Here is a 144,179-nt window from a genome sequence, read left to right as displayed (position 1 = left end):
AGAACATTTCCACTAAATACTATGGATTGTTGGAAACATCTTTCTTAGTTTAGGAGTCAGAGCTGAGTCTGCTCAGTGCATTGAGAGCACACATTCATTATAGGAAGCTATGAGTTCATGTAGTACCTTCACAGGAAAACAAAAATGAAACTCTCAATTTTGTGACTCAGTACTGTGCCCTGTGACTTCTTTTAAGAAAATTTTCAGAGCTACAGAATGCTGCTGGTCGGGCTCTTAAAAAACAAATCAAAAGCATGTCCACAATAGAAAACTGTGTGAGAACAGACTTTAAAATGTGTCCACATGGTTGATCGGTTACATGGTTACTACAAAGGCATCTCTGTGATGACAAACTATGTACTGTATGTAGCCAAGAAATGCATGATGAGTGTAAGACAAACACAGGAGAGTTCATACAGTCAATTGTCTGTAGGAAAAACTATCAATAGAGGTCCAGCCATTTTTCTTTTTGTTTTCTTTTCTTTTGTTCTGTTTTCAAACTTTTGTAAAGACCTGGGGGCATTCCATGAAGCATGTTTAACAAACGGAGTACTAGAGGCCCAGCCTTTTTCTTTTTCGTTTCTTTTCTTCCAGTTAAAACACACTGCAAAACAGTGCTGGCTCTCACTTTCAGTGGCAGAAACTTGGATGGACATTCGCAGCTAGCATTTTAAACTTTGGGTGAAATGGGGTCAATGCAATTCTTAAGCGGGAATGTAAATGTTCATTAGTAAGCTGTGAGCAAATTTTGTCCTTTAAATGTCCGATTTTCATAGTCCACTTTACCTATTTTTGACAAAGCCATCTCCTTTTACTCACTTATCTGTGCACCACCAAGTCATCATTGTACTGTCAGCAAGCACAAGCTCCCAAGCTAGTAACTTAGCAGCCCACATTGAAGGGCCCATGTAGGTTGTTCTTCTTTGCCGTTTTTTGGAAGTTGGTGGTGTAATACCGCCACCAGCTGGCTTGGAGTGTGGATCAGAAAGTCGCTAACCCATATAGCCCAACATCGCACCTGTTCAAAAGTCTGCCACAGCAGCTGGCAGGAATAAACATCTAACTACATAGTAAATGAAAAATGCTTTGCAGTCTGGACAAAACCCTCTTTTGGGGTCCGGATTTGGACCGGGGTCCAGGGTTTGGGGACCACTGGGGTGCATGATGCTCTGTGCTGAGTCAGCATAATAAAGGGAGAATTTGTATGAATTCAAAGACTTTGATATAAACCAACTCTAGTACCAGTTTACTTCGTGCATGGAGTGGCAGTGTGATTTTCCAGTGTCTGTACTTATTAATACTACATTAGTTTAAAGATTTGCTCCACCCTAAAATGCGTGGATTAGATTGAAATCCCTGAAATCTCTCTCTCTGTTTTATTCACTCTGACTTATTCTTAGACGTTGCTATAGGTCATCTAACTAATTAGGCTGTTTTTGAAGGTAAAATTGTGATGTTCATCCAATTAAATTGAGGTTTTTAGTGTGAAAAGGTTTTATAACATTTGCAAAAAGCATATTCCATTAATATTGTTTACAAGGCACCATTTGCATGACATTATGACCGTGAGCTGAGCCTCCCTGAGAGTCCCTGCATATATAAAATGCATACATATACTATGTATATATTTCATTTAGTTGGATTATTGGTATTAAAACAGGTTTCAATCATGTTGGGCAGTGCATCAGCCCACAAAGGGAAAATGCCTGGCATGCCAGATTACCAATCCATGCCCAATCAAGGGCAGGGCCACTTGGTGCTGGTGGGATTTAGGGTTTTGCAGTCATGCTTCCCCACCTTAAGGATTTGGCTGGTGTTAGCCTTGGTGGTGTGGTTGAATATGGTCAGGATGAGCTAGGAAATAGGCAGTATGTAACTAGATTCCAACACAGATACTTTTAGATCTGGTTCTGAAACTGGTTGGGTGATTTTCAGTGGATAATATATCGAACAAATTTCAAAATTTGCTTTCCCAAGAGGAGCACTCTAGACTCTCTGTAGATTCATCCTTTTAATGTTTTGTTTTATTTATTTTATTATTCATATTGTTATATGTGTGGATATTATGCTTATGTAACTATCTGTATGGCTATTATGCTAGATCCCTCCATGAATAGTTACCTTTTCGTAGTGGAGGGGTTTGTGTGTCCCAGGGATCCCAGGGGCTATATTGTTGGTGTGCTATTGCCCCCAGATAGGTTCGCCCATGGCAAATTGGTCCTGGGTGAGGGACCAGAAAAGAGTGATTCAAAAACCCATATGAGCAAAAGATCCGAGGAGCAGTTCATCCTGCCTGGAATAGGGTTATCGGAGCTCCGCCATGGAGCCAGGCTCGGGAAGTGTGCCCGAGGGCAAGCACCTGGTGGCTGAGCTTTAGTTCATGCGGTGCAGTGTGTGCTAGATGAAAGTCAGGCACAGAGACTATGGCAGACCGATCCTCGGCTACCGACACTAGCGATTGGGGCATGGAATGTCAACTCTCTGGCAGGGTAGAAGCCGGAGCTAGTGCGTGAGGTTGAGAGGTACTGACTAGATAAATTCGGGCTCACCTCAACGCATAGCGTGGGCTCCAAAACCAGTCTTCTGCTTCCTTCCATCTCATGGTGCACAGAGTGCACACAGAATCTTATGATTGATTGATTGATTGATTGTACTTTATTCATCCCGAGGGAAATTGTTAAGGCTGCCAGCCTTGCCAGCGCCGTCTTACCCATCCGACCATACATGCATTACACAAACATCACATGGGGAAGACAGGTCAGAGAGGTATAACATGGAAAAGCACAACATGAGGAAAGATAAGAAGAAAAAAATAACTCCCCCCAGACTGAGCTCCAACAGGGAGATCAGTTTGAGAACAGAAAAAAACACCTCTGCACATAGCACATGACAAAACTCTTAATACACCAAAGAAACACATGAAAAGCAACAGGGGTGGGTAAAGGGTGAGAGACAGCCAATGTCGACAGTACATCCGGGCCTGCAGCCTATGCGCTGGTCTCCATGATCCACCATCAGCATAGGAAGGGAATAAGCGTCGAAGGCGTTTGGAGGGTGGATGAGTGTATATCTGCATGTGTATATATGTCTGTGTGCGTGTGTGTGTGTGTGTCCAGAGTTCAGCTGAGACAGTGTCCTTCGCCCTGCCAGGCTAAGTAAACAGTCTTCCAGCCAACCCAGGTGGCCTTGCATAGAATGGGAAGAACAGTCTAAACACAGTCGTTATCAGGGTGTTGTTGTTCAGCTCCAGCCTCGAGCCCACAGCTGGCGCCAAAGTGGTATCCGCATGAAGTGATGGTGGTTTTAACTTTATTGCGAACAACTCATATGAATTTCAAAGCTGTTCTAACAGACCGACACTGGTCACTCAATCTCCCATTGGAGAGCCGTGAGCTTCTCCATGATGTTATCAAACTTACGCTCCATGATGTTGTCATTCTTGTGCTCAAAGAGCAGGTTCTGAGAACTCATGACCGCAGTGAGCTTCTCCAAGATGTGATCCAGTTTGCGCTCAGAGGTGTTATTCCGAGCGAGCCCCTCCAAATGTAATCCAGTTTGCACTCAGAGGTCTTGTTCTGAGTATTCACGGCAGCCGTGCGGTTCTCCAAGATCTCATCCGTGCTGCACTCAATGAGCCATTTTTGAGAAACTCACGCCTCGTCCCATCGTTTCAATCCCAGCAAGCAGCCTTGTGGGGGTTTGAACAGCCGGTTCCGCTTCCTTAATTCTTCGATAAGCCAGGGCCAAGCCAGCTCCGATCAGCAAGAACCCTGTTATCATGGTTCCGAATAGGTAGATATCTTCAGCAGTCAGGCTCACCCAAGCCCAGACTTCTCGTTGAGAAAGGGGTGTCAATTGCATTCAGGGACCAGTTGATCAAATCCATAATTCCTCTTTTAGGTTTTAGAGAACAGACTGTGAGAGAGTGTTCCAGGGAAAAGTAATACAAAAAACACGAGACTAGACAAGGACACAAGAGGCTAAGCAGGGAAGCTAAGGGAGAGGAGAGGAGGAGGAAAAAAAGTGCGACCGCCTTCGCCGAGAGCAAGAGATGCTTTATTAGACCTAATAAGGATAAGATATTTGATCAGCATACAAATGATTATATATCTCGAAGCATAAATGATTATATGTTTCTAAGCACAAATGTCAATCTCAAATTGTCACTCTCACATGTCCTCCCTGTTTTGTCATTTTGCAAGGCCTTTCTGCGTTGTATGCTCTCAGCTCTGCACCTCTTGTATAATATTTTCAGTTCGTGCATCATTTTAAACATGTTTCGGCTATGTCACTTTCCTGCAACAGAATATAGTTAGTAAATGTATTAGCAATCATTTTATTTATCATTGATCTCAGACATGATAAAATGCAACCTGTGAACAAGCAACACAATGTCAGCAGTACAGGAACAGGAGATAAGACTTTCTAGAATGTATGCCACAGTGGTCAAGATGTCAACCAGGCTGTCCAACCTTGTGGCACATCCCCTCCTGGTGTGTGGTCTGCCACATCTCTCTGCAGAGCGGTTAAGTTCTGCAGTGCTTCTTGCATGTCTCCTCCGGTTGTATACCCATTGGGTATAAACATGCAACATGTCTCTCTAATTGGCACACTTCTTGTTGTGTTGCTTTTATCAAGTCCACTGACACTCAGTTCTGCAATACCATCGTCGGCATGGCCTTCTGCTCCTCCGCTAGGGATTTCCCAAGGGTTTTGGTCAGATTTATGTGTCTCAGTAGGGCGTATTGGTTAATTTCAATGTGATCACGCACCTCTGCAACTCCGATTGGCATTATGCTTTAGAAGAATTTAGCCCCAGCATTCCATATGTGGAATTTGCGTGGCACTCTGGTGTCTATGGTCAGTTCAAACTCTCCTGGTCCAGTGAGCTGCATCTCATTGGTGCTGTCCTCGAGCATGTTGTTAGCTTCTGGCTGTTTGTTTTTACTGGCATCTTGCAGGCTTGGTTTTACTTGCATTCAGTCCTCTTTGATGTCAAATTATTAACACACTTTGCACTGGTTAGGCACTTCATACACCTGTTTTCACTTTCTGGAGGGCAGAAAGTGAATATGCTGTTGCATAAGTGAAGCAGCAATTCTACTACTGATAGTGATCAATTATTCATTACACACACCGGCAACTGAGCTGTGTCCAGTTTGTTCAGCAACATTATGTCTGGCAATGGCTCTGACACTTGGGGCCAGGCCAATGAGTCTGTTTGTCTGGAACAATTTTTGTTTGTGGTTGGCGACGTGCCCCAGGTGATGTTCAGAGGTGTACTGTAGTTGGCTTTGGACCAGGGCACTTTGGTGCCAGGATGTGTTGCTAAGCCTATCAGACACCAGCTTCTTTCCCTTGTTATGTTGTACGGCCACAGTCTAGATGTGTGCGTGGACAGAGGCATATGAGCACACACATAGCAGTCTGTCCGAGCAGTTGTATTTATAAACTGCCAACAGGAATTCACTGAAAATCCACGACGGTACTGGGTGTGGTTTCTTTTGTCATACAGGGTCTCCACAGTTGTCCATGACAGCGTGTCAGGGACCAAGCAGTAAAGCATAAAAGACACAGGTGTTTAAAAACACCTGTGTCGCGTGTTTTGTGAACAAATGCTTTTGCATATTCGTAGTGTTTCCTCCCATATATGAAATATCTATTTTGCAAGTATTGCAAGTTGCCCTGTTGTCGTCCGTTCTCGTAAAGTATAACCAAACTTTTGAGCGTTTGAGCTGCTTAGGTGCTGTGTTTCCTGCCAGGTAAATGACGCTCCGCACCGTGGTGACGTCATTCGGGGTGAATCGACAAGGGAATCTTTTGCAAAAATGACAAACAAGTCCAAGGATTTGAAACAGTGGGAACCGGTTCTCAACAAGAACCGGGTTTCGATACCCATCCCTACTTGCAGGTGACAAAAATCTCATTTTAGTTTGCAGCAATAAGACATCTACTTCATGCGGAACTTGCAGAGTCAGAGGGTAAAATAAAACGATTTTACCACAGCACTTCACAGCCACAGGGAGGTAAAGCACAGGCCACGGCGTCTAGCTTCTTTGAACAATAAGCTACTGGCTTCATTTTACCTCCAAATTCTTGTGCCAACATTGATGTCATGAAATTCCCTTTACAGTCAACAGTCTGAACAAAAGGCTTATTGTAGTCTGGCATTCCTAGCACTGATGCTCCTGTTAACAATTGTTTCAGTATGCACAGTGCTCATTCCCCCTCAGGGGTCCAGCTTAAGCTTTCTGACACTGCTAACCCAGATAGCAAGGAGACATTGAAACAATGTTCAGTCAATATCAGGTGATTCTATTGAATCAATGTTGAAATCTGACGTTGACCTAACGTCACTCTTGCACCCTTTTTTAATATTGAAACAACACCAGGTTTTGATATTGAATCAATGTTGAACACTGACATTCATTTCAAACACTGTTAATGTTGAAACAATGTCAGATATTGTTATTGAATCACTGAACTCTGATGTTTATTTTTCATCACTTTTGCACCCTTGGTTACTATTGAAACAACAATAAAGTAATGATTAAAAATCAGCACTTAACAGGTATTTGTATTAATACTAAACCGCTGCAAATTACCAGCAATACTTAAACCTGCAAAAAAGACAATTGTGTATGATCCACAAATAGGAAACACATTATATGCTGGACAGTCTTACAATTTGTCATGTCCATAATAATATCCCTATAATATGAAGCATCTGGCATTATGTAGTAAAAAAAATGAGTAGACATCTCTGTATCAATAACCAAGTAATTTAGTATATTTAAAAAAAGTTTCTTTGTTACATGTATTGGTTACTGGTCACTTATTTCTTTTAGTTTACTCGGGGATCGAGCTGGATATCGGGCATCCTGCACCACCCATGTGATCTGGAGCGTAGCGGAGACATTTCTGCACTGCTTGGGCGAAGGCAAACTCAGAAATAGCGTTTACCCCCACCTGCTGAGTCAGGCCATCTAGGACACAAACAAACACAAAAAGAAGGGGAAAAAAGGCCAAATTAGAGCTTAAATATGAATAACCTCTTGTCAATTGTCTTCAGCAGGGAGAAATTATGGGATTAATATGAAAGTCACAAGGCAGAAATCAGCAAACTGCTGCCTCACCTTGATTCTCAAAGAGCCATTAGCTGAAAACCTAATTTTCTAGAGATAAAATGAATAAACCAAACTATTTGCAGTATAATGTATTTCTATTCCTATTTGTTGGATCTTCCAACGATAGCCTGCTGTTGTATATTCAAGCAGAACATACAGGAGAAGGCCATTTTTAAGCATTGCTTCATTTGCCTCCGGTCATTGCAGTTCATCTCCTCTATGTTGTTAAATGGCTAACCCAGAGGCAATACCCCAGCATCAACAGGTTCAGTGCTGCAGGATTAACAGAAGGCTCTGAACTACTCACGGAGGGTCCCGAATTCTCTATCAGCTCTGTTATCATGATTAAAAGTTTTTGGAACGCTGCATCTGTTGAAAAGAACAATAACACAAAGAACACTGGCTTGTCATAAACTGGATAAGCATTGTGATGAGAAAAACAACTATATCCCATAAGTGATGTGTTAAGGGATTTTTTTTAGGACTTTAGGAATTTTATTATGTTATGCTTAAAAGTACATTTCATCTAGATGTGTTTGCTCTTTCAGTGTTCAGCTTAAATAGAGAAGTTACGCTCTATTCAACAGGAAGCCTGCATGCAGCACAGTTCTATTTTATCTCTTCCTGTACATGCTACACGAATATGCTTGGGGTATAAATAAAGCCTGACAACTGTTCCAGGGTGTAAGTCTCCGTTGAGTCTCACCCGTGTACACGTTGACCTGTCTGAGTGTCATTTATTCCGACCTGAGTTGCACTGCAGGAAAACTCCTGACATTTCTTGGTCCTTCGAGCCGGATGGGACATAACACTTTTGTGTGACCCCACGGGAAAACCTCATCGAGTCCTGACGTCGTGAGAAGCCCGCGCTGAAGTCTGTCGACAGCTCCTGTCCAGGTACAGGATAAAGACCAGAAGCGTGAATTCGGGTTCTGGCCGGCGTTCTTAAAAGTGGTCCACGACGGTGGGGGTCGATGAGGGGGACCTGACAACCCGGCAATTAATCAGCAAACAGGTGAATATTGACACTCTGAAACACGTTGCGAAAAATCGTAGTAATGAAAGGGATTTAAATCCCTTAACATGATGGCTTCACATTTTACATTCAGGTTTAAGTACTTCAACCTGTTAAAACTGTTTACAATTTAGCCTTTGACATATTAATGAAATCCTATGTCAAATGTCAAAGTACAACATTTTAGAACTTGCCTCAGACTCTCCGGAATCTAAAAGCAAAATATGATGATATTCAGCAGCATAAATTAGTGTTTTGAAGTAAAGATTGTAATGAAATTGTGATGCAGCTCATTGTTTCAAAGCATACCATCGTTAGAGAAGGCACTGAACACAGACTATTTGCTGGGGAGGTTGCATAGCTGTGTATGTTGGCGAAAGGAGCTGGTAGCTGGCCGGGGCATCATGATGGTTGGTAGTAGTGGTTTGGGGGGCAGACTGCAGAGTGGTGGAGCCTGTTTAGAAAATGATTAAAAAATTAAAAATTGCATGCAGTCTTACCTGATACAGCCGAGAGTGCCGTGCAGAAACTGCCGTCTCCGGTGTTCCGATAAAACGTCCGGTCAACTCTGCTGAGCTTAAATGGAATTTCCCCGGGCCTGATGGGATGTACCACTGTGAGAGGGGTGCTATGGAATAGTCCATGTGGGAGCAGCTTTAATTTCCCACTCGATAAATCAGTGGTTTTTCAACGTGATTGTTGGCACATTGTCAACTATAAATAGATCAACAATCAACGATAACAGAACAACAGTGAATCAATGTTATTTCAATGTCAATGTCAGGTTTCATTAGTATTTTAATGCTGTTTCAACATTGATTTTGCATTGACATTTCAATCCTGACGATTCTGATGAATCAGATGAAAAATCAACATTAGTTCAATGTCGCCTTGCTATCTGGGAAGGGTTTGCTATGCATCATGTCTACCAGTGGCTGTGTAACTTCTGCATAATTAGGCACCCGGACCAGCCTAAAAAGTTAGACGCAATTAAAATGTCGTTTACATACACCAACATCTGTGAGTGTGGTTTGATTACAAAGTCAGACAAACAGTTAGTAATATTTTGTGTAAATATTGAGGGACTGTCACAAAAGCCTTGTGGCAACCTGGTGTAGGTGTATTTTTTTCCCTTGATATGTGAAGCCAAGCCAGCCCTGTGAACTCTCATGCACTGGCACAGGAAAGAATGTATTACTTAAATCCACTAAAGTAAAATGTGCTTTGTCTGGCTTTAGCTGATTTAACAAAGTATGTGGGTCAGGGACGCATGGTGCAATACTTTCTACAGCCGGATTTACAGCTCTTAAGTCTTGAATCATATGCCACCACTGTGAATCAGCCTTTCTGACAGGGAAAATAGGTGTGTTACATACTGCATGTGGAGCTTCAACTAATATCGCTGCTTTAATCATGTCCTCTATTACTGGTTTAATGCCTTCCTCTGCGTCAGGCTTTAAGGGATATTACTTCACTCTTGGCCTATATGACATTTTGGGCATTATTACTACTGGACTTGCTGTTGTCATTAACCCCACATCTGTCTTTCCCTTAGACCAAAGTTTCTCTCGGACCTGCTTGAGCTCAGGGTGATCTGTGAAATCTACAATATATCATTCTGTTGTGTCATTTTCACTCCCCTCTAAATGTGTCTGTGGTGTTGTATGTGTCACCCACCCCAGCTTCTTATGAAAGATACTGTGTTGCATGTCTGTCTCCCACCCCTCTTCAGCCTGCTGCCACTCTCTAGTATGCTCACCCTGTATTACTAAAGATGCTAAATCTTTCCACTCAGCTGTGCGACACTTAGTCAGTGAAACATGCGGCATTCTTCCTTTAAAGAGTTGTTGTGCAGCTTTAGAAATTATCACACTGCATCCAGCCATTGTTTCACCATCAGTATATATTGCTTTTATGGTGATCCTCTGTGGCCCTAATTTCATCACTCTGTCTGTGTAGGCCTCATCAGACCCAGGCATGGTTTTAAATCTCAGTGTAACATGCAAAATTTTCTGGCTTCTGTGTGTCATAGCTGGATGTCAACATTTCCTGAGCTGCAGCTAAAAGTTTGCAGTTTATTTGGTCTGGTCTGGAGGCTGACAGGTCGAGTGTCAAGTAATAATGCAAATCCCCACTGCCCTGATGAACCATTGTTTCAGCAGCTTCCCCTTTTCCTGCAACTCTCACCCCAGTGGATGTTGGAATTATTGAAATTCCGAGTTTTATCATCATATCTCTTCCCAACAGATTTATAGGAGATGTCGGGCAAATTAGAACTGAACCCTGAGCTGCCTCCCCTGTGGTTGGATCCCTGATCCACACTGGTTTAGAAAATGTTGATTTAATTGGCCGTTTGCAGATTTTACATAAATTGTACCACTTGAGGGGTCAACCCCCAACACATGATCTTTCAGAACTGTTTTATCTGCCCCTGAATCACACAAAAAGTCAATGCTTTTGCCTTGCACAGTTAATGTGTGAACTGGTTTTACATCTTTCCCTAAAAAGTTTAACACTACTTGAGTTAAATCTATGGTTTGGGGCACAGGCTGTTGTTGATTTTGGAAATCTAAAGAGTCATCTAAACATGTGTATGTTTTGGCAGTGTCGACAGGTGCTAGTCACTTGCTGTACGATGGGTTTTTGGGTTCGGGGTGTCTTTACTCTTCAGGTTTGTTTTCAGTGCAAACGGTGCACTCTTTTACAAATTGACCTATCTTCCCACATTTATAACACTCCCCATCCCTTCTCTTCTGTCCTCCCCTGGACCTCCAATTGTCTCTGCCTCCCTTGCCTCTGCCTCTATTTTTCTCCTTTCTAGCTTGTCCCTGGAAAGAGATTTCATCTGCTAAGAAGGCAGCAGCTGCAGAGCTTTGTGACTTCTTTTTATTTTTAATTACTTCCTGTGCATGGCGAGCCCAATTCATGGACACAGTGGACCCATCAGTGTTATCATTAACATTTTGTTTTCTAATGAAGTCACCAATGGTTAAGTGTAAGCCGTTCATCGGAGCATGTTTTAACTGCTGCTGATATGGGCTGGCCTTATCTGCACTCTCTTCAAGGCCGCTGTGTTTTTTGAAAACTTCCTCTAATCTTGCCCTGTATTCATAGACATCCTCCCCCTCTTTCTGCACACATTGTGAAATTTTTGTATAATCTACAACTGTTTTGAAGGTGTCCCTGAGATGCTCATACACTCCATTGATTTGGCCTTCCAAGGCTGGGTCCCCATAGAGCAGAATGGTGTCCCCATTTTTGCCTGTATAGATTCCCCTCACACGAGTCCAATTGTAGGTGACACACCTTCTAAAGGTATCCTCTGTCTCTATTTTTTGTTTATTTTTTATTTACAATGCAGGAACTCCAGCAACACCTAAGGGAAGATGAACAACTTTAATAATTGACCAATGAGGTTCGGCTTGTGGACTTCATCAGGGTCATGGGTTCGTCAGGGTCAGGGTCAGGGTTGATGACCCTGATAAAGGCCACAAGCCGAAATGCATTGGTCAATTATTAAAGTTGTTCATCTACCCATAAGTGTTGCTGGAGTTCCTGCATTGTGAATTATTTCATCCTCTCCATGCACCTTGGAAGTAGGTGAAGTTGTGCAAGAAATTTTTGCTGTGATTTATTTTTATTTAACCTTTATTTAACCAGGACGATCCCATTGAGATTAAAAACCTATTTTTTAAGGGAGAACTGGCCAAGATAGGCAGCAGCAATTGTCTCATGGTTATAGAGATTACTCAATTAAAGACAGACAGCAACAGCACACATGCAAAAATAAATGAAAAATAAATTCAATAAAATTCAGTAAAATTCAATATAATTCAAATAAAAAAAAAAAAACAGTTAAAATGACAATCAATATAATTGAAACAGTTGATGTTATGGACTTGGCCTCAAGGATTCTTAGTTTAGACTTAGCACTTAATGAAATGAATTCAGTCATTTTCCAGTCGTTCTGCAGTTTGTTCCAAGTCAAGGCTGCTAAATGGACAAAAGCTCTTTTACCAAATTCAGTTCGGGCAAATGGAACAGAAAGCAACGAGTAACCATGCAGACAAAGAGAATACCGACCAGCATGTTTCATTGCAAGCAGGGAACATATATAAGAAGGTAGCAACCCAAGTATTGCCTTAAATATAAAACTGTATAAATGAGAGTTCCTCGGCCTTACCAAAGCAGGCCATCCTACCTGAGAGAATAACTCACAGTGGTGAGTCTCAGATTTATGGTTAGTGATGAACCTCAGAGAAGCATGATACACAGTATCAACCATTCAAAGACACTGAGCAGAAGCATTCATATATAGAATATCTCCATAATCCAGCACAGGCAAAAATGTTGCAGCAACAAGCCGCTTCTTTGTATTAAAAGAGAAACAACTTATTTTGAAAATAAAACCTCAGTTTGAACTTCAGATTTTTCACAAGATTCTCTACATGTGGTTTGAAGGTGACCGAGTCATCAATCAAGATTCCCAGATATTTATACGTGTGAACCAACTCTATTTTATTACCTTCAAGAGTGGTTACTGATGGGATTATTTGGGCCGAATTCCTTGATTTAGAAAACAGCATGAGCTTTGTTTTGTCTGCATTGAAAACAAGTTTAAGCTGAAGTTGTTAAGGTTGGCTGTGTGGCAGGCAGGCAAGCAGGAGTGGTGGACCCAAAGTGCAGACTCAGACTCAAGGGATGAACTCAAAATACTCAGCTTTATTTGCTGGCACAGGGAAACAAGCGTACAAAGCAAAGCAAACTAAACTAAACTGGGAAACAACATAAACTCACGGGAAACACAGGGAGATCCACACAGCATGGGGGACGACGCGACACTGACTCAAAGAAACACAGGGTTTAAGTACACTGGGAAGTAATCAGGAAATGGGAGACAGGAGGGAAACACAGCTGGGGCAAATCAGGGCTAACGAGACAAGGAAGCAAAGCAGGACACATTCACATAAGACCCGGACCTTCAAAGTAAAACAGGAAGTAACACAGACTGAACTTACAGACACAGACTCACAGGCAAGCACTACAGAGGGAACAGAGAGGTGGGAACAGGGCAGACAGACACGGGGATATAGCCGACAGGGGAGACAGCAACTAAGGATAACACAGAGACATACACCATCAGACAAAACTTCAACAAAGAAACCAAAGACTAGAAATGATAAATAATATAATAAACTCTTGTGGCTTGGACAAGAGTTGAACCACAGCCGTAAATAACTATCATCAGCATAGAAGTGCAAGTTTGCATCTGGCACATTTAGACCAAGATTGTTTATGTAAATGATAAATAGATGGGGACCTAATACAGAGCCCTGTAGCACTCCGTTGTGCACTGTAACAAAGTCAGAACAGAGACTGTCAGATTTTATGCACTGAGACCTATTACTGAGGTAGTTTGAGAACCATGCCACTGCTCTCTCAGAGAGTCCTGACTGGAAGAGTCTAAGTTTTAAAATACAATGATCAACAGTGTCAAATGCTTTTGACAAATCAATAAAAGGGATGAACAGTGTTGTTTCTTATCAAGTGTAATAGTAATATCATTTACTATTCTCATTGCAGCTGTGATAGTACTGTGATTTTTTCTAAAGCCTGATTAATATTCAGATAAAATGGCATTGGTGTATAAAAACTCCTTTAACTGCTCGCACACGAGAGCTTCAAGAACTTTGACCAGCACAGATAGATTAGATCAGAGGTTCCCAAAGTGTGGGGCCCGCCCCCTAGGGGGGGCGCAGAGCCATTGCAGGGGGGGTGCGGTATGGAAAGAAAAAAAAAAAAAAAAGAGCGCTTGGACACTGTGGACAGGTTTTTGACGGGGCTCCCACACAAACGCAAAGCAGGAGCTGAAGCATCGCCAAATACGTTTCCAAACCAACTTCCTTCCAAGCCAAAGACAGGAAAATATGGTGAAGCATATCTTCCCTTTGGCTTCACCTGCAAAATTAGTTTCCCTGCATCGGGAGCAGCGCTGGGCTCTCCAAATCACGGACAAACAGTATCCCACATTCTTGATTTTTAGTTCACAAACACTTCTTGTAATGACTAACTACTCCTGACATTTTGGACATGTTAGCTCTTTATGCAGTAAAGTTACAGTGGGATACAGCGAACATTTTTCTTGTAAAAAAGGGGGGCCTGGCAAAAAAAGTTTGGGAACCACTGGATTAGATATTGGTCTATAATTAGTTAACACCGCTTGCTCGCCCCCTTTTAATAGAGGAACAACAAAAGCTGGATACGAATTTCATTCGTAATCAAGTGTGAGGTTGAAAAGTGTTGTGAGAGGCTCTGCCACAAGATCAGCTGTCAGTTTCAAAAAGTAAGGATCTAGTAAGTCTCGCCCTGGAGATTTTCTATGATCTAAAACTTTAAGCGCTTTACAGACCTCATGCACAGTTAAAGTTAAATGGTTGACCAGTGTACACCGGAAGGTTTGTGCCAGATTTTACAGAGACTGCGTTCAGAGAGTCAAACAAAGAGCCAGAAGATATAAAGTGCTTCTTAAAGCAATTCATAATCTCCTTTCTATCATAAACAGGAACAGAATCCTGAAAAACATAGGTGGGTAGAGCATGGGAGCTTTTACTAACTGAAAGAGAGTTACTGGTTTTCCAGAACTTATGTCGATTATTTAGGTTCTCAGTGGTGACAGACAGATAATATTCTGATTTACCTTTCTTAATAGAGGAAGTACATTTGTTTCTTAGTTGTCTTAAAAGAAGCCAATCAGTGGGGGAGCCTGTTTTCCTAGCTTTGGCCCAAGGCAGGTTACGCTCATGAATAATATCTGCCAGCTCTGGGGAGAACCAGGGGTTTTCACGACCTGTCATTTCCTCCTCGGTGAATGTTGATTTAAGGGTCCGGCTTGAAGACCAAGTTACAAGTACTGCTTCTTTTATTGAGCTTTTTTTTCCCATACTGTCTTCATTTATTTTGAACATAGCACTGTACACATCTACGAAGCGTAATAAAATGAGTAGCTAAACTTACATACATTTCAAGCTACACATACTACCTTTATACACATAACACCATAAAGGAAAGGAAAAAAAACAAACAACAAAAAACAAACAAACAAACAAAAAACAAAACCAAAAAAGGGAAAAGGTGGGAATAACTGTGTGCAACTCCCACCATACATTGTGCACACTCGCAGGTATATGTTGTATGTAAATTAGAAAGTAGTTGTTCAATGTCTAGCAATAAACATATTCCCAAATGGACTGCAGAGGGCCACTTATGAATCCTCCCCCCAAAATTTACACCAAATGTGGCAAGTCTTTATTAGTAAAGAAGTTTTTTGAAGGGGCCCCAGATGCTATCAAAGCATCGTTGCTTATCCCTGATTGCATGGGTAATCTTTTCTAAGGGCAGAGTAGATGTTAACTCTGAAATCCATTTACTTCTCCTCGGTCTATCCACCTCTTTTCAAGCAATGGCAATCACTCTCTTAGCCATCAGCAACCCAATGTCTAAATATAAACGATGTTTCCTCGTTATACTACAATTAGCTGGATAGATGCCCAGCAGAAAACGTTTTGGTTCTAAATGCATTTTTATTTCTAATATTTCTTCAGTGCATTGTTTCACTTCTTCCCAGAATTTCCTATTTTCAGCACACTGCCACAAACAATGGAAAAGTGTGCCCTTTTCCTCGTCGCACTTTATACAAACATCTGGGATGGTACTGTAGAAAGCGTTAAGTTTGACTGGAGTTATATATATGTATGCATTAACCAGTTGTACTACAAGAGATTGAAACGAGTGTTCACTGATTGTGATTGTACCCTGGTACAAGCCCTCTCCCACTTTTCAATGGAGATGTTCTCCTGTAAGTCCTCTCTCCAGAACTCCCTGGAAATCTTTCACCATCATTTATTCAAGTGTTGATATGCCATGAATGGAGAAAGGCTGGTTTTGCTGTGTTCCAATAAAATCTCTCAGCTGTAAATATCTAAAGAACGGGCTGCAAGCTATATCATGCTTGACAACAATTTCATCAAAGGACAATAAGTGTTTATTATCCGGATTGTAAAGATCTACCTTCTTTAGTAACCCTTTTTCAGCCCATATTTTAAATCCCCCTTCACCCCGTAAAATGATAGTTTCCCCATATCGGGCTGAATACTTAGAGTGAATCAACTTCATTGAGGTGAGTCTTAACTTGATGCCCCACCGCAATCATATTTTTGACCATGGGATTCTTGGTGTTTCTTTTGAGTTTCTTAAGATTAGCCGAGTACAGGTAAATGGGAAACGGCAACTTCAGAGCATACCCTTCCATCTCCCTCCACAGTGGCACATTCTCTTCTGAATAGTAAAACATTAATGTTCTCAGCTGCGCCTCCCAGTAGTACCATAGTGGGTTTGGGCATTAAAGCCCTCCTCTGTTGTAAGGCAGATACAATGGAGATACATAGGCATAGTTTCCTTATCAACCTTTCCGGTTTTACCAAACAGGATGTGACCTTTCAATGACCTTAATGTATGTATGAGGTATGATAAAAGAGCAGAAGTGATCATCTTTCTTAACTATATAAACAGGAACTTGCAAAAGGTCGTGTCTCAAATGCATGTTTAAAGGTGTGAAGTCTTCCTCCCATCTCATGGTGCACAGAGTGCACGCAGAATCTTATCAGACCTAATAAGGATAAGATATTTTATCAGCATACAAATGATTATATATCTCTAAGCATAAATTATTATATGTTTCTAAGCACAAATAACAATCTCAAATTATCACTCTCACTAACAGCATTCCGAGGGAGACTGGGGACATTAAGTTGGAATGGGCTGCGTTCAGCACTTCCATTCCTGAAGCTGCTGCACTGAGCTGCAGCCACAATGTGGCTGGTGCCTGTTGTGGTGGTCACCCCCAAACCAGATGATGGACAGCGGAAGTGAAGGGAACCATCAGGCTGAAGAAGGAGTCCTTTTGGACTTTGTTAGCCTGTGGCACTTTAGAGGCAGCTGATAGGGACCAACAGGCCAAGTATAATGTGTCTTGGGTAGTGGTTAAAGCAAAAACTCAGGTGTGAGAAGAGTTCGGAGTGGCCATGGAAAAAGACTTTCGAACTTCCTCAAAGAGATTCTGGAAAACCGTCAGTGAACTATGGAGGGGAAAGCAGTGCTCTACCTGCACTGTGTATAGTGAGGGTGGAGCACTGCTGACTATGACTGAGTACATTGTCAGGTGGTGAAAGGAATACTTTCACCACCTGGACGTCCTACAAGAACGTCCTTAAGCCCACTGACACGTTTTCTGTAGAGGAAAGGGACTCTTGGGACGACTTGTTCATCATCAGGAGTGAGGTCCCTGAGGCAATTCCTTGTTGTCAGGGCGACAAATGAGGTTTGCCCTGAGTTCCTGAATGCTCTGGTTGTTGTAGGGCTGTCTAAGGAGCTTGGGGAAAGCGTCTGGACTTCTTTGAGTTGCTTGAAGATGTTTCACCTCTCATCCAAGAAGCTTCTTCATGCCCCAGGATGTGAGTGGGCGTTAAGGCCCACTCACATCCTGGGGCATGAAGGGGAAGGGATCTCAAAACTGAGCTTCTTTTCTGTGCATCTTCGCTGACTTGATGAAAGCCCAGTTAGGATAACCGCATGTTTTAAGAGCTTCTCGTACGTGTGTGTTCCTTTTTTTCCCTTCAGGCTTAGAGGGAACATTTTCTGCCTGGTGTTGTCAGGTCCTGATTATGCCAAGTTTGTGTTAAAGAGAGTGGTGGGAGTAAAAGAGGAGGTACTGCTCCGTGTGTGTGGGCTTCCAGTAAACTTTAATGATAATTGGCGTCTGCCTTGTGTCAGTGACGTAAAAGACGGATTTAATGCGACATGACCGTTCAAACAGCAGTCGCTTTCTAAAACATCGGATATGTATCGGATTCAGTACCACATACGAAAGTGACCCAGATCGGATTTGAAAATATCGGATTTGTGCGGTTCACACTGTCATACCATGATCGGATATGGGTCGCATAGGGTCAAAAAAATTGGATTTGATGCGCTTTCGCCTGCAGTGTGAACGTATCCTTAGAGCCGGATCTGTGACGTGAACGACGCGAGCTGGCTCCTTATCGCAGGCTTTGGTTGTTTTTTTTTTCTTTCTCTCACCCTCTCTCTCGCACTTTTTTCCGCTTCACTTCACACGCCAGCCTTGTGCTTTGCGCTGGGAAGAAGGGGGGAGGGGCGGTAGTTACACTCGAAGTAGCACAGGAACAGAGCGGGCAGGAGAGACAGAGAAAGAGAGCCAGGGACAACAACGCCACATTAGAAAGGTATAGTAATCATCCACAACTATTTTCAGTTGCGGATGATAAAGGATTAAGAAAGTTTATTCATGCAGGCCCACATGACAGAGAATATGCATCTACTTTGTGTTCTCATATTTTAATTTATATTTAATTGTGTTGTGGTTTGCAGTGTTTTGTGTTGTTTCACTTTAAGTTTGTTTAAAAGGAAAAAGCTGTAAATTTAAATAGTTTCAGTTTCAGTTTCAATTTTATTTCAATAGCACATTTAAAAGTCTCAGGTACATCAAAGTGCTTCACAGACGAGCCGCATTTGCGGGGTTACAACAGTAAAGGAGCAGGAAAATACAATTATCAGCAAAAGAAAATACAGTTATAAGATGGCGACGTGGCAACAAGCATGAACCTGGGAAAAGTTAAAAACTAAGTTGTTTGGAAAGCAAGCTTAAACAGGTGGGTTTTTAAACATGATTTAAAGGATTGGATGGATTCCGACGCACGGACATCAATCGGCAAGCTGTTCCAGAGTTTTGGTGTGGCAAAAGCAAAAGCACGATCCCCCCTAGTCTTCCGTCGAGACATTGGTTGCATTAAGAGCCCCTGGTTAGAGGATCTGAGTGCTCTCGTGGGGATGTATAGGTCAAGGAGGTCGATTAAGTAGCTGGGTGCCAGGTTTTTTAAAATTTTAAAAGTGTATAAAAGGATTTTTAAAACGATACGGTATTTGACGGGGAGCCAATGAAGGTTGGCGAGGGTGGGTGTGATATGGTCATGTCTTCTGGTGCCGCGGCATTCTGGACTAGTTGCAGGCGTTGGATGAGGGAAAGTTGGAGGCCTAAATAAAGAGAATTACAGTAGTCCAATCTCAAAGTAACAAGAGCATGAATGAGCTTTTCAAGGTCATTATGTCGTAAGTAGGGCATTGCCTTAGAAATTTGGCATAGTTGGTAGAAGCTGGTTTTCACCACTGCAGCCACTTGCTTGTCTAATTTGAGAGAACTATCCAGCACTACTCCAAGGTTTCTGACAGTAAACAAAAGATGACTGGCATAGGATCCCAAGGTATCCGACAGCTGTTTCAAGGGCATGTGACTGTCAAAGATGATCATTTTTGTTTTATTTTCATTAAGGGTGAGAGAGTTGTGCAGTAGCCAGTTTCTAACATCTAGACTTTTAGTCAAGACCGCCTAATCCGAGACCAAGACAAGACCAAGACCAGAGGGTATCGAGACCAAGACAAAGACCAAGACCAGAGGGTATCGAGACCAAGACAAGACCAAGACCAAGACCAAGTTGAGACGAGACCAAGACCGAGACCGAGTCGAGACGAGACCAAGACCAAAACCAAGGCCGAGACAAAAAAAGTCTTTAAACTGCAGCCAGATGCTGCTTCGTTTACGGGTGTCAGGCATATTTATGTGTTTTTGCTTTCGCACAGCCCTCCTCACCGCTGTCTACTGTCTCACTCACTTACTGAGAGGACAGACGCACGCTTCACTTGACTGTCGCGTCTCTCACCCTCTTTGTTTTTCACATAATGATATTATCCTATATCCTCGCATGTGATTGGCCACAATATGGAGGGATTGGAGCATAACTGAGCCACTGTGGGAGAGCTGAGCAGGGAAAGGAAATTAAGTGAGGGTAGAAATGACTGAAAGATTATTAGGCTCTGTTTTGAGTTTTGTTCAAAAGAATGACTTCATATATATATATATATATATATATATATATATATATATATATATATATATATATATATTTATTTATATTACTTCTATATACATATGCAGGACACCTTAAACTAGTTTTTTAATTAAGCAGCAAGGCAGAACAAAGTCGGGCCTGTATCAAGACACAGGGACTAAACCCCAATTCAACCAGACCCAGAACTGATCCAGAATTAAAACAGGACTACAACAGTAACCAAGACAGAACCAGAATCAGAACTAGATGATAGTAGCACTGAAAATCATCATAGACCTGCACTACACTTATTTTTTAATTCTACCAAAGTACACTATTTAGATTCTGAAAAGTTTATATAATTATTTAGCCTTGTTGTGCAAACAAGCCTGCATAACTTAATAAATATAGAATTTGAAAAGTAACAAATGGTATCTAAAAAGAAACAGGTACTAGATACATGTTCTGATGAGTTTTGGCAAACAACCATTTGACTAACATGTGTGTCACCTGCTCTTGTTCCATCTCTGTTCTGTCCTCATTCTCCTCTCTCTCTCTGCTCCTCTCTCTCCCGCTCTGTTCCTCTCTCTCCCTCTTTGTGCTGACAATCAAGCCAAACACCAACATCATCAAATATACAGTTGAAACCAGATATTTACATACTCTTCAGATAAAAACACAAACACTTTTTAATTGTAACATCAAATCAGACTAAATGTTTTTTTTTTAAATTGATAAATATAAAAACATATTTGTTAACTTTAAGAGTAAAGAGAGAAACTATCTGTATTTCTTAATTGTAAATGGCACCAAATTGTATTCAAAATTGAGCCACACTTATGGAGCTCCACAATTCTTTTCCTGGTGTTTTGGTTGACATCTCTTGATTTTCCCATGTCAAAGAAACAGGCTCTGTGTTTTGCCTTATATGCATCCACAGGTGTGCCACATGGACTAACTACTAACCTATCAGAAGCTTCTTCAGCTCAGAATGGAATCGTCTGGAGTTTTCTTATTAATTAACAATAAACTTAGTGTATATGTACTCCTACATTTGATGAAAGTGATTAAAATAGACAGCTCCCTCTTTTTATTCTGACATTTAACTGATTCAAAAGATATTTCAACATTTATTTATCTAAAACAAAAGTTTACTCTAAATTGATGTTTAACAGTAAAAAATAGTTTTTATGTTTTCTACCTAAAGTGTATGTAAATATCTGGTTTCATCTGTGAATATACTGCTGTGTATTGAAATTCCTCTTGTTTTGCATAGATATACTGAACAACATACTAAGCATAATATATAAAATAACATCTACCTGAGTTTTTTCTTTGAAAGAAGCTCCTTATGTCCATTGTTGTGTTCATCAGTACACAATTGAAACCGATTTAGAGAGTTCGTTTAGCCGTGGAGGGTAACAACTGAAAATATGAAATGTAAGCTAAGACTCTCTAAAAAATCAGCATTGTTGTTCGGCTTTTTATTTATCCATTTATTGATTCACTCGAAGAGTAAGTAACGCAACCAACTGATCAGTTTGATATCAATCTTTTGTGATACACCGTCATATTTACATTATTAGTTCAGTACGAATGATTTGCTTTGGTACCTGGTCAAACTTAAGCTCTCCTCTGTCAGCAGCAAACTCGCAGGCAGCAGCTTCTCCCCCCTCGCTCACATGCGTGCTGTGCTCAGTCGCCTAGTGCCTGAGCTCGGATCATACCAAAATTAGGGGGAATTTACGACGGTGCGCTCTGTGCTTCGTGTGTTGTTTTTGTTTTATACAGTTGTCAGCCAGGCATCTAACTAACAAATTACACTCCAAAAAACCCCATGCTTCTGAAAAAAATGACCGGGCTTAAGCCCAGTAAGCCACCCCCGCTCCGTTGATGGTTGACTCCACATCTCCCGAACACTATGTCGATTTGAGAACGCAAGACCGAAACAGCGAGACCAAGACCGAGACCAAGACAAAAGTCCGTCGAGACCAAGACGAGACCAAGACCACGTAAAAGTGGTCTCGAGACCGGTCTCGAGACCAAGACCGGTCTCGAGACATCCAACTCTACTAACATCACGCAGGCAGTTGAACAAAGGCAATAGCGGGGACTGGAGATCCAAATCCAGAAGAAAATAGAATTGGATATCATCCGCATAACAATGGAAAGAAATATTATGATTTCTGAAAATTTGTCCCAGGGGTAGCAGATATAAGGAGAACAGCTTAGGACTTAACACAGACCCCTGGGGCACACCACAGCAGAGGGGAGGAGGAAGAATGATTCCCCATAGAGACAGAGAAAGTCCTCACAGCTAAGTATGATTTGAACCATGAAAGTACTTTGCCTTTAAGACCAACTACATGTTCAAGCCTTGAAAGGAGGATGTTGTGGTCAACCATATCGAAGGCAGAGGACAAGTCTAAAAGAACTAAAACCACAGGACGCCCTGCATCAACAGTTACAAGGAGGTCATTAACAACTCTCAGTAGGGCTGTCTCGGTGCTGTGGTGAGGTTTAAAACCAGACTGGAATTTTTCATTGATTCCATTTGCATCTAAGCAGGATTGTAATTGCTTAAGATCTATTTTCTCTAAGATTTTAGCCATAAAAGGAGGTTTAGAAACCGGTCTATAGTTTGAAAGGACATTAGGATCAAGATTACATTTCTTGATAACAGGTTGAACGACTGCATGTTTGAAAGCCACAGGGACGCAGCCTGATAAGAGTGATGAATTCATTAGAAGTGAGATGCAGGGTCCTATAGTGTTCAGGGCATTTTTGATAATGCGAGAGGGAAGCACGTCGTGACAAGAGTTAGAGCTTTTTGATTGGCCTATTATTTCCTTAAGGGTCAGAAAAGATACAGGTTCAAACTGTTCTACGACCGTTGAGAGTTCAGAAGTTGAAGATTTAAATAGTTAAAAGTTGAACTGTGAATATTTGGTTTTTGTATTATATGATTTATTTATTACATTTTATGTGGAGTGAATAAATAAAAGCATGTACAAACTTCAAAACACGTACAAACTCCAAAACACGTAAAAACTCCATAGCACGTTGTTATGGCCCGTCTAGGCGCGGCCAGACCACAACATAAAGGGTGATCCATCCCCGTCCAACCCCAAGCAGCACATCACACAATTAATACTTTGTGACAGTGATTTATTTACAATGAGTGAATTTAAAAACAAAGGAAGGAGGAAGGAATTATAACTTCGGGGTGAACCCAAGGCCAAAACAACAAACAAAAGGTAGCCTATCTCAGGAGTAAATAAAACTTACCTAGTCAAAAGAACTAAACCAAACGACAATTACTTTCCTCCCTACCTAACAAAAACAGGAGAAAACTAATCAAACAAAAAGGCGGTCCACCCCTACATGCTCCTACATTAAACCAACATAGTTAAACAGTGAACACACGGTCTGCCGGTTGGGTTGGGCCGAGGATGAATGACCTGGCAGTCCCTGGCAGTGTCTTCTTATGCGCTGTCTCCTGGTCATTAGCCAATCGGTACAATCCGTCCACCCTGGATGCACCAATCATGGAGGAGCACCTGCACACTCAGATTTACATATTAACATTACGACAACAGTAACAACATACAAACATCGAAGCACGTAAAAACTCCAAAACATGTAAAAACTCAGAAGCACGTAAAAACTCCAAAACACGTACGAAACACAACAGAAGTGCTCCAGGATGCTAGGCGCAGTGTTGAGCTGTTGTTACCTAGTGGCTACACAAGCCAGCAAGTACCAACGACCGGATTTGGTGTGTGGTAGTTACAGGTAAATGAACATTTTTTTAAATAATTTGAATATATATGAGTGCTTGTGTATAAATACACAAACCATACACATATGCTTTCAATTGTGTAATTTAAGTGATCTCTGTTTTGGAAGTTCAGTTAACGCTAGAAATGTGTTTTGGAGTTTGTACGTGCTTTGGAATTTGTACATGCTTTTTGGAGTTTGTACTAGAGATGGACCAACGTAATCCGATATTACGTATCGGTATCGGTCCGATACTGATCTAAATTACTGGATCGGATATCGGAGAGAAATAAAAAATGTAATCCGATCCATTAAATATCACAAAAGCACCACAGAAAACTTGCGACATGACGTATGTGTCACGTGATAGAGCGGCTGTGGCGTGCGAGATCTGTCGGCGGTCTGGTTGAGCATTTGGAGCCTCGCTACCAACCCAGCATTTCATTTCCGAGAAAGTTATCCCAGAGAGAAGTAAAGCAAGTGTGTAAGTCCATCTCTGAATGTTTGTAAAGCATTCCCACGTTAAAGAACCGATACATGGAGCGACTGCCTCTCTGTCCCTCCCTCTCCTGCTGCTACTTCAATCATGAAACTGATCAATGATCAGCTGATCGGCTTTTCTGTCACTAGTCCGTCTCTGTTCTTTGTTTGTCACCCACTTTGCACCAGAAAGAGGAAACCAGCGGCTGAACAACAGCAGCATGTTTAAGCTTGATAAGCTGCTGTTAGAATTTATTTAATATTACTTTCTACTCCAGGATCCTTTTCTACGTCGCTGACGGCTGGTAACTGTGCAGGGACGGGTCAAGCAAAGTTTAGCCAGGGGGCCAGGTAGGGCATCAACAGGGAAAGAAATACTTTTCTTTCTTATTCTCGTTTAAAATGTCTAGCTTTTAATAAGTAATTATCTGAGTCTTACAACCAAAGTTTTAATCTGATGTAAAATGTATACAAGTCCATTACTGTAAATAGTAACTATTAAGTCTAATACACCCTAGTAAGCTATAGTACTTTTGGGAAGATATAATCAGTGCACTCTGCAACTCTGTTGAAGAAAGATGTTGAATCTATTTAATTATTGTAGAAAAATAATAGATTTCTGTGCATTTTTTTGACACGTGCATTAAATTAAAGTTGATTACGTTGATTAAGCATCACGAGGCAGAGGGTGGTTCCCTTTTTTTTTTCGTGGGAGTTGCCAACCCTATTAGTTAGGTTGTTTAATATTTCTGCTAAGTACTCTTTAAAACACCAGAATAGGAAGGATGGTGCAGGTTTGAAAACAGGTATAGCAGAATAGCTTTAGTGGGGTTTAGTGGGGTATGAATTTATACACAATGCAGCAAGAAATTACACTATATCGGATTCATATCGGTATCGGCAGAGTTCCAAATTTATGACATTGGTATCGGACATAAAAAAGTGGTATCGTGCCATCTCTAGTTTGTACGTGCTTTGTCTCTAGCGGCCACCGTAAATATTTATACATAAATATATATAAATAAAACCACTTTTTTTACATTAGTAATTCCTGTTGTGCATAATTTTATATTATTGTTAATAATAAATTAATTAAAGCAACAAAATAACCTGAAGAGCCAAGCCGAAAGAGCCGGTTCTCTAAAAAGAGCAGGAAATCCCATCACTAGGCAGTAGTTAAAACATTTCTTAGAACTCCATTTCTTGACACAGCAGTCGTAACCAGTGTTGGGTAAGTTACTTTAAATTAGTAACTTAGTTACATTACTAGTTACTTCTATGAAAAGTAACTCAGTTACTTCAAGTTACTCGTTACTTTCAAAGTAACTAGTTACTAGGGAAAGTAACTTTGGTTTTACTCAGAATTCTCTTGTTAATGTGTTGCTTCCGTAACTGGATACCCAGCCAGACTGCCAGTCTTCTAGCTTGCTTACTTGCCACAAGTGCACTGTGCCACCTACCAAGAGAAAGGAAAAATAATGTGCACATTTCCACGAGAGAAATCACGCCTGGACCGTCGTTGTTGACCGCCGCCATGATTCTAGCCTGCTTTTCACATCCAACACAAAAACTGCAGTCGTGGTGCTTTTGATTGTACTCAGAACTTGGAAATTCTGCCTTCTGAATAGGAAGATGTAGGTAACACCAGACTGCAGATGAGCTGCATACAGAGCTGGACTGGGACAAAGAAATCGTCCCGGGCATTTTGATTAGAGACCGGCCCACTATTATAGGAAAAATCATAAAGCCTTTGAATGAAAATAAACGCTGTTGTGACAGTGATGTGCACTGTTCTGATGGTATATATGTATCAATCTATCAATTGTTTGTTGTAAGACTCAGATAATTATTTTTTTAAAAGCGAGACATTTTAAATGAGAATAATAAAGAAAAGTATTTCCTTGTCCCCCCCTTTCCCTGTTAATGCCCTACCTGGCCCCCTGGCAACACTTTGCTAGACCCGCCCCTGCACAGTTACCAGCTGTCAGCTACTTAGAAAAGGATCCTGGTGTTATTTTTCTCTCAGAAACAGTTTATAACTTCCCTTCAACTCATCCATGTCACCTAAAAGGTAAACCTGTTTCTCCATCACCTGTTCAGCTCTGATGATTCAGTAAGGACATCTCCTGGTTTCATCTGCATGTTTCCTCTCACCAGATAACCAAACCGATATCATGACCAGCAGCTTTACAGCTGTGGCTCCAGCAAACATCAGCTGATACTAGAAATTAATATTAAATAAATTCTAACAACAGCTGATCAAGCTTAAACGTGCTGCTGTTGTTTAGCGCCACATCCGCTGGTTTCCTCTTTCTGGCGCAAAGTGGGCGATAAATAAACAAGAGAGAAAAGCCGATCAGCTGATCATTGATCAGTTTCGTGATTGAAGTAGAAACAGGAGAGGAGAGAATGAGAGAAGAAGAGGCAGCTGTGCAGCTTCAGCTTTGTGTCTTTTTCATTGTAGCTGAAGTCCGGGACAAACTGTGTTCCTTTTCACCTCAGTACGAAACGCGTAGCCTAATATTTTCTCTGAATACCAGACGATTTTGTTTTTTACGGGACGGTTGGCAACTCTAATAATTAACCTTATGAACAAAATAAAGTTCAACATCAGTATCATAGCACCCACCCAGCTGTATAGAAACTCCGTCATGCTAGCTAGCACGCAGTACGAAAATGTCAGCATACCGAAAATAAACTCCACCTAAACTTGGTTTATATCTGACTCCGATAGACTGCAGGTCATAACTTCTTACCTGAAGTTCAGTTCACCTGACACTCGGACCGGCGGCCGCTCGGGTCTCTCCTCTTGCCTCCCTTTTCCTTCTTCACCACCTGCTGGCTTCCACCACTTGCTAATGTTATTGAATCTGTGGAAGCTCCGCGATATCCACCACACGAAGTAACGAGCCTATCTAAATCCCAGTAACGAGTAACGCGTTCCTGGTTTTGGCATAATAACTAGTTACCGTGCTCATTACCACAATAATAACGTAGTTACTGTAACGCGTTACTTAATAACGCGTTAGTCCCTACACTGGTCGTAACTAATTCAACACCAATCTCAAACCTTCCTTTCATCTCAAAAAATTCTTAAAAGAGTACTTTTAAAGCAGCTAACAGATCATAGGAACAGGAATGGCTTATTTGAAGAGTTTCACCCAGGTTTCAGAGCCCATCACAGCACAGAAACAGCTTTAGTGAAGGTTAGAAATGATCTTCTTATGGCCTCTCACAGTAGACTCATCTCTATGCTAGGGATGGGTATTGATAAGATTTTAACGATTCCGATTCCATTATCGATTCTGTTTAACGATTCGATTCTTTATCGATTCTCTTATCGATTCTTATTTTTAAAAAGAGGAGAACACACAGGTCAATTAGCTTTGAACTTTGTTTTATATCTTATCTTTGAACAAGACAGAAATGTAGGAGTAGCATGACCTTGCTCCTCGATGGGGTGCCACGAGGACCCCAGAAAAAAAAAAGTTGTAAATGTAAAATAATAATAAAATAAATAGTCTGTTATAGCAATAACAAAGTATAACATAAATTATTCAGTGGCAATTACACAAGAAAGTCCAGTAACATTCACACTCTCCTTTTTAAAAGTATATATGAGCTGGGCACTCAAAAACAAAACTATATCAGCCAGCAAAAAATACAATCAACTCAAGTCCAATGGAACTGTGCACTGTGCAATTCTGCATCCATCAACTATGGAGAATTAAAAATTCTTTTGCAGAAATATAAGCATATCTGCTTTTTCAGGAAGGATACGTGATCTTTCTGGACTTATGGTCTCTCCAGCTGTGGAGAACACCCCCTCAGACGGGGTGGAGGATGCCTGCACACACAGAAACCTTTCAGCCAGTGCTGACAGCAGGGGCAGAGTCTCTCTCTTGCTCCACCACCATAGGGCGGCGTTATCCTTGCAGGGGATGGGGGTTAGGCTTCTATACAGCTGGATCTCCTGATCCACTCTCTGGGCCAGGGAAAGAACGGGCTGCCGTTGTTGGAATGACTGCAGCTCGTTGTCCTCTTCTTCAAAGAGTTCCTCCAAGGCCGTTTTTTTTTTTTGCTTTACTGGTGGCGCCTGAAATTAAATGGACATGGTAAAAATTAAGCAAAAAATGAACAATCCATGACATTTAAATTATCATCACAATGAACTAAACTTACATAGTCTTCTTCATCCTCATCTTCGAACAACTCTCCCTGTGTGTCTCCTGGCTCCAGGTGCTTGAGTAGAAAGTGGCAAATAAACAAACAAATCAAACTAAGTACCACAGATCCATAGATGAAAGGTCTCACTCTCACAATGGAAATGTGCTACAGTGAAAGACACCGTCATATTGAAATACCTCATCTGCTCCTGCCTCTGTCTTTGCTGCAATTGCTGCTTCCCTTAAACCGGGGGTCCAAGATGGTGGCCTCCTCCAGGAAGCTCTTGATATCAGCGTCCTTAAATTTTTAAGAGGGAGGAAAATGTGACATCATGACAATCCTTCAGTATTTATAACTGTTATTTTATTTATGATAAATAAATCATCAATTGTACCTGGTATCGTTTGGAAAGATCTTTCCAAATGTTGTCCTTTATGCTCCTTGTGAAGGCAGAGTCATCTTCTTGTACGGTGTAGTGTTGCTGTAGCTTTTGCAGGATGGGCAAAATCTCACCACAGGTCGGATTTTTGTCACTGGACACTGCTAGAGTGGAGGTGTAGTGCTTCCGCATGAGTACCACAAACTCCTCTGCTTTTCTTAAGTCATCATTGCCCATTTTAGCCAGTCTGCAATATCAACAAAGCAAAAATACAACAGATATGTTGCATAAAACAAACAAAAATAAAACCTGAGTCCAAATTAAGCCATATGATCATTATTTTTCAATACCACTGACCTTTCCTTTTCTATGGACTTTCTTATCCGTGGATCGATGGCTGCAGCCTGGATGGCAGGAAACTGCTCGCAGAATCTCTCCATCATCAAATACAAAGAGTTCCATCTGGTCTTTACATCTAGGAGCAGCATATGCTTGGGCAGCTCTGAGGAGTAACACGTTCACAACTTAAATGCTAATGTCCCACATATCTTAGTTTATAAATTTAATTTGATCATGATCTAATGATTATAATATACACAATCTTAAAAAAATATTTACTATGCTTACTGAGCAACTCTTGCTTCTCCTTCAGGACCACTTTTGCCATGTGGGACCTCTTCATCCATACAATCACAGAGCGAATTCTTGCCGCCCAGTTGGAAATGGCAGGACAGTTGTAGAGCTTCTGAGCTCCAAGGTTCAGGGTGTGTGCAAAGCATGGGAACTTGAGAATTTGTAGCTTTTTGACAGCTACATCCATGTTGGCCGCATTATCAACAGTGGCTGCCACAACCTTGTCTTTGATACCATACTCCTCCAAGATCTCATCAATCTCCTCTGCTACAGCTGTCCCTGTCTGTGCCTGGTACACTGGTTTGGTTTTGAGGACTTTTTCATGAGTCTGGCCATTCCTGACATAATGCAGCGTTACTGTGAGGTAATGATCTTGACTAAAACTTGGCCATCCATCTGCAGTGATGGCTGCCTTCAATACATGTTTCAGCTGAGAAATCAGATTTGCCTTTTCGACTGCATACCAAGCAGGGATCAAGTGGTTGGTTAAACTGTCTCTGTTTGGGGCTTTGTACTTAGGGTTCAGAGTCTTTATCATTTCTCTAAAAGATATAGAAATTGAAACGGATGAAACATCTGGTAAGAGTAACATGCAACTTCGACATTCCCTGACTTAGCCTACAATTAAACATTCACTTACCGAAACTCGGGGGCATCTACTGTGGCAAAAGGGTGCAAGCCTTTTACAACAAACTTAGTCACTGCTCTGTGACATTCGTCCATCCTGGCCTGTGTCATTTTACTTTTACCCTGCCTCTGTGAAAGGAGAAGCCACCCGTAGACTGCAGCGAGAACTGCCAGCATCTGAGCCAGACAGACTCTGTCTGTCTCTCTCGTCATGGTTATCTAAATGCAACGCACAGTAATAGCAGGTTTTGTAATAAGGTAAATCACGCTAACATAATATGCAATGCTAGTTGATTAGTTACCTGCAGTATTAACGGGAGAGGACGTAGAAACGCTACCGCTGCTGCTGGGTTGAGCTTCGCTAGTCCGGAGCGGATCAAAAACACGACATTCGTTGAAAGCTATCGCGTGTTTTTTGAGCAAGTGCTTTTGCATATTTGTAGTGTTTCCTCCCTTTGATGAAATCTCTACTTTGCAAGTATTGCACGTTGCCCTGTTGTCATCCTTTCTCATAAAGTGTAACCAAACTTTTGAGCGTTTGTGCCGCTCAGGCGCCATGTTTCCTACTGGGTAAAAGACGCTACTCAACGTGATGACGTCATTCGGGGCAACTGGAATCGATAAGGGAATCGTTTTTAAAAATGGCAAATGATTCCAAGGAATTGAAACAGTGGGAACCGGTTCTCAACAAGAACCGGTTTTCGATACCCATCCCTACTCTATGCTTGTCCTGGTAGACCTCAGTGCAGTGTTCGATACTGTTGACCATAATATTTTATCAGAGCAATTGGAGCATCTGTATTACAGGTACTGCACTGCAGTGGTTTAACATATCTATCGGATATGGTGTTCCACAGGGTTCAGTGCTAGAACCAATTCTGTTTACATTATACATGCTTCCCTTAGGCAGCATCATTAGAAGGCATAGCATACATTTTCACTGCTATGCAGATGATACACACCTTTATCTATCCATAAAGCCAGATAACACACACAGTTAAACTGCACATAAGGACCTGGATAACCTCCAATTTTTCCACATCTAAGTTCAAATAAAACTGAGGTCATTGTACTCTGCCCTGAAAATCTTAGAAATATGGTATCTAAAAAGTTTCTGACTGGATGGCATTACCTTCTGATTCTTAGTGCCACTGTCACTTGGTGCTCGCTCTCTCTGCGGTAGAGTATCACTTCCTGTTCCTGCTCAAACTCAGTGGTGTTTTTGAGTAGCTTATCCACCATCAGGCCAGGGTCTTTCTGTGTGGAGTTTGCATGTTCTCCCCGTGTTTGCATGGGTTCCCTCCGGGTACTCCGGCTTCCTCCCACCGTCCAAAGACATGCAGCTTGTGGGGATAGGTTAATTGATTAATCTAAATTGCCCATGTGGGAGAATGTGGGAGTGAATGTGAGTGTGAATGGTTGCCTGTCCCTGTGTGTTGGCCCTGCGACAGACTGGCAACCTGTCCAAGGTGTACCCCGCCTCTCGCCCTTTGACAGCTGGCATAGGCTCCAGCGCCCCCTGAGACCCTGAAAAGGATTAGTGGAACCGAATGGATGGATGGATTGGATTTATATAGCGCTTTTCGAGACCCTCAAAGCACTTTAGCCACACTCTAGATCTTGTTTTAACATATGGCATAGAAACTGAACATTTAACAGTGTTTCCTGAAAACCCTCTCCTGTGACCCTCTGCATGCATGTCTCCCGATCCGGATGGTTTTGTGCTCATAAGTGTTGAATTGTATGGAAATAAATAATTGTTGATTGAGCATTTATACACTGAGTATTGTCCTTCCTTCAGCCCAAAGATTAAAAGAATTGGGAGATTTTAACAACTTGGTGCCTGGTGACCCGGATCTTTGGTGTGCTGAGGAAGGGCAGATTTGGCCTGTGGTGAGATCGTGGGGCGAGGCGAACAGAGGGCCGGTCCAAAAACAGAAAGGTAAGCACAGCCTGTTGTATTATAAATACCAAATGTGCATATTGGGCTTTCCAAATTAATCTGTTCGCTGAGTTACACGTATTTTCACATTAAATTTGCCGGTGTCTGGTTTTCGGCGTGAGATACTAACATCATAAGTTGAGGCTGAATTCCAGTGTGTCATAGGAACTGCCTCTAACAAGAAACTAATAACATACTACGTTGAGTCTAGTTGCAGCCCACGTTACCTTCCACATTTAACTTTGTTTAAGACTGGCTTCTGTGGCAATAAGATAGTAGAAACTCTTTCAGAGATGCGGCCATAAGTTCAGTACATAGAATAGAGGTTTGAAGTTGGTTTATGGTGCGGTTATGCTCTGGTGATGCGGCCATAAAATTAGTATGAAATAAAGGTTGAAGCAGACACTGGCTTGTGGTGCGGTTATGCTCCGGTGATACGGCCATAAGTGCAGTATAAGGGTAGCTGGTTTGTGGTGCGGTTGTGCTTCGGAGTAGTTCTAAATTGAGCTCAGAGGTTTCTGTGTATGTTTCCGCAGGTGAAGCGCTCTCTGTGTGTGTTACTGCTGGGGAAATGCGCTCTGTGTGTGTGTTTCTGCGTGTGAGACGTGCGCTTTGTGTGTTTCTGTGTGTGAAATATGAACATGGTGACAGTGACGGTTAATGTGTGAATTGGAGGACACTAGTGCGAAGAAAATGCTTTAAGATCAAAGGTTGACGCCTGGTGTACATGTGGAAATTGATTTTGTTCAAGGTGTGGCAACCCCCCTGTCTGTGGACGCACAGGCCGGTCCAGCGGCGTCTGGTTAGCCGAGGTGGCGACTTGGGAACTGAGGACTCCCGCATAGCTACAGAATAACACTGAAACCGCTGTGTAATCACGGGTTTACATTTATTCTGGAATAGAACAAGAAAATGCTTTGACATCTAAGGTTGAGTTCTGTCATAGGTAAAAGATAAAAAGGTTGAATTCCTCGTTTCAGTGGTTGAAATTGTTGTGTGCCTGTCCCCTGACGAGTGTAAAATTAAATAAAGAGGGAATTTGGAGCCACATAGAGATAGACGGGCTTAATTGGGTGTATTACTCTGTGGTGTAATAAAATTCTTTAAGAAAAAGGAGAGAGATAGTAAGAGGTGAGTAGTGGTGTGAAATATGTTGGGTTTTAAAACTGACGTAGAGAAAGGAGAAATAAAGTGAGAGTGGAGAATTATTGAGAAGTAGAGAGAGGAGTGTGTTGGGAGACTGGCATGCAGTCTGCACTGTAAAGGTGGGCGTGTTGCCTGCTTGTCTGTTTAACAATGATGAAAATGATATTAAATAAATCTCTTAGTGTGTTAATATAGGTGGCTACGGACCTGGACCAACCGCCAACCACAAGCACAGCGGCCGAAGCAAAATTATAGTAATAGGAACCACACCCCGCAGGAATCAGCAGCTGTGGAACCGACAGCAGTGAGGAGAGAATTAGAGGAGAAATGAAGGTTTTAAGAGCACATAAAATTGGGTTGAAATTTGGGGCCAACGGACTTGTGGAGGTTGGGAAGGCGTCCAGAGCATCGCAACAAAAGGTGAAACAAAAACACACACACAATGAAAAGCAGCTTACATTCACGAACACGTGAAGATTTTCCAGCAAGGTTAAAGCAGCGAAAATTAACATACACCTGTTGTTAAAGGATGAATTTTATCTATTACTAACAAATAAACCCTCTGGGTTGCAGGACAACAACTTAACTCCAAAGAAAAAGAAAATAAAGAGACTGGTATGACCAACCAGTGATGAAACAACAAATTTAGTGGTTAAGTGATTACTCAAGGAAGGAAAATTCCTTTTTTGTGCTTTTAAACATGATCTTAAGAATTTAAACATGTACCTGTGTTGTCTTGTCAACTCGGTGGGTTATGAGTTGATTATATCGTGGGAAAAAAGCGGGAGAGAAGGCTGACACAGGGCCTGGCCCGGTGTTTCTCCCCTCTCTGAATAACACAGCCAAAACAACATCATTTTCCTGTTCGTCTGTTGTTGTTTTGTTTTTTGTTTTTCTTCTCTTCATGGTTTATTACAGGCTGCTTTGCCGGCCCTGGAAGCCGAGGCTGACCTGGACTCCTGCTCTCCCCTCTACCATCTTCGACGTGACCCTGAGCAAACGCTGCAGCAGCTGGACCCACAACAACAACCTGAAAATGTCGACAGTGCTGCAGGAAAGCGATCTCATGCAGCAGAGACGGAGAGCGTTAAAACCAAGACCCGTTTCACTACACGGGGGAAAATTCTCAGACAGCTTCAGCTGACAGAGCTGTGACGAGACGCCCGCCAAGCCCGAATGAAAAGTAAGGCCGAGCAAAGGAATGCTGACCTTAACAACTCTGCATTAACACTGTGCAGGACAGTGATGGACAACACAGCAGCAAAAAGGACGTGACCGAGACAGGAGGAGCAACTGAAGTCAGAAGGCACCTCAGAATGGACAAAAACACAGAAGAAGATGCAGGTTTCACCTGCAGTGAGCATGGACACTGGAGAAAAGGACTGCCCCAATTGGGGCCAGAACCAGGATGGACAGAACTTTGAGCAGCGGCAGCAGCAATGGTCGCAAACAGACTGAAAAGGAGGAGGGCAGGACCCCAGGGCACAGTTCAGGCCATGGTTTACCCAAGACACCAGAACAGGAAAGTGATGAACACACACACACACGTCTACACACACACACCGATTCAGAATGAAATGAAATACACACATGAACACATGTGCACTCGTTGATTGAGTGAGAAATGACACACACACACACCTAAATCGAAATGCTGATTCACTGAGAAGTGATCCACACAAATACACATGCACATGCTTGTGCAATGAAGAGTGATGCACACACACACGCTGATGCAATGAAGAATGCTTTGCTAGCAAATGCTTATGCTGATATGCAAAATGCTGCACACAAACATCCCAATACATAATTTTTATGAGGAGCCATTGATTACTTAGAATGTGTTTTATGTCACCCAGAGGGCATTTATGTAGATTTAAGGAACATGGTCTAAGACAGTTTGGTTATGAAAATAATGTCTGTGCGAGATGTCTGTTTATGGCTCAAGGCCTTGATTGAATTGTTTATTGTGCTCCATACAGCCCTGATGAGGAACAGTGGCACAGAGTGAAAATGATGAACTAACAGTGTAAGTTTTATTTCAGAGTGCTGCATTTTCTGTGATTGAGAGTTAATTGAAGGAGGAACGAAAGGGTGTTACGGCACCTGAAGTTCTCATTCCCACACAATATTGTCCCAGGAGAAGCAAAACTTTCCTGTGAATTTCTGGCTGTTTTTTGGGTTTTGCTTAGCGCTAGGTTGATTTTATCAGTGAGCTTTGGGTTGTGTTCTTTCTCTAAGAGAGAGAGAGATGGTTTTATGCTTGGACATGTCTGCAACGGGCCCAAGTATGTGTTATTTTAGTAGTATTTTGTTGGTTACGTCTGTTTTCATTTTTGTTACAGTGCACTGAGATAAGAACATCTGAGAGGTGTGATCCACCGGTGGTGATATTTTGTGAGTTCATGATTTAACAATCAGCTCTTTAAACCAGGCCTAAGAGATTGAAATTTAAAGCGCTATAAAATATTCTTACTGTAAACAGTTGCAAAGTGTGCTTCTCCATGATTATAATGGGCTTGGGAGAAATTCACTCATATGGGACATTGATCACAGGAGAAGTCCTGAGTCTAAAAGGATTGCAGCAAGTCAATCCAGTTCAAAAAACAAAGAATTGTTTTCTTTTTAAAATGATGACGTCATCTTGCTGGTGATGGATACTCGAATAGGTTGCGCGTGAGACTCCATTATCAGCAACATCTGGTATGAATGTGTGTGAATGTATGCATGTGACTGGACTGTGATGGACTGGCTTGATACTGAGACAAAGACTGCACCAACTTTAGGATTAGTAAATGCCACAAACAATTCACCCAGCCGTCAAGAGAAGGGTGGATGCTTCGCTTTGTTTTGTTTTGTTTTTGCAGGAGCAGGAGGATAAGAGAGACTGAAGAGGAGAATTTCTGATGCTTTTTGAGATATGATGTCACTAACCTTTTCTTTTAATTTTCTAGCTCCGGTGAATTGACACATGGGAGTGTGTCAAAAAGGGGGAAGTGGAAGTTGAGTTTGAACATCAAACAATGGTTATATGAAAATTTCTATGAGTTTATTTGTGTGTTTAATAATTTAGCTATGGTAAAACTTAAGCTTATAATGTGTTAGAATTAAAAATGGTTAATTTGTTTTTGATTTCTTTTACTAAGCTAAGTGGTTATAATCATTTTCATACACACATTGCAAATGTGCTCATAATGAGTTAGCACTCAGTCTTTTGAAGGTCATAAGCTTCGATTCGGGCGTGACTGTCCGGACTGATATATTGTAGGTATTGACTTTGAGTGCAGAGGATGCAAACACGCTTACACACACATAGATTATGATTAGAATAAGTCCCTGGGTCAGAGAGTCCTGAACATGATATTCTAAACCAAATTTGAATCACTAGAAGAGCAATGGATAACAACATTAGATTATTAAGGCTAGGCAGAGAGGTGTTTTGGTTTTCTGCCTTACAGAGAAAGGAACAGACACCAGACGAGGTCACAGAGATATGAGAATCCTTCCAGCACAGACAGACACCTTGACTGCCGAGACAGCAACTGGGGTCAAGTGTCATGGCGTTTGGGCTCCTTGAGAAGATGGATCCCATAAACACAGCAATAACCATGAAGGGGTTGGCAAAAATCTAGGAACACCAGACCAACGAGGTTCGAGAGGCTCTTGGTAAAAAGGGGGACACGGCTGTGACCCCAAAATACACAGATCTTTGTTTGAAATAGGGGCAGAATAATCCCCTGATCTGTGCAATGACTAAAGGGTGGTCTAACCCCTGAGGTCGAAGAAAGAAGAATCACCCGACTGGAAGACACTGGTAGCTGCAGCAATAAAATAATCCTTAGACAGAGGTTCTAGTCTAAGTACATTTGAAGGTATAAGGTGGCACCAAAATGGGGGTGGGAAACTGCAATGTAAAAATAAAGCTGTGGGAGAACTGGAGAGCGATGGGAGTGTCATCAGTAACTGCTGTTATTGTTGTTGTAATCATAGTTTTTATTGAATCTGAACTGCACAAACACAGAGATTATCGCACATATGGTCCACCCGTTAAAGGGGGACAGAGGGCCTCAAGGGCAAGAAGAAATGGACCTCGTAATGTTGGATTGCAAGATGTAAGTGATCTCTTTGAAAAAGAGATCAAAAGGGGGAATTGTGAGATTATTATATTATCTTATGCCATGTTATACCCCTGATTAATGATTGTGAAATTATTATGTAGTTTTAGTTTGCTTTATTCTCCTGAAGAGGTAATAACTATTAGATTTATTAAACTGATTTGTATTAGATTAGACTGCTGATTTATTGTGAATGAATGATATTGTTTTATGATGCATTATACTGCTGAGTTATAAGAAATACCGTTTTCAGATAGTCATGGCCTTATTTGTCTGATTAGAAGAGAACAGAACATACCAGAGAGGTTTTCTGCCCCATCTCATCAGGAGGAGATAAAACAAGGAGCCGAGGTCATAACTTAGGCGCCGTGTGAGAGAAAGAATGTGAATGTTTAGGCTTTTACGACTAGGTGGGGGCCACTAGAGGCTATAAGAGGCTGAGTAACCCTCCACCAGTTTGAGATTTGCTGTGACCCTCTGCATGCATGTCTCCCCATCCGGATGGTTTTGTGCTCATAAGTGTTGAATTTTATGGAAATAAATAATTGTTGATTGAGCATTTATACACCGAGTATTGTCCTTCCTTCAGCCCAAAGATTAAAAGAATTGGGAGATTTTAACAGACCTTAGAACTGAAGAAGCTTCTCGGATGAGAGGTGAAACGTCTTCAAGCAACTCAAAGAAGTCCAGACGCTTTTCTTTGCAAACTCCTTTGACTACCTCCTCACTGCGTACGACTCTGGATACTGTAGCTCCAGTGAAAACTAAGGCCTCAAATCAGAAGTACCTGACTCCGTGGTATAAGTCTCAAACATATAGCCTAAAGCAGATAACTCGTACGCTGGAGAGGAAATGGCGTGTCACAAATTTAGAAGATCATCATTTAGCCTCCTTCCATTTGGGGGACAGATTCCCCCACCTGAGCTGTAGATCTCTGCAGCTCGTCCAGAGTCACCATGGGCCTCTTGGCTGCATTTCTGATCAGCGCTCTCCTTGTTCAGCCTGTGAGTTTAGGTGGACGGCCTTGTCTTACAGTTGTTTACAGGGTTTACAGTTGTGCCACACTCCTTCCATTTCTGAATGAGCGCTTGAACAGTGCTCCATGGGATGTTCAAGGCTTGGGAAATCTTTTTGTAGCCTAAGCCTGCTTTAAATTTCTCAATAACTTTATCCCTGACCTGTCTGGTGTTTAAATCCAATCGAGAATCTGTGGCAAGATCTGAAAACTGCTGTTCACAAACGCTGTCCATCTAATCTGACTGAGCTGGAGCTGTTTTGCAAAGAAGAATGGGCAAGAATTTCAGTCTCTAGATGTGCAAAGCTGGTAGAGACATACCCTAAAAGACTGGCAGCTGTAATTGCAGCAAAAGGTGGTTCTACAAAGTATTGACTCAGGGGGCTGAATAATTACGCACACCCCACTTTGCAGTTATTTGTTTGTAAAAAATGTTTGGAATCATGTATGATTTTCGTTCCACTTCTCACGTGTACACCACTTTGTATTGGTCTTTCACGTGGAATTCCAATAAAATTGATTCATGTTTGTGGCTGTAATGTGACAAAATGTGGAAAAGTTCAAGGTGGCCAAATACTTTTGCAAGCCACTGTAGTTAGGGCTGGACCAGGTGACCCTGAATCCTCCCTTAGTTATGCTGCAATAGACGTAGGCTGCCAGGGGATTCCCATGATGCATTGAGTTTTTCCTTTCCAGTCACCTTTCTCACTCACTATGTGTTAATAGACCTCTCTGCATCGAATCATATCTGTTATTAATCTCTGTCTCTCTTCCACAGCATGTCTTTCATCCTGTTTTCCTTCTCTCACCCCAACCGGTTGCAGCAGATGGCCCCGCCCCTCCCTGAGCCTGGTTCTGCCGGAGGTTTCTTCCTGTTAAAAGGGAGTTTTTCCTTCCCACTGTCGCCAAAGTGTTCGCTCATAGGTGTCATATGATTGTTGGGTTGATTTTCTCTGTATCTACTGTACAATATAAAGCACCTTGAGGCGACTGCTGTTGTGATTTGGCGATTTTAAATAAAATTGAATTGAATTGAACCTTGGCCTCCAGTAACACTGTAAGAAACCTTGGAGTCATTTTTGACTAAGATATGTCCTTCAATGCACACATTCAACAAATATGTAGGACTGCTTTCTTCCATTTGCGCAACATCTCTAAAATTAGAAATATCCTGTCTCAGAGTGACACTGAAAAACTAGTTCATGCATTTATTACTTCCAGGCTGGACTACTATAAATTCATTATTATAAGGATGTCCTAAACACTCCCTGAAAAGCCTTCATTTAATCCATAAGGCTGCAGCCAGAGTACTGACAGGGAATAGAAAGAGAGAGCATACTTTTCCTATATTGGCTTCTCTTCTTTGGCTCTCTGTTAAATCCCAAATCAATTTTTTTAATGAAGCTTATGCATACATTCAAAAAGAGCGATCTATTGCTTCACATCTGTCCGGTCACAGGTGCTGCCAGCTAAATCTAAGCTTTATCTCTCCCACTTCCCCATGCTGTCAAACTGTTTGTGTCATCACTGGTCTAGTCCAATCACCCTTCTCCAGGCAGATCAACACTTATGCCATGTACTTTAAATCTCACTGCGCATCTGTCATTCTCCTTTGCAGACGACTTTGTGCAACCCACATCCTCTCCATCTCCACCTCTCAACACCCAAGCTCTATTCAAGCAACCTTCATCTCCACCACCAGAGTCTAGGCACCGGGGGATCCTGCTCTAATCCCATTTACACCTCGGGTTCCGTATTGTGATGATGGGCCATCGAAGTCTAACTGCCAAACATCTATCTAAATTCTGTTCATCAACAAATCATATTCATTCTCTCCAATGATCTGTCCTTACAGCTCAATATGCCACTCTCTCTCTACTAATAGGAGTGAATGGAGCTCACCCACCAACTCTCTCTCTTTCGCTCATCTAGATTACAGTAATCATTCAAATAAGAGATATGTATATATATATATATGTATATATATATATATATATATACATATATAATTCTTATATATTAAGAATGTTTATTTGATTTATTTGACTTTGGATTTCTTTGTCTAAGTGATTCTATGTTGGTCGTCACAATCCAAAGCAAAAATAATAATGAGAGGGTAGGTACTGTTTTCTTTTGCACATGTGTCTATAATAAATTAAAATGGTCATATTCATTCATAAGTATACATTCAGTAATAACATGGCCCAATCCAAAAAACTGGTCAATAAAAAACTGGGAATCATTGTGCCTGTCAATGTCTATAAGCAGCAAGTATGCTTGTGGCATGTTGTTGAGAAAAATTCAGAGCTACAAAATGCTGCTGTTCAGGTTCTTAGAACAAAGAAAACAAAACAAACCAATTCACAAATGAAAGCTGTTGAAACGTGAGAACAGAATTTAGTATAAGTGTACGTTCTTGGCCAAGTCCAGCCTTTGGCATGGGCAGTGTAAGCAAAAAATGTTAAAGGAAGCCATCCATCCATGGGCGCCACAAGTGGGAGGAAAAAAGGTGGGATTCTTACTGTTCTTATCCTAAAAGTATTTTTTCTTAATATGAAAAAATAAGGCCACATTAATTTGACTGTATAGCAATGCCAATTAAATATTGGTAATAACTAGAAAGAAAACGCAGTGTGAATGCTGATAGTTGAATGTTTTGAGTTGAAATCTAATAGCTGCTGAATGTTAAGTTAAAAATGTTGAATGAGCTGAAATACATCAAATCATTCACCTGAATGCCAAAGTTGGAAAGTAGCTGAACATGTTTAAAACGTACATTAGAAAATGCTGACCAATGACAAAAAAACATTTAGAGTCAAAAAACATCTCAATGAATATTATGTGTGTGTGTGTGTGTGTGTGTGTGTGTGTGTGTGTGTGTGTGTGTATGTGTGTGTGTGTGCCCACATGTGTTTGCATGTTTGCAGGTAAAATAGTTTTTCTTCTTAAAATGTTTTGCGGGTTTATTTTTAGACTAACTGTGTGTTAGTGGGGGGATAAACTATACAGAGTAAAAACAGAAACATTAAACGCTGTTAGATGAGTTGAAATGTGGAAAATCCACTAGAGACACGTAAATGTTTAGAGCTCTGATCATCTAGGTGGAAAATATGACATAATAGTCATGAAATGACTCCAACTGTTCCAATCTGAACCACCTGTCTGCTTAGGACAAATCCACCAATGAAAACTAAGCTTGAATTTAACAAGCCAATGAGAATGCTCCATCAAGTTGGCCTGCACTAACTACTGACATACTATTACTCTGTAGCAAAACCCAGTCAAATCTGCACGCGTTGAAAAACTGCTTCTAAGTCTTAGACCCCGACTCCTATCAAAACCATTTTTGAACTGTAAGGAGGAATTTTTCTACATAAAAGTGTGTTCTTTATGTTCCTGCTGTCAAAAATGTGGTAACAGGAGCAATTTAAAAAGTGGGATGTTTCCTGCTGTTTCCTATCTCTATGTGTCGATTCAAAGGTACTCCCTTCACACTGTTCAAAAAGTTTACATCTCTTAGCTTTGAGGGACACATTGTGGGAAAGAGGGCAGCAATGGCTACATTTAGAGGTGAAAATGAACACTGTGGACGCAGCAACAGTTGTAATAGAAGATTAAAAGAGGAATGTTTTGATCTATGCCACTCTGACAGTTGGAGCTCTCAGTCTAACTGCCAACATTCCGTCCCATAGACACCCACTATTAACTCTGAAATGGGTGAAAAAAGGATGAAACTTAAACTGGAACTGGGTTTGTTCTGCAGTCCGGACTGTCTCCTCCACTCTGAGGTATACTGCATCAGAACTACTCTATCTATGTTTTCAGCACCTCTTGGCCCTTCTGCCGGCTTTACTGCTGCACCCAGACATTGCCTGGTGCCCGAATCAAAAGTATGTCCACTGCGGATCCAGATAGAATTACAGGATCACCAGATGGGACCTAATACCATCCCTGTGGTCATCTCACCACTGCTCCCCAAGAAAGCCTGGACTGCTGACCGTAGTGTGCTTGCTAGCCTTGCCAGATCAGCTTGCAATTCTAACAAAGATCTTGTCTGCTGTACTGGTGTCAAGCTAAATAACTGTGCTGTATCGGACATGCCATTTTCAGACCATAAATTAGTTTTATTCAGTGTTAGTCTCCCACTGTACAAAAATAAACAAAACCACTCGATTACTTTTAGAAATATTAGGGGCATTGATCTATCTGCTCGTTTCCGTGGAATTAATAATTTGCCAGCTATTGATGCCTCAGCTTCCATAGACGACTTGGTATCTCACCACTGCCCAGTTTCCTCTGCCCCCTGGTATCATAACATTGCCAGTTTAAAGCTATTGGACGCTGCCTGGAACGTCTCTTCAGGAAAACATTAAACTTACTATTCATAAGGACATGTATCTCAGTCATAAGTAGTAATATACCTACAGCATTTATCACAAGGCTTTTGTTGTTCAACAGGCTGTATGAAACACTGATGCTCAGAGTCCCCGGCTAATTTAGGCTCACGGCAGTGCTCGCATTTAGGCTGGACACATCTGTGTGGTGATTTCTTTGATTCTTTATATGTGACACCGCAACTCATGCAATGCTTCATATTGTCACACGGGACCATGTTGTGTTTTATTTCTGGTAATTTGTGTTGTTGGTAACAGTGTTGTGATTTGCAGATGCGGTTACAGTCGCTGCATTTCACGGTGGGACCTCTGTGGTGGTGGCAGAGTGTGAAACATACATTGCATCTATGTTTACAGCTGTGATAGAGCGGTGATTCATATGTATTGTAACAAAAATTACACACATAGCCTGCCCCGAGAAAAGCTGTTGGCTTTTCAATCAGGTGATAGTGTTCATTGTGTAGGTACAGCATTACAGTGTTTGGATTTGGCTCATCATGCGTGAAAAAAGTATGCAGACGTTTACGCCCTGCTGCGTGATAATAGATTACTATCTTAATGTTTAGGTGTGTCTCAAATTTGCAGACATCAGAGAATGATACTGTCTGTGTGTCGCATAGACCTACTTGAGCATGTAACTGTTTAGCAGTAGCATATTTTTCATGCTCAGGGGCTGTTGGGTTTAATGAATGTGCTATGCAAAGGGAGAAGCACAAACTGTTGTGCGGATTGTTTGGTGGGTACAAATGTTGACCCTTCTTTGAGAGAATCTCATCATAAGGGATGTTTGCCAGTTTTAAGCGAGCACCTCCGCCACCGCTACTGTTTTGTGCAACTGTGACAATAAACTCTAATTCATCATCACCGATAGATTCGTCGTTACTTTGCATAACTTGTGCTATTTGGTCGAGAAACAGGTCAGGGTCATACTGATCATCAGGATTTAAAACAGCTTGAACATCAGAAGCCAACGAGGGCCCACTCAGGACCACATTTAGAACACAACCCTGCTGAGATCCAGCCACTGCTCTATCTATCACATTAGCTAGGCAGCTTCTAACTCTTTCTGGCACTTGTTCTGGATCATCAAGACTTATGTCCCTAAAATCAAGGCGTTCGCGCAACTCTCGGGCGTTAAAATTAGGTATCTCTCTGATGCTAAGCTGACTGTGACTGGCAGACCCCGACTGAACAATGGGTCCGGCTGCTGCAGCACCTGTTTGTGAATGGTTAACACTTAAGGAACTTCCATTGTTTGAGGGGCTGTGTGGTGATGCGTCAGCAACAGCGACAGCAGCAGCAGATACAGTAGCGTCAACACCCAGATAAGCTTGTGCTCTGGGTGCGCCCACCCGTTCAGGGGTGAAAGAAGGCTCAGTAATAAGACAATCACCGGTAGTCTGAGTAACAACAGTCAAATCCGGATGTGTTTCGGATGCATGATCAGCAACGGGTTCAGAATGAGTTGGACAAGGACGCTCATTAGACACACCACTGCGTGCTGCAGCGAGACTACTAAGTGTTGTATGCAAAACTTGACAATTGCTTACTAATTGTACAGCCGCCTGGTTAAAAGCCTCAAAGTCAAACCATTTAGCTCGAGTGGAGGTACCATCATTGTGTTTGAATAATTTACAAGGTGGGTCCATGATGTGGATTTTAAAAGTTACCTATTTAGAATGGTGGTATTAATGAGACGTAATAAACCTGAGGTCTCGTTTATTGCCTGCTGGATACTAGTTAGAACCCGTGCTATTTCTTGCAAGTTGCCCTGTGCTGCTTCTCGATCTTGGTTGAGTTTAGCTACTATTTCTTACAAGTTCACCTGTACTGTTTGTTGTTGCTGGTTAAGTTTAGCTGCTATTTCTTGTTGATGTTGACTAAGTTTAGCATCAAAGATAATATATCATTTTTTGAAGCATAATGGCTCTGTTCAAAAGTAGAGGGGTTTGCTGCATTTAAGTACGCGTCATATGCCTTTGATATTTGTGAGTCTGTTATGCACCTTTCTCAAAACCTATGTCTGAATCACTGTTGTTGTTTCTGAGACATTCTGGCGTGGCAGGTATGTCATTTATGTTGAAATCTGATAGACTGTACTCGAAAACATCGCTGAAATCACTAAGCAGACACTCACTCTCTGGTATGTGTGGCACGGTGATGAAGAATTCTTCCGACTCTCCGATGTTGCCCAAAGGTTGTGGTTTTTCTTGTTGTTGTTCTGGGAGTTCAATATCACGTAAATATTCCAAAAACATCGAGGGGTCTTCAAGGGGCCCGTAGTGGTAAGGGGTTGTGTGATCGCTGTGGAGATAGACGGGTGTTAGAAATATTATAAATGTATATATATATATATATATATATATATATATATATATATGGTGTATCATTTCAAAAGTAGGATGTGTTTGGCTCTTTTGATTTATTTATGCCTATACTCACACTTTGTTCTGTGTTATTCCGAATGGTCCCGGTTCTTGACACGCTGTGTACTCTGTCTCGGACCTGGTGTATTAGAACATTTGTAAATATTTAAAACTTTTTTTCCTTTAAATTGAGTGTCATGTATAGAGACTTGTATACATACCTAACGTAAGGCTTGGTCTTATTGCCCCCGCTTCTGTAGGTTTTTCTGGGCAACTTACTGAACCTGTACCCGGTGGATAAGCACAGTTAATACAAGGTTTAAACAAAACACACACACACACACACACACACACACACATATTTAAAACATGTGTAACACTGTATTTACCTTGTGGTTTTTAGAGGTGTTGTTTGTCCTATATGGCTTTGTGATCCTGTAGAAAGAATGGGAAATACACATTTTAATGTTACTATGTGTGAAACAGGTAAGATTGCTTCTAAACAATGAGGCACAAACTGTTTTGTGTGAGAAGAAGAAACACAATCCTTGTGTAAGTGGAACGTGGGGTGTCCCGGTGTGCCGAGTTCCTAAAAATCAGGCTTTTGTTTAGAAAAGGAAACAGTTTGAATATTTTATGATATACTGGTGTATAAATTTAAGAATCCATTAATAGTCTTGTTTTACCTACCATATGTGTTGTCCATGTTAAAAAGAACGCTGTTAGGTTTGCTGCCCGTGCTGATGAACGAAGTGTTATGCTCTCAAGGGTCGTTGTAAAGGGTTAGTGTGCCTGATTAGGGCGTTTTTATATAGGTGGGGCTTGTTTCAGTTGCCCTCTGAGATGTAGAGATAAAACGGGCAGGATGTAAAGAAGAAAGGTGGAAAACTGTTTGGTGGATCGGTTGGTCAGTAGAAAGTGTAATGGAAAGATAAAAGGTGAAAAACCTTTGGAGGCTCTGTTGGCAAAAATGCTGTAGGTATATTACTACTGTCATATACAACATTATAAAGAAGCTATTCATCATGCTAAATCTGCTTACTATTCATCTATTATTGACTCCGCTGAAGGAAACACTTTTACTCTGTACTTGTACATTATTGTTTTCTACATTATTATTATTATTATTATTATTATTAATAATAATAATAATAATAATAATAATAATAATAATTACACAATATTATTAAAACTCCAGATACCTTTGCCATACATACACACTCTGCTGCAGTCTGTAACAAATTTGTGGACTTTTTTTTTTATGCCAAAATTGTGAATCTTCATCAACAATTGCCCCCTTCTTGTGATATGGTTCTGCTTGAGAATTGTTTTACTTGCATTTTTTCTCCTACTCAACTGTAATCTTTTCTATCCAGTTTTTAACTTCCTACAATAATTCAACTATCTTCTATAAATACTAAGTTAAAGTCATCATCGGTGGCACCGGTGGCACTGACGTCACATCTTATGAAGACTCTAGAGCGGCTCTTCTTCAACCTCCTCTGACCACAGGTACAACATGCCCAGGACCCACTACAGTTCGCATACAAGGCGGATGTTGGAGTGGAGGATGCCATCCTGTACCTCCTACATAGAGCCCACTAAAACCTGGACAAGGGAAAGGATCCTGTTTCTTGACTTTTCCAGTGCCTTTAATACCATCCGGCCCTGTCTGCTTCAGGAAAAACTGAACAGGATGCAGGTGGACCCCTGCCTGGTTGCTTGGATCTCCGACTACCTCACTGACAGACCACAGTACGTCAGGCTGAAGGACATCATGTCTGACACTGTGGTCAGCAGCACAGGAGCACCACAGGGAACTGTGCTGTCCCCTCTTCTCTTCACCCTGTACACCTCTGACTTTTGCTACAACTCTGAATTATGCCATATTCAGAAGTTTGCAGATGGCACAGCCATCATGGGGTGTATCTTGGATGATCAGGAAGAGGAGTACAGGAGTCTGGTGAGGAACTTTGTCACATAGAGTCACACAAACCACCTGCAACTCAACACCTCAAAGACCAAGGAACTGGTTGTGGCCTTCAGGAGGTCCAGAGCAGGTCCACTGCCAGTTCAGATAGAGGAAGAGGAGGTGGAGGCAGTCAACAAGTACAAGTACCTCGGGCTGTGGGTGGACAACAAACTGGACTGGTCATGCAACACAGAGCACCTGTATAAAAAAGCCCAAAGCCGACTGTACTTCCTCAGGAGGCTGAGGTCTTTTAACATTTGCAGGAAGCTCCTGAGGATGTTTTACCAGTCAGTGGTTGCTGGAGTACTTTTCTATGCTGTGGTGTGCTGAGGGAGCAGCACAGCAAAGAAGGACTCATCCAGGCTGGAAAAACTGATCAGGAAGGCTGGCTCTGTGGTCGGCATGAAGCTGGACACTCTGGTGTCAGTGGCAGAGAAAAGGACACTAAAAAAAACTGCTGGACATTATGGACAATGCTGGACATCCTCTGCACACGGCCATAAACAACCAGAGGAGTCTGTTCAGTGACAGGTTGCTTCTCCCAAAGACAAGAACCAACACACTTAAAAACTCCTTTGTCCCACAGGCCATCAGACTGTTTAACTCAGGGCTGAGCAATCTCAGTCCTCGAGGGCCGGTGTCCCTGCAGGTTTTAGATCTCACCTTGGGTCAACACACCTGAATCACATGATTAGTTCGTTACCAGGCCTCTGGAGAACTTCAGGACATGTTGAGGAGCTAATTTATCCATTTAAATCAGCTGTGTTGGTTCGAGGACACATCTAAAACCTGCAGGGACACCAGCCCTCGTGGACTGAGATTGCCCACCCCTGGTTTAACTCCTCTCTGGAGGGGAGAGGGAGGGGAAACAGGAGGACAAAGGAGGGGAGAACAACTAAGCTGTAGTGCCTCTTCACTTCACTGTGCAATACTTTTTGTTAATAGCCAACGGTGCAATAGACTTCAATACTTGTATTCTTATTCCTATTGATTCTATTTATCCCTTTTGTATATTTTATTTATATATGTCTCTGTATTTATATATTTTTATATATAGTATTCTGCTCACATTCTGTAACCTCTGTCGGTGTTGTGCTATTGGAAACCAAATTTCCCAGAGGAACCCACCCAAGGGATTAATAAAGTTTTATCTAATCTAATCTAATCATCGTGCAAACTTGACCCACTGCCCAATAATTTTGTTAAACTTTCACTCCCCTCTCTTGGTTCATTGATTGCTAATATCGTACACTCAAGTCAAAGTCAAAGTAAACTTTATGTCATCTCTGCTATATATAGTACAGTATATAGAGAGACGAGACAACAAGGCTCCAGTTTCATTCAGTGCAAAAAGCAACAATAAATATAAGTAGAATAAGAGATAAATATACAAAATAAATATACACTTACGACTAAGGTAAAGGTGAGAAGGAATAAATATACACTTTAAAATTAGGGTAAAAAGGATCAATAACAGTCTAAATTTACAACTTCTCTCATATTCCATTCTCTCTTAAAGTTCCAATGATAAAGCTAAAACTGAAAAAGAATGGTTCAGACCCTTCAAATTTAAATAATTTCAGGCCAATTTCAAATTTGCCTTTCCTACCCAAAATTCTGGAAAAGATAGTGACTGCACAGGTTCATAGACATCTCACTGCAAAAAACTTGTATGAACAGTTTCAGTCTGGCTTTTGTTCATTTCATAGTACAGAAACAGCTCTAGCAAAAAAATCACTAATGATCTTCTGCTTGGGCTGACTCTGGACTCAACACCATCCTCATTCTCCTTGACTTTACAGCAGCTTTTGATATTATCTCCCACGGCATCCTTCTTCATACATTAGCATATATTGGCATCAATGGTACAGTACTCGCACGGTTTACCTCATATCTCTCTGACCGTTCTCTGTTTGTTCAATAACTCACTCACAGATCTACTCCAATTAATTATGGTGTACCTCAAGGCTCTGTGCTGGGTCCTTCACATTTTATTATCTATCTCCTACCCCTAGGTAATATTTTCAAGAAATATAACATCCAATTTCACTCCTATGCAGATTGCTGATTGTTTAAGTGAAATCAAAGTTTGGTTTACTTACAACTTTCTTAAACTTAATGGCAATAAACAGAATTTATTTTAATAGGTACCAAATCAAAATTGACTAAATTTCCAATCAGAAGTCTTTCATTGTCCATTTATAACTGTTGTCACAACTTCCCCTCAGGTTAAGAGTCTTGGTGTCATCCTCGGCAGCACATATAAATAATATCACTCTGCCTTCCTGTATTCATCTTTTTAATATTAACCGCCTTCTTTCTTCACTCACTCCAAACAGTACCGCCATTGTTGTCAATGTTGTTGTTACTTCTTATTTAGATTACTGTAATTCTCTTCTTGATTAAGCATTATTGACAATATCAAAACAATCCAAACAGGAAGAAAGAAAAGGAGGGAAAACATAACACAGACAAAGGTTAAATAAAGATAATGTGATGAAAATATTTGTCCATTGCATTAGTTACAGTATATATCAGGGGGTAGTGTTAACCTGGTAATTTCTTTTTGAACAGTAGTAGCCTTTGGCCTAACATTTTTTGCTAATCATTAGCTAATATTAATATCAGTTAAAGTACTGCAGCATTGGAGTTGGGGTAAACTGTAAGACTAGATCTATTCAGGAGTTGTTAAAATTTTTTTAACATCTGGTTAGCTAATGTTTGCCCTGCTTGTAACAGTCAAAATGATATTCCTCTTCCATCCATTTACTGTATATATCATAGTTATTAGCCTACTTGTACAATGAAACATTTCATATTCCCTAAAATGTGTTTATAGTAATAAATTTAATCAGTGTTAAAGTGAACATCATCCATTTTAATACTAAATACTCCATGACTTAGCATTCCCATATACATTATACTGCAGTTTACTGCTCCTTTGCATTCTGCTAATCAGCATTTTACTGCAATGACAATAAATTTGAATCAGTTCTAATTTGCATATCAGAAAAAATGCACTGGACATAAGAAAAGTACAGTGCAGTATAGAAAATGTCAGTGACAATGATTTTCAGTTTCACAAAACCTTAAGACATCTCTGTAATGGCAAACTTCTCAGTCTCAGAACTGAGACAGAGTGTTTCAACTGAACACTATGGATGAATCATTGTTGGGAACATCTTACATAGATAACAATTCAGACCAGAGTCTAGTCAGTACATAAAGTGCACACACTCAAAACAGGGAGCTGTAAGAGTTCGTGTGGAGCCACATGAAGAAACTACAGGCACACACAGTCCCAGGAATCAACACTTCACCCTGGGACCTGCTTTTAAGAAAACTTTCAGAGCTACAGATGCTGCTGCCCAGTTCTTAGAAAAACAAGAAAATGTCCACAAATAAAAACTGTCAAAGCATGAGACCAGGCTTTAAAATGTATTTACGTGCTTGGTACAAAATCTACTGCAAAGGCGTCTCTCTAATGACAAACTATGTACTGTATGTGCCCAAGAAAAAACAAAATACAGCACATCTTCTCCCGGGAAATAGCACTTCTTCATACTATCAGTAAGTTACCATCAGAGATGAGCTCTAATGAACATGTGACCACATCAGATTATGGAGCTACCACTTATAGTGGAGCTATCAGGTAGCTCCACTGTAGACGCCGCCCCTGCATCCACCCCTCCTTCCCTTATGGGTGTGGAGAGTGGCGAGAATGCACATAAAGGGCAGACAGAGCAGTGTCCTCACAGAGACACCAACAGAAAAATCCTTCCACAAGCTGCAGATCCACCAGAGAGCCTCCTGAACGTCAGCCTTCATGCTACATCAGAACTGCAGAAGGTAAGATGAGCTGCACACTTGTACTCTTATTCTTCCTCTAACAGGACTGCTCAGCTGGCACATATACAACACATAGGTTTTACATCTGTTAACAAGCTGCATAAGCAGGACAATAAACATACACAGAAAAAGTTTGAGATCAAAATGGAGCTCTGTGGCCTTATCAAGAGAAATAACAGATAAAGTTGTGGAAACACAGACATAAACTGAGTTTTGATTTTCTTTTTCATTTAACTGTAAAATCTTTTTTTTCTTTCTTTTTAAAAAAAATAAATTCAGTGTTTTTGACTCATGGTAATCATTCATCTTGTGCTTTATAGACGTCAAAATCCTTTCCAAGATGCTTGGAGAAAAACAAAAGATTTTGTGTATAAATGCATTTTAATGTTTATCTGAAGTTGATATGAGACTTGGTCTGAGTGAGTAGAGATCCTGCAAACCCATACTCTGAAAACACAGTTGCATTTTTGTCTTAATTCAGTAGAATGTAAATGTAAGATACTCAAAACATGTTACTGTGATGGGGCCCTGATCTCACATTTTACTTTAGTATTACATACTTTAAAATATAAAGCAGACTCAAGTGTCCAGAATTGGCCAGAGTGTGACTCTGATGTCTTCCACAAATATTCAGCTGAAAAATTCTTCTGTAAAAATTTCAGACACTTTTAAAACTTTCAATAAAAAACCTGACTGATTTTGAGCACTTTACTCTCATCTGGCTCTCAAAGCTAAGCCCTTTTTCTTTCTTCATTACTAAAAACGGGGTTTGAGAGTCCTTGAATATCAATGGTTGTTCAGATTACCTACATGTTTTTTTAAACCAAAGATTCCATGAGTGTCTGGTTACCAAATTGTCACTATCAGAAATCGCTGGCTCCTTTAATTTGTGCCATGTTTTTACCTAATAAAGACATGCTTCAGAACGGTTCAGCTGCATCTTTCAAAACTTAGTAGAGCATAGGGCAAACTGTATGAACTTTTAATTATTTACTTGTGAATAGTACATCTTAAATAGGTGATGAATTCATCCAGAAAAGTTGTTGTGTGAATATTGATATTGCTGTTGTTAATGTTTTAACAGCATCTTTTTACTACATTGTTGTCTTTAACACATTTTGCTTGTTGGGAATTTTCCACATTTCCATTTTTGTTGGTACCAAATTCTTAATTTTTAACCACAATAACAAAAATAAATAGGTTTGTTAAAAATAACGTAAACTTTAGATGTCCATTAAATGACTCGATTGAATTAAAATTGTAATACTTATTTTTAAGTCGAATTAAAAAGTGACTCCTTTCACCCACAACAGGACTGTTTCACACAGACACACACAAGTCATTAAGCTTGTGAGGCTCCCAAAGGTTTAGGTCAGAAATGGAAATTTAATGACATTTTTTGTAAATTGTGTTTTCTTTTTTTATCCAGTTTAAAGACATGAGTGAGCAGAATGTGATTGTGACTTTCTATCCAAGCAGAGATATCCAACTGCGTGTGTTTACAGCTCAGTCGCCTGATTGGCTCTCTGCAACATGCTCCGCCCCCTGCTCATCCTGTCTGTTCTCAGTTTGCTGACTGCAGGTAAGTGCAAGCAGCTGGGGTCCGTTCTTCGTACCTCGCTAAGTAAGTTAGCTGGATTTCATTGTTGACGATTTCGCGTGATCTTGGATCGTTCGGTTCTCCGAAGCTCATCCGGGACTTGCTGTCATAGCAACAGATCCGTAAGCCTAAACCTGAGGCTTACTTTATGTAAACAGGATTAGATCGCGGCCACTCAGGTATGTCCGCTGCATTTATACGAAAGCAACAGCGATATTTCTCCACTGTTTTTCCATAAATAAATATTATCAATGTAACTAAAGATAATGCAGTATTTGATTCTTTTATTGATTGCATACAGATACATACAGGTCATTTCCTAAAAAAAGGGAAATGTACTAGTAATCATTCTATTACATGTATTTGATTATTTCAGATGTAATTCATATTTTAGAGTAGTAATAGTAAAACACTTCGTGTAATCAAGATGAGAGACCACGACTATAAAAGCGATAAATAATTGAAAAAAAGATTATATAAATAAAAGATTATATATACACACATATACATATACACACACATATACACATCATATATACAAAATCTCCCAACTTACTGTGCATGCTTCAGTCACCCCTTGCATGGGAACAGGTAAAAGTGATGGAGTGTTATGTGAAACTACACACCAAAAAACCCCACAATGTCAATAAATGTCACAGTACAAAAAGCATTTTAATTAAGGCAACAACCAAATATTTTACGTTGTACAAATAGAATTATGAGCTCATTTACCAGTTATGAAGGTGCTGCTGCTACTGCACCCCGGCTGCTCGTCTGAGGAAGAGCTGCCCCCAGGGATGCCCTCAACAATGGGTCTGGTGGCATTCAACCCTAGGGCCAGCTCCTCTGCCGGGGTGTGACGAGGGGGTGCAGGACCACCACCTGTCTTTATTTGCTCTGCCCTTTTCTTGGTTGCTGTTATAAACAAACAAACAGATTATTTCAGGATCTCTTTTCAAGAGACTAAAAGCAATATAAGCGATAAATATTACTATTCTGTAGAATATTCTTATATTTCACTTTTACTTGTTCCCATGTTCTAGTGGGTCCTGTTGTGGCTCTAACGTGAAAGAGGATATAATGTAATATGGTATAATGTAATATAATATAATAAATTACTTACAAGTTTAATTTGTCAGCAACTTCCTGCCAGCCCTCTCTCCTTGCTTTTGCAGCCTTTGCAGTGTTCCCTTGCGTTTTAATTAAACTCTGAAACTCCTGATATCCCTCAATCAAGAGTTCTTGCTCTGCTGGCAAAAAATACTGAGCGCGCTCTTTCGACATTTTTGCCAACCAATCAAAGGGTTGCCGATCAATGTTTCTACTATCGATGCGTAGCCCCTTTTAAGCCACCCAGTGATCTCAGATTACTTCATCCAGCTATACTAATCGTCAACAACAGGTGTGTTCGGAGAACCGGATTAGCGAGCTGAAAGTTGGCGCGATGATTTGATCTTGGATGTAGTAAGCGAGGTACGAAGAACGGACCCCTGGAGGCCATTTTTAAAGTATCATTATGTTACTTGAGTAGAAAAAAACTAAAGAGGAAACAACCTGAGAATCATGAGAAAAGATGAACTGTCAACTGTAGAACAGTCTCATACATTTCTGATAATATCAAGTAAACCACCAAATTGAACAGTAGTAGCCTTTGGCCAACCACTGATAGAAGGAAATAAGAACAGCTCTAGGTTTCTCTTCTGAGAAAAAGTCATTTCTGTTGATCCAACCATTTCTTTAACATTAACTAGTAATGAATTTCTACACACATAAAACCATCTTGATTAACTGCATTTAACTGCACAAAAATTTGCCTCAAAGCGCAATTTCTTTTTTTTTTTTAAAGGCCTTAATGGGAGACTGTCACAGTCAGTGACTGTGTTTAGAGTGAAAAAAGGACTCAAATGAAGACCTAAAACAGAATGTGAAATGTGATTTTAATAAAAAATAAATAAATAAATGAACTGTTTATTGTAGCTGGGAAAATACGTACAAATTTAAGGCAAGGTGAACACTCAACTAAAACCTAAACTGGGAAACACTAGACTATGACGCTATGACAAGACAAGAGCAAAACCTGAGCTGGAGCAGGGCCATATATGACATGGACAAAGAAATGCAGAAGATCTGACGAAAGACTTAATGACACACACAGACTAAATACACATGGGAGGTGATCAGGGGAAGTGGAAACGCATGAGGAAACAGCTGACACAAATGAACACAATGCCTGTGTCCAAATTCATAGGCAGCATGCGGTAGTATTTGTGGGCAATTACACCACAGCAATGCAATGAAGGCTGTCCAAATTTGAAGAGTCCTCCAAATGCGGTGACAAATGAGTCCTTCTTTTGCCCAGATTTGAAGGATAGGACGAGTGTATCCTTTGTAGCCCACCATATCCCAAATTCATTGTGGGACATACAGGAGAATCTTTCTCATTACAATCGTGGACGAAGCAGGACTTAATGTGGGAAAGGAATACACTTTTAAATCTAAGTATATGAAAATCTGGTGGTACAAAAGTTACATTTTTGCGGCCGTTGTGCTTTACGATTTAGATCTTTTCTTATGGTTATGTTTCAATAATCTTCATAAAAATTGGCCATAAACTAGCTTGTATAGTGGGTCCTAGTGATGTGTCGGTCGCGAACAAAACGGCTCTTAGAGACGAATCTTTGAAGTGAACGACGCAAGCTCCTTATTGGGAGCCGTGGGGTTTTTTTTTCCTCTTTCTCATACCTCTCTCTCGCCCCTTTTTTTCCACTTCAATCCGCACGTGCTGTGCTTTGCGTTGGAAAGAGGGGGAAGGGGCGGTAGTTACACTCGCAGTAGCACAGGAACAGAGCCGGAGGGAGAGAGAGAGAAGAAGAGAGCTGAAAATTTAAATAGTTAAAAGTTGAAATGTAAATAGTTGTTTTTGCATTATATGATTTATTTAATACATTTTATATGGAGTGAATAAATAAAAGTATATTTATGGTGGCCCCTAGAGACAAAGCACGTACAAACTCCAAAACACGTACAAAACACAACAGAAGTGCTCCAGGATGCTAGGCACAGTGTTGAGCTTTTGTTACCTAGTGGCTACACAAGCCAGGAAGTACCAACGACCAGATTTGGTGTGTGGTAGTAACATTTAAATGAACATTTTTTTTTAAATTATTAGAATATATATGAGGGCTTGTGTATAAATAAACAAATAAACATATGCTTTAAATTGTGTAATTTAAGTGATCTAGGTAGCTCTGTTTTGGAAGTTCAGTTAACGCCAGAAATGTGTTTTGGAGTTTGTACATGCTTTTTTCTCTAGGGGCCACCACATATATTTATATATAAACATATATAAATAAAACCACTTTTTTACATTAGTAATTCCTTTTGTGCATAATTTTATATTGTTAATAATAAATTAATTAAAGCAACAAAACAACCTGAAGAGGCGGTTGGGAGCCGAAAGAGCCGGCTCTTTTTACTGAGTCGAGCCGAAAGAGCCTGTTCTCTAAAAAGATCCGGAAATCCAGGTTGTGGAATGCTCTCCCTCCATCTTTACGTTGTCTTGATTGTATTTATTCTTTTAAAAAGCAGCTTAAGACTCATTTATTTAGATTGGCTTTTAATTAGATTTGTGCTGTATGTTTGATTATTAATGTATTTTAATGTATTTTATGTATTTCTGTCTTATATTACTGTGAAGCACTTTGTGGTTTTTATCCTGTGAAAAGTGCTATATAAATAAATTGAAATTGAAATTGAAATTGAAAAATCCCATCACTAGTGGGTCCTGTGTATTTCATGTATTGCAGCTTACGTACAGCAAATTTAGATTTTGGGGGGTTTTTTAGTTAACTTTTTGGTGATGTGTTTTAGGGAACGAAGACCAAACACCTCGATTCATTAAAATGACAGGAGGAAATGATCACCTCCTTACTTGGGTCAGTGGTTCCAAAACTTTTTTTGGTAGGCCCCCCCTTTGTTTTCCACGAAAATCTTTGCGCCTTGTTTTCAAACCCCATTACAGTTTACTTCACACCTTAAACCTTGTGAAAAAAAGTTGCATTTCCTGCGAAAATGCAGTGTGAATGCCGTGTAATGGAATCTGAAAAGCAGAATTATCTGCTGAAAGAAGGTGTAGAAGCAGAAGTACTTGCTGAAGATGGCTGTATGTGAAAGGGTACACTGAAGAGTGTCAGAAAGCAGAGTGCATGCAAGCGGAGAAGATGTGTTGTAACCGTCACAGGTAGGATTTGAACCTTCATTCACCTTCATTCACTTCATCTTTTATACACTTCATCTGTGCAACTAACCTTTTTTTTAACTCAAAAATAACCCTGTTTTCAGCTTTCTGACATTTTTACAGCCCATCGATGTACACAAATAAGTTAAAAGATCAAATGAATAATAGAAAATAAATAGAAAACATTCTTCTATAAGTTTCAAAGAGATGTAGTTTACATATTTTATATAATCCAGTAAATGTGTACAAATGGCCGGCAATCATTCAGTCACTGAAATTATCCATGAAACTGGCAAAGTAATTCCTAAATGCGTGTAGGTTAAAGAAAATTATTATACCTGGATATGACTGTCTCTGATGAGCCTAAGGTGCAAAACATGAAGGTGACTGCAATAAAGTTTTTCTAGCTCCTCGAGAATTAAAAATGTACCAAAAAGAGAAAACATTTCTGGGTCCATTTTAAAGTTTTCACGCTCTGCTGCTTGCGACCAGAAAAATGCGGGACTAAGGGAAAACTTAAACGAAGGCTAGAAGATTGTCAAATTTCACAGATACTCACTTCCGTCCTACCCGGCCTTTGATGGACCTACTTGGACCGGTTAGGTCGGGTCCTTCAAAGTATCTTTTTTTTTAAATTAGTAACAATTGAACAATACAATCAAGAACAATACAATACAAAATGAACTCTCGTATAGGATAAAAATACAACAAAAATAACAGCAAGGATATGGGGGGGTGATAAAAATTTATGGTATAAAAGGTACAGAATAACAAAGATAGAGCACAGGTTGACACACAATGGAGGTAATAATCAAAACAGTAGCAGTTGAAAAATGTCATAGATTTGAACAAATCTGCTGGACTTCAGATGAGTACATCATCCAAAATACATGGTCAAAGCAACATAACAGTGGCCCAATATCAAACAGAATTCCACTCTGTAGAGTGGGCAGTCATAATTAAGCAGTTGGTTTTATTTTATTTTTTAGAGTCAAGCTGCTTTTCATATTTTTGGCCACCAGATATCACCAGAGAGGACTGTGTTGAAAAGCTTTGAGTAATAAACCATTTTTCAATACAAGTTCAATGCTTCAGAAAGCTTCATTTGGCCAGTAGTGGTGGGTGATCGATCTAAATATCGATTGTATCAATACCAAATCGGTATTGGATCAATACTTAGTCTGGTGAGACTGATTCTTTACTTTAAGTTCTGCTCTTGTTTGCAATGCTGTGCTTTCAGCAAAGACGAAACAGCCAGGTCATTGGACTCATTGCTCCTGTGTCAGCGCCGAGAAGGCACACTTTGCTCCCCCTCCCCCCTCTTGTGTTTAGATGTTGCGCCATCACGTGACATGACTTAGATGCATTGGGGGTTGTTAAGTTGTTTACATATTATTTATAGTTTCACCAGTTGTTTCTTTTGTTGTTGAGAATTTTGATTGTAATTGAAGATTTTCCTTCAAACTTTAACCTAATTATGTCCTGGGTTTTAACTATTTAATAATAAATAGTTTAATAATAAAAAAGGAAACATCACAAAAAACACTTAAGGTCATGAAAATTAATTGATATTTAGCAACTCACTCCACCTTATTTACTGAAAAGTATCGGTAGGCGATACTGGGCAGTATTTACTTGGTATCGGATCGATACCAAAATATGCAGTATCGCACACCACTATTGGCCATCACTAGTGCCAACAGTCTCTCTGTTTGCCCACAGACACCGGCACAACTCTGGTCAGAATCCCACAAAGATACAGACTGCCTCGTGTTTTCATCATCTTTCTCAGGAAGACCAGTCAGCCTTAGCTTCCATCTCCTCTTGCACATTCCTCACAGGAGCTGTTCAGGGATTTATTTATTTCTACTGTTCAACAACATTCTCCTGAAGTTCTATTATGCCATCTTTATTCTTTCTTATTTCCGCTGTGTTTCTATCTATGTGCTTTTCAAACGTACGCAGCAAAGGCATCTGTTGAATTTGTAGCTCTGATGTGTCCATCAGTGTAATCGGTGTAACAGGAAATCATGCATTGACAAAAGTTCCCCGTGGCTTGGAATGTAAATTGTGATTAAATGCATTTTTTAAACGCTTTAAATTTTATCAGAATAATTAATCGCAATTAACACGATAAATTCCCACCCCTACTTTAAATACATATAAATAAAAATTAACCTAGGAGTAGTGATGGCCCGTTTGAAGCTCAAGCACCAAAAAAAACCCAGAAACACTGTGTTAAAGTTTAATTTTTAAAGTTTAAAGTGATCAATGATGCCCAAAGCTTCATTCAGCACGTCACTGCTTCAGTACCTGATTTAATGGTTAATAAGGAAATGAATCATTGGTCGGATTTGTGCTGTATTATGTATATAACACAGTATATCTATAGTTAAATTTATAGATACCTGTCCACTGGTTAATTACATAATCACGTGGAGGCAGGGACTTCACAGCACAATCATACTCGCAATCTGTTATAAGATTGTGTTGGGTTTATTTAATTTTTACTAAAATTACTTATTAATCAGAGACACAATTTTGATTCCCCCAAAAAAAAAAAAAAAAAATGTAGTGCTTAGACTACACTAATAGCCCAATATCAGACAGAACTTTCATTTGATATTAAGCAGAAGCTGTCAATTCAGCTCTGTAGAGTGGACAATCATAATGTAGTTCATTCAAATTTGTAGATACAAGCTGCTCTTCATATTTTTGAACACTAGATGTCACCAAAAGCTATGTTAAACAGCTTCTACTAAAGAACAGTTTTCAATATAAGCCACAATGCATCAGAAAGCTTCATTTGGTCATCGCTACCTAGGAGGTATATAGAAGCAAATTTCATATTATTTTACCTCAATGCACAAAGTCCTTAGCATTGCTCTCTTCCATGCCCTAGCTGGGAAGAGCACAAAAACTTCCTATTTATTTGTAGTTTTTCCTCCCCCCTCAGTTACTGTCTATTATACTCAGAGAGAACCCTAATTATTTGAACCCAGCTACATTGTTATCTGACTGCATTACAGTCAGACTCACCCTCTGGAGATATATATGCAGACGTGAGAGGAACGACTGACTGACCCCTAGATAAAGTGCGTTACAGTAGTCCAGGTAGAAGAGAAATAAAAGCATGGATCACTGTTTCTAAGTGCTGCCTACACTCAGAAAAATAAATTTTCCAACTGGAACCTTTGAAGAATCATTTCTTTCAGTGGTTCATTGAAGAACCTTTAAAGGTGCCCCAAAGAACCATTTCCTGATGGTTCTTTGGGTTTGGTTCTCTTTAACAGATTTTAAGCAGAGGCTTTTAAGGTTGCTGTTTGGGGCTATTGACACAAGCTATGCTGCCATCTTACTGAATCCTCTGATTACTTTTTGTCCACATCAGTTTTAAGTAACATGGAAGCCTCTTCAAGAAGCTAAAATAAAAGATATACATATACATATTAGGATTGTACGATAATATATGCCATTATATAGCAAAACAGAAAAATCATTATTTCACACATCAATTATCATTAGAGAACAAATTATAATTTTGCTTTTGTTTACTTTAATTCTTGAGTATACATTGCTGTGCAAAAGGGATGTTTAGACTATTCTTCCCCAAAAAAACCTGTCAGAGGCATCAGATTGGTCCAAAATGATCCTGAAGCATGAAAATAAAACCAAACAGAAAGACAGTCAATGTGGTAATTTCTGTTAGTGTACTTTTATTACTCATGAAATAAATCTGTTGATTCAGTCACTTTTCCTATCCCGTAGGTACCTGATTATTAGAAATCTGTGTAAATATGCAGCAAATCAGTACATGATCATGTTTTTGTTGTGCACTATTGTTGGGTTTTTTTGCTGGAGTTTTTGATAAAACACTCAGCACAACAGGGATAGTAAGACAGACATGGGAATTCTTGTAAAACCTCTTCAGTAGTATGCTGAAGAATGTAGTGTGCTCTGTACTTTTGTATTTTCCAGAGGTGTGTTGGAATGACATCCACATTTGGCCTAGTTTTTTGGAACTCTTGCTTAATCACTGGTACATGTTGGCAGGTGCTCCTTTCATCCTCCCCATCATCAAGATGAATGATATCCTTAAAAAGTTTAGCAAAAATTGAGAGAGAAAAAATAAAACAATACTTTTAAGTTTTACATGTGATTTAAAATGGCAAACAAATATTGAGTATTTCTGTCTCATGTTTTTCAATTTCCTCTACGTGTACTAGTGGCCTTCTTTCCTTTTTAAACTTGTTCCTGCGAGACTCATGCAGAGTATCCTACAAAAGATAAAAATGTAAAAAAATTCTTCATAAACAGGTGCAACTACGTTCTCCCTTTATACAAGACATTTACCGGAAAATTTTGAGTGACATAAAGCTGGTAGGTTTGCTGTCATAACCTAATTAGTTCCTATTTACACATCTCTTCTTTAACTCTTAGGAGTTGATCTAGCACATGATATAAAGGTTGGGAGCACTTTAGATTGGCTAAATAAACTATAAAGTGTAGATAAAGATTAGATAAAGTATTAATGGCATTATGTCCTACAAGCATACTCATCATACTCTTTCAGTCTATATGTTCATACCTCGACCTTTTAATAATAAAAATAATAATGTATACTTTTTTGACCCCCATGGGGAAATTTCTCTCTCTGCATTTAACCCATTCGCCTCTGTAAGTCTGCCCCAGGGTAGCTGTGGCTACAATATAGTTTGCCATCACCAGTGTATGAATGGGTGAATGACTGGATGTACTGTAAAGCGCTTTGGGGTCCTTAGAGACTAAGTAAAGCTCTATACAAATACAGGCCATTTAACTCAGTGAAGCAGTGGGCAGCCACTGCCCCGGGAGCAGTGTGTAGGGCCGGTACCTTGCTCAGGGCGTTCAGTAGTGATGGGATTTCCTGCTCTTTTTAGAAAACCGGCTCTTTCGGCTCGGCTCACTAAAAAGAGCCGGCTCTTTCGGCTCCCAACCGGCTCTTCCTGTTGTTTTGTTGCTTTAATTAATGTATTAATAACAACAATATAAAATTATGCACACAATGAACTAGTAATGTAAAAGATTTCTTTTTTATTTATAAATGTTTATCATATAAATATTCTTGTATTTATTCACAGCACACAAAATGTAAAAAAAATAATTATAAAGTACAAAAACCAACTATTTACAATTCAATTTTTAACTATTTAAATTTTCAGCTTTTTTCCTTTTAAACCAATTCAAAATGAAAGAACACAAAACACTACAAACCACAACACAATAAAATATCGATTAAATGATGCAAAACAAAAAGAAAAAATGAACAACCAGATCTTTAATTAAGGGAAAGGTTGGCATTCAGGAATACCAAGTGCCTTAGCTTTGAGGAGCTGATCTGGTTTCTTCTGTCATTCATTATCTGTCCTGTTTTGGAGAAGATTCTCTCTGAGGGGACTGATGTTGCTACAATGCAAAGTCTCCGTGTCATCACCTGGGTAAGACGTGGATAAGTATAAGCCTTTGTCTCCCACCAGCTCAGTGGATCTGCACTTCTCTGGCAAAGGGGCTCATCAATGTAGGATCTCACTTCCAGTATTGCATCTGCTGAGGGATTCCTTCTGGTAGTGTCTCTACTTGCTTGTTCTTCAAAGAACCTCCAAACAGCAGATGCTTGTTGCTCCTTTTGTTCATCCTCTTCTGCCTCTTCTCCCTCTTGGTCCCCTGGCAGTGGAGTTGGTTGGCTGGATCTTGCTGCTGCAGTTATTCTCTGAAGAGCTTCATCCACCGCTCTGTTGTCATTAAAGACCAGCTTCTTGAATCTTGGATAAAGAATGGTGGTTTCAGAGAGAACAGCATTATATTCCATTCTGTGGAACTTTCTGTCCATGGATGCACAGAGAGCATCCACCAACTCTTTCACTTTTCCTGTAGTTACTCTGGTTTGGTGTTCAGCTGTCACTCTCTGCAGACCCTTGCACAGGATTAACATTTTGGAGGCTGTGACATGGCTGAAAAAGAGTACATAACACGTTTCAAAATTATGCTTTTTTAAAATTCAGCAGTATATTATTATTTATGATCGTGTCTAATCTGCTTGTCATACCAGCAATGCAACCAGCTATGCAACTAACTCCTACTACTACTACTACTACTACTAATAATAATAATAATAATGCAATAACATTTGCACACTCACCTGTCTGCACTGATCTCCACGGTGACCTGCTCAAATGGCTCCAAAACAGTGCATGCCTCCTGTAGTACCTCCCATTCCTCGTGGCTCAGAGGGTCGACATTGATAACTGCCAGGGTAGAGATGACTGCATCCTTGAACTCTGGAATCCGTTTTAGCATATGAAAGGTTGAGTTCCATCTTGTGATACATTCTTGTTTGAGCTTTAGCTCAGGCATGCCCATCTGTTGTTGGGTAGATTTGAGCTTGTGTGTGGCTGTTGTGCTCCTGTGGAAAAATTCCACTATTGCCTTCACTTTGTCCACAGCTGGCTTCATCACCTTCAAAGCATCTCTCACAACCAGGTTAATTGTGTGCGCAAGACATGGGTGGTGGGCCCATTTCAGGATTTTAATTGCTTTTGTTATGCTAGCTGCAAACCATTTTGTTTTCCACATCCAACTCTTTGCCACTTTGAGCAGCTCTTCTGCTAAGTTCTCGGAAGGGTGTCTGTCGCTGAACTCAAAACAATCCAGAACAGGATACCATTTTATAATTTTTAATAAAGTGACACGTAACTGACAAGAAGGATGTGGTGGTTTGGGATTTCCAGCTATCAGTTGTTAGAAACACTGCTGTGGCTTTTTTAACCCTCTCTTGCAGCGATGCACGTTCTCTTTCATCTAAGCCTGGGATGATTTCTTGGGAGAGAGCCTTCCTGCTTGGAATTACATATATGGGATTCAGTGCATGTATAAAAGTCCTGAATCCCTTATCATCCACAACAGAAAATGGTTGGAAATCAAGTGCTATCATTTTTGCCAGTTCTTCATCAATTGTGTTCTGTTTTGCTGTCTGCAAAAACTGTCTCATTGAGCTCTGACTTGGTTTAGGTGGTATACTGCATGACGCTTCAGATACTGCAGCAGAAGAAGGAGCAGCAACAGTTGCAGTAGACACACTAGCACCTTCATTTATATCACCCTCAACTGACTGTGTTTTTTCTTCCCATTGCACTGATGGGTGGACAGTTCTGAGGTGCCTATGCATGTTGTTTGTGGAGCCGGCTCTATATGAAATTCTTTTTTTGCAGACTCTACACTCTGCCTTTGTACTGTCAATAAAATTGAAGTGGTTCCAGATTTTGCTTGTTTTCTTGGTTGCTTCACTCATTTTCTTTACTGTACCTTTCTAAATTGACAATGTTGTCTCTTGTTGGTGCTCTTTTTCTCTCTCTCCCTCCTGCTCTGTTTGTGTGCTACTGCTGCTGCGAGTGTAACTACCACCCCTCCCCCATCTGCCCAGCGCAAACACGAGGCTCACGTGTGGCGTGAAGCGAAAAAAAAGTTAGAGAGAGGGCAAGAGAAGGAAAACAAACCCTCACGGCTCCCAATAACGATCTGGCAACTGTCGTTCAGTTCAAAGATCCAGCTCTAAGAGCCATTTCGTTCGCGAACGACCCATCACTAGCTTTCAGTGGATTCATATCCCCGACCTTCTGATCATGGTGCAACCACGCTACCTACTGAGCTATCCCTGCATACAAAGAGTCCTGAGACACAATTCCATCCATGGGTTTACAGTGGGATGCAAAAGTTTGGGCAACCTTGTTAATAGTCATTATTTTCCTGTATAGATCGTTGGTTGTTACAATAAAAAATGTCAGTTTGTGGTGGACCACTGGAGGGCTTCACTCACACTCAGTTGTCAGGAAGTGTGGGTGCTGTGTTTTAGAGGGAAAACACAGCTCGAACTGATGGAGCACATGCTATCCTTCCTCGGACCGAACGACGGGGGATTCCTCTTCGCCCACATCTTCCTCCGACAGCTGCCAGCGGCAGTGAGAGCCAGCCTCGCCAACTCTCCGCTTCTGGGCGCAAAGGATTATCTCTCCGTCGCTCGGGAAGAGTTTGCCACTATGGAGCACCTCGGCATTGTACAGCGCACGAATAGTGCATGGGCCTCTCCGCTCCAAATGGTGCCCAAATTAGATGGTTGGTGGCGGCCGTGTGGGGATTTTCGCCATTTGAATAATGTCACGAAGAACGACCGTTACCCCATTCCCCACATCCAGAATTTTTCCGCCCACCTCGCTGGCACCTCGATTTTTTCTAAAATTCACTTGGTGCGGGGGTATCACCAGGTTCCCATGCACACCGAGGACGTTCCCAAAACTGGCGTTATTACCCCTTTGAGTTTTTACGCATGGCATTTGGGCTGAAAGGTGCCGCCAAGACTTTTCAGCGATTGATGGACTCTGTCTTGCGTGTGCTACCATTCGTCTTCGTGTACCTTGACGATATATTGGTGGCCAGGTGTTCTGAGAGTCAGCACGCGTCCCATCTGCGTCAGGTTTTTCAGCGCTTGGCGGCACATGGCCTGATCATCAACCCTTCTAAGTGCCAGTTCAGGTTGCCGGTTCTGGATTTCTTGGGCCACCGCATTTCCGCTGACGGTGTAGTTCCATTGTCAGACAAGATCTGGGACGTTTCGGCTTTTCCGCATCCCACGTCGGTTAAAGTGCTGCAGGAGTTCTTGGGGATGATCAATTTCTACAACCGCTTTCTCCCCAGAGCTGCACACCTGCTGCAGCCACTCTATGCCACCTTGAAGGGTAAAACAGCTAAGGACCCGGTTGATTGGCTCCCTGAACGCATCCAGGCATTTTCTGGGGCCACGGCTGCGCTGGCTAATGCTGCACTGCTGGCCCACCCATTTCCGTCGGCGGAGATTGCGTTGACCACCGACGCGTCAGACGTGGTGGTGGGCGCAGTGTTAGAACAGCAGGTCTCCGGTGTCTGGCAACCGCTCGCCTTTTTCAGTCACACGCTCATGGACAGTGAGCGCAAATAGTGTTTTTGACAGGGAGTTGCTGGCCCTGCATCTCGCAATGCAGCATTTTCGTTTTTTTTTTTTTCTCGAGGGTCGTAGCTTTACCGCATACGGCGATCATAAACCTTTGACATTTGCGATGTCCAAGGTCTCTGACCCAGCAGCGCCAGTTGGCAGCCATTTCCGAGTTTACAACAGACATTTGGCACGTGGCTGCTAAGTACAACTGCGCGGCTGACTGTCTGTCCCGCGCGCTTCTTCCTCCCATTTATGTTGGCAGTGATGATTCCTCAAGGCATTCACACTATTGAGATCCTGTTTCTCTTTAAACTTTATTCTTCTACCTTACCTTAGTTTTCATCCCATTTTTTAGCACAAATTTCATTTTTTTCCATCTCTTTTTTGCTGAACATTCAGCTTCGTCACCTCTTTTCACCAGAAAGTTCTACTTTTTCACCTCTTTTCAGCACAATTCAGCTTCTTCTGCACAGTGCACATTGTTTTTCTCATTATATCTTTGATTGGCACTAGAACTGGTTTGGCTTAGTGGGATGAGCAGCTGCTGTGAGATCTGGTGGCGAAGGTTTTAATCTTACCCGTGGCGGTTGCTGCACATGTTCCCCCGCTTGCATGCTCCTGGCTTTCTTGACACTCTTCACTGGACCCTTTCAAATGCAGCCATCTTCAGCAAGCACTTCTGCTTCTACACATCTTTTCAGCAGATAATTCTGCTTTTCAGCTGTTTTCAGCAGATTCCACTACACGGCATTCACAGTGCATTTTTCGCAGGAAATGCGACTTTTTCTAGTACACTTTTTCATCCTGTTGCACAATCCTTTTTCACTTGTTTTTTCTTTGGTGTTCTTTTCGGCAGCACTGAGCTCTTAGCTCAGTGCGATGGCCAGTAGAAGTCATGCGACGGAGGGCTTTCGGAGCCTCTCCCATCGGCATGGTATTAAAATACCGGTTGGTACCGATTTTTCGGCAGAGGAGTGTGGTTTGGCTGTAGGGGAAGTTGTTGGGTATGAAAGTATAAAGGCAGCTTCTAGGATGAATAATGCGGTTGTCAGGGCTGGACTGGGACAAAAAATCGGCCCGGGCATTTTGACTAGACACCGGCCCACCGGGTATTATAGGAAAAAGCATAAAGCCTTTGAATGAAAACAAACGCTGTTGTGACAGTGATGTACACTGTCCTGTTGGTATATATGTATCAATCTAATAGACTGCACCATCCTCCCTATTCTGGTATTCTAAACAGTACTTAGCCAAAACCCAAAGACTGCTTGGTCGAGTTAACCTCCTGAACTATCTACAACACATAGTGGAAACCTGAAATTAAGACAGAGAAGACTAGAGGTGAGACATGATCATTACTGAATATTAAAAATAATAAATGACAGATTTAGAGATATTTTCATAAACTATTCATTTACCACATGAATAAACAGCATGGCAGGGCAAAATATTTTTTCTAACATGACAACCTTTAAAGAGTGAAAGGAGACAGAAAGACAGGTGAGAAAGAATAAAACTTAATTGACTTTTTGATGGCATTTTACACACAGTACTGGTACAGTATCTAGAAAATGTGGTAAAATACTGGCATCATATACAGTACTTACTTCTAAAGAAATTATGATGGGACCCTGAAAAAAAATTACTATGTACAATAATGGATTTCTATACATTTTACATCAGATAAAAACTTTGATTGTAAGATCCAGATAATTATTTATTAAAACTAGACATTTTAAATGAGAATGAGAAAGAAAAGTATTTCTTTGTGCCCCCCTTTCCCTGTTAATGCCCTACCTGGCCCCCTGGCAAAACTTTGCTAGACCCGCCCCTGCACAGTTACCAGCTGTCAGCTACATAGAAAAGGATCCTGGTGTTATTTGTCTCTCAGAAACAGTTCATAACTTCCCTTCAACTCATTCATGTCACCTAAAAGGTAAACCTATTTCTCCATCACCTGTTCACCAGCAAATGCCTGGTGTGCCGGATGGCCAGTCCAGTTATGGCGGTTGTTATGTTTTTGGATTCTGTTGACAAAATGAATAGTGTAGTTGAGAAGGGAGTTGTTTTGAGAAGTACGTATACCACGGTCTTTCCCCTAATGAACCCGGCAAAGAAGATCATTCTGCCTAATTTGCCGCCTTTCATCAGTGATGATATTTTGCTGAAAGAGTTGTCACGTCATGGTCAGATTGTGTCTGCTATGGTTATGCTCCCTTATGGGTGCAAATCGGCAAAGTTAAGACATGTTGTTTTATTTTGACGATGGGTGTATATGATTCCAAACAATGAGAATGAGGAGCTGGACATAGTTATGAAATTTAAGGTTGATGGGTTTGACTACACAATTTTTGCAACAATGGAAACCATGAGATGTTTTTGGTGCAATCAGGAAGGGCATTCAGTCTGTAATTGTCCTGAGAAGGTGCATAAAGCAGCTGAAACTGTGCAGGGCTCTGACAATGCAGGGGAGGGGACTTTGGCAGGTAACTTGGCAAGGGTCTCAGCAGGTAAGGGGGGGAAAGGTGTTTCTGCAGGTGACGCACAGGACGGAGCCCCAGCATTCAATGTAGGAGATGGAAAGACGGCCAAAGTTTCCGGATGTGAGATACTCTACTTCTGCTGAAGTGTGTGAGGAGTTTGGCCACACAACTAAGCAAGGAGTGCAGCAGGAAATGGATGTGGATTTATTTATTTAGTTATTTATTTATTAACTTTTACAGGGAGTGCAGAATTATTAGGCAAGTTGTATTTTTGAGGAATAATTTTATTATTGAACAACAACGATGTTCTCAATGAACCCAAAAAACTCATTAATATCAAAGCTGAATGTTTTTGGGAGTAGTTTTTAGTTTCAGCTATTTTAGGGGGATATCTGTGTGTGCAGGTGACTATTACTGTGCATAATTATTAGGCAACTCAACAAAAAACAAATATATACCCATTTCAATTATTTATTTTTACCAGTGAAACCAATATAACATCTCCACATTCACAAATATACATTTCTGACATTCAAAAACAAAACAAAAACAAATCAGCGACCAATATAGCCACCTTTCTTTGCAAGGACACTCAAAAGCCTGCCATCCATGGATTCTGTCAGTGTTTTGATCTGTTCACCATCAACATTGCGTGCAGCAGCAACCACAGCCTCCCAGACACTGTTCAGAGAGGTGTACTGTTTTCCCTCCTTGTAAATCTCACATTTGATGATGGACCACAGGTTCTCAATGGGGTTCAGATCAGGTGAACAAGGAGGCCATGTCATTAGTTTTTCTTCTTTTATACTCTTTCTTGCCAGCCACGCTGTGGAGTACTTGGACGCGCGTGTGATGGAGCATTGTCCTGCATGAAAATCATGTTTTTCTTGAAGGATGCAGACTTCTTCCTGTACCACTGCTTGAAGAAGGTGTCTTCCAGAAACTGGCAGTAGGACTGGGAGTTGAGCTTGACTCCATCCTCAACCCGAAAAGGCCCCACAAGCTCATCTTTGATGATACCAGCCCAAACCAGTACTCCACCTCCACCTTGCTGGCGTCTGAGTCGGACTGGAGCTCTCTGCCCTTTACCAATCCAGCCATGGGCCCATCCATCTGGCCCATCAAGACTCACTCTCATTTCATCAGTCCATAAAACCTTAGAAAAATCAGTCTGGAGATATTTCTTGGCCCAGTCTTGACGTTTCAGCTTGTGTCTTGTTCAGTGGTGGTCGTCTTTCAGCCTTTCTTACCTTGGCCATGTCTCTGAGTATTGCACACCTTGTGCTTTTGGGCACTCCAGTGATGTTGCAGCTCTGAAATATGGCCAAACTGGTGGCAAGTGGCATCTTGGCAGCTGCACGCTTGACTTTTCTCAGTTCATGGGCAGTTATTTTGCGCCTTGTTTTTTTTCCACACGCTTCTTGCGACCCTGTTGACTATTTTGAATGAACGCTTGATTGTTCGATGATCACGCTTCAGAAGCTTTGCAATTTTAAGACTGCTGCATCCCTCTGCAAGATATCTCACTATTTTTGACTTTTCTGAGCCTGTCAAGTCCTTCTTTTGACCCATTTTGCCAAAGGAAAAGAAGGTTGCCTAATAATTATGCACACCTGATATAGGGTGTTGATGTCATTAGACCACACCCCTTCTCATTACAGAGATGCACATCACCTAATATGCTTAATTGGTAGTAGGCTTTCGAGCCTATACAGCTTGGAGTAAGACAACATGCATGAAGAGGATGATGTGGACAAAATACTCATTTGCCTAATAATTCTGCACTCCCTGTATTTAACTAGGAAGATCCCATTGAGATTAAAAACCTCTTTTTCAAGGGAGACCTGGCCAAGATAGGCAGCAGCAAGTGTCTCACAGTTACAGAAATTACTCAATCAAACACAGGCAGCAACAAGACACATGCAACAATAAGTGAAAGAATACAAATAAAATAAAATAAAATTCAATAAAATTCAAATAAAAATAAAAAGTCAGTTAAAATGACAATCAATCTAATTAAAACAGTTGCATGTTATGGACTTGGCCTCAAGGATTCTTAGTTTACATTTAAAAGCACTTAATGAAATGAATTCAGTCATTTTCCAGTCGTTCTGCAGTTTGTTCCAAGTCAAGGGTGCTAGATGGACAAAAGCTCTTTTACCAAATTCAGTTCGGGCAAATGGAACAGAAAGCAACAAGTAACCATGCAGACAAAGAGAATACCGACCAGCATGTTTCACTGCAAGCAGGGAACATATATAAGAAGGCAGCAACCCAAGTATCGCCTTATATATAAAACTGTATAAATGACAGTTCCTCCGACTTACCAAAGCAGGCCATCCTACCTGAGAGTATAACTCACAGTGGTGAGTCTGAAATTTACGGTTAGTAATGAACCTCAGAGAAGCATGATACACAGTATCAACCATTCAAAGACACTGAGCAGAAGCATTCATAGTTAGAATATCTCCGTAATCCAGCACAGGCAAGAATGTTGCAGCAACAAGCCGCTTCTTTGTATTAAAAGAGAAACACAACTTATTTTAAAAATAAAATCTCAGTTTGAACTTCAGATTTTTCACAAGATTCTCTACATTTGGTTTGAAGGTGACCGAGTCATCAATCAAGATTCCCAGATATTTATACGTGTGAACCAACTCTATTTTATTACCTTCAAGAGTGGTTACCGATGGGATTATTTGGGCCAAATTCCTTTAATTAGAAAACAGCATGAGCTTTGTTTTGTCTGCGTTGAGAACAAGTTTAAGCTGAAGTAATGAGTTCTGGACAGCAAAAAAGGCTTTCTGCAAGGAGTCAATGGCTTGGACAAGAGTTGAACCACAGCTATACATAACTGTATCATCAGCATAGAAGTGCAAGTTTGCATCTGGCACATTTAGACTAAGATTGTTTACATAAATGATAAATAGAAGGGGACCTAATACAGAACCCTGTGGCACTCCGTTGTGCACTGTAACAAAGTTAGAACATAAACGGTCAGACTTTATGCACTGAGACCTATTACTGAGGTAGTTTGAGAACCATGCCACTGCTCTCTCAGATAGTCCTGACTGGAAGAGTCTAAGTTTTAAAATACAATGATCAACACTGTCAAATGCTTTTGATGAATCAATAAAAAGGGATGCACAATGTTCTTTTTTATCAAGTGCAATAGTAATATCATTTACCACTCTCATTGCAGCTGTGATAGTACTGTGATTCTTCCTAAAGCCTGATTGATATTCAGATAAAATGGCATTGGTGTGTAAATGGATGAAATGGTCCACAGTGACGGGAATTTGTTTAGGGATGATGTAAGTGTTTTAAGATTCCACATACAAAAAGGAAACCTAAGGACTCTAAAGGTGCAAAGCCAAAAAAGATGCAGGTAAAAGAAAAGGGTGGAAGAGAGAGTGAGTCGGATGTTTCATCAGATTCTAATAGTGATAGAGAAACATCTGACTCTTCTATTCCTGATGGTCAGAGAAGTAATGGGTACAGTTAAGAACAAATTAGGAGTTTTTTTGGAAGTAACCAAAGGGAAACGAGATGTGGTTGTACATGATTTTGTCCCTGATAGAGAGTTGTTTCTTGATTCAGCTAAATGGTTAATACGACAATGGGCCTCTGATGGTTTAAGGAAAACCGATGTAGAAAATTGCCGAGTTTGATGCTATACCTGACAGGGAAAAAACAGCAGATAAGATGCTGTATTCTTGTTTTTTTATGGATCTTTTTCTGTGTGCCTATGACTAGCTTTAAAATCTCATCCTTGAACCTTAATGGTGCAAGGGACATGAAAAGAAGAGCAATGTATTTTGAATCTACATGCATTGACATAGCGTTTGCTCAAGAAACTCATAGTAGTTTTGATATCGAAGTTGACTGGAAGAAAGAATGGGTAATGGTAAATAATGGTAATAAATAAATGGTAATATTGTTTTGAGTCATAACACCTCACTGAGCTCACGAGTTGCAATTCTCTTCTCAAAGACCTTTCTTCCAGTTTCTATTAGAGATGGACCGATCCGATATTACGTATCGGTATCGGTCCGATACTGACCTAAATTACTGGATCGGATATCGGAGAGAAATAAAAAATGTAATCCGATCCATTAAATATCACGAAAGCACCTCACAAAACTTGCGACACGCCGTAACTCGCCTCATAACCTTAGCATGTCGGAGCAGTATGCATCACGTGATAGAGCGGCTGTGGCGTGCCAGACCTGTCGATGGTCTGGTTGAGCATTTGGAGCTTCGCTACCAACCCGGCATTTCATCTCCGACAAAGTTATCCCCGAGAGAAGTAAAGCAAGTGTGTAAGTCCATCTCTGAATGTTTGTAAAGCATTCCCACGTTAAGCTTAACAACCATATATGGAGCAACTGCCTCTTCTCTCTCCCTCCCTCTCCTGCTGCTACTTCAATCATGAAACTGCTTAATGATCAGCTGATCAGCTTTTCTGTCGTGACCCCGTCTCTCTTGTTTGTTTTTGGCCCACTTTGCACCAGAAAGAGGGAACCAGCGGATAAACAACAGCAGCACGTTTAACCTTGATAAGCTGTTGTTAGAATTTATTTAATATTACTTTCTACACCAGGATCTTTTTCTACATAGCTGACGGCTGGTAACTGTGCAGGGGCGGATCTAGCAAAGTTTTGCCAGGGGGGCAGGTAGGGCATGAACAGGGAAAGGGGGCACAAAGAAGTACTTTTCTTTCTTATTCTCATTTAAAATGTCTAGCTTTTATTAAATAATTATCTGACACCCAAAGTTTTAATTTGATGTAAAATGAATAGAAGTCCATTACTGTATATAGTAACTATTAAGTCTAATATACCCTAGTAAGCTATACTACTTTTTCCTTTCGGAAGGCACCATCTGTACAGTCTGCAATTCTGTTAAAGAAAGATGTTGAATCTATTTAATATTTCTTGAAAAATAATTTATTTCTGTGCATTTTCTTTTCACACTGCATCAAATTAAGGTTGATTACGTCGATTAAGTATCATGAGGTGGAGTGTGAGGGGTGGTTCCCTATTTTTTTTTTTTTTGTTTGTTTTTTTTTGTTTTTTTATGTGTTGCTGGGAGTTGGAACCCTGTTAGTTAGGTTGCTTAATATTTACGCTAAGTACTCTTTAAAATACCAGAAAAGGGAAGATGGAGTAGGTTTAAGTTTATTAGATTGATCAGTATTGCTGAACTATGAAATATTTTTTTTGCATACAGGTATAACGGAATAGCTTTAGTGTTGTTGTTTTTTGAACTTGAGTATGAACTTATGCAAAATACTGTAAGATATTTAAAAAATAGTTTTGTTGATTAAAAAACACTATATCGGATTCATATCAGTATCGGCAAATATCCAAATTTATGATATCGGTATCGGTATCGGACATAACAAAAAAGTGGTATCGTGCCATCTCTAGTTTCTATTGACGTAGATCATATTGTACCTGGGAGGTTGTTAAAGGTCATTGTCACATATGAAAATTCCACAAATGACATACAACAACATGAAACATAGTGGGTGCTCTGTGACCTCACCTACTGTGCACAGGACGTGACTTTTTTTCGCTGTGAGCAGCCAAATAATATCCGAGACTTCAAAAAGCCATGTGACTACATTAAATGCCTCGACTGCTGAACACTTGGGGCACACTGAAGTGTCAGGGTCCTGTCATCGCATTAGGCAGGATTAATAATATTTGTATTTGAGATATCACTTTGGAAAGTAGACACACAATTTAGTTCCCAAATTTAAGATTTCAAGGCTTGTTCACACCTCATATTCGATCCCGGCCTCGTTTAGTCGGTATGTCAAAGTTTTCTTGACCAAAATTTTGAACCCAAATTGTCCACAAATCATCCATCAGTGTGTGTGATCATTAAAAAGTGTTTATAGCATATTATAAAGCTGTGTATAAATATCAGTGAATATCAGTTTGTTGTGATTTGGCGCTATTTAAATAAAGTTGAATTGAATTGAATTGAATTGAGCATTAGTGCAGTACTTTCACTTATTTATTTATGTATTGACTGTAAACAGAGGTGAAGACAACAACATCTGCAGTTCCCTCAACCACACCTGCTCCAATACCACAGACCTCTACAGCCAATCAGGTCGGCTTCACTTCTACAACAGCAGTGAGCAACAGTGCAGCAGTGGAGGGGCACATCCGCCTGGTTGGAGGAAACAGCTCTTGCTCTGGCAGGGTGGAGATCTTCCACAGTGGGCAGTGGGGGACAGTGTGCGATGATTTATGGGACCAGGTGGATGCTCAGGTGGTGTGTAGACAGCTGGGCTGTGGCAGGGTCGTCTCAGCACCAGGAAGTGCACAGTTTGGACAGGGCACTGGACCCATCTGGTTGGATGATGTCAGTTGCTCAGGCAGTGAATCAAATCTCACTCAGTGCCAGCACTTGGGATTTGGATCTCACAACTGTGCACACTTTGAGGATGCTGGTGTCATCTGTGAAGGTAAATTTGTGCAGCTGCATATAATGAAGTCCCACTGCTTGATTATCTGTCCAGGATGTTTAGCTGACAGGTTTGCAGTCAACAGCTTAGATATTTTGTATTTATGCTACACTGTCTGACCCACAATCTCTTCTACATTGAAAGTATTATTTAAAAAACATCTCTTGGAGCCAAATCTTTTGGAACCATGAACTCAACAGGAAGTCAATCATTTTCCATTTAAAATCTAAATTTGGTAGAAATGAACCGACTCTTCTTTCAGCCCTTCGTGATGGTAATTTGGGACGCTTTTCAGTTTTTGTTAAAGTGGTACAACACCAAAAGGCAATGTGTTTCCACAGCACTTGAAATTGTTCCAGCTCAAATATATATTATCCAACATGTACCATCTGTTACAAGCTCCATGAGAATCACATTCTGGAAAGCCCAACTAACAATATTTGGTCACAATCATACCTGGCAGAAGCAGAACTTCCGGATTAAGTGGTTAAATTTCATCCATTCTAGACTAGATTTTCATTGTGGGTTCCACAAATGACATACAGCAACATGAAACATAATTAGTGGGTGCTCTGTGACATCACCTACTGTCCACAGGAAGTGATTCTTTTTCACTGTGAGCAGCCAAATAATATCCGAGACTTCAAAAAGCCATGTGACTACATTAAATGCCTCGACTGCTGAACACTTGGGGCACACCAAAGTGTCAGGGTCCTGTCATCGCATTAGGCAGAATTTATACTGATTGTATTTGAGATATCAGTTTGGAAACAAGACACACAATTTAACTCCCAAGGTTAATATTTCAAGGCTCGTTCACACCACATATTCGATCCCTGCATCTTTCAGTCTGCATGTCGAAGTGTTCTTGGCCAAGATTTTGAACCCAAATTGTCCCCAAAACATCCATCAGTGTGTGTGATCATTAAAAAGTGTTTATAGCATAGAATAAAGCTATGTATAAATATCAGTGAAAGTTGCTTGAAGTAAAGATTACTTCTTTTCATCCTTCAGAAACTCCCCAAAGTGTTGATCCTTGTTACAACTACACTGTGCTGAATGATGAATGGCGTTCAACAAACAACACAAATACTCAGGACCTACACTGTGATCAATCTATTAACTGGCAAGGCTGGTACCGCCTGTTTCTGGGGAGCTCTGATGCTCGTATTCCCGAGAGGTGTATAGACACAAACAGGTGTGGAACCCATGCTCCTCTGTGGATAACACAACCTCATCCCACACAGCCCGGTGAAACTGTAACTCGCACTGTGTGCAACAACTGGTCTGGCAGCTGCTGCTATTTTAGCTCACACACCATCCAAGTCAAACTCTGCCATGGAAACTACTACGTTTACAAACTTGAGAGGCCATCTGTGTGCCACCTTGCATACTGTGCAGGTATTGTTGCCCCCTAGTTACACTGTAACAAATTCATCCTTTTCATCTTCCTGTTCAATTTAACTCTTCATGAGAAAAATGCTCTCAGCATTAGTACAGTACTTTCACTTATTTATTTATGTATTGACTGTAAACAGAGGTGAACACAACCACATCTGCAGTTCCCTCAACCACACCTGCTCCAATACCACAGATCTCTACAGCCAATCAGGTCGGGTTAAATTCTACAACAGCAGTGAGCAACAGTGCAGCAGTGGAGGGGCACATCCGCCTGGTTAATGGAGGAAACAGCTCTTGCTCTGGCAGGGTGGAGCTCTTCCACAGTGGGCAGTGGGGGACGGTTTGCGATGATTCATGGGACCAGGTGGATGCTCAGGTGGTGTGTAGACAGCTGGGCTGTGGCAGGGTCGTCTCAGCACCACAAAATGCACAGTTTGGACAGGGCACCGGACCCATCTGGTTGGATGATGTCAGTTGCTCAGGCAGTGAGTCAAATCTCACTCAGTGCCAGCACTTAGGATTTGGATCTCACAACTGTGGACACTCTGAGGACGCTGGTGTCATCTGTGAAGGTAAATTTGTGCAGCTGCAGACACTGAAGTGCCACTGCTTGATTATTTGTCCAGGATGTTTTGCTGACAGGTTTGCAGTCAACAGCTATGATACTTTTTATTTATGCTACACTGTCTGACTCACAATCTCTTCTACATTTAAAGTATTATTTAAAAAAACATCTCTTGGAGCCAAATCTTTTGGAACTGTGAACCCAACAGGAAGTCAATCATTTTCCCTTTAAAATCTAAATTTGGTAGAATTGAACCAACTCTTCTTTCAGCCCTTTTGATGGTAAATTGGGACGCTTCTCAGTTTTTGTTAAAGTGGGACAGCAACAAAATGCAATGTGTTTCCACAGCACTTGAAATTGTTCCAGCTCAAATATATATTATCCAACATGTACCATCTGTTACAAGCTCTATGAGAATCACATTCTGGAAAGCCCAACTAACAATATTTGGTCACAATCATACCTGGCAGAAGCAGAACTTCCGGATTAAGTGGTTAAATTTCATCCATTCTAGACTAGATTTTCATTGTGGGTTCCACAAATGATAAACAGCAGCATGAAACATAGTTAGTGGGTGCTCTGTGACCTCACCTACTGTCCACAGGAAGTGATTCTTTTTCACTGTGAGCAGCCAAATAATATCCGAGACTTCAAAAAGCCATGTGACTACATTAAATGCCTTGACTGCTGAACACTTGGGGCACACCAAAGTGTCAGGGTCCTGTCATCGCATTAGGCAGAATTTATACTGATTGTATTTGAGATATCAGTTTGGAAACAAGACACACAATTTAACTCCCAAGGTTAATATTTCAAGGCTCGTTCACACCACATATTCGATCCCTGCATCTTTCAGTCTGCATGTCGAAGTGTTCTTGGCCAAGATTTTGAACCCAAATTGTCCCCAAAACATCCATCAGTGTGTGTGATCATTAAAAAGTGTTTATAGCATAGAATAAAGCTATGTATAAATATCAGTGAAAGTTGCTTGAAATAAAGATTACTTCTTTTCATCCTTCAGAAACTCCCCAAAGTGTTGATCCTTGTTACAACTACACTGTGCTGAATGATGAATGGCGTTCAACAAACAACACAAATACTCAGGACCTACACTGTGATCAATCTATTAACTGGCAAGGCTGGTACCGCCTGTTTCTTGGGAGCTCTGATGCTCGTATTCCCGAGAGGTGTATAGACACAAACAGGTGTGGAACCCATGCTCCTCTGTGGATAACACAACCTCATCCCACACAGCCCGGTGAAACTGTAACTCGCACTGTGTGCAACAACTGGTCTGGCAGCTGCTGCTATTTTAGCTCACACACCATCCAAGTCAAACTCTGCCATGGAAACTACTACGTTTACAAACTTGAGAGGCCATCTGTGTGCCACCTTGCATACTGTGCAGGTATTGTTGCCCCCTAGTTACACTGTAACAAATTCATCCTTTTCATCTTCCTGTTCAATTTAACTCTTCATGAGAAAAATGCTCTCAGCATTAGTACAGTACTTTCACTTATTTATTTATGTATTGACTGTAAACAGAGGTGAACACAACCACATCTGCAGTTCCTCAACCACACCTGCTCCAATACCACAGATCTCTACAGCCAATCAGGTCGGGTTAAATTCTACAACAGCAGTGAGCAACAGTGCAGCAGTGGAGGGCACATCCGCCTGGTTAATGGAGGAAACAGCTCTTGCTCTGGCAGGGTGGAGCTCTTCCACAGTGGGCAGTGGGGACGGTTTGCGATGATTCATGGGACCAGGTGGATGCTCAGGTGTGTGTGTAGACAGCTGGGCTGTGGCAGGGTCGTCTCAGCACCACAAAATGCACAGTTTGGACAGGGCACCGGACCCATCTGGTTGGATGATGTCAGTTGCTCAGGCAGTGAGTCAAATCTCACTCAGTGCCAGCACTTAGGATTTGGATCTCACAACTGTGGACACTCTGAGGACGCTGGTGTCATCTGTGAAGGTAAATTTGTGCAGCTGCTTACACTGAAGTGCCACTGCTTGATTATTTGTCCAGGATGTTTAGCTGACAGGTTTGCAGTCAACAGCTATGATACTTTTTATTTATGCTACACTGTCTGACTCACAATCTCTTCTACATTTAAAGTATTATTTAAAAAACATCTCTTGGAGCCAAATCTTTTGGAACTGTGAACCCAACAGGAAGTCAATCATTTTCCCTTTAAAATCTAAATTTGGTAGAATTGAACCAACTCTTCTTTCAGCCCTTTTGATGGTAAATTGGGACGCGTCTCAGTTTTTGTTAAAGTGGGACAGCAACAAAATGCAATGTGTTTCCACAGCACTTGAAATTGTTCCAGCTCAAATATATATTATCCAACATGTACCATCTGTTACAAGCTCCATGAGAATCACATTCTGGAAAGCCCAACTAACAATATTTGGTCACAATCATACCTGGCAGAAGCAGAACTTCCGGATTAAGTGGTTAAATTTCATCCATTCTAGACTAGATTTTCATTGTGGGTTCCACAAATGATAAACAGCAGCATGAAACATAGTTAGTGGGTGCTCTGTGACCTCACCTACTGTCCACAGGAAGTGATTCTTTTTCACTGTGAGCAGCCAAATAATATCCGAGACTTCAAAAAGCCATGTGACTACATTAAATGCCTCGACTGCTGAACACTTGGGGCACACCAAAGTGTCAGGGTCCTGTCATCGCATTATGCAGAATTTATACTGATTGTATTTGAGATATCAGTTTGGAAACAAGACACACAATTTAACTCCCAAGGTTAATATTTCAAGGCTCGTTCACACCACATATTCGATCCCTGCATCTTTCAGTCTGCATGTCGAAGTGTTCTTGGCCAAGATTTTGAACCCAAATTGTCCCCAAAACATCCGTCAGTGTGTGTGATCATTAAAAAGTGTTTATAGCATAGAATAAAGCTATGTATAAATATCAGAGAAAGTTGCTTGAAATAAAGATTACTTCTTTTCATCCTTCAGAAACTCCCCAAAGTGTTGATCCTTGTTACAACTACACTGTGCTGAATGATGAATGGCGTTCAACAAACAACACAAATACTCAGGACCTACACTGTGATCAATCTATTAACTGGCAAGGCTGGTACCGCCTGTTTCTTGGGAGCTCTGATGCTCGTATTCCCGAGAGGTGTATAGACACAAACAGGTGTGGAACCCATGCTCCTCTGTGGATAACACAACCTCATCCCACACAGCCCGGTGAAACTGTAACTCGCACTGTGTGCAACAACTGGTCTGGCAGCTGCTGCTATTTTAGCTCACACACCATCCAAGTCAAACTCTGCCATGGAAACTACTACGTTTACAAACTTGAGAGGCCATCTGTGTGCCACCTTGCATACTGTGCAGGTATTGTTGCCCCCTAGTTACACTGTAACAAATTCATCCTTTTCATCTTCCTGTTCAATTTAACTCTTCATGAGAAAAATGCTCTCAGCATTAGTACAGTACTTTCACTTATTTATTTATGTATTGACTGTAAACAGAGGTGAACACAACCACATCTGCAGTTCCCTCAACCACACCTGCTCCAATACCACAGATCTCTACAGCCAATCAGGTCGGGTTAAATTCTACAACAGCAGTGAGCAACAGTGCAGCAGTGGAGGGGCACATCCGCCTGGTTAATGGAGGAAACAGCTCTTGCTCTGGCAGGGTGGAGCTCTTCCACAGTGGGCAGTGGGGGACGGTTTGCGATGATTCATGGGACCAGGTGGATGCTCAGGTGGTGTGTAGACAGCTGGGCTGTGGCAGGGTCGTCTCAGCACCACAAAATGCACAGTTTGGACAGGGCACCGGACCCATCTGGTTGGATGATGTCAGTTGCTCAGGCAGTGAGTCAAATCTCACTCAGTGCCAGCACTTAGGATTTGGATCTCACAACTGTGGACACTCTGAGGACGCTGGTGTCATCTGTGAAGGTAAATTTGTGCAGCTGCAGACACTGAAGTGCCACTGCGTGATTATTTGTCCAGGATGTTTAGCTGACAGGTTTGCAGTCAACAGCTATGATATTTTTTATTTATGCTACACTGTCTGACCCACAATCTCTTCTACATTGAAAATATTATTTAAAAAACATCTCTTGGAGCCAAATTTCTTGGAACCGTGAGCTCAACAGGAAGTCAATCATTTTCCCTTTAAAATCTAAATTTGGTATAAATGAACCAACTCTTCTTTCAGCCCTTTTTAATTGTAAATTGGGACGCGTCTCAGTTTTTGTTAAAGTTGGACAGCAACAAAATGCAATGTGTTTCCACAGCACTTGAAATTGTTCCAGCTCAAATATATATTATCCAACATGTACCAGCTTTTACAAGCTCCATGAGAATCACATTCTGGAAAGCCTAAGTAACAATATGTGGTCTCAGTCATACCTGCACCGGTAGAAACAGAACTTCCGGATTAGGTGGTTAAATTTCATCCATTCTAGAATAAATTTTCATTGTGGGTTCCGCAAATGACATACAGCAACATGAAAGATAGTGGGTGCTCTGTGACCTCACCTACTGTGCACAGGACGTGACTCTTTTGGCTGTGAGCAGCCAAATAATATCCGAGACTTCAAAAGCCATGTGACTGCATTAAATGCCTCGAGTGCTGAACAGTTGGGGCGCACCAAAGTGTCAGAGTCCTGTCATCGCATTAGGCAGAATTTATACTGATTGTATTTGAGATAACACTCTGGAAAGTAGACACACAATTTAACTCCCAAATTTAATATTTCAAGGCTCGTTCACACCTCATATTCGATCCCTGCATCCTTTAGTCTGCATGTCAAAGTTTTCTTGACCAAGATTTTGAACCCAAATTGTCCACAAAGCATCCATCAGTGTGTGTGATCACTAAAAAGTGTTTATAGCATAGAATAAAATGTTGTATGAAAATCAGTTAAAAAGTCTCTTGAAGTAAAGATGACTTCTTTTCATCCTTCAGGATATTCCCAAAGTGTCGATCCTTGTTACAACTACACTGTGCTGAATGATCAATGGCGTTCAACAAACAACACAAATACTCAGGACCTACACTGTGATCAATCTATTAACTGGCAAGGCTGGTACCGCCTGTTTCTGGGGAGCTCTGATGCTCGTATTCCCGAGAGGTGTATAGACACAAACAGGTGTGGAACCCATGCTCCTCTGTGGATAACACAACCTCATCCCACACAGCCCGGTGAAACTGTAAATCGCACTGTGTGCAACAACTGGTCTGGCAGCTGCTGCCAGTTTCCATCACACACCATCCAAGTCAAACTCTGCCATGGAAACTACTACGTTTACAAACTTGAGAGGCCATCTAATTGCCACCTTGCATACTGTGCAGGTATTGTTGCCCCCTAGTCACACTGTAACAAATTCATCCTTTTCATCTTCCTGTTCAATTCAACTCTACATGAGAAAAAATGCTCTGAGCATTAGTGCAGTACTTTCACTTATTTATTTATGTTTTGACTGTAAACAGAGGTGAACACAACCACATCTGCAGTTCCCTCAACCACACCTGCTCCAATACCACAGATCTCTACAGCCAATCAGGTTGGCTTCACTTCTACAACAGCAGTGAGCAACAGTGCAGCAGTGGAGGGGCACATCCGCCTGGTTGGAGGAAACAGCTCTTGCTCTGGCAGGGTGGAGATCTTCCACAGTGGGCAGTGGGGGACAGTGTGCGATGATTTATGGGACCAGGTGGATGCTCAGGTGGTGTGTCGACAGCTGGGCTGTGGCAGGGTCGTCTCAGCACCAGGAAGTGCGCAGTTTGGACAGGGCACCGGACCCATCTGGTTGGATGATGTCAGTTGCTCAGGCAGTGAATCAAATCTCACTCAGTGCCAGCACTTAGGATTTGGATCTCACAACTGTGCACACTCTGAGGACGCTGGTGTCATCTGTGAAGGTAAATTTGTGCGGCTGCATATAATGAAGTCCCACTGCTTGATTATTTGTCCAGGATGTTTAGCTGACAGGTTTGCAGTCAACAGCTTTGATATTTTGTATTTATGCTACACTGTCTGACCCACAATCTCTTCTACATTGAAAGTATTATTTAAAAAACATCTCTTGGAGCCAAATCTTTTGGAACCGTGAACTCAACAGGAAGTCAATCATTTTCCCTTTAAAATCTAAATTTGGTATAAATGAACCAACTCTTCTTTCAGCCCTTTTTGATTGTAAATTGGGACGCGTCTCAGTTTTTGTTAACGTCGGACAGCAACAAAAGGCAATGTGTTTCCACAGCACTTGAAATTGTTCCAGCTCAAATATATATTATCCAACATGTACCAGCTTTTACAAGCTCCATCAGAATCACATTCTGGAAATCCTAAGTAACAATAGGTGGTCTCAGTCATACCTGCTCCGGTAGAAACAGAACTTCCGGATTAGGTGGTTAAATTTCATCCTTTCCAGACTAAATTTTCATTGTGGGTTCCACAAATGATATACAGCAGCATGAAACATAGTTAGTGGGTGCTCTGTGACCTCACCTACTGTCCACAGGAAGTGATTATTTTTCACTGTGAGCAGCCAAATAATATCCATGACTTCAAAAAGCCATGTGACTACATTAAATGCCTCGACTGCTGAACACTCATCGCATTAGGCAGAATTTATACTGATTGTATTTGAGATATCAGTTTGGAAACAAGACACAAAATTTAACTCCCATGGTTAATATTTCAAGGCTTGTTCACACCTCATATTCGATCCCTGCATCCTTCAGTCTGCATGTCGAAGTGTTCTTGGCCAAGATTTTGAACCCAAATTGTCCCCAAAGCATCCATCAGTGTGTGTGATCATTAAAAAGTGTTTATAGCATAGAATAAAGCTATGTATAAATATCAGTGAAATTTGCTTGAAGTAAAGATGACTTCTTTTCATCCTTCAGGATATTCCCAAAGTGTCGATCCTTGTTACAACTACACTGTGCTGAATGATCAATGGCGTTCAACAAACAACACAAATACTCAGGACCTACACTGTGATCAATCTATTAACTGGCAAGGCTGGTACCGCCTGTTTCTGGGGAGCTCTGATGCTCGTATTCCCGAGAGGTGTATAGACACAAACAGGTGTGGAACCCATGCTCCTCTGTGGATAACACAACCTCATCCCACACAGCCCGGTGAAACTGTAAATCGCACTGTGTGCAACAACTGGTCTGGAAGCTGCTGCCAGTTTCCATCACACACCATCCAAGTCAAACTCTGCCATGGAAACTACTATGTTTACAAACTTGAGAGGCCATCTAATTGCCACCTTGCATACTGTGCAGGTATTGTTGCCCCCTAGTCACACTGTAACAAATTCATCCTTTTCATCTTCCTGTTCAATTCAACTCTACATGAGAAAAAATGCTCTGAGCATTAGTGCAGTACTTTCACTTATTTATTTATGTTTTGACTGTAAACAGAGGTGAACACAACCACATCTGCAGTTCCCTCAACCACACCTGCTCCAATACCACAGATCTCTACAGCCAATCAGGTCGCATTAAATTCTACAACAGCAGTGAGCAACAGTGCAGCAGTGGAGGGGCACATCTGCCTGGTTGGAGGAAACAACTCATGTTCTGGCAGGGTGGAGATCTTCCACAGTGGGCAGTGGGGGACGGTTTGCGATGATTCATGGGACCAGGTGGATGCTCAGGTGGTGTGTCGACAGCTGGGCTGTGGCAGGGTCGTCTCAGCACCAGGAAGTGCGCAGTTTGGACAGGGCACCGGACCCATCTGGTTGGATGATGTCAGTTGCTCAGGCAGTGAATCAAATCTCACTCAGTGCCAGCACTTAGGATTTGGATCTCACAACTGTGCACACTCTGAGGACGCTGGTGTCATCTGTGAAGGTAAATTTGTGCAGCTGCAGACACTGAAGTGCCACTGCGTGATTATTTGTCCAGGATGTTTAGCTGACAGGTTTGCAGTCAACAGCTATGATATTTTTTATTTATGCTACACTGTCTGACCCACAATCTCTTCTACATTGAAAATATTATTTAAAAAACATCTCTTGGAGCCAAATTTCTTGGAACCGTGAACTCAACAGGAAGTCAATCATTTTCCCTTTAAAATCTAAATTTGGTAGAAATGAACCAACTCTTCTTTCAGCCCTTTTTGATTGTAAATTGGGATGCGTCTCAGTTTTTGTTAAAGTTGGACAGCAACAAAATGCAATGTGTTTCCACAGCACTTGAAATTGTTCCAGCTCAAATATATATTATCCAACATGTACCAGCTTTTACAAGCTCCATGAGAATCACATTCTGGAAAGCCTAAGTAACAATATGTGGTCTCAGTCATACCTGCACCGGTAGAAACAGAACTTCCGGATTAGGTGGTTAAATTTCATCCATTCTAGAATAAATTTTCATTGTGGGTTCCGCAAATGACATACAGCAACATGAAAGATAGTGGGTGCTCTGTGACCTCACCTACTGTGCACAGGACGTGACTCTTTTTGGCTGTGAGCAGCCAAATAATATCCGAGACTTCAAAAAGCCATGTGACTGCATTAAATGCCTCGAGTGCTGAACAGTTGGGGCGCACCAAAGTGTCAGAGTCCTGTCATCGCATTAGGCAGAATTTATACTGATTGTATTTGAGATAACACTCTGGAAAGTAGACACACAATTTAACTCCCAAATTTAATATTTCAAGGCTCGTTCACACCTCATATTCGATCCCTGCATCCTTTAGTCTGCATGTCAAAGTTTTCTTGACCAAGATTTTGAACCCAAATTGTCCACAAAGCATCCATCAGTGTGTGTGATCACTAAAAAGTGTTTATAGCATAGAATAAAATGTTGTATAAATATCAGTGAAATTTGCTTGAAGTAAAGATGACTTCTTTTCATCCTTCAGGATATTCCCAAAGTGTCGATCCTTGTTACAACTACACTGTGCTGAATGATCAATGGCGTTCAACAAACAACACAAATACTCAGGACCTACACTGTGATCAATCTATTAACTGGCAAGGCTGGTACCGCCTGTTTCTTGGGAGCTCTGATGCTCGTATTCCCGAGAGGTGTATAGACACAAACAGGTGTGGAACCCATGCTCCTCTGTGGATAACACAACCTCATCCCACACAGCCCGGTGAAACTGTAAATCGCACTGTGTGCAACAACTGGTCTGGCAGCTGCTGCCAGTTTCCATCACACACCATCCAAGTCAAACTCTGCCATGGAAACTACTACGTTTACAAACTTGAGAGGCCATCTAATTGCCACCTTGCATACTGTGCAGGTATTGTTGCCCCCTAGTCACACTGTAACAAATTCATCCTTTTCATCTTCCTGTTCAATTCAACTCTACATGAGAAAAAATGCTCTGAGCATTAGTGCAGTACTTTCACTTATTTATTTATGTTTTGACTGTAAACAGAGGTGAACACAACCACATCTGCAGTTCCCTCAACCACACCTGCTCCAATACCACAGATCTCTACAGCCAATCAGGTTGGCTTCACTTCTACAACAGCAGTGAGCAACAGTGCAGCAGTGGAGGGGCACATCCGCCTGGTTGGAGGAAACAGCTCTTGCTCTGGCAGGGTGGAGATCTTCCACAGTGGGCAGTGGGGGACAGTGTGCGATGATTTATGGGACCAGGTGGATGCTCAGGTGGTGTGTCGACAGCTGGGCTGTGGCAGGGTCGTCTCAGCACCAGGAAGTGCGCAGTTTGGACAGGGCACCGGACCCATCTGGTTGGATGATGTCAGTTGCTCAGGCAGTGAATCAAATCTCACTCAGTGCCAGCACTTAGGATTTGGATCTCACAACTGTGGACACTCTGAGGACGCTGGTGTCATCTGTGAAGGTAAATTTGTGCAGCTGCAGACACTGAAGTGCCACTGCTTGATTGTCTGTGAAGGTTGTCAGTCATCCAGGTCATCGTAGTCAAAGGAGTTTGCAAAGAAAAGCGTCTGGACTTCTTTGAGTTGCTTGAAGACGTTTCACCTCTCATCCGAGAAGCTTCTTCAGTTCTAAGGTCAAATGGCCGAGAGTCCCACACACATGTAAAGGAAGCACTGAAGACATGTGGTTATCCTAACTGGGCGTTCATAAAGTCAGCAAAAAGGCACAGAAAAGAAGATCGGACACCAGCGAGGGAGGATAAGAAAGACAGACGCAACAACGTTGTCATCCCCTATGTAGCCGGTGTATCAGAGAAACTCAGGAGAGTTTTCTCCAAGCACGACATCCCAGTGTACTTCAGACCCAGCAACACACTCAGACACAAACTGGTTCACCCGAAAGACAAAACTCCAAAACACAGACTGAACAACGTGGTGTATGCTGTACAGTGCAGCGAGGAATGCCCAGACCTCTACATTGGAGAGACCAAACAGCCACTTCACAAGCGCATGGCACAACATAGAAGAGCCACCTCCACAGGACAAGACTCAGCAGTCCACCTGCATCTTAAGGATAAAGGACACTCTTTCAAGGATGCCAATGTTCACATATTGGACAGAGAGGACAGATGGTTTGAAAGAGGAGTGAAAGAGGCCATCTATGTCCACTATGAGCGACCATCTTTGAACAGAGGCGGTGGTTTACGACACCAACTGTCTGCCATCTATAATCCAGTTTTGAGTTCCCTCCCCAGACGCCTTAACGCCCACTCACATCCTGGGCCATCTGACCTCAGGAAATCACATGATAGGGTGGGGCCAGGTTTCACAATGAGCTCACCCGAAACCCTGGCTGATTAGGTCCCACACCCACTTTCACACCTTGGCGCATGTGATTAGAGGATCACCAGGGGGTCCTTTGTCCCTCTTTGGGGGGATACTCCCACTGGGTTTAAATCTGGGACTCTCGGCCATTTGACCTTAGAACTGAAGAAGCTTCTCGGATGAGAGGTGAAACGTCTTCAAGCAACTCAAAGAAGTCCAGACGCTTTTCTTTGCAAACTCCTTTGACCACTGCTTGATTATTTGTCCAGGATGTTTAGCTGACAGGTTTGCAGTCAACAGCTATGATATTTTTTATTTATGCTACACTGTCTGACCCACAATCTCTTCTACATTGAAAATATTATTTAAAAAACATCTCTTGGAGCCAAATTTCTTGGAACCCTAAACCCAAGAAGAAGTCAATCATTTTCCCTTTAAAATGCAAATTTGCAAGATTTTACACTCTTCAAAGGCTTTGCACTTGAACCAACTCTTCTTTCAGCCCTGCGTGATGGTAATTTCGGACGCTTTTCAGTTTTTGTTAAAGTGGGACAACACCAAAAGGCAATGTGTTTCCACAGCACTTGAAATTGTTCCAGCTCAAATATATATTATCCAACATGTACGATCTCTTACAAGCTCCATGAGAATCACATTCTGGAAAGCCCAACTAACAATATTTGGTCACAATCATACCTGGCAGAAGCAGAACTTCCGGATTAGGTGGTTAAATTTCATCCATTCTAGACTAGATTTTCATTGTGGGTTCCACAAATGATAAACAGCAGCATGAAACATAGTTAGTGGGTGCTCTGTGACCTCACCTACTGTCCACAGGAAGTGATTCTTTTTCACTGTGAGCAGCCAAATAATATCCGAGACTTCAAAAAGCCATGTGACTACATTAAATGCCTCGACTGCTGAACACTTGGGGCACACCAAAGTGTCAGGGTCCTGTCATCGCATTAGGCAGAATTTATACTGATTAATAGAGTCGTCTCTATTTTTTGAGGCGACTGAGGTCCTTCAACATCTGCCAGAAAATGCTCAGGATTTTCTATGAATTTGTTGTGGCCAGTGTGATCCTCTATGCTGTTGCATGCTAGGGGAGCAGGCTGAAGGTCGCAGATGCCAACAGACTCGATAAACTGATTCGTAAGGCCAGTAATGTTGTGGGGATGGAGCTGGACTCCCTCAAGGTGGTGTCGGAGAGGCGGATGCTGTCCAAGATAAAGATAATATTGGATAACACCTCCCACCCACTCCATGACATGCTGGTCAGTCACAGGAGCGCGTTCAGTGAGAGACTGAGAGTACTGAAAAGCACCACTGAACGTCACAGGAAATCATTCTGCCTGTGGCCATCTCCCTGTACAACTCATCCACTTAACACGCTGTTTACTGCAACAGCTACACCCTTTTTGCACATGTTCTTTTTCAGCTATTTATTAATAGTGACTTTTATGTATATATATCCCTGTATATATTGTGCTATTCTTAGTTAGTGTATTGTCTGTCTCTGTTAATGGTTGTTTATAATGGAGCACTGTAACGAAAAATAATTTCCCCTGGGGATCAATAAAGTATTCTGATTCTGATTTGAGATATCACTTTGGAAACAAGACACACAAACACGGCGAAATAGGTCACAGACCCATCCCCTGACACTCAGTCCCCAGTTCCATCAACTGTCTGTGAGGATCAGTCTTTCCTAATACTTTCCACTCTTGTAAACAGTAAACAACACAACACAAAAGTACCCAAACAGGTCTCCTTCATAGTCACACTTTCTGGAAAAGATAATGTAAATCATGTGCTGAAATATGTTAAAAGTTACTTAATATTTTTCTAACTGCTGTAATTCCTTAATTAAATACATGTATTACAAGGAACCCTAAAGAAAACTCAAAGAAATTCCAAGAGACCATTACATTCCGGAGGTTGTATCAGTCCATACTGAAAGTGTGACCATAGTTTAATGTTCGTGTATCCATCTCTTGAACTTGTCATCATATCTGTTTAGACTGTGCAAGAAGTTCCAAACTTTCAAAATTCAGAGGACTTGTAGAGCTGATACTAAGACGTCCTTTCCTTTTTATTTTTAAGAATCTCTACCTGTGGTGTCCAGTGTGGTGGACTCGATCTGCACTGCGACCGGCCCCACTATCATTGACGTCCATGGTCAGATTAACTCCATCCAGGATCGGTGTGCGTACTCTCTGTTCTCGACTCCGTCACTCCCAGACCTCCATGTTCTGGGGAACTTCAGGGACCGGCGTCGTAAAGATGTGAGCTTTTTGGACAGTGTGACGCTGCGTGTGGACGGGCGTTACATTCACCTGGATCAAGGTGGGAGAGTTCAGGTAAGCGACCTACAGCCACAGTTCATGTGTCAGAGTGGAGTCTGATCCAAAGTCCTCCCTCATCCTCTGCTGTGTCTCCTCTCATCTTTCTTCTCAGGGCTGTTAGAAGCAGTTCTTTCAGAGCTGCTGAACTCAGTGGTTGTTGCTGTGAAATCAGCCTGTTTGTGTGTTTGACATGTTTCACTCAGTGTTTCCTCCACTTTGTCTCTGCTGTGATGCAGCTGGATGACTCCACGCTGACCCTCAGCAGCTCACCTCAGCTGGTTCACGGTGTGCAGCTCTCTAAGGACCAAACTGGAGTCACTGCAAAGTTGTCGCTCTCCAACCTCAACATCTCTGTCTTCTTTGATGGCTACACCGCACAGATCCACTTAGAAGGTACAGAAGTTAAAAAGTTTAATTCATGCAACATAAACTGTAAACTGTGCTGTTATTTATTGGCCTGCTGTGTTCGTCCAGTTTGAATATTGATGCTGATCTGACTCATTCTGTCCTGATCCTCTGCAGGACCTTCTGGTTCATCTGTGGAGGGTCTGTGTGGAAACTCCAGCAGGTCTCTGAGTGACCTGAGGCTCTCTGAGTACAGCTCCACCAGGTAAGACCTCATCACAAGCTCACAGTCCCTTGTGTGAATGAGCCTGAACTTTGTTGTTTGTCGCCCTCTAGCTGTGAGATCCAGTACAGTGAGCCTGCTGACAGCACGATCGACTGCACCAGTGTAACTGAACGGTGAGCAGACTGATCCACACAGCACGAAGCATGTGCTGTATTGTTGGATCCATAACGTTTGGGGCAATTACCTTGTCTACTTCTTTAGAAGTTTGTCTCTCCAGACCACCAAATTAAAAGCCAAAATTAAGACTTGACTTAAGTGCAGATTTTCAGCATTAAGCAAAGGTGTTCAGCAAGTCTTGTATTAACTGTTTACGAATTACAGATATATACACAGTTTGATGTTTTCACAGGCTCAGAAATAATTGGTTCCACTGGAAGGCATTCATGCCCATGCTATAACACTGTCTCCACCATCTGTGACAGATAATTTGTACTTCAGACTATGAACTATTTCTCTCCTCCATACTTCATCATTCTGCTACTAAAGTCTAAATCAGCCTTCTTGTTCATGATTGTAACCCTTAGTTTGCCCCTTGTTATGAAACCGATTTTGGCAATGTTATGGTTACCTTAACAGAAGTGTTCTTGACTAGGTTAGGTACCTGCTATTATCAGGCACTGAGTAGATGTACACAACCATTTAAAAGTTTTAGAACACCCCACTTTTTCCATTTTTTGTTGAAAATTGTGCAGTTTAATGTCTCATTGCACTCTGAAATGAAAGCATAGTACAAATAAGCAATTGTAGTGAAAAAGAAATCATAGAATCAATTTATAGACCAAAATGTATTCTAATCTTTTCACTCATCACAGTAGCCACCTTTGGCAGATATATAACAGCTGAAAACACCAATGGCATTCTTTTTATAATAGAAATCAAATATTATTCAAAAGTTATTCCTATATCTGTTGCATAAGTTCCCGTACATGTTGCATAGGTTGCTCTGCTTTGACTCTTCTGTCCAGTTCATCCCAAACCAGCTCAATGGGGTTTAAGTCTGGAGACTGTCTTGGCCACTTCATGATTTCAACCTTACCATCCTGTTCTTTTTCCTGAGGTAGTTCTGGCATACCTTGGACTTATGTTTTGGGTCATTATCTTGCTGTATAATGAACCCCTGACCAACTAGGTCCACAGGGTTCAGTGCTAGGACCAATTCTGTTTACATGATACATGCTTCCTCTAGGCAGTATCATTCGAAGGCATAGTATACATTTTCACTGCTATGCAGATGACACCCAGCTCTATCCATGAAGCCAGGTAACACACATCAATTAGTTAAACTGCAGGAATGTCTTAAAGACATAAAGACCTGGATGGCCGCTAACTTTCTGCTTCTTAACTCAGATCAAACTGAGGTTATTGTACTCGGCCCTGAAAATCTTAGAAATATGGTATCTAACCAGATTCTTACTCTGGATGGCATTACCTCGGCCTCCAGTAACACTGTGAGGAACCTTGGAGTCATTTTTTGACCAGGATATGTCCTTCAACGCACATATTGAAGGACATATGCTAAAGCATATAGTCAGGGCTGGATCAGGTGACCCTGAATCCTCCCTTAGTTGTGCTGCAATAGGTGTAGGCTGCTGGGGGATTCCCATTATGCATTGAGTTTTTCCTTTCCAGTCACTTTTCTCACCCAACATGTGTTAATAGACCTCTCTGCATTGAATCATATCCATTATTAATCTCTGTCTCTCTTCCACAGCATGTCTTTATCCTGTTTTCCTTCTCTCACCCCAACCAGTTGCAGCAGATAGCCGCCCCTCCCTGAGCCTGGTTCTGCCGGAGGTTTCTTCCTGTTAAAAGGGAGTTTATCCTTCCCACTGTTGCCAAAGTGCTTGCTCATACGGGGTCATCAAGGGTTTGTGATCGACGTACGCGGTAAAGCTACAACCCTTGAGAAAAAACGAAAATGCCGAGTCACGAGGTGTAGGGCCAGACACTCCCTGTTGAAAACACTGTATTAACTGTCCCTGAGCGTACCACTGAAAAAGGCGTGCATGTGGTACAGGGCCGTGCAGAGATGTTTAAAGGGGCGGGTGCTTAAAGTTAAAAAGGGGCACATTGAACCAGGCTGAATAACAACAACACACATTCATCAAGAATCTAATATGGGATTGCATCATACTTTATCACTGTTGTGAGGTGGCGACAAGGCAAAACAACCGTAGCCTATGTTTTACCTGATGGGTACAATGTTGCTGTTGAGGGGTTTCTGCTGCTCCTGCTGCTGATAGTGCTGGAGGGCAGGGCTGTGTTGATCTGAGACTGTAGACATTAAAAAGTCCATAGGAGAGATGGTAGCTGATTAAACAAGTGTCATGAGATAATAACACAATGCAAAGATTGGTGACAGCTCTTGGAACCATAAGGCAACAAAAAACTGTGAGAAATAAACTAGGCTGTGCCTAAATGCTAAAACTGAAGATATTAGATAGTGTTCCCTCCCTGCACCATTAACAAATGGTTCAGCCCATAGTAGCAAGCCATGCTTATGATTGTGCCAGAGCACATTTTGAACAACACCATGGGAATTTCGGATTTTACACAGGTGGTTGGATGTTACACTCTGGAAATGGAAGGAAGGTGAGTGTTATTAACCCTCTGTGGTCCACGGACACGCTGCACCTCCAAATCACATGACTATGTTAAGCTGACATAGCAAAAAAGCTGCAGCCACGCTGAGTCTCTATTTCAGCCCACATTGAAATTTCGGACTTCAAAGTTTTTACATTTTAATTACAGGCCAGTAAATCCAGAGTCATGATAATATATATAAGCCACGCTTTTTACTAAATACTGTCGTCACGTTTTTGTGTGTGTGTGTGGGTTTTAAGCATTTTTCTAAGGAAAACAGTAAAGAAAGGAAAAAAAGCCACCTCTTTCCTATCGGTGGAAAAATGCACCATGTCGACCAATTAACAAAAAATATCAGCATGTGGGATTTGGATGTTTAGGAAGAGGGAAAAGTTTTGGGAGTGACGGTAACGGCAGCGAGACAGAGCGAGCAAGTGAGAGAGAGAGAGAGAGAGAGAGAGAGAGAGAGAGAGTTTTTAGATGTGGGAGATTTGTGACGTTTAGTGTGGAGTGTTTACTTAGTGTGTTGTGTTGTCTTGTGTAGCTGTTCTGTTGTGTAGTCGTTTTGTTTTGTGTGTCAGTGAGGGCACTAATGAATGTCACAAAGGCACATTTGTAAACACTGTCACTAAGTAGAAAACCAGCGGAGTGATACACCTCCTGTTGTCAGGCCTGCAGGTTTGTCCCTGTGCTGTTCTCCTCTGTCTTTTGGTGGACAAACTTTAGTTTTTTTATTGGCACACATCATTTGTGGGGCATCTTATTGCAACACCTGATTGTTCTCTCATTTTAGTTTTAGTAATATTTTTAAATGGTTGTTGAAAATGAAAAAAAAAACCAGCAGGTGTATTGGCTGCATTTTTAGATAAATAGTTGTATATGTTTACAAAATGTACAATTTATATTTGCATTTCAAGTTATAAAAATTTACTCAACATGTCTGTGGTTTTTTTTACAGTAAAAAAATACTACTAGGATTTTAAGTTCTTTGTGTGATTTCAGATCAGTAATAGTACTATTAATAGTAATAGTAGTACTAATGCAGTATGTCAGTGAAAAAAACAACTAAATTCAGTTGAGCTGAAAAGAATGATACCAAACAAGGCAAAGGGGAAAAAATAAAATGAAACAATTTGAGGGTGAAATACAAACGTAAACTCAAAAGGAGTCAAAAATGTCCGGTTGTATTTCAGACCTCAGTGGGTTAATCCAACAAATCATGAAAAATTAGGTTTAAATTTTTGTCCATGACAGTGCAGATTTCTGACATTTTGTGTAATTTAAGCTGTAACAATGTGATTGTTTTCTAACAAAAAACAGTGAAACTTAAGTTAGACTTGTGTTTGTAAATGAACCGCCCCATGTTGTGTAGCTTTCTGGATTTTATACTTATTGGGCTACATATTTATTTATTATACAGGCTATACAGTACATAACATCAAAACTTACATGTTTTATGTAACTAAAGTGTGTAATTATGTGGGCTATAGACAATAATTAAGTTATAGACTATAACGTGTATACTTACTGCATTTGAATCATTTTAACCATATGTAACCACCTGCATATGTGTTTGGAAAAAAAAAAGCCTTGATTTTGCCACCCCATTTGATTTCTTTGCCACCCTCATGCCACCCTAAGAAAATTTCTCTAGATCCGCCCCTGTCCAAACACAAATGTTGGAAAGCATGCCCGGAGGTCAATAAAGTAGCCCGTACCAGGGGCTCAGCAGCCCGAGTAAATGAGATATGAGATCTAATCAATAAGATGAAAGAAAAAGACCTCAGAGAGGTTTTATGGATGTGATGAAGGAGGACACGCAGAATGCTGAAAAAGGAGGAGGAGAGGACAGGGCGACATGGTGGCAGATGATCCACTATGGCGAACCCCTAAAGTGAAAAGCCAAAATTTAATGTAATTCTTGTGTCAAGTCCCTTAACCCTTTAAAGCCAGTCGGAGCGGGCACGCTCCGTTTTGCGTAACTATTTTTAAATCCCGGTAGCATTGCAACCACGTAAGCTAGCGCAATAATTCTTTTTGCATATGAAACTGGAGTTTTGAGGGATAAGCCTCTTAAATTTCTCTAACTAGAAATATATGTTAAAAAACAAAAACGATTTTCAATTTTTTTGTAGTTTATTGCACTTTTTTGCAATTTATGTAATTAATATACACTTAATGCATACATATTATTAAAATTTGGGCTATAATGGTTGTATTGATGTATAGCAACTTGAAATGCTCCCAAAAGTGGCACTACAGCATGTAAAAATATAATATAAGCTCTGGTGGATTTGGTTCTTTGGTAGGTCTTAAAGGGTTAAATGAAAGCTAAAACTGCAGTTCAGTCAGATCTTTATGTATTTACATGATTTTATTTAACAGCCATTCTGGTGGTGTACAAACAAAATTACAAAATAATTACAGACTTAACTAGATTTTGATCTGCCATGAATTACCATTAGATGAGCACAAATGCAAGATAGGTAGTGTGTGATAATTAGCTGTATTTACAAAACTGATTATGGATGATCATTTTATTGTCTTCAATTTTGTTTTTCCATCTGTGGTACAGCTGTAATCTCCTGAAGGAGGCGCCCTTCTCCTCCTGTAACAGTGACATTGACCCAAAGCCCTACATAACCGCCTGCACCGACACTTTGTGTAAATATCCTGCAGTGGACGGACTCAACTGTCAGTTCCTGAAGGCCTACGCCAGAGCCTGCAGTCTACACAACCACACTCTGGATGGCTGGACATCAAAGACCAGCTGCTGTAAGACCTTAATAAGACCTTAATAAGACCTTAATAAGACCTTAATAAGCTCTCCTTTGTTAAAGACCTGAACTGTGGATTTTTAGAGCTCACATGTTTTCAGGATAATACATCAGTGTGTTCCTCTGTAGCCTCTGAGGCCTTCTGTCAGGACAGGACCTGCAGCGATCACGAGTTCTGTGGTGAGAAGACGGTCGGTGGTGACACTCGCTGCTTCTGTCGGGCCATTTTTGCCTCCAAGTACCAAGAAAACAACTCTTTGGGTACGACAGCTGTGACATCATCATGACAACAGGGCTGAATAATGGAGGAAAACTTCTAACTGTGATTTTTCTGACTGATATTGTGACGTTCAGGTGATCCAACAGTCTGCAAGCAGAACTCTGCTTCAGTCAGTCTGGTCGGTTGTCTCCTGGAGGACAAAGGCATCAACTACTCTGCCTTACACCTCAACGACCCGACCTGCAGGGGTCAGGTGGACGAGCTCTCCCACATGGTCACCTTCAGCTTCAACAGCAGCAACAGCTGTGGGACGGTGGTCACGGTGAGTTTCATCTCCTCCTCTTTACCTTCTACAAGCAGCCAAACATCTTCCAGCATCTGCTGAGCTTCTCCTGCTCTGCTCTGTTTTGGGATCTTTCTGTGGCTTCAGCTTCACCTCTGACCTCTCTGGCTTCTCATCATGTTGACGATCTGTGTAGTTCATACACAGAAGCATCCAAGTACGAGTTTCATTTAGTACAGGGAGAAACTCTCTAATGTTTGTTTCTCTGTTTGGAGAATGGTATATCATTCAACTTTAACCCTTTAAAACTGGTCTGAGCGACACGCTTCATTTTGCGTAACTATTTTTAAATCCCTGTAGAACTGGAACTATGTAAGCTAGTGCAATTTTTTTTTGCATATGAAACCGGAGGAGTTGTACTTACATCTTATGCCATCAGCTTGTCCTAGGTCACGGTTTCCTTCCACATATAACTTTGCAAAAATTGCATAAAAACCACTTGCAGCAACAAAAACATACTATTCCAGAAACATGCTTTGCCGATCCGATCAGCTGTTCGTAACACTTCCTACGTTGGAATAGACGTCAGCACGAACTATCGCATGTCCGCCATTACCTGCCCGAAACCGGAAGTGACGTCATTTTCCTCGGAAATGTAGTTTTTTAACTTCAGGGCCTTATAAGCCTATACTGGTGTTTTTAAAAGTTATGTTTGACTTTGTGTCTATCGTTTCTGGGATGCTTACAACTCAAATTGCACTGCTGGAAATAGTTTATTTTGATGCATATGCTGTTTTTTGCAAATTTGCATTATTATATTTATTTTCGTTTTTCCTGCAGTATATAAAAATTGGTGTATTTCCAAAATAAAACTATGAAAACACTCAAAATAAATTTCTCGTGGTTGGAAACTATTTTGTGCAACTTTATTTACAATTTTGAGGGATAAGCCTCTTAAATTTCTCTAACTAGAAATATATGTTAAAAAACAAAAACGATTTTCAATTTTTTTGTAGTTTATTGCACTTTTTTTGCAATTTATATAATTACTATATAGTTAATGCATACATATTATTAAAATTTGGGCTATAATGGTTGTATTGATGTATAGCAACTTGAAATGCTCCCAAAAATGGCACTACAGCATGTAAAAATATAATATAAGCTCTGGCGGACTTGGTTCTATGGTAGGTCTTAAAGGGTTAATTTAACACTTATATCAGCAGATATAAGTACCAGGTCAGAAATAAAAGTTGGATTGGTAGATTCCTGTTTCTTTATATTGAACGAGTAATCATAATAGCTAGTAAGTTGTTGAAACAGAATAGAACTCAGTTGATTGCTGATGCCCAGCAGTAAAAAATTATACACTCTATAACTTTAAAATGAACAGATTTGTTTAGTGACAACATCTGACTGTGTGGCTTCACAGACCAACAACAGTCAAATCATCTATAAAAACATCATCATGACCCAGAACAGCTCCTCTGACATCATCACTCGTCACGACCAAATCTACATCGACTTCTCCTGCGTCCAAACTCAGCCGGACATCAAGACTGCCACCTTCAGGATCAGACACAGGTGTGTGGTTGAATTTCTTTAAGATGTGAAGCTTCTCATGAGGTTTGTGAGTCAGAGAAAGCTGAAGTGTGTTTGTATCCTGCAGCTCTGTGATCCAGCACATCACATCTGGAGTTTGGGATTACACTCTGACCATGAACACCTTCACCGATGCCGGTCGCACACAAGCTGTGGACTCCAGCACTGAAGTGCAGCTGGACCAGAAGATCTGGGTGGAGCTGAAGACTGACGGGCTGGATGGAAATATGGTTGTCATAGTGACTGACTCCTGCTGGGCCACAGACCAGCCATCACCCGACAGCACTCCGAGATACGACCTGATCATAAACGGGTGAGACAGACTCAGAGAGTCATGTGGTTTTGATCTCTCTCATGGACTCCTGAACAAAGTGTGTTTTCCTGTCTGTGAGCAGCTGTGCCAACCCTGCTGACCAGACTGTGCAGGTGGGAGCAAACGGACTGGGAGCCTCCAGCTACTTCTCCTTCAACATGTTCGAGTTCACCGGGGGCTCTGGTGAAGTCTTCCTGCACTGCAAACTCCACCTGTGTCCCAAACAGGAGAACAGCTGCCTCCCGGTACAGCATTCTGCCAACACACTACACTCATACTCAGCAGCATGTGTTAAGCTCTATAAAAAAAACACCAAATCTGCATCTCAAAGTTTTATTATTGCTACCCAAATTTTATCATGCCCTTAATTTTGCATGCACCTACTCCTACATTACTTAATTTTAAAGATGTATTGATATTGCATACACCCACAGGGTGAATTCAAGCTCTAAAATTCTTCCACGGCATAGATGTTTGCATCACGTACTGAGGAGTGATAACCCAAATGCAGCCTCATTAGCAGAGATGGACAGTAACCTGTTACTGTATTCCGATTACCTTTTTCAAGTAACGAGTAGAGTAATGGATTACCATTGCAAAAAAAGTAATTAGATTACTGTTACTTTCTTGTAAGCATGCTGCGTTACTGTGTTACTAAACCATGATTGTGTTGGTGAGAGTGTCTCATGACAATGACATACGAGTGTGCGACACACGTGGCAGCAACAGAAGTGTACAGATCAACAATGGATAATATGGAGTGTGGGAGAGAGTACGACCATGCAGTATTTAAAGCTTGGAAGTACTGTCGTTACTTTGAGTTTGACTCCGTAAAAAGTGTCAAAAACATTAGAGTCCACTGTACAGTCAGTGTGGGACGAAAACGCCTATCTACAGCAAAAAATTAAACTTCAAATCTGAGCAAGTACCTAGCACACTGCCACGGGAATGTGGAATTCACAGAGAAACCCCCGGATTCCTCCACTGACATGAGCGCTGCAGCATCGGGCAAACCTCCGCCTGTCCCACTCCTGCTAAACAGGTGAAAATAGATTTAACCTCCTAATACCCAAACTCTTTCATGGCATGCATTTTTAACTTCTCTTTGCTATTTGGGCTGATTAGGACCTGATGAATGTAAAAACAAAGCATTACATGATTTATTTATTTTTTACCTGATTTTTGTTTCTGAGAAAAATAAGATCCACATTTGAGGTCATTCGCTTAAAATTTTGATAGAATAGTGGCAGTATAATGTCCTCAGAAGTGGATATCTGGACATTGTAGAGCAAATTTTAGTAGTTTGGTCTAGAAAACCCAAAATGTGATGTCCAGATGTCTAGACGCCAGGTCCTAGGAGGTTAAGAGCGACAGGCAATAAAGGAAAGAGGAAATGGGTGGAGAAAGGGGAAGAGCTGAAATTAATTAATCCAAAATGATACAAACAAAGCAAATCTAGTACAAAACATTGGACTCTGGGAATTACAAAGTAAAATAGAAAGTAAGTCTGCTGAAAAAAAAAACTTTTAACACAGAGACAGGGGCTTGACAAAATGAAAACATAGAACACGACTTATCAGGAGACCAAATGACAATCCTGAGCTCAGAATGCTGAAAGACTAAAAATAACAAAACCTGGCCCACAATAGTACTAACTAAAGCCTTAAGAGAACAATGAAAAGCAAACTAAAAACTCTTTATGAAAGTCAGAAAACTCAAAATTCCCGGACAGAAACACACAGGCCATGACCCTTTAAATGTATTATTTCACAGCTGAACTAGACTGTGTCTTAATTTGCTTTACCACCCTCATGTATAATTAGGTTTAGCCCTCATGTCTTTGTTAAACATTCTTTTTATTTATTCTTGATGCTCTTTTATGAAAACAGAATAAAACATTAAACTGGTCCAATTAAGGGATTCTGACACAAAAGCTATAATGTTTGTTCTCAGCAGATTCAGTCCTGAGTGAAAGGATCAGTGTTGATCTTCTAAAGTCTGGACTTTGTCTCTCTTTGTCTTTAGACTTGTCCTGGAGCTGCTCGCATACGCAGATCTGCCAGGTCCAAATATGAAGGTGAAGCCTTCATCAGCATGGCCTGGACTCATTAGGTGAGACACAGTCTGCTGTTTTAGATCATCATTCTGATACCTCTGCTGATAGTTAGTGATGTTTATTAGCAAAATGATTCAGACAATAAATTTTACAAACACACGTCAAACCGCACCAATGGTGGTTGCAAGGAAAACTACAGCAATATTACTTATTCTATCTGAACTGTGACTGAGTTAAAGCAAATCATTTTTTTTTTTAATTATGCCCACTATACACTTGCCATCTGATGAGTTATGGCAATCTAAGACAGAGAAATGTCCTGGTTGGTTGTCTCTAGCCCGACAGTCCAGGATCAGAGCGAAGGTCCATCTCAAAGGCAGATGATGAGCAGATAAGAGGGAGAAGTGGGAAATGACTGGCTCAAAAGAAACCAAAGGCATATGATAGAGAGGATGGATGGTTGTTCAGCAGTCACACTGGTTTATCTTCTCAGGTGGTTTCCACAGTGACTCGGACTGACTGACAGGCTGCCAACCTCCACAATGATCCCTGCCTCTGGCCCTGATCTGGATCCTGGATGTGTAAAAGACTGAGCTCTCTTCTGGCTGCTGTGAGGAATGTGTGAACTCCAACAGCTGGAAAAAGCAGCTGTTTTAGTGGACAGGGCCGAATTGTCATCTGATCAGGTGTAGATGATTCTATGCCTGATATTTACCGTTTTATTAGTAACTTGGTGAAGGGAAGTGTGTTTTTTGATATATAACCAAAAGAATATATTTGTGTTATTAACACTCCTCAAACATCTAAAAGCAAAGCTGGTTGCAATTCAGGACACCTGTAGGTTGTCAAATGTATAAGAGTCAAGACTAACGACTTGTTTGACTTGTGAGTTCCTAAATACACAAATCTTTGTTCACAGGTCCCACATATCCATAAGCAGTAATGCTTTCAACAAACGAAGTATTTTTACTTCTCAAGTTGTCTTAGTTGAATTTTTTTATTCATTTGACAGGAAAATATGAGGATGGGAGTAGAGTTCAAGAAATCATATGGTTTGGGGGCTTAATAGGTAATTGAAAATTGATTATTCACCAGGGTGAATCATTGAAATTGTATAAAAAGTATATAAGTATAATTTATTTTCTCATTCTTGGTTTTCCAGCTGTCTTTTTTTTTTTAAATTTGATTGAGTTGAGTTCTTATTTTTGCCTTTGAGTAGTCATTAAAGTAATCTAAATATGAGTGGATGCAAGAGGATACAAAGGTGTGAGCTTCTCTAAAATTCTGATTTGGTGATCAAACATATCACTGGACAGAGCACAAAGATTTACAGATGCATATAAGTATATAAGTAAAGACCATAAATAAAACCACTATGTGACAGCATACAAACCCAACATCAACACCCACGATTTACCTGAGCCTGAAACCACAGCGCAGAGTTAAAGTTAAAATGCTTTATTTTGTAACTGGTTTTAGAGGCCGCACTGAGAATTATTGCTGCATTCACATTTTTTGTTGTTGTTTTTGTTGTTGTTGTTTAACTGTTTGTATGAAAGACAAAAAAGAAAATAAATGGTGAGGGTAAAAAAGAAGCTTCAAGTATTCTTCGATAATTTCAACTTTCTGGCTAAGTAACTATTCAGCCTGAACTCTAGTAACTGCTGTTTTAACAACGATTTTCCATATGACACGTGACTCTATTCACACTGAGCATAACATAGGTTTATGCAGGCTTCAAAGTCAAGCTCACGCCACAGTCCCAACAGATCAGTTCAAGGATGACGCGAAGGCATAGACCAGGGGTAGGGAACGTTAGTCCTCGAGAGCCAGTGTCCTGCAGGTTTTAGATCTCACCCTGGGTCAGCACACCTGAGTCAAATGATTGGGTCATTACCAGGCCTCTGGAGAACTTCAAGACATGTTGAGGAGCTAATTTAGCCATTTAAATCAGCTGTGTTGGATCTGAGGACACATCTAAAAGCTGCAGGACACCGGCTCTCGAGGCCTGGAGTTCCCTACAGCTAGCATAGACCCTCCGCCACACACACATCCAAAACAAGGGTAAGCAAGGCAAGCAGTGTTTGTCCAATGAAATCTAAAAATTAGATATAGATATTGTACCAAAGTCAGAGTAATCTTTTTTTTGTCTACTCCTTTTTTTTTTTTTTTTTTTTTTTTTTTTTTATTAAACCTGTCCCGTTTGGTTCTTTTGCCATCAGAATTATTGTCTAAAGGCGAAGAAAGATGCCCAACGGATTTATTTTTACCAAATGGACCATCCCAGCCTTGCCGTAATGGTCCATTTGATTCACCTTTATTGTTTATTTTATTTTGACTTGCTGAATACGGGACAGACTTGACTGGTGGAAAGAAAGGGGAGAAAGAAAGAGGGAAAGAAAAACAGCTGAGAAGAGGGACGGGGAGAAGGGCAAAACCAAAACCAACAGAATAAGCAGACAAAAAATACATATATCGATCACCTGGATCACCTGTTGAGAAAGAAAAAAGAAAGCAAGCAGAAGAAAACGAGAGTAATAAACAACATCACAATGATATATGGGAATATGACAGTAAATACTAAATATTAAACATTATTGTGCAGCACGTAGGATCGACAGCGCACAGTGTGCTTTGAGGTAGGAGCCAAAAAGGGTGTAGTTTGTGTGTGTGATCACCCGTGTGTGCACCTGTGAGCATGAACGCGCTTGTTTTTAAAAAGGTTCCTTCATGTAATGATCTGCTAGAGGTGTGGGGGCCACTGCCCGTCCTCCAGGGCATGAAGCAGGTATGGAGGAGATCAAAACTCCAGACATCCAGAGGCCCCCAGAACACAAGAGACCAAGGAAGACCAACAGAGGGGCAGCCGCGCCACTTTTTGTCTACTCCAGTATTTTTACCCATAAAGCCACTGATTTCTCCATTGCCTGATTGTATCCATCCTACACATGACTGCCATCTTGTGGCTTCAGTTAGGTATTGTATGTAGTGTAGGATTAACTCTAAGACATTTTCATTTACCATTTTAACAGACAAATTTTCTCTTACCACCAACACAAGACAAAAATGTTAAAGAACAGATTTTAAAAGATTTTAGTCACTCGTTTCACCTCTCATCCGAGAAGCTTCTTCAGTTCTAAGGTCAAATTGTCACGGTTCTGGGTCGGTGACCCAGTGTACAAAAGGCCAGCCAGTCGGCAGAACTTACGAATGGAGCCACATCTGCTGAGTAAATATATCAGCATACAGCTGCCGGTTAGCCAATCAGCGGTGAGGCAACCCATCCTCTTCATCAATCAGAAGACACAATTCTACCTCATCATCACACACAAGCTTCGACGCAGAGAGTTCGGTCGGAGCTGCAGGTGGGGAGAGTCAGCAGACGTTTACTCACCGTGTGGATTTCCGTTCCTTCTTACCGTGTGTTCACACTAGTGATGGGATTTCCGGCTCTTTTTAGAGAACCGGCTCTTTCGGCTCCGAACCGGCTCTTCAGGTTGTTTTGTTGCTTTAATTAATTTATTATTAACAATAATATAAAATTATGCAAAATTTTATATAATTTTTATATTACTGATCCGAAATTCAGGATCAGTAGTCTCAGCTTCTCAAACCATTCCCACTTCATGTGGGAGATTTTGCTGCCAAAGGAAGTTGGGTCCTTACAGCCTGTTAGATTCTTTAATTTGAACTGGAGTCAATCCTCTTGAGGCTCCATCAGCTGAGTTGTCTTCAGAGTTGACATATCGCCATTGTTCAGGTTTTGTGCTAGATCTTATTCGCTGGATACGGTTGGCCACGAATGTTTGGAACCTTTTAGCATCATTGTTCACATAGCCAAGGACCACCTTTGAGTCAGTCCAGTAATACTCTTGCACATTTTCAATCTCCAGCTCGCCTCTGATGATATCACCAATGCTAAGGTCACAGCTGAAGATAACTCAAGCCTTGGGATGGTTGTTAGTTTGGTAGGGGCTACTCTTGCTTTCCCCAAGACAAGTGAACAACTTATCTGTCCTGTTTCACTCACCGCTTTAAGGTATGATCATGCACCATACCCTTTGAAGGTTGCATCGGAAAAGTTGTGAAGCTCATATAGTGAGACTTCACCAAAGTTTGATGGAAGGTAGCTTCTTGGAATCTTTAGAACTGCCAAATGAGGCAGATCTTTGAGCCATGACTCCCATTGTGGCTGGATGTGCTCGGGGAGAGGTTCGTCCCAGCTTACCTTGTCTCTACACAGTGTTTGAAGAATCTGTTTGCCGACAAGTAGGAATGGAGCCACGGAACCTAGTGGATCATAGACTGAGGCAACAGTTGAGAGAACCCCTCTCCTTGTCAGTGGGTTTTCTTTTACCACCATTCTGAACTGAAATTCATCCGCCTCAACAAACCACTGAACTCCAAGTGCTCGCTCGATATGAAGTTCTCCTAGAGCCATGTTTAGATCTTTGGTCTGAGCACATTCTTGTGGTGGAATTGTTGCAATCAGACCCTCATCGTTGGATACAAACTTATGTAGCCATAGATTTCCTGTTTTGCACAGAGCTCTTGATTCTTTTACCAGGCGTATGGCTTCAGCAGTCGACCTTACACTTGTCAGGCCATCATCTATATAGAAGCTTCTTTGAACTTGATGGCTTCTTTGCTGAACTTGCCTTGGCCTTGTGAAGCTAGGTATTTCAGTCCAAAGTTGGAGTAACCAGGGGATGAAGCTGCCCCAAAGAGGTGTACCTTCATTCTGTACACTGAGGGTTCAGAATCCAAATCACCTCGATCCCACCAGAGGAACCTGAGATAGTCTTGATGTTCCCTTGCAACGTGGAATTGGTGAAGCATTTTTTCGATGTCACACATTATGGCTATAGGACTCTTTCTAAATCGACACAACACACCAACTAATGTGTTAGTCGGTCTGGACCTGTCAAGAGATGGTCATTTAGAGAGGTTTCTTGGTAGCGCGCCGAACAATCGAAAACCACACGGATCTTCCCGAGCTTGTGGGGATGGTGTGGTATGTACCATGCTGGCTGGTTGTCTAATTCGGACTGTGGCACCTTCTCAGCATCTCTTCCACTTACGATTTCATTCATGAAGTTGACATAGTCCATGTAATATTGTTCATTTCTCCTCAGTCGATGCTCTAACGAGCTGAGCCTGTGAACTGCACACTGTTTATTGTCTGGAAGATTAGGTTTGTCTGTCTTGAAAGGAAGCGGAAATTCATAGTGGCCATCTTCCTTCTGTCTTATTCCAGCTTTCACTTTAGACAAAAAGAGGAGGTCCTCCTGAGAAACTGGATTATCATCTGTTGAGTGATCTGTGAAATCTGATTCAAGGGTCTTAATTATGTCAAGTGGGTTGATCTCTTTGACTTGAGTCCTGCACGCAAAGTGCACTTCCTTCTTTAGCTGAACTGATGGATGCACAGTCGGTGTCACTTGTCGTACTATGATTCTATGACTGAATCCTATTGGATCGCTGCCATCGCTTGAATGTGAGCAACCAACAATGCTCCAGCCCAGATCAGTCCGCTGTGCATATGGATGATTTTCGTCACCAGACAGGATCTCTCTTGGGAGGAGGGCTTGTTGACAGTTGTAGCCTATAAGAAGTCCTACTTCGCAATCCAACTGTGGTGGAATCTTTTCTGACAGTTGCTCTAGATGTGGCCATTTTAGAGCTGTTTCAGAGGTTGGAATGTGCAGCCTGTTTACTGGGATAAACTCTCATATGAAAACAGGTGGTAATGGGATCCTTTTCTCTAAGTTGTATCCTCTTGTAGACCTGTCAGTTTCTGACATGGAATAACTGTCGACTTGGCAGACATTGTGGACAGTCGCACACTGACATTCTCTCTGTTTGTTTTCAGGCCTTGAGCTACTTCATCTAGTATGAAGGTGGTATCGCTCTTTGTGTCTAAAAGTGCATAAACTAGCAATTCTTGATCTGGCTGCTTAACAGATGACACCCAGACTGGCAAGATAGAAGATGTTTGTGTGCTTAGACCCTCTTGGATAACTCTGTTGGAAGTGGCTGTTGTGGTCCTTTCTGTGGTGTCTACCTTGTCCTTTGAAATTTCACCTCCATTTAGGTACATTGGGCTTTGACATTCCTTGAACTTATCATCATGCAAACATGTCGGGTGTCTCTTTTGGCATTTCTCACACGTGCCTTTGTTATCACATTTTCTTGAGTGATGACCAGTCTTCAAACATCCAAAGCAAAGATTCTCTGTGTGTACAAACTTAACACTATCCTGAACTGTCTTTTCTGTGAAACTTCGGCATTTGTCTAGGATGTGTCCTGTCCTTTTGCAGAAAACACATGATGTAATACTGCTCTGTGTTGTACTTGTGGTCAGAGTCTTTGCTCGAACTATTTGGCTTCGTGGATGCCTTGGTTTCTCGCTTTCAACTCTCTTAAGTGCTTGTATTGAGGAAATTGGATCGCAAGCAAGATCTGCTTCCTTCGATAGGAAGTCAACAAACACCTTGAATGGTGGGTACTCAGCTCTCACTTGTCTGACTTCCATCACTTTGGTTGGTTTCCAGCTGGAATCGCAATCTAGCAATTTCAGCAGAATCCTCTGACTCTCAACGCAGTCATTCAAGACCTCCAGCATCTTGACATGAGACATGGCAGCCTCACAGCTCTTGAGAAAGTCTGCAGCTTGCAAGCATCCTTAGAACCTATCTTTGGCCATGCATGCAGCTTGTCTCTGAGTGACTTCCCAATTAGGAATGGGTCTCCGAAACATTTCTCTAAAAGCTTCCAGGTTGAGTTATATGCTGCTTCTGTGCCCAGTAGAAGAAATCCTTCCACGGCCTTCTTTGCTGTGCCACCTAAGTACTTTCTTAGGTAATATAGTTTTTCATTCTTTGGGATGTTCTTCCTTTCTATTAATGTTTCAAAGGACAGTTGCCAGTCTTTGAACTTCAAGGGATCTCCTGTAAACACCATGAGGCTCTGGTGTTGGGAGCCGATTTGCACTCATAGCTTCTACTAGTACATTGACCAGATCTAAGCTATTCTGCTCTTGAGGCCTCAACACTGAGGCTGGAGGAGACTGAGGTAGCTGTTGTGGACAAGAAGATTGACTTGTGACTGCTAGGGATTGAGGAATGAATGGGGGACTTGATGCATTGAGAGAATGGGTTGTGACTGGAAGTACTGTGGAGTCAGTGACTCTAAGCTCTGGCAGTACTTCACTACCATACAATAAATCAGTTGCTTCTATGTTTTCTTCAGCTTCATCATAGACCCTCACTCGAGCTCTAGCAGCATTCAGCTTCTTTACTTCTTCTAGGCGTGCAAGTTTTCTACGTTTATCTTGGATTGCTTGCTGTCTGGCTAGGTTCTCAGCCTCTAACATTTGAAGTTCTGTTTCTTCCTTTTCTTGCTCCTCCAGCACTGCCAAGACTTCCTGAGTTGCAGCAGCTTCAGCTACAGCCTCTATTCTTTTGACAGAGTAGCTGCTAGAGTGGGTAGAACTACATCCTGATTGACGAGACAGTGGTCTAGAAACAGAACCTGTTGAGCCTAGAACAGATCCAACATCAGGCCAAGACTCTTCATTTTTATCTGCTTCATGACCTTTAAGCTGTCTCTCTTTTCTTTGAATAATAAATTCTGAGAATGACATGCATGTATCAACCCTGCACCGCAGGTCTGGTTCAGGGGTTTGCACTTGATGCAGCATACCTATATGAGACACATTTCCTGATGTTAATGTTAGAGTTTCTGCAACTGGCTTTTGGGGCTGTGCAGGACTCTCTCTTCCGGAAGATGATTGAATAAAAAGAATATATAAATGTTTTAACACACTCTGAGTCGGGTTTTCTCTGTTCTGTCATGGGGATCAAAGAATCGGGGTTTAATATTTGGTGTTTCCGCCCGGTTCTCCTTGCAACAGAGAGAACAAATGTGGCCGAAGGTTGGATCTGATATGAGGCGAACAGGAGACCGGTCTAAAAAGATTTAAAGGTAGGCACAAACCTGTTCAGAGAAAAAGCAAATCTGTGCATATTGGATGAATTCTAAATTATCTGTTCACTGAGTTGATGATCTTAACTATTAAATTGGCTCAGTAGTGGTAAAACTAAAGTCTTGACAATAAAGTAAAGGTTTGAAGTAATGATAATGAAACTTTGAAGTAATGAGAAACTTTGAAGTAAGGATAATGAAACTTTGAGAATGACAGTACTGAGTTAAAAGGTAATATGGTATTTCATGGTAAAAGAGAAAAGAGACCAATGTATGTTTAAGATAACACAGGATCATAGGTAATTGGTCATTTTATGGGTTTAATAAGTGTCAAGTTCAGAGGTGGAAACTGCCTCCCTTCTACAGACATGTAAAAGGGGCCTCCAGGTATGAGGATTAATCCAGGTAGCACCTGCCAAGACTTGGGACCTTGGTTTTAAAAATAGCTAATGATCAAAGGATCATTTTTGTAAGCACTTATTTGGTCAGTAGAAAACCGGATTTCGGGCATGGGAATTCTGAGGAATAAACCTTGGGTTGGTCAAGGTTTTTAATTGATTTAGTCTGGAAGTTTACAGGTGAAAGACGCTGCCATAGAGCAGGTCAGAAGCGTCCAAAGGTAGACGCTTCATACAGTAGGTCCGAACCTAGTGTTGGACTCTACTAAAATTTGTCAAAATTGTGTAGGACTTGGTCGGATATCCATCTGCTCAGTGTTATAAGACGTCTTTGTAATATAAAATAAGTATGTTTGGCATTTAAATGAACTTTGCAATTTAACAGTGATTTAAGGCTGGAAGAATGCTGAGAGTGTGTGTTGAAATGAAAGTGTGCATGTTGTGAAATCCTTTTCATCATTGGTGATTCTATAAATATATTGTTGTGAACATTGCTGAACCTGTGGGTTTTCAGATGCTGGTTTATGTATATTAGAGCCGAATGAATAAAGTGTTGACTTGTTGCAGTGAAATTTGATGAATTGATTTTTCTTTGGGTCATACTGAAGATATTGTGTCGGCCCCAAAGCCTGGGCCATCAAAGACAAATATCTCTGTTTAAATAGTAAATTTAATTAGGCAAGAATATCAGCAATAAATGCTGGCGTGTTTTATTTTTTCCATTTTGGTATGTGATGTGAGAATTATTAGAGGTTTTAATTGTTTTTCTTTGAGTTTGTGGCCGAATACGCAGTTGACAGGGTGCGGTCTACTTCCTCTTTCTGATTCTAAACAGCATGTTTGATAAAAATACTCTTAGGAAAGCATATTTTGAGTGATTCTAAGTGTGTGAATGTTGTGGGTACTGGATTTGAGTGATTCTGTGTGATTCGTACAAAATAATAAATAAAGTAATAAAATCGTGGGTTCATAGCAGAGTGCACGAAAAAGAGGAAGTCTGAGAGAAGAGAGAGAGAGACAGAGTGTGTGTGTGTGTGTGTGTGTGTGTGTGTGTGTGTGTGTGTGTGTGTGTGTGTGTGTGTGTGTGTGTGTGTGTGTGTGTGTGTGTGTGTGTGTGTGTGTGTGTGTGTGTGTGTGTGTGTGTGTGTGTGTTTGTGGCAGGAAGTGCAGCAGGAAGTGAACCAGCAAGTCTGAATATAGCTTGTGAGCTTGTGAGAGACGTTGCAACATGAAAACAGAGGAATTAGAGACTGAATGTCTTAAGAAAAAGTACTAAAGATTATATTACTTTGACTTTAGCTCTGCTTTCAATACGATACTCCCGGACAGACTAATAGTTAAACTGCTGGAAATTGGACTTCCTTCTACCACCTGCCGCTGGATCAGAGACTTCCTCTCAGACCGTCTACAGAGAGTTAGAGCGGGGCCTTATCTTTCCTAAGCCCTCAGCCTCAACACCGGCTCTCCACAAGGCTGTGTACTGAGTCCCCTACTGTACACTCTGTACACACATGACTGTGTTAGTACCCACCCAGACAACACAGTCATCAAGTTTGCAGATGATACCACCGTGGTGGGGCTCATCTCAGGGGGAGATGAGACGGCGTACAGAGCTGAAGTTCAGAGGCTGTCAGACTGGTGTGTAGATAACAACCTGGACCTCAATACCACTAAGACAAAAGAACTGGTAGTTGACTTCAGAAGGAGGAAGTCTGAGCTGCAGCCTGTCAGCATCAACGGGGAGTGTGTGGAAAGGGTCTCCAGTTTCAAGTTTCTGAGTGTGCACATAGACACAGACCTCCAATGGAGCTCTAACACCTCTGCTGTCTTAAAGAAGGCCCAACAGTGTCTCCACTTTCTGAGAATGCTCAGAAAAATGGACCTGAAGTAGGAGCTGCTGACCGTCTTCTAACGCTGCTCCATTGAAATTGTGCTGACATCTTGCATCGGTGTGTGGTTCTCCAGCTGCACCACAGCACACAGAAAGGCACTCCAGAGGGTCATCAATATGGCCCAAAAAATCATTGGACATCCTCTTCCCTCCCTGAAGGACCTGTACAGCACTCGCTGTCTCAAGAGGGCACGCAGCATCCTACGGGACTGTACACACCCAGGACACGGGGTGTTTAAGCTGCTGCCGTCTGGCAGGAGGTTCAGGCTGCTGAGGTCCCGAACAAACAGACTCAAGGACAGCTTTTACAATAGGGCAATAGCCCTGATCAATGCAAATAGCTGACCTGATTGGCTACCTGCCTGGACTTTTTTAGGGGGGAGGTAACAATGTTTAAAACAATAACAATAATAATATTTATATTTATAACAAGTAAGTAAGTAAGTAAACTTTATTTATTAAGCGCTTTTCACAGATAGACAATCACAAAGCGCTGTACATAAATATTAAAATAAACAATAAAATCAATAGACAATGTACACAATATAAAAGATCAAATGTAAATAATGTAAAAAATATAAAATATGAAGAGATCAACAAAAGGCTTGTTTGAACAGAAAAGTTTTTAACTGTTTTTTAAAACAATCCACAGAGTCAAGCAAACGTAACTGTAGTGGTAAATTGTTCCATTTAGTGCTCTATATGTTAAAACAAGAATTTTAAAGCGAATTCTAAACTCTATTGGGAACCAATGTAACGAATATAAGATGGAAGTAATGTGAGCATGCTTGGTAGAACGAGTTAGAAGTCTGGCTGCTGCGTTTTGTATTGCCTGGAGGCGAGAGAGAGATGATTTATCCAATCTAGTAAACAGGGAATTACAATAATCTAAGCATGATGACACAAATGCATGAATTAATTTTTGCAGTTCAGCTGAGGAAACCATATGTCGCAGTTTAGATATGTTTCTTAAATGATAGAAACAGGAACGAGACAAAGATTTTACATGAGAGTCGAGGCCCAGAGAAGAGCCAAAATTACTCCGAGATTTCGAATATTTGACTTGACAGGAAGGTGCAATAATAATTAATGTGCAATAATAACAGTGTGCAATACACATACACTTATTCTTCTTTTTTTATTTACTAAGTTAATATACTGTGTTGTGTTGTTTGTGTTGCGTTGTGATGTGTCATATCGTGTCGTGTTGTGTTATATGTAGTGCCGACGTAGGACAGTTTTCCAATTTCATTGTACTACTGCACTATGTATGACTGTGCAATGACAATAAAGAGTTATCTTATCTTATTAATTAAATGTTTTAGTGTGTTAATACAGGTGCCCATGGACTTACTCCACCTGAAAACATGAGTACAGCGGCAAAATGATAGACTAACAGAATTGGGACGACAAACAGGCCAGGCTTTGGCTTAAAAATTTTACAGCTTGACCTCTCACTTTGTCCCCATCCTAAGAAGAAGCTTAATCAATCTCCTGATGAAGACAGAAGACAGACAGAACACTGTGGACTTGAAGAATTAACAGCAGGCAAAAGACAGTGCAACTGACCTATAACACTGAAGGGTCAAGCAGCAGCATGTATGAACACCACTGATGGAACATGAGCTTTGAATTACAAGCTGGAAACTTGACAAGTGACATGACTGTTTGAAGGCACTGGACGTGATATTTGCCATGCTGGGTGTAAACCTACAAGAAAAGACTGAAAAGATCAGCAGAGAAGAAACAGAGAAGAAGAAACAGCTGAGTTGGGCCTGTGTTTGCTGGAGATTTGAAGGCCAAACAGGACACTGTGAGAAGAGGGATAGGGACCAGTCAGAGGTCAAGCCTGGACAAGTTCGAATGAGAGCGTACAGGATATAATTGGATTGAAAATGGAGGCTGAACTGGTGGAGGTTTAGAAATGTCCAGAGCATCAAAAAAGAAACGTAAATTTAAAAAGGGGAAAAAAAGAGAGAGATAATAATTACATGAATGAATAGAAAACACACATACACAAATGGTTACATGTGAAATTATTTTTGGAAAGAATCAGAAGTGAGACAGTTTGAATCCACAGCTTAGTGCAAAGAGGCATGAATTAAACCTGATTATAAAATACATATGCAATGAAGAAGCAGCTTACACTTATGAATGTGAATACATGACATAAATTGGTATTTCCGGCCGGAGAGAGAGAAGTGTGTTGTTTAAGCAGTGATGATAATAATGAAAAAGTATTAGTTTGTCACTTTCAGATGTAAAGCAGACCTGGATCAATTTTCCACATGCAGCAGTCGGAAGAAAGTTATAGGTTAACATCACTGGAAACATTCAGGCCAAGTTTCTGGCTGAATTGGTTACAGCACCATGTGTCACTGAACCTGACCAGCGAGCTCTCACTCCTGGCTGAAGAGAAGGAATGCAGTTCCAAAGAGCAATAACGTGGCAGTTAAAGAGAGACAGTGGAGAATGCAGGACAAAGCGGAAAGAGAACTCCCTGGTATTGGACTGTTAAAGTGGGAGAGGCAACGGAGTGGGAGGAGTAGGTGAGAACACAGAGGAATGCTGTTATTTAATGTGGGAAATCAAAATTTGGATTAGCAAACCTGGGAAAGAGAAAACTGACTGTTTAAGTGGGAAAATTGTGAAGGAGTCTGAATGAAACACTGCAACAAGAAACATATACAAAATCACACACAAACAGAAAATGCATTAACCTTACAAATATGAGAGAGCTCATGAAGATTAGACAGCATCTTGAGCATGTGAGTCTGTTTATCATCTTGTCCAAGTTGCTTAGTGTGATGAAAAAGTGATACAAAGACCATTGGACTAATAGCAAAGTAGTTAAAACAGGATCAAATTATAGCAGAGAAATGTGTAGGAAAGGGTGCTTTGAGAACATGCCCTGCTGGATGTGGAGCTCTAATGCACAGACATTGATTAAACCTGGCTAATAACAAACACATGCAATGAAAATCAGCTTGCTATCTTTCATTAGTGTTAGAATAGTGTGAATTTAACACACTTAAACCCTGAAGTTGAGGAATAACTCAGGGAAGTTCCATGACAATAGAGTGATTTTTGTGAAAAGGAAAAAGTGATTAAAGCTTAAAGTACTTTTTAGAATAGTGAATTAGAAGTGCTCTTGTACAGATTGATCAAAACAAGTGATTACTGTAGAAAGAAAGAAAAATAATTCAGTAATGTGGTAATGTTTAAACATGCATTTCTCTTGTCATGGCAACTTCTTGAGATATGACTCAGTATGCAAATTAGTTGAATGAGTGGGGACAGGAAAAGAAAAAAGAGGAACTTAGGTTTCCTGTTTAACTGTATGCGTGAAGCTTGTACTGGAAGGGACCCTGTGACTGTGTGAGCAGAGAGGCCTGGTAACATACAGGATAATTAAATAAAGTGGTCAGGTCTGTCACTAAGTGCAGTAGTCCAGATTTGGAAATGAAATTTAGAATTTAGTGATGATAGATTGTTATAACGTTTTTAGAAAGGGCTTAATGAGAATATCAATGGTGTGCAAACTGTGTGGCTTTTAACAAGATTTTCTGTGTATTGAGCAGGTGAAATTATGTCAGTTGACCTCAGAGTGTCAGGACCCTGAAGAACTTGTGGCAAAATTTTCTGTGTTTAAGATTTTTGAGGTTGTTGTTTTAGTGATGGGTTGATTCTGGCGGTTAGGTTTGGGTTGTTTTCTTATTTTAATAGAGGGAGTTTTATTAAACATGGACATGTATTAGAGGGGCCCATTATTTTTGTAACAGTGCACTTAGAGAAATCCTGTCAGGTGATTATGTTTTGTGCTTTGATGAGCTAATAATCAGCTCTCTTTTTCTCATTTTTGTTCTAAGCAGGCCTGCAAGAGTGAATTAACAGCGCTGTAAAAAATTTCCGGGAGAACAAACATAAGGTGACCTTTTCCAGATTACAACTGGCTGAGGAGAAGGCTACCTGTGGGGACCTGATCAGGTTGTAAGTCCCTGTCTAAAAGGATTGCAGTCAATCCAGTCCAAGAGCATAAAAAACTCTTTTTCTAAACAACAAAAAACAAAACAAAATTAAACAAATGAATGAGCTCATGTTGCTGAGAGTGGAGAATCTGATTATTTGCTCGGGAGACTCCACTATCAGCAATATCTGGTGTGAATGTGTATGAGTGGACTGACGAGGTGCACTAAAGGTTGGACTGACTGGACACTGAGATAAAGACTTGGACCAAGGTTAGGATGAATAAATGTTGACAAACAATTCACCACACTGGCAAGAGGAAGGGGATGCTTTGCTTTGCTTTGCTTTTGCCATGAGCAGGAGGAGCGGAAGACTTAATTCTGGGGCTGCTGATTTTGGGTTGCTGATGTTTGCTTTAAGAAAATTCTGTTTTATTGACTGGGTTTTGATTATGGTACTAGAGTATATTGTTGGGAAAATGCCAAATGCTAAAGGGGAGAAACTTTTTGATATAACTCATGTTACCATTAACCAAAGCAGGTCACTGTAGAAGTCAATTGAATTTTATGGAGGAAAACAGTTAGAACCAAAGCAAAATTTAGAAATTATATAGGGGATTGGTAGACTTGTTACACTAAAAATGTAAGTTATGGAGTAACAAAGACTGGTACAAGTGGCCGAGGTTTTTCTATTTAAAATAGTAAATTATTAAGAAGAGAACAATTGGTAAGGGTCTGTGATACTTGCTGGCACTGAAGAAAGACAGAAGCAAAGTAAGGAAAGCAAACTGATTTTGGTTAGCTCTGATAAATTCAAATTAAAAGTACCATGACACTCAGAGGATCAATGTGAAATTAAAATAGGAAATTTTGTATGAAGCACATGACTGATAACTGTTCTGTTTTAAGTTTTCTTTCTTATAACACAGATTGGATCATAAGTGGGGAAAACTGAGTATGAAATGTGAAGTTCAGGTTAACACACAGCTTTTGTTTCTAGGAAGTTCCAAGGATGCAGGCTCTGGATGGAGCCAGGAGTTCGAAAAGATTTGACATGATGATTAAATTGATTTTATCCCTTAAACACAGGTTTGCAGGCCCGGAGCAGATATACTCGAGAGGAGGATCGCTGAGGTGTTTGGAGAAATAATATGACTAACCTTTTTCTTTTAATTTCCTAAGCTCGGGTGAAACATTTTCAGTTTCACACAAGAGGTGTCAAAAAGGGGGAATTTCAGGTTTAATTTGAAATAAGGGGTTTTAGGATCATTTTATGACTTGTTGGGTGTTTGATAATTTAGGTACGGGAAAACTTATGCATAAGTGATTGGTTATATGCTTAAGCTTAACTGATTGAAAATCTCTGACTTGGGTTGGATGTATTTTAGTAGAATAAGCGTTTATAATCATTTTTCATACACACATTGCAATTGTGCTCATAAAAAGTTGTTAAGCACTCAGCCATAAGAAGGTCTTAAGCTTCGTTCAGCGTGACTGTCTGAACTGATATATTGCAGGGATGGCGTGGAGTGTAGTGAAGGAATGCATAACATGCTTACATACACAAACATAACATATATTTATTTTGTAGGGTAAAGGTGGAACACATCTTGCTTTATCTTTGCTTAGCAACTAGTTATGCAGAAGATGTTAAAGATAAGCATGCCAGGAATAAGTCAAGAGGAAACATGTGGGGGTGAGACGGTTGAAACAAAAATGTTGCAGATAACGGAAACTTAACTAACTGTCATTAACTGTAACTTTTGCATGTTATGTAGCTGATTGAAGTAAAGAGAGGCATAAACCCTGATAGACAAAAATTTTGGAGTGTGCTTTCTAGCAGAGATTTATGCTGATATGGGGATGGTGTATATCTTACCCTGGGTGTGTTTAATAAAATTAAAAGTGTTGCTCACTAGGGATGGGTACCGGTATGGTTCTGACATGGAACATGGCATGACGTGAGAGGATAACAGACGACCTGACAAAGACTGAATGACACACACAGACACATGGGAGCTGATTAGGGATGGTTACCGGTATCTGGTGCCATGATGGCACCGGTTCTGACATAAACGGTAGTAACCAGACTGAAAAGCAGCGCACATTTCGGTGCTTTATTTCGGTGCTTCTTTTCCCCTGAGATGTGATAAACTTTGGATTCTAGCCAATTTTACCATTTACTACTACGCTTGCAAGGATAGTAGGCGGGCCCAGGTACGTACGTTCTTTTAGAGCAGAGCTACAGATTAAAACTGCCCAAGGCGAAGTGATCAAAAGTCTGGCTGTACTTCACAGCAAAAGATGCAAACTCAGCAGCCTGCAACAAGTGCTTTAAGCTGATACTGTGATACTGTCAAAGGAGGTAACTCCTGGAATCTGATGAAACACCTGGCGACGCATAGCATTTTTTTAAAAGCCGAGAAATGCGCCGTGTTTGATAGCTTGCTGCAAGACCTCACACCGTGCACATCTACTGCGGGTGTGGTGCCTGTTATCGGACCGAAGTTAGCAACATGCCCCAAGAACCCGAAGAGGAGAGTCCTGGCCCCTAGCCCTGCCAGTGTAGCAGAAATGATGACGGATGATGATGGCAGCAGCAGCCGTTCTTCTCTGCGTGAGTAGCTTCATGTTGTTCGTGTGTAATTAACGTTGAGTAGGCTAACCACGTTATTAAATTAATGCATGTGTCAAGAGAATATTGTATAATGTGATCAGCTATATGAAATGTATCTTTTTATTTTATCATTAAGCACATGTCTATGTGACTTTTCACCTAGTAACTTGTGTGATGAACCTATGCAGCTACTAACCGCTTCCTGTCTTCAGAGAACATTTAGATATAGAGAAGTGAAAACCTCAGCTCTTTTACAAGAACATGCAAATGTAGAGAAGGGGAAAACCCGCTGCTCTGAATGACGTTGTTACCTTTGTACACACACACAGACACACACAGAAACATCTTGTATAAATAAAGGACGCAGACAGTCATGAGACGCAGATCCTGTGTTTCATGGCTGCCCTCGCGAGTAAAAGAAAATCTGCAGTGTTTGTGTGTTTTCTAACTCAAGTGTCTCAGCTGAACAAAGAACGGCGGGGTGATTTAAAGAAATCCCCTGTCATTTAAATTGGTCCTTCAAGCCTAGCGATGGAAACAACTGACACATTTCTGTGACTCCAATAAGGTCTGATTGCTGCATCCTGACGTCGTGGGAAAGCCAGAACCGAAGTCTGTCGACAGCCCTCTCGAGGTAGAGGTGACAGTCCTGTTCGTAAATTCGCATCCAGGCCAGTCCTGGTCCACGACGCTGGGATCCAGATGACCTGAACAACCAGCAAAAGACGACTGAGGGTGAGAAAACACTGTTGGTTTTAACCCGACGAAAGGGTTTGAAGAAATAAATGCGTGAAATAGGGTTTACGTTCGCCACAAGGAACTGTGTTTAGAGTGGTTTTAGAAGTGACCGTGAAACACTTCGTGACAAATTAGCGCGCAAATGTCTATCTGTGTGTATGTATATGTGTTTTGGAAGTAAGTTGATTTTACAGCACAATAAGCTGCTGAACTACTTCCATTGTTTTTTATTGTTTTCTTTGCTGAGGCTCACGTACTGGCGACAAAAGGGGAAAGGTTGAGGTTTGTCTCATAAAACTGACACCGCTCCGTGAATAGCCCGGAGTAGAAGGGCGTGTCAGCAACCACCCTGAAGTCTAGCGTGCCAGTGACGGCCCAGCAAAATCTTTGAGAATGGAGAATAAACAAGCAAAATTAACACCTGATGAGAAATGTTTAGAAAAACAACAAACCAGAGTAGGACTAATCCAAAAGAAAGACAGAGGAATGCTTAGTGGAACAACAAGAGGTAGAGGCAGACCTAAACAAACACCAAAAAGTGGCTTTAGTACTGCATGCTGGAGGTGTGGAAAAGAGGGACATTTTGTACGTGACTGTAAGAAACAAAGAAGCAGTTCAGACTAGGAAGAACATAATAATCCCTCATCAAGTAAAAGATTAGAGATCAAAGTTTAAAAAGGGCTGGATACAGACCCAACTGAATACACATAAATACAAGAGGAATAAAGTGGAATAAACAAAAGGCTAAATTAAATTAAAGTTTATCTTTAGAGTATTCAAACTGATAATAGGAAGGATAATAACCTGTAAATTGGTATTAAAAATAAAACAAAATTGGGAAGACAACCAAGCTGAACAAATAGAATAAATGAAAGCAGATAATTCACACAAAACATTTTAAATAAATTAGAGAAATGCATAAGGTATATTAAGGCTGTGTCATTGTTCAGCCAAGGAAAGAGTGTGAAAAAGCAAATGTCTCCAGCTTGGGAAGGTGTGAAACTGCAGATCACACAGGCCCACGATGGATACATAATAAAATATAAAATAATAAACTATTGTATATTAGTAGTATAGTAGTATATTGTAATACACTATAGCTGTTATAAAAAAGGAAAAACAAAACAATAATAATACTAATAATGACATACTATTAATAAGAAGAGGCACCTCAGTCAGTTATGATGTGAGGTTGATAATTTCTCACAGTACTGTGCTTCATTTTTGAGGATCTTTTACACATTAGATGTATACACTTGGATTCAAACATAAAAGACGTGCCCCTCCATAATACCAATAACTCAATGAATATAGATGTATAAACCTCCTCAGAACCTCTCCACATAAACAACTGCCTAGAGTCTGTCATGTTGCAGAAGTTCGTATGCTTATACCCAAATTGAAAACATCTGGTGATATGGTGATCTAACAACAACCTTTACCTTTAATCTCAAAAAGACTAAAGAACTCATAGTGGGGAACAAATGAGGTCACCAAAACAACTTGCCAACATTTACTGCTGCTACACTGTATGAAGCATTAAAGCACCATGCATAATGAAGTAGTACAGTATGGTAGCTGTAGTGTGGCTGACCTACCATGTAGTAAAAGCAGGTGAGTGCACCTGCCATCAAAGATCTATCTGAAACACTGCATCTATAATATATGTGGCCCCAGGACTCCGAATCTGCTCAACCTTTTACTCCTAAACACTTTATCAGTCCCATTTATTCAAGGCATTCACTGTATTATATCACTGGATCAGAAACTGACACTTTGCTGCTGTTTTATCTATATCGCTATAATATTCTGTGATATTGTTTTTTCCCATTCACTAATTTTATTGAGTCCTCTGCATTCTTGTCCTGCCCCTGAATGATACTTTAAAGTTATTTACAATGACTTCCTTATATTATTACATACAGTAATGTGAGCTAACCAGAATGAACCTTAAGCATAAATAAGATGACACACCCAGTTCCAGGAATCAACGCTTTACCTGTGAACTTTTGTTAACTTATCATTAGAGCCAAGTCAGTGTAAAAATGTGACCACGTCAAAATATGGAGCCACTGATCAGTTAGCGCCACTGTGGATGCCACCTCAACCCCTCCTCTCCTTGTGGGCGTGACCACCAGTGAAGATGCACATATTGAGAGACGGACTGAGGGAGCACAGCGTTCTTCTTGCAGACACCGACAGCCAAATCTCTCCGCCAGCTGCAGAATCATCATAGAGCCTCCTGAACACCAGCCTTCATCCTCTTTGTCCTCCATCAGAGCTGCAGAAGGTAAGACAAGCAGCATTCTCCTCCTCTGCACACAATATATACATTTGGCCTCTCATAACACAGAGCAGATTGATTTTTAGAGATAAATGAAGCTGTGGAAACACAAAAAAAACAACTTTTGATTTTTCATTTAATTTTAAAATCCTGAATTTTTATTTAAAAGAAAAATTCTGTGCCCATGGTAATGAACATCTTTAATGAACATCAGAAGATTCTTTCCTCAAGTGCTTGAAGAAACTCTATCTTCGTTTTTAATTTTCTTTAAATCTGAAGCTTCTGACTAAGTGAGTCTAACTGAGTACCTATCCTACAAACACATAATGTAGTGACACAGTTACATATGGTGATGTACTGAAATGTAAGTGTAAAACTGTCATTCCCAAATTCACACTTGCTGGCTTACCAAATAAAGCTTCATTAGAAATCCACCTGTTGTCTCCTCCGCTTTCATCTCTTTTTGGGTCTACTTTCCCACATCGGCCTCTGCGGCTGTGACAGTAACAATATTTCTTAATCTTCCAGTGATCTGATCGGCCTTGGTAGTACATTTTTACAATATTATTGCTGCCAACTAAAAAATCTGTTAGAGTTGGGACAACACTGTGTGGTGTCAGAGTGCAGAAATGGACCAGAGTGCGACTCTGAACTCTTTCACCAAAATTCAGCCCAAAAATTTGTAAAAAGTTATTCGAGCTTCACAAAACTTCAAAAGAGAAATTTTTTAAACTTTTATAATAAACTCAAGAACCTGCAAGCAAAGGACTTATGTTGAGAACTTTTACATGATCCTATATTGATGTGACTTTGTATGACTTATATTTTTAGAATAGAATAATCCTTTAATTGTCCCACAAGGGGAATTTTGGTTGTATCAGCAGCAAAAACACACATATACAAACAGAACATGACACAGAACAGAAACACAATTTTTATATATTTACAACATGGACAACAGTTACCAAAGCAGAGTTCTGTACAGTTATTAAAAAATAGAGTACAGATAAGTGGCAAACCCAGGCTCTAGTGTGCAAACAGAGCAGGATACTGAAAGATGTTTAAATAGTTAAGAATATTTAGAATAATTAGAAAAGTACAGATTGTGTATTGTACCTGTGCATTAAAAAGTAGACATATAACTTACAATAAGTTAGTGTATATACAAACTGGGAAAAGTAATGCAGTTATGGTAAATGGACTGGTTCTTATATAGCGCAGGTAGAGTCTGCTCTGACCCTTCCTCTAAAGAGCATCAGTGTTGTGGCTCCAGTCTAGTTTATTATTCAGTTGACCACCCAGGTACCTATATGAGTCCACTATCTCAATGTCCACTCCCTGGATGTTCACCGGTGTCAGTGTGGTGGGTCTGCGTCTCCGGAAGTCCACCACCAACTCCTTGGTTTTCCTGGCGTTGATCAGCAGGTGGTTCTGCTGGCACCAGTCTACAAAGTCCAGAGTCCACTGTCTGTACTCTGAGTCGTCCTCACCTGTGATGAGGCCGACTATGGCAGAGTCGTCAGAGAACTTCTGTAGGTGGCAGCGTGGGGAGTTGATGGAGAAGTCTGCAGTGTAGAGGGTGAAGAGAAACGGTGCCAGCACAGTTCCCTGTGGGGCCCCCGTACTGCAGACCAGCGTGTCAGAGACACAGCCCTGTGACCTCACATACTGTGGATGTTCTGTGAGGTAGTCCAGTATCCACTGGGACATGTGGTGGTCCACTCCTGATAGCTCCAGCTTGTCTCTCAGAAGTCGTGGCTGGATGGTGTTGAAAGCACTGGAGAAATCAAAGAACATGATCCTCACAGTGCTTCCAGGCTTCTCCAGGTGAGTCAGAGCTCGGTGCAGGAGGTAGATGATGGCGTCCTCCACCCAAATGCCAGGCTGGTAAGCAAACTGCAGCAGATCCAATGAAGACCTCACCAGGGGGCGCAGATGGTTTAGAACCAACCTCTCGAGGGTCTTCAACAGATGCGATGTCAGGGCTACCGGCCTGTAGCTGCTGAGGTCCTTGGGATGGGAGGTCTTTGGTACCGGTACCACACAGGTCTTCCACAGCTGTGGTACTTTCCCCAGTGACAGGCTCAGGTTGAACAGATAACCTAGGATGCCACACAGTTCATCTGCACAACACCTCAATACAAAAGCATCTACTACACTGTTGCCTCAACCAAATTTTCGTTGTAGTGAAATAGTTTATTTTGAATCACAGTAACAAAAAAGATGTTTTTCCTAAAAAGAAATGAATGACTTTTGTGTTTTGTTTTCAGCAGAATTCAATGTGACTCAGATCATTCACAGCAGGATTGTTTCACACAGACACACACAGTTCATTATGCAAGAGGCAAAAAGTGCACTCATCAAAAGTCAAGCCAGTATCATGGCAAAACTTGTAATGGACACACGGGTACACCATGTTCATTTAATTCTTTGCCTCTACAAAGCTGAAATGTATACGCATGGAAAATGTTACAGTAAGTTGCAGAAAGCTGCAGTGCCAGCAGAGGGAGATATTTTATTTCAGGCCAAAATTAAAATAATCATGTGAAAGCATTTAAATAGACATTATTAACATATTTATTACTACCTATATATTAGCCGCCGACCCTAGAATGTACTTCATACCTTTCTTGCTCAGTACTGACATCTTGGCTATAAAAATGTATTATCTCCCCCTGCTGGTAATGTAACTTCTGCATCTGTGTCCATTTGATGCTTTGGAGAGGCAAAGCATGAACTGGACACAGTGGACAGGCTTTTTGCCATGATACTGGGTTGAGGGGGGGTTTCAGTTCAGCGAGCAAATCTGTCAAATGCCAGTGTGAGAAATACCATTTTACAGATGATTGAAAGATCACCAGGACAGCCTTGTTACACTCTTTTTTTTATTCAAACACTGGGTGTGGTGGTATTTTCTCTTTGGATGATATACAGTATTTAGCATGAATGCCAACAGTTGATGACGTCAACAGACTGAGCAGAATGTGACTGACTTTCTGTCCAATCATATAAATCCAGTTGTGTGGATTTCTTTCAGTTAGCTGATTGGCCTCAACATGCTCCGCCCCCTGCTCATCCTGTCTATTCTCAGCTTGCAGACAGCAGGTAAGCTCACACAACTGGCAGCCCTTTTGAATGTGGCCGAAGAGGCTACAAATGAGGAATGATGAAAAAAATTAAACTCAATTAAACATTAACACATCTTAATTGTAATTGTGATATCAATTTGGAAACTAGACACATTTTAATTAAAGATCTGTGGGACAGAACAGGATTAGACAGACATAATATTTCAAGGTCCTCATATTCCATCCCTGGCTTTTTCAGTCCACATTTTGAGCTTTCCTTGAGCAAGATACTGAACCCCAAACTGCCCCCAAATCAGTGTGACTTTGTGTGTGATAGAAAAGTGATGGAATAAAGTGCTGTATGAATGTGAGTGACTCTTTCTTGTAGTGAAAAGTGTTTGCTTTTCTTATTTTTCTTTCAGGCGATTCCCAAAGTGTTGACCCCTGTAACAGCTACACTGTACTGAATGATGAGTGGCGTTCAACGAATAACATAAATAATCCAGTCCTACACTGTGATAGGGATATTAACTGGCACGGCTGGTACCGCCTGTTTCTGGGGAATTCCAGTGCTCGTATTCCCGAGAGGTGTACAGAGGCATTCGGGTGTGGAACCCATGCTGCTATGTGGATAACAGAAGCTCATCCCACACAGCCAGGTGAAATTGTAACTCCAAATGTGTGCAGCAGCTGGCATGGCTACTGCTGTTGGCGTCCACCACACACAATCCAAGTCAAACTCTGCTATGGAGGCTACTATGTCTACAAACTTGAGAGTCCTCCTAGCTGCTACTTCGCATACTGCACAGGTATTGTTATACTGTAAATTTGATTACACTGTAACAAATTCAGCTTTTTCATCTTGTTGATGCAATAATTTGTTTATAAGAAAACTGGTTTAGGCACCAGAGCAGTACTATTGTTGCTGTGTCTTGATTCATGCTCCATCATCCAGCTGATTATGGACGTAGCGTGATGAATAGATGAACTGAATCAGCTTTCTGGGAGACTATTATTCTCAATCACTAATCTTTTAAGACTCTAAAATACTTTGTGTTATGAATATGAAAACAGAGAATAGATCAAAAGAAAGAGGAGACCTTCCGATTTCATACACAAAACCATCAAGGTCTCCATTCATTCTTCTTTTTCAGCAGTTGAATGTTCCCCATTTTCATTGAAAAACAGCATTTTGGACAGAAACCTGTGTATGGTGCGCGTGGTCAGTCTGTCAAGCGGTAGTTATGGTCAGCGCTAGCGGTCCAAGTGGAGGGGCAGAGGAGTTTGCGGCATTTAAGCAGCCGTTTGCTGCCCAATCTAACCAGGCTAAAGCTATCACAAAAGCTACTGGGGTGTTTAGCTGCAGACGGGAGTCCATATTCCCTTATGCAAAACAAGGGGTTTAAACTATGATGAACGTGCTTGAGCCACGCTATGATATCCCGTTGTGCGTCCACTTCAGTGACAAGATTGTACCCAGGCATGTATGAGCAGGAAAAGTTTAAAGTTATGGCTGAACTGTCCCAGGCATCTTCTGTTGCTCTAACTACAAATGGGTGGACCTCCAGGGCAATGGAAAGATATGTGACCATGACCGCTCATTATATCACAGCAGAGTGGTAGATACAAAGCCCTGTACTGCCCTATATTGCACCTTAATTTGTTTTTATATAATTGCGTGGAATGAGTCTTGAGTTGAATATTTTAATAGGCAAAACATACTTAAAGAAGTTAATAAGTAAATGTTAAAATTGTCCTTTTTTTCTTTTTTTTACTGATCCGAAAATTGATCTGATCCGTGACTTAAAACCATGATATGATCCGAACTGTGAGATTTTTGATGCATGCCGTTGCACCACTACTTAATAGTATATTCCAATCTTTCCAGACAAACAAAAAGAGGGATGCAGTTTTCTATTGAACTTAGTGTATTTAGTATGCATTCTTTATTATTCAGACTCATCTTTGGGTTTAATCATCTTCCTCAGCAAAATATTTAGAAGACTTCTTCCACTGATACTACGCTGTCCTGTCATGTTTCTTTTTAAGAAAATTATACTCCTGTGATGCCCAGCATGGTGAACTCTGTCTGCACTGTGACCGGCCCCACTATCATTGACGTCCACACCCAGATTAACTCCATCCAGGATCGGTGTGCGTACTCTCTGTTCTCGACTCCGTCACTCCCAGACTTCCATGTTCTGGGAAACTTTGATGACCGGCATCGTAAAGATGTGAGTTTTTTGGACAGTGTGACGCTGCGTGTGGACGGGCATGACATTCACCTGGAACAAGGTGGGAGAGTTCAGGTAAGCGACCTACAGCCACAGTTCATGTGTCAGAGTGGAGTCTGATCCAAAGTCCTCCCTCATCCTCTGCTGTGTCTCCTCTCGTCTTTCTCCTCAGGGCTGTTAGAAGCAGTTCTTTCAGAGCTGCTGAACTCAGTGGTTGTTGCTGTGAAATCAGCCTGTTTGTGTGTTTGACATGTTTCACTCAGTGTTTCCTCCACTTTGTCTCTGCTGTGATGCAGCTGGACGACTCCACGCTGACCCTCAGCAGCTCACCTCAGCTGGTTCACGGTGTGCAGCTCTCTAAGGACCAAACTGGAGTCACTGCCAAGCTGTCGCTCTCCAACCTCACCATCTCTGTCTTCTTTGATGGCGACACCGCACAGATCTACTTAGAAGGTACAGAAGATAAAGTTTAATTCATGTAATATAAACTGTAAACTGTGCTGTTATTTATTCTTCTGTGTTTGTCCAGTTTGAATATTGATGCTGATCTGACTCATTCTGTCCTGATCCTGTGCAGGATCTGCTGGTTCATCTGTGGAGGGTCTGTGTGGAAACTCCAGCAGGTCTCTGAGTGACCTGAGGCTCTCTGAGTACAGCTCCACCAGGTAAGACCTCATCACAAGCTCACAGTCCCTCTGACTGCTGCTGCTGATGTTGCAGATATTCTGTGTTTGTATGAATGAGCCTGAACTTTGTTGTTTGTCGCCCCCTAGCTGTGAGATGCACTACAGTGAGCCTGCTGACAGCACGATCAACTGCACCAGTGTGACTGAACGGTGAGCAGATCCACACAGTAGGCAACATCTGTCTGTGTTATACTTTGGTCATGTGACTCAAGCACAGATGAAAGATAAAAACACCTTATCACACATGATCACTTGGTTCTTTATTTTATGTTTTTCCATCTCTGGTACAGCTGTAATCTCCTGAAGGAGGCGCCCTTCTCCTCCTGTAACAGTGACATTGACCCAGAGCCCTACATAACCGCCTGCACCGACACTTTGTGTAAATATCCTGCAGTGGACGGACTCAACTGTCAGTTCCTGAAGGCCTACGCCAGAGCCTGCAGTCTACACAACCACACTCTGGATGGCTGGACATCAAAGACCGGCTGCTGTAAGACCTTTGTAACACGGGCAACACTAAAGCAGTCGCACCAAAATGCCACGCTAAAATGAAAGATTCTTTAAAATACAAGGGGGAGCAAGCAAGTCAGATACCCAGGGCACAGCGATGAAGCAGGTCTCATCAGAAACAGTTTATTTCTAGCTAGGGATCACAAATAAAAACACCCTTGAAAACATACATGGGAAAAATGTTATTGACCGCTAAAACTAGTAAAAATACAATTTTCTACATTTACTAAAATTCCCTAATGTCATGTCCCACAACCATGGATGCATTATGGGTCCACCAGTGGGCCAGAAACTCCTTTGCATGAGTTGGTTCCATGCTAGCCCTGTATTAGGCCGACGGGGAGGAGCCTCCTATTCCCCTCTTGTCCGCTCACTGGGCCGCCCACATCCCAGCCCGGCTTCCTTTTCACACTGGAATCCTCCACGCAATGCCACCATGGATCCCCTCGTGTCAGCAACCTGCAAACACACAAATAGGGGCCAGAAAACACGTCCCGGAAGAGACCCTGGCTCATAGCCATGGCAACCCTTTCCCAGCTCAGCTGCACCCAGCATACGACAGTGGGAAAAGCGTTACTCACATATGCCGGCAGAGGTACACCTCTGCCCGGTGGTCGATAACAGGCAGCGTCTCCCACTGTCGCCCTTCACACTGTCCAACTGGGCCGTCGTGTCACGCTGGCCATCTAGCATTCCTCTTCCACTCTGGGCCTTCCTCCTTCAGCGCTCAGCTAGCCTGCTGTTAAAAGGTCTTTACACAGCTGATAGGCCACCTCTGGACACACCCATGCCTCAGCAGGTGGTCCCTATCAGCTAATTTGTCCCATGTGCAGCCAGTCCACAGTGGATAAAAACCATGTCACATAAAACACTAAAAACCATGCAATAGAAATAGAATAAAACCATGCAAATAAAATGACACTCATAAATAACCACTAAAAATCAGAACAATATACAAGATAAATACAAATTTCCACTGTGTGACACCTTAATAAGACCTTAATAAGACCTTAATAAGACCTTAATAAGCTCTCCTTTGTTAAAGACCTGAACTGTGGATTTTTAGAGCTCACATGTTTTCAGGATAATACATCAGTGTGTTCCTCTGTAGCCTCTGAGGCCTTCTGTCAGGACAGGACCTGCAGCGATCACGAGTTCTGTGGTGAGAAGACGGTCGGTGGTGACACTCGCTGCTTCTGTCGGGCCATTTTTGCCTCCAAGTACCAAGAAAACAACTCTTTGGGTACGACAGCTGTGACATCATCATGACAACAGGGCTGAATAATGGAGGAAAACTTCTAACTGTGATTTTTCTGACTGATATTGTGACGTTCAGGTGATCCAACGGTCTGCATGCAGAACTCTGCTTCAGTCACTCTGGTCGGTTGTCTCCTGGAGGACAAAGGCATCAACTACTCTGCCTTACACCTCAAGGACCCGACCTGCAGGGGTCAGGTGGACGAGCTCACCCACATGGTGACCTTCAGCTTCAACAGCACCAACAGCTGTGGGACGGAGGTCACGGTGGGTTTCATCTCCTCCTCTTTACCTTCTACAAGCAGCCAAACATCTTCCAGCATCTGCTGAGCTTCTCCTGCTCTGCTCCAGTTTGGGATCTTTCTGTGGGATCAGCTTCACCTCTGACCTCTCTGGCTTCTCATCATGTTGATGATCTGTGAAGTTTATACCGGTCTGAGCGGCACGCTAACTATTTTTAAATCCCTGTAGCTAGTGCAATTTTTTTTGCATATGAAACCGGAGGAGTTGTACTTACATCTTATGCCATCAGCTTGTCCTGGGTCACGGTTTCCTTCCACATATAGCTTTGCAAAAATTGCATAAAAACCACTTGCAACAACAAAAACATAATATTCCAGAAACACGTCTTGCCGATCCGATCAGCTGTTCGTAACACTTCCTACGTTGGAATAGATGTCAGCGCGAACAATTGTATGTCCGCCATTACCTGCCCGAAACCGAAAGTGATGTCCTTTTAGTGGAAAATGTAGGGGTGTTTTTTTTTTTCCTATAAGGTTTTATAGGCCTACACTCGTGTTTTTAAAAGTCTTGTTTGACTTTATACTTTTCTGAATAGTTTCTGGGATGCTTAGAACACAAGTTGCACTGCTGGACATAGTTTATTTTGATGCACATGCTGGTTTTATTTGCAAATTTATATTAGAATATTTATTTTCGTTTTTTCCTGCTGTATATAAAAATTAGTGTATCTCAAAAATAAAACTATGAAGACACTCAACAGAAATTTCCGGTGGTTGGAAACTGTTTTGTGAAACCTTTTTATATTTACAGTTTTGAGGGATAAACCTGTGAAATTTCTCTAACTAGAAATATGTGTTAAAAAAAGATTTTGATTTTTTTTTTGTAGAATATTGCACTATTTGCAATTTATATAGTTACTATGGACTTAATGCATACATATTATTAAAATTTGGGCTATAACAGTTGTATTGATGTATAGCAACTTGAAATGCTCCCAAAACGGCACTACAGCATGTAAAAAAATAAAGATAAGCTCTGGTGGATTTGGTTCTATTGTAGGTCTTAAAGGGTTAAAATAAAGTGACTTCATAAACGTCATGTCATAAACATTCGACTGAAAATTCAAAGACACTTTGTTACCTTCATATGTCTGAGTTAGAGGTCCATCATCTTCAAATCATCTCAGATTAAAATCACTGTAAAGAGACTGAAAATAAAGTTAACGTGACTGCATGTGTCTGTGGAAATAAAGCAAACAGAGCATGATTTACTTTCACTTTTTCTAATTAAAGGAAACTGGATCAGTGCACTTTGGGATTAATGAATTGAACTGAATTGTCAGATGTTAAATGTCAGTAGTAACATCTGATTGTGTGACTCTGCAGACCAACAACAGCCAAGTGATCTACAAAAACATCATCACGACCCAGAACAGCTCCTCTGACATCATCACTCGTCATGACCAAGTCTACATCGACTTCTCCTGCATCCAAACTCAGCCGGACATCAAGACTGCCACCTTCAGGATCAGAGACAGGTGTGTGGTGGCTGCTGGTTTCCTTTGAGTTACTTTAAGATGTGAAGCTTCTCATGAGGTTTGTGAGTCAGAGAAAGCTGAAGTGTGTTTGTGTTCTGCAGCTCTGTGATCCAGCACATCACATCTGGAGTTTGGGATTACACTCTGACCATGCAGAGCTTCACCGACGCCGGCCGCACACAAGCTGTGGAGTCCAACACTGAAGTGCAGCTGAACCAGAAGATCTGGGTGGAGCTGAAGACTGACGGGCTGGATGGAGACATGGTTGTCATGGTGACCGACTCCTGCTGGGCCACTGACCAGCCATCACCCGACAGCACTCCGAGATATGACCTGATCATAAACGGGTGAGACAGACTCAGAGAGTCATGTGGTTTTGATCTCTCTCATGGACTCCTGAACAAAGTGTGTTTTCCTGTCTGTGAGCAGCTGTGCCAACCCTGCTGACCAGACTGTGCAGGTGGAGGAAAACGGACTGGGAACCTCCAACTACTTCTCCTTCAACATGTTCCAGTTTACTGGGAGCTCTGGTGACGTCTACCTGCACTGCAAACTCCACCTGTGTCCCAAACAGAACAACTGTGTCCCGGTACAGCTTTGTTACCAAACACATCACACACACAATCAAATGTATCTCTCTTCTGTTACGATCATTAAACAGATTATTTTCACTTATTCTTGTTTCTATCCTGACACAAAGGCTCAAATGTTCTCAGCAGATTCAGTCCTGAATGAAAGGATCTGTGTTGATCTTCTAAAGTCTGGACTTTGTCTCTCTTTGTCTTTAGACTTGTCCTGCAGGTGCTCGCAGACGCAGATATGCCAGGTCCAAATATGAAGGTGAAGCCTTCATCAGCATGGCCTGGACTCATTAGGTGAGACACAGTTTGCTGTTTTAGATGATATCATTCTGAGACCTGTGCTCATAGTTAGTGCTATTTATTAGCACAATGATTCAGTCAAAGAAAAGCCTCAATTTAATAGAAACATGTCAAACCTCACTGATGGAGGGTGAAAGAAAAACTACAGAAATAATACTGATTCCAGCTGAACTATGATTTCAGGTTCTTGCATTAAGTTAAAGCAAATCTAATGTCTTTATTATTTCCACTAAAAGTCTATAAACTTTCCATCCTATGAGTTTGATCTGAGTGAGTGAAATATCCTTGTTGGTCGTTTGTAGCCTGACAGTCCAGGATCAGGGTGAAGGTCCATTTCAAATACTGATGATGAGCAGATAAGAGGAAGAAGTGGGAGGAGAATGATAGATAAAATTTGGTATGACACCAAAAACAGGAAGATTTTCCAGCATTCAGTGTCGTTCATCTTCTCAGGTGGTTTCCATGGTGACTCGGACTGACTGACAGGCTGCCGACCTCCATGATGATCCCTGACTTTTGATGATGATCCGGATGCTGGTTGTATGAAAGATCGAGCTCTGTTCTGGCTGCTATGGTGTTGTGATCACTGCACAGCTGGAAAAGGCAGCAGTTTTGTTGGAAGTATTGTAAGGACAGGACCAAACAGAGAGATAATGATTCTGTTCCTTATGGGTGGCAGTAGCTGACGAGATAGAGGAGGTCATCTACTAACCAGAAGGTTGTTTGTTTGAACCCTGGCTGCTCCAGTCAAAATACTAACCCGAAGTTGCTCTCTGATGCAGCCATCAGAGAATTTACTATATTTTATTATTAACTTGGTGAAGGGAAGTGTGTCAGGTTTTTTTTATTTATTTGAACAAATTGATATATTCCTCAAATGTCTCCAAGCAAAGCTGGTTGCATTCTACAACCTCTGGGGACCAGTAGGGTGTCAAATGTTGGATTAGAATTGAGACTAACGACTTGTTGGACTTGTGCCCTTCTGAATATAAACACATCTTTGGTAACAGGTCTCACAAGAAATATAGTAGCATTCTTTCTTCTCAAGTTGTTTTAGGTAAAGATGTTTTACTCATAAAGATGTGAAAGTATCCATTTGAGAGGAAAACGAAATGAAATGATGAGAGGAGAGTTTGAGAAACAAATAGTTTGGGGCCATAAAGTCACATATAGATAAATGGAAATTGATTCTTTACCAGGGTGAGTCATTAAAAGGAGTGTAGTATCATTTATCATCTTACTCCTTGTTTTCTAGCTGCTTTTGTTTTAATTTGATTATGTATGGGTTGAGTTTTGAATTTTGCCTTCAAGTGATCATTCAAGAGTTATTGCTCTGTTCTTTTTTCTTATTCTGTCTTACTGTTTGCATGAAAGACCAAAAATAAAATAAAAGGTGAGGGTAAAAACGAAGCTTCAAGTATTTTTTGTTATTTCCACTGTCTCACTAAGAAACTATTCAGCCCGAACTCCATTAACTACAGTGGTTCTCTGAATGACACGGGGCTCTATATACACTGAGAACAGTGCATGTTTATGCAGGCTTCATCTATTTAACACCTGTTAAATCAGAAAGAAAAAGGCAATGACCTGTTTTTTCTTCTGTTGAGTAACATTTTGTGGGCTACCAATAAGTACTTTGTACTCAGCATAACTCTAAACCAGAGTTGAAATATTAAACCACAATAAGTCCCTTTTATATATGAAGAGAGATTACAAGACAATAAGCAACAATCCATATTAGAAATAGAGAAAGAGATGAGATAAAACATATAGCTTCAACTCAGTGGTGTTCTGTGAGGGCAAGCACTCAAACAGTGTTTGTCCAGTGAAATCTAAATATAGATATACATATTGTACCAAAGTGAGAACAATCTCTCTTCTTGTATTTCACTATTTTGACCCATAAAGCTTTCTCCACTGCCTAATTGCATCCATCCTACACGTGACTCTACTGCAGTTAACTATTGTATCTGGCATCAGATGTAACTCTAAGCCTTCTTGATTTACTATTTTAAACAATACTTTATTTTTATTGTTAGATAACGGTGAAGAAGATGTACTGATAAACTGGCTTGCAGGACATTTTGCAGTGAAACAGCACATTTCCCTGAAAACTGCCGAGTTAAATGCATGGATCTGTGAAAAGAGACTCTCTAACTTAATGCATATATAGATTCAGTGTAATGACTTTCATGTTGTTGTTCTGACAGACAATATGACGCAGCTTGGCTGTAGAGTGGAGTTGGTTTACTTTGGTAATTGCGGTGTTACCGTCTTTAAATATATAGACTCAGAGATTAATGACAGGTTTCACTCTCCACAGTCACGTGTCTATAAACCAATAGATCTGCTGATCTAACAGGAAAGTAGCAATCAGCTTTCTGGCTGCTCCGCCCATCTCTTTGTGTGCGCCCTCTGAAGCAGATGCTCACCAGGCAAATCTCTGCCCCCCTCTTCCTCTCTTCCTGCATGTGAAATTACATCTGTCTCCCAACACAGAAGATTTAGAATGATTTCTTACTCATGATTTATATGATCGATAAAGTTTATTACAGCATTACAGTGAAATAAAAAAAATATGGACCTAAATATTTATTACACTCTCACTGCAGTATTTCTATGAATCGAAATTCTTGTACAAATCAGTGTTTTATTAAAAACCTGAATGCCTGAACAAGTTATCTCTTTTTATTTTATTTTTTTAAATGCTCATCAACATGTTGAAGCAACCAGTTTGTCTACATTTAGTTTAAATTTCCCTGCAGCAATGAAAAAAAATACATAACCAGAGACTTTAAGAAACATTTCCATAGGTGATCAGTTCAGATTAAACTCACTGACACAGGTCCAGAGACTGGGCGACACCCCCTCAGCAACAGCCGGTTGCTATGGGAAAATGTGCACGGTTGATGAGTGGTTGCTGGAAGTTGTGAACAGACAAACTGCAAGCAACCGCGGGGATCTGCTACCAAACAGCTGGGGTATATACACAGTTGGGAACACACAACCACTGGTTGCTAATGCCTGGCAACCAATCTGTAGGATTACCTGGGTGGGGCTTTAACCTCTGAATGAAAAAAAATGTCTGTCATCTGTATGTGGACTGTTCCCGACTTCTGAAGAAGCTTTCTCCTTATGACACATTCACTGGTCAACCACAAACTTACTGTTTGGTTTACGCTATCAGCTATAATTTTTTTTAAAAGCCACTAATAAACACAGCCACTGACCAGAAAAAACTAAGAGGGGTTGTGAAATTGTAAAACTTTGTAAACATATGTTACTTTTATTACATTGATTATAAATGATAAGAAATGATAAGAAATCTTTGCACTCATTAACATATAAAGTAAACAGTTACAGTAAATCTGAAACCTTTCCAAAATGAATTCTGAGTGTTTCCAAACCTGCCGACAATCTTCAGTCCGGCTCATAAACAGGAACTTCTACTGTCACGCAGCACAAACACATCAATCCGCCAAAATTTAAACTGAAGCACTGCTGCTGTGGCTTCACCACAAACCCACATAACTTCCTCTTCCTCTGATGGGACAGAAATCCTGATGCTGGGATTGCAGCAACATTTGTCCTTTAAATCATGTGACCTGAAGGTCTATATTTGATGTCATCGACACGGCCCCCGTCTCAAAGTGACATCGTCAACAGCGATCTGTCCTCTTCGTCCAATCCTCCGCTCGGCCTTCAGCAGCAACTGCACACACACACACACACACACACACACACACACACACACACACACACACACACACACACACACACACACACACACACACACACACACACACACACCCATCATCATCAGCTTCACAAACTCAGCTCAGCAACAACTTTGGGTCATGTGCGTCTGCCTCACCCTGTCCAGAGATTGTGTTGTCAAGTTAACATGCGTGTGTCTCCAACCGTGCCCACCTGTCCTACTCCAGAGGGCGGGGCCATACCTGCAGCAGCAAAAAGCGTTACTGAGGCGACTCCAGCAGGAGTTAACAGTCGTGGCACTTGACTCGAGTACCTTTGGTCTCGTCCCTTTTTCCTGACGAACAGCTGCAGCACGCCCACGTGATGCCCCGTCAACCAATGGGAGAAGGAGAGACACAGGTCACCATGGCTCCAGGAAGGGACTACCTGGATGGCCAGTCGAGCACCACGGATGCTTGTCTGTCCCGCCTTCAGCTCGGGGACAGATAGGTACCACCCACCTGAGACACATACGATCATCAGAGCAGAAACTGAATTGAAACTAATTCTACTTTTCACTGGGAACGCATCATGTCAATCAGACATCCTTACTGAGACATGAAAACATGTGTATGTGTGTGTGTGTGTATGTCTGTGTTACCTGCAGGACTGTGAACTGTCTCCCAGTGTAGATCTCCCTCACTGTCAGACATCCAGTCACAGAGTCTGTGACTGAAGCTGCAACAGAGCTCCCCGACCTCTACGATCAAAGAAGGGAAACAGGAACGCTACTAAAGTCACCAGCTGGGGGAAGTTTGATATGACCCTGTAATCTCCTCTTTTAAACAGGGAAATGAGATGTGTCTGCTTTGTTAAAAATATGAATATTAACCTCCTTTATCACGCAGTGTAACCGGTGCTTACCAGGATCGTCTCTGGCATCTTCCGCGATGTTTCCCAGCTCGATGTCAAACTCCCACACATGGTTGTGACCGGGATGTCGAGGGACTGCAGCGCACACACACAAATAAGTAAACGATCAGTTTATCCGAAATGTATTATTTGGTTCATGCTGATATTCAGTATTTAAAATGCTTCTGACCGCCCATCAAAGACATTCAGTCTATAAACCAACAAAAGCAAACACACCAGCGCATATATTAAGTAATTACTGAAATTTTTAAAAGAGAAAAATCAATGTTACTCCTCTTCAACCGACACACAGGCTTTGTATACAAGCATGTGAAAACCAGACTGAAGTGCAAAGTTTGCAGTTTTTACTTTGTTACATATCCTAAATTTTTTTAATTGTCTAGATTAGCATGCAAAAACGGGTTTCATTTTTCTATCTTTGTTTATTTTCATGAATTTTTCACTGGAAGACGTCAAACTAATTCACTTCTTTGAATTATTTTGGCTTAGTAACAACGTAATGAGATAAAAATCTTGCTTCAAGACCTCCCAGTAATGATTTACAAACATAGACTTTTTTTGTTCAAACTTTAACTCACAGGTAAGAATACTGGAGCAGTGATTAGCACTACTGCCTCACAGCAACACCATCCTGGGTTCGACTTCACCGTCTGTCTTAGAAGAATCGTCTTTTTTCAAGATATTTTCTCTCAAAATGAGAAAGAAGCATTGACAGGCTAGTTTTGAATTTTTTGGGAATGAGTGTTTCAACACTTCTTTTAAGATATTCCTCACATGTTTAAAAAAAAATTTTCTTCTTTTAAGAAATCTTACCAGGTGTAATTATCTTACTGCCAGATTATTTCCCTTGATTATAGTCTGGATCTTCTTAATTTAAATTTTTTGTTTCTCATATTAGGTAGCTAATTTTTGCGTTTTGAGAGGAGGCTTCACATCCACCATGGTCTGGGTGGAGCTGCTGAAGCTCTAACTGGCAGTGTGAAGCTTTATAAAACTTTAAGTAGACCAAACACACTAAAACATGAAGGTTAGCTTCAACGCTATCGTATCTTCTACGTCAGCGGTCCCCAACCTTTTTTGCCTCACGGACCGGTTTATGCCCGACAATATTTTCACGGACCGGCCTTTAAGGTGTCGCGGATAAATACAACAAAATAAAACTAGTACCGGTACCAAAAAAAAGAAGATTTATTCATAACACACGTGAAAAGACCCAGGAAAACCGAGTTAATGATAAAAACGATAACAAAATAACGCTGAAAACCGATAAAAACCCTGAAAACCATACATTTCACACCTGAGCCTCAACTCTCGCGGCCTGGTACCAAACCACTCACGGACCGGTACCGGTCGGAGGCCCGGGGGTTGGGGACCGCTGTTCTACGTGACCTTCTTTTGTTTTTGACTGTTTTTTATATTTTTTATTTTGTTACATTTTCTCAAATGGTAAATGGCCTGTATTTGTATAGCACTTTACACTACATCCAGTCATCCACCCATTCACACACTGGTGATGGCAAGCTACATTGTAGCCACAGCCACCCTGGGGCGCACTGACAGAGGCGAGGCTGCCGGACACTGGCGCCACCGGGCCCTCTGACCACCACCAGTAGGCAACGGGTGAAGTGTCTTGCCCAAGGACACAACGACTGAAACTGTCCGAGCCGGGGCTCGAACCGGCAACCTTCCGATTACAAGGCGAACTCCCAACTCCACGATCGCCCAATGCTCAATCGAGCATTAAAGTCAAACGAAAATAGAAATTTCTTTATTTTTGTAATCAAGTATTTCATGTTAAAAAGTATTCTAAGTGTTTCAATTGATATTACTGTGAAATTCATCAACACACCAATTAATTCAACGTGTTTTCTTTTTCTTTCTGCCTTAATATTAGAATTCACACGAGTGTTGGACTTTATTTTTTCTTTTTCTATTTTTACTGGTCAATATTCAGACCTTTTTTTATGCATCTCTCCGAAATTACAGACACTGAGTCACTTTTGCGTTGGGGTGAGTGAAAAGTTCAGATTTTAATCTTTAATAGTTTTTGAGAAACTGATGATTTCAGTGTTTGAAAAAATGTCCTGAAAGTTGATGAACTGGCTTAAAAACAATCTACAAAAGTATTTGATACATGAAGCTAACATTTCACAGCAAACATTTTATAACATTAACTTTGTACCTGGCCATAATGAAACACACAGCAACAAGAGCGACTTCTTCCCAATTAATTAAGCTAGCAACAGTGTGATTGGGCGAGCTCATACTCAGCAGGTCCGTGGATGTGTGCTGTGTTTGTGTGTCCTTACTGTGCACGTCTCCTCGCTGCTTTTGTGTCACGTCTTTGTTGATCTTGTTGTTCACCGTGGTGGTTTGCAGCGAGGTGGTCGGCAACACTGTAGTGATTGTTGTTGTTGGAGGAGGAGGAGAAGAAGGTGTCGTCTGGGTTGTAGTTAGCAGAGTGGTGGGTGAAGTTGAACTTGCAGTGATGGTAGTAACATATTTTGTTGTACTAGGAGTAGTAATAGCAGAAGTGGTGGACGGAGGAGGCGTTGTGGGAGTTGTTGTATCCATTTCAGTTGTAGTAGTAGTAGTAGTAGTAGCAGCCAGTGTTGTTGTCACAGTAGTGGCAGTAACTGGTGTAGCAGTGGTATCAGTTGTAGGTGTTGGAGTGGTGGTCATAACATCAGTGGATGTAGACAGGGGGGTTGTTGGGATGGGAGTAGTGGTGGGCCGGCTTGTTGTGGTGGTCGGAGGAGATGTAGCGGTAGTGATGATGGTGGAGGTCATGGGAGTTGTAGTTCTTGGTCTCTGCGGTTCTACCGTCACTTTGGGGATGGCTGTGAGTAAAACAAAGAAAGTGAACTTTACTGCTGCCTCAGAGAAAAACCTATAGGTAAGTATACACTAATATATAATATATATTACTGTTGTCAAACAACTAAAATATTGAATCAGATTCATCACAGGGTTACTGTGGATTAATTTTGATTAGCCACAATTAAATATCATTCATTTTTATTCTATATTAATCGCATTTCATTTTGCATGAGCAAACAGACTCAAGAAAAAGGGAAGATAAACGCACTTAACATGTTTATTGAACAGCTTGAACGTTCATGTTAACAAAAAACTCTGTAAACATTTATCCACTCTCTCTCTCTGTCACTCTTGGGGAGACACTTCAAGTCCTTGAGACGAGGAACCAAAGCTATGTAAAGAGCATGTTCTCATTGATATTAATAGGTCTGCAGTTTGTTGCAATCCACTTGGCAATTGTGTCAGTCAATATGTCCGAGGTAAACTTACTGAGTCCCCGATGCTCCATGAGTGGTTTGTCGCAAGCTGGGTGACGCATTAGCCAAAGTCCTAGCAGCATCCCAGACTAATGTATGCTTCGCGTCAATGTGATATTTTAAGCTGCAAGTGCTTCGGTGAAAAGAAAATTCCTTCTTGCACAATGTGCATAATGCTTTATGTCAGTCAACTGTTCCATCTTGTTATTTTTTAATACTCAAATTTCCCATTGAGAAATGTGCGTTTATCATCTTCCATATTGAGTTGATTGGTTCAACTGCCCGTTATTACCAGATCAACTGCCTATTTGCGAATGTGCAAAGGTAACTCTACTTGGACAAACTGCGCGAAATGTGTTGACTGAAACATTTCAGGGATTTTGAGTCATTCTGTGCTCCAGATGCGTTAATTACGTTAAAAATTTTAATCGCGTTGACCGTGATGGCGGATTAATTTGCGTTAACGCGTTAGTTTTGACAGCACTAATTAAAACATAATACTGTAAAAGATTATGAAATCCAACCTCAAAGGAAAAAATTCCCATGACATATTGCACTGTGTCATTATTTATTTAAATCCAAACCAGAAGCAGTGTGTGAAGATATGACAAAGCCAGTGTTCATTATGTTGTTTCAGCCCAAAGTGGAGCTAATTATATGCTCAACACCTTTTTAAAAGTTTTGTGTTTTTGGTGGGGAAATTTACAGAAGCGAAGCTGAAGTTCAGCTCAGACTTTGAAGCAGATTTTATCACTGAAATGTGTCTGACTGGTGCCTGCAGTTCACCAACACCTGCCTCTCATCTGTCCTGAGTAGCAATAAAAGAGTCAGAAGACAGAGACTGAAGGAAGGTCTAAGAAACTACTGAATCAACAGATCTAAACTTTTTTCCATCATTTTATTTTACCGTGCTGATTATATGATTGTGTGAAATGCAGCATACAACTTCAGATGTACTCGACAGATTTCTCTTTTTATTTGAAACAACAAGAAAAGTCTAAAGAATAAACCCTAACCTAACCTTTTAAGAGACGGACAGGTGTTTATGACAAAGAGCTGTTTTTACCTTTGCAGCTGCCGTCTTTACACCTGCACTTTGGAGACGATGGATTCAGAGAGCAGAACGGACGAGTGTCCTTATCTGGTAACAAAGAGAGAAACGATGAAGAAGCGCCTTCTTTTCCTTTTTTCTTTTAATTTCTAACAAATTAAACTTCATTCTGATTAAATCTGAAGAATAAGTTATTTACAACACCAGAAATCAGTCTGAAAAAATGTATTCAGCTAACAAAGCATATTTTTATGGCTAAAACAGCAGATAAAATATTCCATTAAAACAAGCAGCAACCTCCAGAACTAAAAAATAAAGCCAGCATGGAATTGATAGACTGCAGTCCCTCTAATGTCCACTTGAGGGCCCCCCAAACTCAGTCAGTCCCCACAGACTCAGATGTTAAACTGTCCAAACTTCACAGCAGACTAAACATGTTTACAGCCTGCTACAAAAAACAAAAACCATTTTGGTCTTTATAGATCATTCGAAACAGGCAGATGTAGCTGTTAGCTGTCCTAGGCTCCACCTCAGGTAACTAGAGCCCCTGAACTGGACCTGTGGCATGTTTGTGATATTATGCTGTTAGCATATCGGAACATTTTACATGTAATTGTCTGAACGCTAATACAGCTGCTGTGAAGTTAATTGTAGTCAACCTATCTAACTATGGGTTAGATAGTTAGATAGGTGTGATGCACCCATACAGTCTTGTGATGCTGCTTGCAAACCACATACGCTAGCATTGACTGATAAGTTAAAACTTCACCTTCTTGTCCAAATATGGTCAGTTCCCCCCAAAAAATTAATTAATTAATTAATTAATTAAAACAGCAGGGCAGTGGCTAAAATGATAAAGAGGAGGCTTCTGACTTCACAGTGGCTTTATTCATCTTTTATATACAGTCTATGTACAGCTACAGTGACTTAGAAGGGAGTTTTGTGAATAGTTAAGACATATTTATGTATAAGAAGAAATGAAAGCTCTGTAAAATCATATTTTATTTTATTTTACTTTAATCTCCAGGGTTTTAGCCTCACCAATACAGGTGTACCGCCCGTTGATGTACACGAGTCTGAAGCCCAGGTGACATTTACAGATGAAGCTCCCAAAAGTGTTCACACACTTTCTGTGACGAGGACACACGCCTCCGCCCAAGAGACACTCGTCGATGTCTAAACAGAAAGAAAAAGGTGGAGGACGAAAGATGATCCTGCACTTTTTCATCCAGGAATTTAAAAAAGCAAGCTAACTTACCGATGCAGGTGCGTCTGTCTGGACCCAGGCGTAACCCTGGCGATGGACAGGTGCATCGCACTGCCCCTTTGATCATCTCACAGCCATACTGACAGTTGGCATGGTAACAGGTTTGGGCATCTGCAAGTGTACAGACACCGAAAAAAATCAAAGTATGACTCACAGAGAAAAATAAACAGGACAAAAAGGATTATAACGTTTGTCTTTATTAAGAGACAACTCATAAAACACTCTGCACAAGAAAAACAAGTAGACCTCATAAAGCTGGTGACTGCACTGTGTTTTAGCTTATAGCTCACACTGAACACGTGCATAAATACGTCTGTGAAAGGGAATTGAACGGTCGATGAGTAACTCACTCCTGCAGCTGCCGTCTGGCTGCAGCGCGTACCCGTCCACACAGTAACACTTGTAGCTGCCTGGCGTGTTCATGCAGCGGTGTTTGCAGGGCCGAGGCTTCACGCCACACTCGTTCAGATCTGAAACTCACACACACAGAGGGGGTATTAAACATAAAACTCCTCCCTGTTTTCACTCATCTTGTCAGCCTGCGGGATTAACCTTCAACCTTAAGCCCTGAGCGTTTTAAATAAGTGTGTGTTTGTGAAAACACCTCTTGCTCTGAGACAAAAAGTGCATTCCAGGTGGAACAAATCACCCACTCCTCAGGTAAACACCTGGTTTAACCCTTTATTACCACAGGCCCAGTAGCAGGGCCATTTTACAAGTGCTCTTTAAATTTCCATTTGTGCTACAGACAAACTTGAATCATCTTTGGAAAGGAGAGAAGACGAGCTTTATGCTGACAGCTGATTTATCGTGGCAGCACAGAGGAAAATCAGCTCCAAATAGATTTTGCCATGTGCATTTCACATTTTGGGCTGGAGAGAAAACTGAAATGGTTCCTGAAAGAAGAGAATTATTTTGTAATTTGCAATTTTGTGTGTTAAAGGGTTAAGTTATCTAAATAAAAGGAAGACAGAGTGGTGTGCTCTGAAGTGTTGGAAAAACATCTGAGTGTAGATAAACTCACTGAAGCCATCATAAGCAGGACGGTCGTCGTGGCTTCAAAGGGCTTTTTGAGGTCTCTCAGTGAGTGTCCTCTCAAAGACTGAAGTCCAAACACACACGCTGTATGACAGAGTGTCTCTGGGGGGGTCTCCAGATGCTGTTTTATGGTCAGGATATGAGTCATAATGAAGCCTCTAATCAGGACATTAACACTGTGTGTGTGGGTGGAGTAGGCCTCAGATTAGAAACAGTAGTTAGAGTGTGTTTGTGTGTTTTGGGGGTCTTCAGGTAAAACACGCCCTTGCAGGTCAAACAAACATGACAGGAATGCATCTGTTTTGTTCCTCAGAGGCATGATGGGCAATCTGATCTCTGTTAAACCAGGAGTCCACATCTGGACCAGCTCCCTGCAGATGTGCTGAAGAGTTCTCACTTTGTGAGCTAACTTTATGAGCAATCTCCTATTCTGTCAGGTTATTAAAAGGCAGTTTTATCTTAATTTAGAAACACACCTGTGAGGTTCACTGCTGCACTGCTCATGCACTGAGGTTAATTTAGAAGCAGATCCACAGTCTAAGTTTTAACATGCATGAATATTAACATACAGTTAGGTCCAATTTGTTGGACAAAGACACAGCTTTTATACTTTCTTCTTCTGTACACTACCACACACTAGCAAAAATCACACTAGCAAGATGTGACTGAAGTACAGACTCCCGGCTTTAATTCAAATGGGTTTAACAAAAGTGCTCAGGAATCACAGCCATTTTTACCCAGATGACTGACATCAACTCCTTGGAAGGCAACCACCAAACAAACATGAATGAATGACTAAAGGCAAAGGGTTCACAACAAGGTGCAAAACACTGGTTAAATTCAAAAACAAGAAGGTAAGATGAGACATTTTTATCAGAATGATGGAGGAGAGAAACAGGCCATGATCCAAAGCACCACAGTATCTATCTCTGCCTTGGTATGGCATGGCCAGTTAAAGAAAAAAAAAAGTTTAAAAAAATGTGATATTCCTTATTAACAGCAACACAGCATCTGTGCATCACTCATATCTACATGTAACCCCTCCATGTAATTACAAATGCATAAAAATAGAGAAGTTGGTGCAGTTTGAATGGGTGCGTCTGAGCCTGGTGTACTCTGTGCTGAGTAAAAAGACATACCTTGGTTGCATGCCTTTCCCGTGTATCCTGGGTGACATTTGCACTGGTCTGGTCTCACACACTCTCCATGTTTACAGCCCTGCTGGCAGTGAGCTGCACACACACACAGAGGGTGTTAACATACACTGAATCATGTACAAACATATGTCAGGCTGACTGGCTGCAGATCAGTTTTCAGTCCTAAATGAAATAACACACTCCGGTCTCTGCAGCTGTTCCTTCAGTGTTTAAACCCTGAACAGATTCACAAAAACACACTTAACGCTGATTTCCTTCCTTCCAAGCAGCTGCTGGTTTAACAAAGAACCATCAGTCAACATAGTCCAGTTTATTTGTCGACTGGTTTCCATCACCAGTCTGACTGTGATCCCCCATAGAAACAAATGTAAAATTTCCCTAACCAACATGCTGGTTTTGCTCGTCACATCACCGTGTCTACTGCAGTCTTCTATATACAGTCTGTGTCTTTAACAGCTGTCAGCAGTCACATTAAGTAGGTTTAAAGGAAAGTCAACTAGCTGATCAGTTGGTTAGGGAGGATTTTACACTGACTTCACTGAAAGGAAGTATAAATGTGTGTCCTTACGTTCACATCGCCCCCAGTCCAACTGTTTCCAGCCCCAGCAGCACTCCACGCTGTTTCCATAGCGACAGAGTCCACGGGACAGCGTGGCCTGGTCTGCCCAGCTGCAAACATACATGAACACACAGCATGTTTGAGGATCATATCATGTCGTTAGGTTTGGGGCGTTGTGGGGGGGGGTGTTGCTGCCTGCACGGGGTCATGTGACCTTGTGGATGAACAAAAATCCAATCAACTGTTAGGACAACAAGAAAAGACAGAAACAATCTGAGGGAGAAATATGACTTGAGGCTTTAAAAAAACACTCTGTGGCTCCACGACTTTTTTATGTCGCCTGTACTAGTTGAGACCGGCTGGAGAGTGTGTGTGTGTGTGTGTGTGTGTTACTGACATCTCCTGTTTCCTGGTGCCTGTCTGAACATGAAATATATCAGCCAGAGAGGAGGGGAGGGTGCTGTGCGTGCTTTTTTTCCACTCCCTCCACATACTTTCCCCTCTTCATCATGTCCTCCTCAGTGTTCCCATCATCATTCCTTGCTAGTTATTTTTTAACCCTGGTTTTTCTTCTTCCTTTCTTCTCAGGTCTCTCCCCTTAGAAATGAATTCACGGTTTTAGTTGCTGTCTTT

The 144,179-nt window shown here is 41.2% G+C and overlaps 3 protein-coding genes across 4 annotated transcripts in view; 2 read left to right on the top strand and 1 right to left on the bottom strand.

The window, feature by feature from the left end:
- The first annotated feature begins 50,884 nt into the window (after positions 1 to 50,884).
- On the top strand, positions 50,885 to 101,849 carry LOC116311832 (deleted in malignant brain tumors 1 protein-like). The gene is given in 30 exon segments (XM_039601263.1): positions 50,885 to 50,964; positions 52,394 to 52,546; positions 74,341 to 74,772; positions 75,787 to 76,173; positions 76,311 to 76,745; positions 77,760 to 78,146; positions 78,284 to 78,356; positions 78,400 to 78,479; positions 78,482 to 78,522; positions 78,524 to 78,716; positions 79,730 to 80,116; positions 80,254 to 80,688; positions 81,704 to 82,090; positions 82,229 to 82,660; positions 83,651 to 84,037; positions 84,176 to 84,607; positions 85,623 to 86,009; positions 86,148 to 86,579; positions 89,548 to 89,804; positions 90,026 to 90,182; positions 90,312 to 90,399; positions 90,471 to 90,533; positions 95,579 to 95,778; positions 95,910 to 96,041; positions 96,135 to 96,322; positions 97,716 to 97,867; positions 97,953 to 98,198; positions 98,281 to 98,443; positions 100,224 to 100,310; positions 100,748 to 101,849. Coding segments are annotated over 28 exon segments (7,089 nt in total). The 5' UTR covers positions 50,885 to 50,964; positions 52,394 to 52,497; the 3' UTR covers positions 100,748 to 101,849.
- A 23,418-nt stretch (positions 101,850 to 125,267) lies between these two features.
- LOC116335891 (alpha-tectorin-like) lies at positions 125,268 to 131,078 on the top strand. The gene is made up of 12 exons (XM_039605825.1): positions 125,268 to 125,510; positions 125,732 to 125,888; positions 126,013 to 126,100; positions 126,209 to 126,271; positions 126,412 to 126,611; positions 127,743 to 127,874; positions 127,968 to 128,155; positions 129,517 to 129,668; positions 129,770 to 130,015; positions 130,098 to 130,257; positions 130,457 to 130,543; positions 131,003 to 131,078. The coding sequence occupies exons 1-11, from the start codon at positions 125,268 to 125,270 to the stop codon at positions 130,541 to 130,543; spliced, it is 1,716 nt and encodes a 571-aa protein (XP_039461759.1). The 3' UTR covers positions 131,003 to 131,078.
- A 2,002-nt stretch (positions 131,079 to 133,080) lies between these two features.
- LOC116335909 (nephronectin-like) overlaps positions 133,081 to 144,179 on the bottom strand; it is a 12,064-nt gene continuing 965 nt past the window's right edge. Inside the window, exons 2-13 of one of the 2 annotated variants that reach the window (XM_031759690.2) lie at positions 143,556 to 143,656; positions 142,970 to 143,062; positions 141,143 to 141,262; positions 140,784 to 140,903; positions 140,567 to 140,701; positions 139,541 to 139,615; positions 137,488 to 138,018; positions 135,170 to 135,253; positions 134,907 to 135,005; positions 134,580 to 134,766; positions 134,424 to 134,508; positions 133,081 to 134,261 (exon numbers count right to left, since the gene is read on the bottom strand). In XM_031759690.2, the coding sequence (XP_031615550.2) occupies positions 134,175 to 134,261; positions 134,424 to 134,508; positions 134,580 to 134,766; positions 134,907 to 135,005; positions 135,170 to 135,253; positions 137,488 to 138,018; positions 139,541 to 139,615; positions 140,567 to 140,701; positions 140,784 to 140,903; positions 141,143 to 141,262; positions 142,970 to 143,062; positions 143,556 to 143,656 (1,717 nt within the window). In that variant the 3' untranslated portion in view covers positions 133,081 to 134,174. Of the gene's footprint in view, positions 134,262 to 134,423; positions 134,509 to 134,579; positions 134,767 to 134,906; positions 135,006 to 135,169; positions 135,254 to 137,487; positions 138,019 to 139,540; positions 139,616 to 140,566; positions 140,702 to 140,783; positions 140,904 to 141,142; positions 141,263 to 142,969; positions 143,063 to 143,555; positions 143,657 to 144,179 lie in introns of those variants that run through there. The other variant, XR_005609864.1, reaches the window with a different exon arrangement.

This window comes from Oreochromis aureus, linkage group 3 (assembly GCF_013358895.1).
Source record: "Oreochromis aureus strain Israel breed Guangdong linkage group 3, ZZ_aureus, whole genome shotgun sequence".
Taxonomy (NCBI): Eukaryota; Metazoa; Chordata; class Actinopteri; order Cichliformes; family Cichlidae; genus Oreochromis; species Oreochromis aureus.
The sequence above is the reverse complement of the archived record's forward strand: the minus strand, read 5'-3'. Positions and strand labels throughout refer to the sequence as shown.

Excerpts from the sequence above, each read along its gene's own strand:
- LOC116335891 (XM_039605825.1), top strand. The coding sequence starts at position 125,268 with ATGCCCAGCATGGTGAACTCTGTCTGCACTGTGACCGGCCCCACTATC. Across the intron at positions 127,875-127,967 it reads CCAAGAAAACAACTCTTTGG|GTGATCCAACGGTCTGCATG; the intron begins GTACGACAGCTG and ends TGTGACGTTCAG. Across the intron at positions 129,669-129,769 it reads ACCTTCAGGATCAGAGACAG|CTCTGTGATCCAGCACATCA; the intron begins GTGTGTGGTGGC and ends TGTGTTCTGCAG.